This window comes from Prionailurus viverrinus, chromosome A2 (assembly GCF_022837055.1).
Source record: "Prionailurus viverrinus isolate Anna chromosome A2, UM_Priviv_1.0, whole genome shotgun sequence".
In the NCBI taxonomy this organism is placed as follows: domain Eukaryota; kingdom Metazoa; phylum Chordata; class Mammalia; order Carnivora; family Felidae; genus Prionailurus; species Prionailurus viverrinus.
In genome coordinates, this window is record NC_062562.1 from 90,990,272 (window position 1) to 91,112,167 (window position 121,896).

The 121,896-nt window shown below is 41.0% G+C and overlaps 1 protein-coding gene across 2 annotated transcripts; it reads left to right on the forward strand.

Moving 5' to 3' along the window:
* The first annotated feature begins 23,513 nt into the window (after nucleotides 1-23,513).
* Nucleotides 23,514-121,534, forward strand: GRM3 (glutamate metabotropic receptor 3). Of its 2 annotated transcripts, none has more exons than XM_047849372.1 (5): nucleotides 23,514-23,981; nucleotides 44,314-45,169; nucleotides 95,695-96,761; nucleotides 107,484-107,658; nucleotides 121,075-121,534. In XM_047849372.1, the coding sequence occupies exons 1-5, from the start codon at nucleotides 23,514-23,516 to the stop codon at nucleotides 121,146-121,148; spliced, it is 2,640 nt and encodes an 879-aa protein (XP_047705328.1). In that variant the 3' UTR covers nucleotides 121,149-121,534. The 2 variants fall into 2 exon arrangements, with proteins under 2 accessions (XP_047705328.1, XP_047705326.1); XM_047849370.1 differs by lacking the exon at nucleotides 121,075-121,534 and adding an exon at nucleotides 109,082-109,176.
* Nucleotides 121,535-121,896: the final 362 nt, after the last annotated feature.

The following is a 121,896-nucleotide window of genomic DNA, read 5'->3' on the forward strand; positions in this document are numbered from 1 at the left end:
AGCGTCACTAGGCATCCCTAGGAAGTGGCACTTCTACTGCATTCTCTTCATGAGGAAGTCACGAAATCCTGCCCAGCTTCAAGGGGAGGACAAGTAGACCCCAACTCTTGAGGGGAGAGTGGCACCAGACATATTTTTGGAAAATAAAATCTGCCATACCAGTAAATAAAACAGAAGATTATGGTGGCAAATAGTGGAGGGTAGTAAGAAATTGGCTGGTGAGGTACAGTATACAAGATTATAAAAGCACTTGAAGAGTTTAGATATGCTCCGTAGGAAATTGAGCCACTGAAGGGTTTAGAGCAAAGGATTCTGATTGAATCCATCCCGGTGAGAGATGTATACTGTGAATGAAGGTGAGCTTTGTAAAACGCTTTAGGGAAAGTGTTTTACAGGCCTGGAGAACTCAGTTCTATTTCTTCTCTGTGACTTCTTACCATTTCTATAGCTGTAAACTTCAAAAGGAGGACAATGGGAGCACTTTGGGGTATCTACTATGAGCCACAAGAACCATCGAAGGCCAGTATTATTGTCCCCTCTTGACAGATGAGGTGAATGGAGCTCAGAAACATTAAATAATTTACCCAAAGTCAAATAGCTTATAATTCATATAGCCGTTATTAAAGCCCAACCAAGTCTGTCTGACTACAAAGCAAGAATTTTTCTCGCTATGTCATGCTCATGGCGATGTCATGTCACGTCAGCGATGGCTTCATCGCTGGGAAGATGAAAATTATGTTTTATGCAAAAAAGATAAATAATGTAGTAGTCCCTCTCTACCTATGGTTTAATGTCGGGTAATAGAAAATGAAAGCAACAGAAAAATTCAAATAAAATTCTCTGCTTTGGGCTTAGGATAAGAACTTTTTGAGAGACATTGGAAAGGCAGAAGCTATATCCCATGACACGACTATCTGTAATACGGACTCCCCCTATCCACACACAGAGACATACCTAAGTGACTCAGGAAAGCATATTCTCTGAAGAACCCAAAGAAAACCACAATAAAACACAATAAAACCCCAATAAAGTGGGGGAGAATCTGTAGAGATTTTATGGTCCTTCATTATTATTCCCATCCTATCAAAAAGTGTTCACGCTTCATATTTCTTCTCCCATGAAGCTGCATATACTGTTTTTATTCAGAAATTCAATCTGCAACCTTGACCCCACCCCATCCTTGTGTCCAGGGACAAATTAGAAGGCTGACAATGCTAGTTTTTTGAACTTTTATAGCAACTGTTCACTCCTAGGCACCTAAAATGTCCTCTATTGATTGGGAAAAAAAAGTTTGTGATATGATTCTTGCCAGTGGAATCTATACTATAATAAGAGCCTTGTGGGTATAAAAAATAAATCCAGCACTAGGACTGCAGGCCTACTGAGGGGCTGGGGACCAGGAATCCTGCTGGCTAAAAGGGAGTGGTAGCACCTCCTCCAAATTTATCACATACACACTAATGCACTAACACATTTCAAGTCTGACCCAAACCAATTCCAAATGTAAGCTCTCCTCAAAAGGAGAGCTGGCTGACACAAAGGTAATGAGATATTCCACAGTAATTTCTTCCATCATTGCAGAGCACATCCATGAGCATTACCTCTTTAAGTTCACCAACAACAGTGCGAGGTAGGCACCATTAACATTATACTACAGATGAGAAAACTGAGACACAGAGTGGTTTAAGATCTTAAAGCGGCTTGGCAATGTTAGTGCCCCAATTTAGCCCCTCTTGTGAATGCATGACAAAAGTCTCCCTGCCTCCTATTATGGGCACTGCCCCCCATGCCTCACCAGCAGCATGTCACGCACGCGCGCACACACACACACACACACACACACACACACACACACCACTGAGAGGATGTTTGTGGCTTAGAGTGGCCCAAGCACCACGTTAGAAAATGCTAAAGCTTTTCTTCAAGGAGTGCGATAGAACATATGCGACGCCATAAACTCTTGGCCTCTGTAGCAGCCTGACGTAATATTGGTGTCTCTCCCAGATATCGTGAGGCCCTGAAAAAATTGTGGAGGGCTATGTTGTTAATTCTGCTATGAGATCATGAAGAACTTCCCACTGCTAGGACCCACCAAGAGGAAGTACCTCCCAGAGAAGTATGAGGCTCAGAAGCAGGAGTCACAAAGATTCTCCAACAAACCATTTGCCATGAGTTTCAACTAGGGAGGGAGCCAGGGAGGCCCTCAGCCTGCTGTTCCCACACCTGCAACACAAGGATGTAGATCAACACTGCCATCTCAGAGGTGAGGTCCCTCCTCCTACAATGCATGTCAATGTTCCGGTGCAGGAACAGATGAAGAAGGGGTCAATATGCTACTAAGGAATTCATAGGACCTTCAATGGGATGACCAAAGCAAGTGCAGAGATAGATTCTCTACCTCACTGAATATGATGTGCCTTACAAAAGACACAAGGAAAGCACTCTTGGAAGTGAACGGTACGGTGACCAGCAGAGGCAGAAATGGGCTCTGCTTTATTCCTCATGCCCAGGCCCTGTATCTCCTGCTCAACTGCCCGTGTCGGTTCCCTCTGCCGTGGCCAAATCTGGGTACACTGCCTGTCTCGGCATTTCATGGCCCAGTGTGATAAGTAGCTGATTTATGATGGGAAGGAAAGCCAGGCTCTCTCATTTGCATATTTTACCTTATGGAAATTTCCCTTCCATCTCATAACTCTCCCAGTGCTGGCATTTGGGTCATTTTCTTCTCCAGTTGGCTTTGTTAAACAGCAGCAAAATGTCTGGGCGTTTGGCCACAGCAGAGGGGCAGGCAATGCTTGACTGAGATAAAGTGCATTTGACTTGGCAGGTGCGCCCAAAGCCCCTGAGGGCAGTGGGAGGTATGCTTTATCTAATTATTCACGGCCCTGCTGCGGGGGCAGAATGGCGCATTGGCCCAAGGATAGCGAAAGGCCACTCTCATTTTAGCACTGGCCCTCCTTGGAGAAGGCAGACCTGGGTAGAGAACATCACCCTCCAAACTGGGAAACTTGGACCCCAGAAAATCTGACTGAAAAACAATAGAACCGGAAAGCTCTCCCAGACAACCGCAGCCACCTAGGATCCGGGACTTGCCGCCACCTCTCTCGGTGACCTTGGAGAAGGCACACAGCCTCGCTATGCTTTCAATTCCAGCATGACACGAACGCCTTCCTGCAGAACTGCTCACCAAGAACTGAGGAAGCTAAGAAATCGGATGGTTTCAGCGAGAATTTTTTGGACAAAACATGCCACGTCATCATTACAGTAAAATGAACGCCTACTCGAGTTTTGGATACTCATGGCTGGGAGGAATTTTTTAAAGAAGGGCCCATCCCCACAGTTTCTGAAAGAAATCTATAGGCTGACAAAAGGAGAGGATCTTCTTCTGTGTAAAGTTGAAGATAAAATATCTACCTGATTAAGTGAGCTCGCTGAGGACAAAGGCTGTCCCATTTACCTCTGTATCCTGAGTGCCTGGCATGTAAGCACACTGAGTAATACTGTTTAAACGAATGGATGGTGGAAAGGGCCAAATGAGAACTAGCTGGCTATGTCTATCCATACTTAAAACAAAGCAGGCCCCCAATGAGTACATTGCTTTTTCCTTTTCTCCTTGCTCTTTTCTTCCCTCTTTGCCAACAACACAAAGCTTCTTATAGCTAGGCATCAAACATTAAATGTTTTTCTAGAGTATCGAGTGGCTGACCCTATTTTCTGATGCTTTCCTCATTTAGTTCTCTGATCTTTATACTTTGACTAATTCGCTTGTGTTCCATCCTTGCGAGGAGGGCGTTGGACAAATGAGACAATAGCAGGCTGTTCAATGTATCCCTACCCCTGGGAAACCAACCAGACACAAGACTAACAGAGGGTCAGTCGCGGGGAGAAAAATATATATATTTTTTAATGACTTCAATAGAAATTTATGCTGGATTTGGGAGGAGAGCGAAGTGCTGTAAAGTTAAATAGACAGACAACTAGAATTCCAGAAATAATTGTCACCATAAAATGGAGAATGGGGGAAAAATGTGCAAGTCAAAGAATACCTTAGAAATCATTCAGTCCCACCCCTTTGTTCTACGGATCGGAAGACGAAAGCTCAGAGACCATCCAAGGGCACACAGCTGATCAGAATCCAGCCACAGCCTTCACCACCCCTGTGTCACCTCCTGAGCCAGGATGAATCCCTCGCCTGATGCATTTGCTAATGCCAAAATGGGGAAAGCTGATTTCACAGGGCTTAGATCACTTTACTCAAAAAGAATATTGGACAAAGATCCAGCGGTACTCTCGGTGATTCTTGGATGAAGCAGACCCTTTGGAGTCAGCTTCTTTGAATAACAGGGTTGGCAGACATCACACACCTCTGGCCTGACAAAAATTAAAAGGAGCCAAGTGCCCCATAATGGCTTCAGATTCTAATGTCAACTCTGTACTGATTTTGTAGAGTAGAGCAATGACCACTGACACCCTTCAATGCAGACAACATGCTCAGAGAGGCCTTCGGACTCATAAACTCGGTTCCAGTCCTGGCTCTGATTTCAAGTGATTTAATAACAGGGACAAGACCGCTCGCTGCTCCCGGCCCTCGGGGGAGCTGGAAGAGGCATTTTATAAGTTCACTTCCACACCTAAGTGTCCATGATTCCATTACGCATACAATTATCATGAGAAAAGTTGAAGCAGGTCACCCTTGAGCCATGTGGTGAAAAGTTAGCTGCCACATCAGCTTCACAAAGTTCACAAAGACAAAAGCATGTCTCATCCAGAAAACGTGCTCTCCATTAAAGCTTCTAACCTTACTCCCTAATATGTAACAAAACAGAAAGCATAACGCACCTTCTAATATCTTGGGGGTAATAAAGATTTCAAACTATTTCTTTAAAAGAAAGTTGACAGAGGTGTCCTGGTGGCTCAGTCGGTTAAGCGTCCAACTTCAGCTCAGGTCCTGATCTCACGGTTTATGGGTTCGAGCCCCGTGTCGGGCCCTGTGCTGACAGCTCGGAGCCTGGAGCCTGCTTCAGATTCTTTGTCTCCTCTCTCTCTGCCCCTCCCCTGCTCATGCTCTGTCTCTTTCCCCCTCTCTCAAAAGTCAATACACATTTTTAAAAAAAAGATTTTTTTAAGAAAATTGACAGGAGACTTTTCTCTGTTTCAGGCCTATTTTCTGTGAGCCCATTTGATTTTATAAAAAGTCTTTTTTCTTCCATGGGCAACCACAGTATTTAAGATCTTTAGCCTTCTACATAAATCAAAGCCTCTTTTCTCCTTATAGGTGCGTTCTCTCAACTCTCTCGTTTGTCCACATCGTTAGGCACCAAAGAGTTTTAGCCTCAACCGTATCCCACAGAGCCCAAGTGTAACACCAGTGAGAACTAAACCCCTCGGGAAGACCCTGTTGTACCATCCTGGTATCGTCCGCTCTGCTGGCCAGCTCAGCTCTCCCCACGTCTGGTTTCTGCGTCCCACCCCGGGTCACATCCTCAGTGGTTACAACCTAAACTACCAGCTCGGGCAGCGTGACTATAACCAACTGTTTCTAATTAATGATTTCTTCAAGACCCTGTCATCGTCCAACAAACACGGAGCTGCTCACTGCGGTCGTTGTCAAAGCAGCTAAATAGCAGGATGCACTCTGGGGCAGCTCCCGCTCACTTCCGAACCCCTGGCTCGGTCAATTGTGATTTCACGGCCCAGTGACCGCGCGGCCCGGAGCCAAGGTCTTTGGCGGGAACGGTTGGCTTCCCGCGCTCGGCGCACTGTCCCGGTTCCTGTCGCCCCGTGTGCCTCGTCCTCGTTCAAACGCTCAGCTATGTGAAGGAGCTGCCAGCCTCTTCCCTTTCTTTCCTCACCTGGCAGGAGAGAGCCTGCGGATACGCCTATTATTTTCCTTTTTCGCTTTTGTTTTAACCTTTCACTTTTTCACCTTGTGCTCAGAGCAGCAGCGCGTGGCCAATAGGCGCTTTGTATTTTACAGCTGGCCACCCTCGATCCCCGAGATTAAGCAATAGAATCCCTCGTTTTCTGCCTTGGCTCACCCATACCGGTGTTACCCCCCCCTTCCCACCACCCCCCCTTTTGTTTAACTAACTGTCCCCTTGGGAAGGGACATGATTTTCTAATGGAAGACATTCGTCAGCAGGAATTCCAAATCACGTGGGGGGGGGGGTAAGTAAGAGGTCTCTCTCGAGAAGAAGATACGTTTGAAGAAATTTGCGCAGTCTGCTACATCCACACATGTTCCCAAACATGCGCCACACACACAAAGGAGATTTTATCCGGGGTAGGGGTAGGGGGGTCCTTCACAAAGTTTCAAAGCCACACTCTACAAGAGGAGCCACACTCCTTATCGCATGGAACTCAGATTCTTCCTATGAAAACTGAGAGGATCAAGGGGGAGGCTCAATGATTCCCAAAGCTTTCCCACTACAACATTTCCCCCCTCAGATTTTAAAAACAAGGCACACACTTTTCATTGTGACGCAGAGAATAATGGCCATTTGGAGGAAGGGGCAGTGGAGCTACCGCATGAAGAGCTGCTCTGAAATTTCTCATGGAATTAAGCGGCGGGCTCCTCGTTTGTGACTTGTCATCAAAGCAGCTCAAAACCCTCAAGAAAGCTAATCTTCTCCCTTTGTCTCACCCGTGACAGAGATGGCGGCATTGTTCTTGAATCCACATGTCGAGCCTCCAAGCTCTCTAATAATGCACTGCAGAAGAGCATTAGCGGGCAAATGTTTAAGAATTTGTTTCAGTCGACAGGAAAACATCGTTCACATGCTCAAATGCTAACGTTCTAGCAAGGGATCTCACCTAAAACCCATGCAACGTCAGTAATATTTAAGGAAATCCACACGCTCGATCTTTGTGCAGTTTTCACTGAAAGATATAAATATAACTAAGATGTGGTGTTTCTCATAAAAAAAAAAAAAAAATTCCAAGCTCCTTTGCTAACTCTTACTACAAGTTTTGTACCTAATGAAGAAATGATGTTTTCAGACAAAAACCTCTTTCCCCTGGGTATTCAGTGCTCCTCTGGGTGTCACGTGAAGGGCGACCTCTGTGTGTCCTACCACAGATCCTACGAAGTGGCAGCCTTCCCATTGTGAAACGGGTCACTGAGAGGCTGTGGAGGGGCATGCTTGGAGAGTTCTGCCTCCATACCACTGGGATAACTTTGCCTACAATTTCACAGGAATTGCAGTTTAGGGCTTTCAAAATTCCCCAAGGTTATTACGCCATATGCATGCTGAGCAGCAAGGTGCAAATGTCTCGTGCTCAGCCACAAGTTAAAGAAACATCTGGACAGTGGATGGAGTTGGCTCCAAAGATGGCCCTGATGAGAAGGCTAATAGATGCCAGGTGTGGAAACAAGTTCATGTCCAGAAGTCCCCTCCATGGTTAGGACCATTTCCACGTGTCATGGCCTAGAGGAAAGAGTCCCCTGAAACTAAACTGGGACACGTATAGACTTGAGACAAAATGCTTTTGAGGTCGTAAGACTGTAGGAATGTAAGGTTAGCCAACACAAATGTGTTCAAGGAAAGAGAAACATCAGGAAGCTGCTGCAAGTGACTTACATGTCATTTCCTTCTTATCTGCCTCTCAGAATCCTCTGGGATATTAGGATATGATTCTCCAGAGCAGGGCATTATGAAAGGAGGGCCAGAGAACTGGGAATCAGGCAGATCTGTTCCACTACTGGGTGACAGGAGTCCTGAGCAAGTAGTACTTAAGTCTGTCCCTAAGCCAGTTTCACTCTCATTCCTTTACAACAGAAGTCTTGGGAGGAGTAAATGAGTATATATGTAAATGAGTATGAGTTCAAAAAATATTAGTTACTTTTTCCATTCAGGAAGGAAGGATCTAGTGAAAAAGAAACTAGGGTGTGTTGTAAAATGTGAAACAAAAGAGAAAAATATTTATTTAGTTAACAAATTTTTTTTCGCATACCTGCTACGTGTGGCCTGGCAAAACATGAACCATCGCCAAGAAGGACGATACTGACCTACACAGATCTGCTGGTCCTCACAAGTGTAGTTATGATAACTGGTTTGTGTGCATCTTGCCAGGGAGCGTGCACCACAGTTTAGGACCAATGGCATGCTTTTGAAATATGGACTATGACCCAACATGTAATATAAGTGTCCTCTAGAATAATGCAACCTGGACAAATCAAATGAGGTCAACTTTCCTAGTCCCATGAGCTAAATCACTGAGTTAATTTGTCAGATTTGGAAAAATATGCTGAGTTAAGAACGCAAAGGAAAAGCGTAAAATATTGTCTTTATGTTTCCTGGGAACTAAAGAAAATGGGCTGTAAAAGAGGAGGAAGTGAACAGGTAAAGTGGGGGACACTGGTCCTGCTAAGACTAAATTGAGAGAGACAAGTGATATCTGAATCTGTTCAAGCGGCCACAGGTAACGCCTACAAGTTTAGAGCAATATCCTGAATAGGCTGGATGGAGAGAAAACAGGTATGTGAAACCCAATACAAGCGGGATCTCGCAGTCAGAACCACAGATCAGTGGAGACTGATGCTATCCCATGGTAGCAGCCGGGAAAAGAAAGCCAAACTTGGAGCTACCATGACCAAACAGCAACCGGGATTTAAGGAAAGCTTGAGTTGAGAGACAACAATATGTACCTAAACGATTAGGATAGAAGAATAATGAAAATCAGCTTTCTATACAATTATTTGTGACCTTTTTAAATAAGAGTCCATTGTAAATAGCCATAGGGAGAAATTGGGAGCATTAGGAAGACACTAGAAGCAGATGCCTGCATATATTCTCAGGACTGCTGCCTACTCCATTTCGATATTGGGCCACTGGGTTGATCTCTGTGGGCATCGGTTTCCCAGGCATCTAAAATGCCCCCAGACCTCACAGAGGGCAGGATGGGAACACTAAAAAATTAACCATATCTAGAAAGGACAATAGTATCCGCAGCCCTTGGAACTCTGCCCTGACAGTTAGCCGCCCTACCCTGCAATGCTAATCTAGCCCCATCGGTGCGGTAGAGGCAAACAATTATGGCAACGGGAGGAGGCATCTTTTGGTCCTTATCAGGTCTGGCCCATCGGTGGGCTTTGCCAAAATTAGTTTGGGTTACATATCCCATTTAGTGTTTCATGGCTATCATCGCCTCAAGAAAGCATACTTTATTAAATTCAGCAGGGATGATATCCTACTCCTTCTTCCATCCTTAGAACCCACCAGAGGGCCTAACACATAGATACAGGAAGTGATTCTAAAGAAATTATTGAGCAGAATTTCTTGAATGCTGGAACACAATGAAGTCAAGGATTAATTCCATTCACTTTTCAGAACTCAAACTGTGAGAGCAGCAGTTGCCCCCCCCCCCCACACCCCCCTCAGAATGGGTTCCTCTGATGGGACCTCACCACTGGTGCTCCCATCCAGCCTGAGCTGGGAAATCACAGATATCATTGTCAGGCTGCATGTGACTGGTGTATTGGTCGATTGCACTCAGCTTCCTGATTTCTACTTCCATAGGAAAGGAAGGAAAACAAAGTGGCTAGCTGCCAGCTATAATGAGAAGGAGGCCTGTGCAGGGCCAACACTCACTCCCAGCGAGGTAAGGCCCCTCCTTTTACACCAGGGCCTCTCACCAGGCGGTACGGGATTCTCTCCTGAGGGTACGCGCCTTCGTCAATAAGCGCACAGTTGCAAGTTTATGTCATTACCCCTGTGGCCAATTTGTCATACACAACCATTAAAAAAAAATACACAGCTGCTCTAGGCACTCTTTTTCACTTCAGCCTTGCTTTCTCATTGTAAATTTTCACTGAGGTGTAATACACATGCAGAAAACCGCATCTGTCATAATTGTGCAACTTGATGAATTTTCACAAACACCCCTCCTCCCCCATGAAACAAGAACCCGGATCAATAAGCAGGAAGTTACCAGCACTCAAGAAGGGCTCTCACGCTTCCTTCCAGGCACTAACTTCCCACATCCCCAAGAGGGAAATCCATCCTGACTTCCAACACCATGGATTATTTTTGCTTGGTTTTGCCTTTTATACAAGCAGATTCAGACAGTGTCCACTCTTTTGTGTCTCACGCCACTCTTTGCTTGCCTGGGGAAAGGGGCCTTTGTGTAATATCAGAGTACCATAATTTCATGCTGGTAACTTGGGGGTGACTCGAGGAGAAGAAAGCACACCCCGAGGCTGTGTCATACGAGGGCTTTGTGTCACTCTTTGTCTTTTTTAAGATACAGATAAAGTCAGAACCAGTTTAAAAGTTCAAGCTAGGCAAGAGACACGTTAGTCCTGCTGGTTGAAAATCTATGCCTCCAGTTACAGCTACACGGTAGGAGCTTCCCGAATTTAGATGTGTGCTAAGACAGAGGGATCAGTTCTCCCTGAACATCATGCAGGGCCTGGAAAAGGAGGCAGAAGGCAGCCCAGGCTTGTAGGCACAGACACTGCAATTACCACGGAATTTAAAGAGTAATAATCGTTACAGCCACAAGGGCCCAAACCCTTTGTACCTGAGGCACCGACTCCGCAGGACAATGAAAATTAAGATGATCTGTGGACAGAAACTTAGACATTCTGCTCTTAGCGTACAAGTCAGCTAATAATGTCCTAGTCCAGTCTGACTCAGAACAAGAGGTGCCCAGCCCTCTTTCAATAAAACTCAGTATGACAGGAAAGGATCAAGAGAGCAGGGATGAAAACGTGTTTTTCAGGAGAAACGGAATAAATCAATTTGCTATGAGCACCTTGCATCTTTTTCATAGGTGATTACTTTCCACTTTCTCCCGGCATTTTATGGTCTCTATCACCCATAAATGCCAAACAATCCAGAATTTACTGGACACCTAGGAGCTTTTAGGTCCTACTTTGCATCATTCGGCAAGCCAGTGATTCCCCCAGATCACATAGCTCCTAAACGTTAGCCAGGAGAAAATCAGCGTCATAGAGGATTACTACCAGGTGGTTCTGTTCACTAATTGAGAAAATAAAGACTAGACAGTCAAAAGCGTCCAATCCTGAAACAGCACTGGCTTTGAACCAGAGGTGGTTATGTGGAGAGTCCAGAATACCCCCCCCCCAATTTCATTGGAGCACATGCAAATTATCCTCACTATCAAAAATTTTACTAGTAACTAATCGTCATTGAGCTAATGTTTTGTACTGTTTCATTTAATCCTATAAACAAGCCCATGAGAAAGGCACTGTTATTGTCTCCATCTGACACACATGTAAAATGAGGGACAGAAAGGTGGTCACATGCTGACTATAAAGTACACTTAAACATTTGTTCGACTACAGGGCCCACAGTGTAAAACACTGACTTTCAAACTTTCTTTTTGACCATGAGCCAGTAAGAAATTATTTTACATTGTAACTGAAAACATACATTCATATGCACCAAAAAAAGTTTTAGAAGATAATACTCAGCCTTACTACATGCCTTAGATCAGTGTTTGGGCATTGTCTACTCTCCTTTCAATTCTTCTGCTTTCTTTTAAAATCTCGTTGCAATTCACTAATGTATTTCATGACACGTGAACAGCTTGTGATCTTCAGGTAGAAAAAACACTGATCTAAGTAAGGCATGATGCTATACTGCCTTCCCAGGCTTTTCCTATTTGATTCCCTAGGAATAGATTTTTAAGAGCATACTGTTAAATATACCTCTAGTGGTGTGCTGGTAAGTGTTTAAGAACCAAATCTGTAGGATTTGTGAGGACAGACTGACAGTTAATGTTTACTAATTTCTGCAATGCAAGTACTCCCATCATGGCTAATTTGATTCTACCAACGTGGTATCACTGAACACAGAAGTGGAAATAAATATGTATAATTGGCCCTGGACACCTCACACCAGACAACTAAAGCACATCAATAATTTTCTCTAAAATTTTTCAACAAAGAAGAACTGGAAAAAAAAAAGTTTTAAAGTCACACCAGAGACCAGACAACTCCATCAGGCTGGAGATAACTTGTCAATGGGCCTTAATTGCCTGGCATATAATCATCTATTTGATGAGGTGAGGATTATCTTAAGCCCAGAATTTCACAGTGGCTGATATGCACAAGTTGTTTCTATTTGAGTACGGAGTTCATAAGTGCTGTAACTTGAAGAACACCAGTTAGGCCCTCATACTGAATTGCATGTACACTGAGGTATCTAAAATTCCATGATTTAAAACGTTTCTCTTGTCTCAAGACAATGTTTTGGCCCATTAAAAATTTGAGCACCCCTAAATGGTTAATAAACTAACATGCATTAATGTGCTAAAAACTGACAGCTTAATATATCAGATTGATTTCACTTGTCATAAGTAAGAGTTTTGAGAAAACTGGAATTCTGGTAAGAGTATAAAGGCAGGGATGACTGGAGTAGTTGCATTTCTAGGAAAAGCCATCCATAGGCAGGCTAACACAATGGGAACCCTCATGAAGCCTGGGTCCATCTGAGATTCTGGACAGAATCAGTCATCTATGGAAGGGCATGACTGAGCAGGAAGAAAACTGTAGGATTAAATAAAATAATTGACACCTAATAATAATCACAGTTTCTGGCATAAGGTAGGTGCTCAATAAATTTTAGTATCTTTAATGGGAAGGGAATTGGAGCAGAAGGGAGGTTCTATTCAGGAATCATCTAGTGACACGTGACAAACAAATTTCAAACTGACTTAAGCAAAAGAGGAATCTGCTCTCTCTCATAACTGGGAAATCTAAGCTGGATTAAATATCACATATGACATTGTTAGGTTTCACCATTTCTCTATCTCTTGGCTTTACACCTCAGGCTCTTAACTCATGGTGGTAAGATGGCTGCCAACAGCTCTGGGCTTATATCCATTTCTCTACATCACCCTAACAGAAAGAGGATGTTTTTCTCCTGGTAGTTCTAAAAAAGTTTTCAGATTAACCCCAGTTGGCAATGACTTGGTCACAGACTCATCCCGGAACCAACTGCTGTGGCCAGAGACATATCACATTCTGGTTACTCATGTGTATCACCTATCAAGCCAGGAATGGATTCACCTTGCTTTATGAACATATGTATTGGCTCCCCAAGAGAAAATGTGGTACAGTTTCTAGAAAAAAATTAGAAATGGATGCTAGTTAGTCAAACTACAAAGCAAAATCCCTTTTTGTTCTAATGACAATTTTGCTTTAAAACTAAAACTTCCCCCAAATTTACCACATCGGATTCAGCAAGTCAATTCAGGAGTGATATTCAAAATGTTTAACGACTCGTCTCATGTTATGAAAATGGACAGGAACCATACTCTTGGCGCTGGAACCTAGAGACCCTACCGTGCCAGAATTTGACACTTTTATTGGTGGGTTATGAGGAAATTGGGAGAATTGGTGGAGATACACCAGAGGAGAAACCAGAGCCACCAGGAAAGTGGAGGAATATTCAGAGGGCTTGGTGGATTTACTGTTCACCAATTAGATGGAAGTATTTTAATATTTTAACAACCAGTCCAGTTGTACCACTGTGTTCCAGCTGTGTTTCATCCTTGGCAAAATCTATTAGCAGCTATATAATAAAAAAGAATGTGCTATTGGCTATTACCTGTCTTACTGTCAGAGGCATGGCCTTTGAATTAGGAGATCGTTCTTTTAGCAGAAGTACTGTAGAAGGTGCAAAAAGGTTTTCAACTAACAGGATCTAGGATGGATGCAAACATATACAGAAAGAAGTAAAATCAAAGTACAATAGACAAAATGGTAGTGGGACTCATCTTTTCTAACCATTTGTTATTTGTGACAAATATAGTTTCCCTGAACTCATTCTAACAATGCCTGGCAGCTGGACTTAACAGATCTTCTATATTAACCCGTGCATTTACCATTTCTGGTGCGCTTCACTCCTTCCTATACATTTGAATTTCCATCTGGTGTCATCCTCTTTGAAGTAATTCCTTTAACATTTCTCATAGTTTAAGTCTGCTGGCAATGAAATCTCTCACTTTTAGTTGCCTGAAAAATCTGAATTTCACCTCAATTCTTGAAGCATATTTGAACTGGAAATAGAATTTTGGGATGCCTGACTGGTTTCTCCCCCCAAGAACTTTAAAGATGCCATTCCATTGGGTTATGGCCACCACTATTTTTGATGAAAAGTGAGCCGTCATTCATATCGTTACCCTGCACATATGTGCCGTTTTACTCTGTTTTCCAAGATTTCCCTTTACCTTAGGTTTTAACAATTTGTCTATGATTTGCTATATGTGGTTTTATTTGTATTTATCCTGCTTAGGATTTGCTGAGCTTCTTGGTTTTGTAGTCTTATGCTTACCACAAAGTTTGGGGTATTTTCAGTCACTATTTTCTCAAGCACTTTTTTTCCTTCCATTTTTTCTCCTCTCTTTCTGGAACTCAAATTACATGTGTATTAGACCACTTAATATTGTCCAACTGAACATTGAAGCTTTGGTCAATTCTTTTCAACGTCATTTCTTTCTGGTCAGACTGGATCATTTCTTGTCATCTATCTTCCAGGTTTTTATTGACTGTTTTCCCATCTCCAATTTGTTGTGCCCCCCTCACACATATTTTATATATTTAAATATAGTAGTTTTGTGTTTTTTTATAGTTTCTATCGTCTCATGAGATTTCTCATCTATTCATTCATTTCTTTAAATTTTTGAACATATTTACAATAGTCTACTTACAGTTCCTATCTGCTAATTTCAAAATGTGAATCATTTCAGGGCCTATTTCTATTGAATGCTTTTTCTCTTTACTCTGGGTCACATTTTCCTGTTTTCTTATATGTCAAACAATTTTTTATGAATATAATTTATTGTCACATTGGCTGTGCTCATCCCAACACCCATTGCTCATCCCAACAAGTGCCCTTCTCAATGCCCATCACCCATTTTCCCATCACCCCCACCCCCTATCCACCCTCAGTTTGTCCTCTGTATTTAAGAGTCTCTTTTGGTTTGCCTCTCTCCCTGTTTATAACTATTTTTTCCCCTTCCCTTCCCCCATGGTTTTCTGTTAAGTTTCTCAAGATCCACATATGAGTGAAAACACATGATATCTGTCCTTCTCTGACTGTCAAACAACTTTTGATAGCATATTGGTTATTGTGGGATTATACTGAAGGCAGTCTAAATGATGTCATCTTCCTTTAAGAGTTTTGAGTTTTGCCTTAGCAGGCAGTTAAGTAACTGGTGAATAATTTTAGTTTTGTTAGACTTAGTTTTAGTCTTCTTAGGGCAGGTCTTTTCTAGATGTAGTCCTATGACATGTCCCTTGTTCCTGAGCTTGGCTCTTAGTTGTAGAGCATAGCCTTTCTGGAAATTTGACTGAAAGTATAATAATGCCTGGTGTGGTCTCTCCACTCAAGGTGGGTTAGAGTTTCATTAGTTTTCTGATATGCATGACCTCTGATATTGACCTTTATCTCAACCCTCTGCAGGCAGGTGATCCCTGCCAGGCCTCGAGGAATCTCACCCTGGATATGACATGACTAACCTTTGCACCACATAGATCTCATTCTCACCATCTCTGTGCATCCCTCTGCCCTACAAATTGCAATCACTTCAGAAGCCAAGAACTCTTAATCTCTGCCTCTGAGGTCAATGAGGCTGCCCCTGCCCCAGGGCAGAATAGTGTTCCCATGTAGAATGTTGGGAACGTCACAGAGTAATCATGGCAATTCCTTCATGCGTTTCTTTCTCTCAAGGATCATAGTTTGCCTTATACATTTTGTCCATTTTACAGCTATTTTCAGCTGGAGGGCAGATTCAATACCAATTACTATGACTGGCCAGAAGCAGAAGCCAGCTATAGGTATTCTAACAACTTCATTTAGCACTAGGCAAAGATGATGGTCTTTCAGATGTTGTATCTTTTACCTACTGAGGAAAATTTAAGAGATCCGTATGATATTTTGGGGGAAACACATAGGACATATGTTGATATGTGTTCTCTTTTGTAAGGCTTTATTGGGCAATAATGATAAAAGCTTCCTTAGATCCTAATTCAATATTTACTTCCCACTACTACCTTAAACAATTTGCATTACAAAGGCAGCAGTAAAAGTTAATTCATTGTGCAAAACACTTTGACATTATACAAGAGAAAGGACTGTATACACACAGGACATTATTAATAGCAGTCACTTGATAGATCACATGGCCAACTAGTAAAAATGTTCTCCCCTGAACAGCATTCCTCCATTTCTTCTCCTTTGCCATTTTGTCCAGAGCTAGAGGGAAAGCTTTTGACAAACCCAGTTTCTGTACTCTCTGTTCATGCTGACAAACCTATAACTCCTATTAGATTTGGCAGCTTCTAAGAGGAAAAGGACAAAGGTAGACTGCAGGGAATTTGGGGAGGCTCCAGTTCCAAGGCTTTGTAATGAGGTTAGGAAACTTGAGGATGAAAACCAGCTGAAATGGCAACACACATACTGCCCTCACACACACGCACACGTACGCACATGGAGGAAAATACTGTGCACGTTGGTGTTTAGAACAAGAAAGATTCACTTTGAATTTTTATCCACTCACTTTGAATAAATTTTTCATATATATTGTACGTGAAATGAATCAAGTTAATATTATTGATTGGAAGTAAATTAGCAGCAATTACCCTAAGGACCCAAGTTTAACACAATTGTACATCTGTTTGCCTACCTCATAAAAACCCTTTTTTTCTAAATTCAGAGGATTGAAGGAAATAGGATTTGTGACTTTGTAGGGGGTACAGGGGTCAAAGTTCAAATAGTTAAGTGGGAGTTTCTCCTTGTGGCCTCATCAACCTCTCTTTCTGGCTCTCATCCCAAATGGCACCATCTCCATCTTCCAGAGAGCCACCTAGGGTCTGGGGCTGCTTCTGTCTTCTCTGTGAATAAAACAGGCTCACACATCAAATCTAAATACATAGGCCTGGCCTCCACTCTTCCGCCTTGTCATTCATGCATCATAGAACCTGACCTGTAGGTCCTGTGTTGTTTTACATTTTTCCTAATCTCCCTGGGACCACCAATGTGTGTCCTAACCTTTCCAATTTCTCAAGCGCTCTCAGCTTTTCTAGTTTTACTGCGTATCTTTTTCCTTAAAGCAATTCAAAGTCAGAGGAAAATTGAGAGCTATTTGGGTCAAGTTTCTCTAGTGCCAAAGTTGCATCTTGACCTATTATAATGTCACTTTGGGGGCGGGAGGGAGGGGCGGTAGTGGTCTTCTCAGCTATCTTCTTCATTCCCTGCAGAGAATTTCTAAATTATTTTTCCAGTCCTCTGACTGATCTCTCAAAAACCTACATGCTCCTTGGAATTTATCATTTAACCAATATTTGACAAATTTATATGTGAGGCACTATGGGAAGTACAGAAATGTCTAAGGCACTGTCCTTGATATCCAATAGCTTACAATCTAACGAGAAAGAAAGAAAGAAAAGAACAAATTGTTAAATTTGAACTTAAAAAAACTAGGCAAATAAATATTAAAAAATATGATCATCATAAACATAGCACAAACTATGGGAATTCAGCAAATGGAATTAGACCACCTTACAGCTAAAGTAATTTACGCTAGAAATTTTAAGTAGATTTGCTACAAATGATTGGATTTTAAATAGTCATCTACTCACAATAATTTCTTAAAGGATTCTGGGAAAAAATACATCTGTTGCACAGTAAAAATAAAGGAATTAGAATGCGCTTGACACATCCTGCTATTAAAAATGTCAGAAAGCTACAACCTCTGTTTACCCAATCGAAAACGGCCGTTCAGGAACAAAGACCATGCCTTTTATTGCCTATAATTCTGGCAGCGAAAAATTTTATAGCTAAATTTACAATCAAATTTCATATGCTATCACTAACCCTAAAATTTCTCCAGATCTTAAGGGTTTCTTTCTAGGGGAGAGTAGGCATGGTGGCTGGCGTTAGATCTTCCCTGAATAAACGACTTATTCATTGAATCAAACTGGATTTCGTTTTCGACACTGCGTCCCTGGGCAAAGTCAAGAGAGGAAGGAACGTACACATTAGCATACGCAGAGTATAGAAACGCTTCTTGCCCACGTATTCCAGGGGTTATATTCACAGCGAACCTCTGAGATTCTATTAATGCACCGATTAATAAAACATCGGTGAGCAGGTTGCCCGCAGAGGGCTACACATGCTTGTTTAGAGTTGACACATCACTCATCATCCCTGAACAGAGAACTTTGAGCACAGAGCTGCAGTCCTCCTGCTGCATGTGAATGTGGCTGCGGTAGGGAGCCTGTTTATCTGGGGGATGTGCCCCTGGCTGATTTCTAATGTAAGGAACCTGAAAGGAAGTGGCTGCTGCCCTTTCCCCCAATCCGATAAGGTGTTGCTCACAGATAAACCGTTGCATTAAATTAAGCATGTTTGTCTGTTTTTCAATGTTAAATTTTAATTTCCTGTTCTTTTAGTTCTTAGGGCTTCATTTTAAATAATGCTAAGTGTCTTTAAATTATTCATGGCCCTACGCTCTTAATCATTTTAAATTTTGCTTTAAGGAAAAGGTAAATAAGAAAATATTAAGACAGTCTATTTAAGCATTACTCTAATTGATTTTTAATTTGTAATTCTCCAAGACTACATTAAATGTTACTTAAAGATGCCTCGTCAGAAGGCTTAAAGGAAAAAGATTTTACATAGTGTTGTTGTCAGTCAACTTGTTTTTAAGATCTGTATATCTACTTTTTAAATGTATATGATATACGTAATATGTAATGGATTGCTTTTTGAGTCAAGCATTTAATAACAATTACCATGTTAAAAGAAACCCATGGTAAACTTATTTGGAAGATTTTCATAAATGGCAGAGATAGTTGGTAGAAACAGACACGAGTTCCTTTCCGTCCCTTTTGGCATAAAAACACCTAAGCATTTAGAATGTTATTCGACAGCAGGCATAATGTTCACTTGCTTGCAATTACAGTGTATATTCTGCATATCCAGCTCACGGCCTAGCACACACATAGTAGGTGTTCAATAAATATTTCATGAGTGAATGCGTCTCTGATGCTTTGAAAGAGGATAATATGCATGTTCCTAATTTAGTATTCTCCTCGCTGAAGCTTTCACTGAAGTAAATGTAGGTCAGCCTGAGGCCACATCTCTCCTACCTTCATAGGGGCCTGCCTCAGCAGGTATTTGTATTCCTTCCAAATACAAAGGAAGCATTTTTCTCTGGCAACTTCACAAAGTAGTATCTACAGTTCTACCTGTTAGTAGTTCTACCAGCAGAGTAATAGGAGAAGAGCACCTTGAGATGACGGGGTGGGCGATGAAATAAAAGAACCCCTTTCTCTACTTTAGTTCCCCTTTACTATGCCACAAATAAAATTGTCAAGAGTCATCTGCAAACATACTAGTCATGGATGTCCCTGTCCCTTCAAGGAATTTTTGTTGAGTATCTTCTGGATTGCAGGCAGACATTATGCCAGGCCCTGGATACACAAACATAAATAAAATACAGCCCCTATTTGTGAAACAGGCAGACTAATATGTATTATTACTTTCAGTGTAATGCAATGTTGCCTTTCAAGTTGGCTTTGGACAAGAGGATTTTCTTTCTTTTTTTTTCTTAAGTTTATTTATTTACTTTGAGAAAGAGAGAGAGAGAGAGGGCATGAGCAAGTGGGGGAGGGGCAGAGAGAGAGAGAGGGAGACAGAGAATCTTGAACAGGCTCCATGCTGTGAGCACAGAGGCTGACATGGGGTTCAAACCATGAGATCATGACCTGAGCAGAAATCAAGAGTCAGACGCTTAACCAACTGAGCCACCCCGGCACCCTTTCTTAAGAGAGAATTAAGAGAGCATTTTCTTAAGAGAGAATTAAGCTCTCCATAAACTGTAAGGTCGTCTTTACTCTTTGAGTAGTCAAACTTTCTACTGACCCAAGAGATACCTACCTGTTTTTCAGATACACGGTAAAGTTGTGTTGATGACCTTCTTTTAATTAGCTCTTTTCTTTTATTAGACACATAAAACAATTATTTTATAGAGCAATTTCTGCTTCTTTATCATTCATGATAATGATCACAGTGTCTTTTGCCTTCCATGGTAGTTTTGCTTCAAAGGGAATTACACATAGAGATCAAAGAGAGACCAGAAATTGATATGAAACACACACACACACACACATATATATATATATATATATATATATATATGACAGTATAAACTTTTTAAAAACTTATTATTAGGGGCTCCTGGGTGCTTCAGTCCATTTAGAGTCCAGCTCTTGGTTTCTGCTCAAGTCGTGATCTCACAGTACAGGGGATTGAGCCCCGCATTGGGCTCTGCACCAACAGAATGGAGCCTTCTTGGGATCCTCTCCCTCTTGCTCTCTCTCTGCCCCCCTCTCTCTCCTCTCTCTCTCTTTCAAAATAAATAAATAAACTTAAAAAGATTTTTATTATTAGACTTTCTAGTGCCCCGTGGCAGATCTCCCGGAGAGTCTCTGGGCTCACGCTGCGCGTTCCAATGACTGCTGCTGTCATTGCTGAGGCTCACACCTAAATAAACAAAACAAAACCCGGATGACTCACATGTCTCAAGAAAACAATCTATCACTTGCTTCATGCAAAAGGAACAGAAAGCATGTGGAAAGCTGGGCTTTAAAGGGCACTGCAGGTGTGCCTGGGTGGTTCAGTGGGTTAAGTGTCTGACTTCAGCTCAGGTCGTGATTTCCCGGTTTGTGAGTTCTAGCCCTACGTCACGCTCTGTGCTGACAGCTCGGAGCCTGGAGCCTGCTTTGCATTCTGTGTCTCCCCCTCTCTCTGCCCCTCCCATGCTCACGCTCTGTTTCGGTCTCTCAATAATAAACAAACGTTAAAGAAAAATTTTTTTTTAAAAATAAATAAACGGCACTGCTAACATGAGAAGGGAGAAATGTCAAAACTGTTAAAGTACATACTGAACTAGTTCCTGTCTCTTTTTTTATTGTTGGGTTTTGATTTTTTTCTTCACGCCTTAAAAATCCTCAATGTTGTGCCATTTTATTTATTCCCAATGAGCAAAGAAACAAATAAGAACTATAATAGTAATAGCAAACATTTCTTGAAGTAGCTACAGTAGGAATATAAAGCAGGATTTGAGCAGAGAAGGAAGAGAGGAAAAAATTCTTGGCCTTTCCTGGTAGTGATTATTGAGTCTTTGATGATAAGTGGGTGTTTGCCAGACAGATGGGTATAGAAGGGCATTCACGGCAAAGGGAAAAACATGAGCCACACCAGGCGCCATCAACATTCTAGAAGTCCTCTCAGGTAAACATAGTTCAGTAACAGCTGAGGCGCAGAGGTAGAAGGGAGCAGATGGGCCTGGTGAACAGTAAGGCTTGAGAGCTAGCCAGGGACAAGATTCTGGAGCACGAAGAAGTCAATCCTTCAACCTAGAGGCTGAAGGAAGTCGGTATAGACTGGTAGGAGACGGGCCATTCTGAGCGGCAAGTAAGACTCTGCATTCCTCGAGTGCCTCCTCGGGTGGGCCACCATTCAGATGACGAACATTTACCGACAAAGCTGACAGCACACAGCTGGTGTGGTTTTCGGACATCCTGACCAAGTGGAAGGCCAGCCCGGAGGACGCCCTCCCTCGTCAAACCCCACCAATACACAATCACGTACAAAAGCAGGAGAGCGGGCAGGTACACCAAACCACACACAGAAACACGCAACAGCACCCTGTCAGGAGAATGTTCCAGGAATCTCTGCCATCACCTCTCTCACCGGACTCTAAAAATAATAAGCTTACCTCATCTGGGGAGAGGGGCGGCACACAGGTGGCACGAAAGGGCCGGCCAGTGTTTGCTCCGGTGCTAGGTAGGTAGGTAGGTAGGTAGGTCTGCTGGCTTGTGTACATGCAACTGGGCTACTCCACACCAGGATTCTGGAATGTTCCCTAGGAAGACCCCAGCCTACTGTCAAAAACATGATTATCATGGCAGGGCTTTGCCTGCATCCTTGAAGGTGCGTTATGTTCTCCCCTATAATGTAAAAAGAAGCTTGATTTCTTGAAGCGTCCTAAGCCACGGTCTACTGCACAGACCCCACCACTGGTAATCACTACACCCCTCTGAATGTGAGGCCACATCAGGAGTTGCCTAACTCTGGCTGGAGGAGGCAGCTATCGGCGGCAATTGGAACTTTCCCCCATCATCTGCAGTCCAGGTGATACCATACAAATTTGAAAATGTTGTACTTGAGTAAGGTTATCTTTTCCTAACTGATAAAAACATGCCTTGGGGGCGGGCAGCAGGTCTGTAGAACCTCCTGCGATGGTCCTGTTAGTGAGAACAAGAGCCTAGCACGGAGGGGTTATAAACAAAGAGGTGGCGTTGAAGGAAGCTAATCAGGTAAACTTTACAGGACTTAGTGGCTAATTAAGGGTGGAAGCGGGGAAAGTGGGAAGGGCTCAAGCTTGCAGGTTTTTGGCATGAGCACCTGGATACAAAGAAGATCCAATCGCAGAGATCAGAGAGAGTCTATAACTTACAGACCTTGAGGTGTCACAGGGATGTGTAGGCAGGGCTGTTTAGCAGGCAGCTAACCTAGGAATCATTTCAGTGAGAGTTGAAACCTTGACAGTGGATGACCGAGCCTGGGGTGGGGAGGAGGTGTTCAACAATGAAATTTGAGATGTAGAAGAAAGAGAACAGAAACCTAGGAAGCTGGAGCAGGTAGAAAGTAGTCAGAATTTCAATGAAGTTCAAGTCAAATGAGGACTACAGTGGGGTTAGTGGATTTGAAAACTTAGCAGATCAGTAGTAGCTTTTTCCAGAGCCGCCTTTTTTTTTTTTTTCCTTAGAGCAGTGAAGGCAGAATCTTGATTGCAGCGGGCTGAGAGTATCTAGAATAAAGGAAGGACAGGAATGTGATGGCAGAAATACAGAAATGGTGAAAGAGCCACTTGGGTGTTTTGTTTCGTCCCCAAATGGAAAGAAAAGAGTGAATAAAAAGAGCTGGTCTATAAATGTAGCTGAAGGAGAAAGGATACAGATTAATCCAAGTTACTGCCCTACCATTGACTGACCAGAGCCAATGACCAAGTAGGTGAAGTACTGAACTTGGCACTAGGAAAACCAGAGTCTAAACATCACCTCCATTCCAGGTACACTCTGGTCGCTTCACTGTTTTAGTCCTCAGTACCCATTTCTGAGAGATGGAACCGCTAAGATCTGCGTCACCATGTGTTGTAAGGGCTGGGTGAGAATCCCTGTGGGGAGAGTGCCTGGTGTAGTGGTGCAGTATGTGTTTACTAACTGGTAATTTGAGTCATGATCCCGTCAAAGGTCTGATTGGGGACCCTCAATGTAATCACTGATGTTTTGTTTACCATTTTTGTTCATATAATTTTTATCTCTTTAGGAATTTGGTAACAGGCTCTGTTAGTCTGTTCCTCCCTTATTTGAAGGACAGGCCAAAGATCCAGTTTGGAAATGAGAGAGGAGGACTAGCGGGCAACATTGGCTTCATCCATTGATATCTCCCGGAGGTACAGAAGCAGGATTCATGAAGATGTTGACAACACTCCAAGTTCTCATGTTAGCTTTGTTTTCAAAGGGATTTTTACTCTCTTTAGGGGACCATAACTTTCTGAGGAGGGAAATTAAAATAGAAGGTGACCTTGTTTTAGGGGGTCTGTTTCCTATTAATGAAAAAGGCACTGGAACTGAGGAATGTGGGCGAATCAATGAGGACCGAGGGATCCAACGCCTGGAAGCCATGTTGTTTGCTATTGATGAAATCAACAAAGACAATTACTTGCTACCAGGAGTGAAGTTGGGTGTGCACATTTTGGATACATGCTCAAGGGATACCTATGCATTAGAGCAATCACTGGAATTTGTCAGGGCATCTTTGACTAAAGTGGATGAAGCTGAGTATATGTGTCCTGACGGATCCTATGCCATCCAAGAAAATATCCCACTGCTCATTGCAGGGGTCATCGGCGGCTCATACAGCAGTGTTTCCATACAGGTAAGATTGGCCAGCACTATTGTTAAAATGCTATGTCTCTTTGGTTTCATGTCCTGGGGAAACAAAAAGAAAATATCCTGATAATTGCCTTCATGGATAATATTAAAATATAATCGATTATTTCAGTGGGTATTTGGTAATACGGGCTTGCAGACGTAACATTTCTCTAGCGATGAAAACTGTTTAGAAGTGTCTCTGGTAGCTACTGTGGCATAACAAACTATCCCAAAACTCAGTGACTTAAAACAAGATTTATTAATATAATTTATAATAATTATAAATTGATCTGAATCTAAATTGATCTGAAGATCAGCTGGAGTGAGCTGATCGAGGTGGGGTTCAGCTGTGGGTGGCTCTATTCCTGGTTGTTCCTTATCCTCCACCTGGAATTGCTGGGCTAGCTCAGACGTGTTCTTCTCAGAGCAATGGCAGAGGTGCAAGGAAATGCAAAGTTAACTGCACGGGCCCCTTCCAAGTTTCTGCTTTATCATTCCTTCTAACATCCTGTTAACCAAAGCAACTGACAGGGCTCAGCCCAGAGTTGAGGAGCAGAGAAATATGTCCTGCCCACAGGACAAGTGCTATGAAATTACATCACAAAGGATGTGGGTATAAGGTGACATGATTATTTGAATCCATCCATACAATCAACCATCAGAAGAAATAGCATCTAAACTCTGGGGTTTTTTTACACAATTTTTACTAAAGCATCATTTTGTTCAGAGACTAATCGTAAACAGTTTCTCATGGTGCAAATCTGAAAATGTATGCAGAAAAGCCAGTGAATTACTACCATGGCGGTGGGGGGGGGGGGGGGGAGAAACAATTCAGCCTGTGACTTAAATTAAGATAAAAAGTTGACAATTGGATCTTATAATTATGTTAGAAAAAGAAGGAACACGTTATTCAAACTCTAGCAATTTTTACTCACACGGTCACAGAATTTTAGAGATGGAAAAGAGCTGAGAAATTACTAACTCAACCTTCTCATTTTCCCAAGTCCCAGAAAGACTGGTTTCACAAAAAGTCCTATTGGTAGGCAGCTCAAGAACTAGAACTCAAATCTTATGTACTTTTGTGCTCTTTCAACTGTTCCATATGGTTTCTATATGTTAGCTGCCATTCAATCTTTTTTTTTTTTTTTTTTTTTTTTTGGTGAGAGGCACGAAGGTCACAATAATAGAAGTGCATGGCATGAAGGTCACAATAATAAAAGTCCGTGATTCCAAGAGTCGTGTTCTTTGCCTCTTACCAAATTACTATAATCAAAGCCCCAAGCACTAACGGAAGTCAGATTACATTCATGTTATCTTTAGATGTCACAAACCACTTAAGTCGGCTCTATTTGCATTGGAATAACCTTATTTCTATCTCCTAGATTCCTGGCATTTAAAATTCTATGTACAATTCTGTGCTGCTCTAAATGAGCTACTTCAAATTTCTTTCCTTCTTCAGAACACACCCTCATATTATGAGTAATTAGGATAATTGGTTTTTCATAAACACCCTTTGGCTTCATTAGGTGGATAGAAAATATTGCACATCTCAAAGCATATTATGTTAATTTTGCCACTATCTCTATACTTGGATCAGGAGAGACGGGATTTGCTATTTGAGAAGAGAGAATTAAAAATATGTATCTGTCGTCTTTCAATAATAATCTCACCAGATGGGTGCCAATCATTTTATAAATATTTATATTATACCTGATATTACCACTGGTAAGAGAATATATATATGCTTTTCTGACCTTAGTTTCTTCAGTGCAATAAATTACACTCTACACCAGATGTGTAAATACCTGTTTAGCCAAAGTAATTAAACTATGCCAGGCAAACAGATTTTTTAAACTAATTTTACTCTTTTACTACCTATGTACCTTCAAAAGGCCGGGGGGGGGGGGCAAATTGTTCTATTAAAAAAAAAGTCTGGGCTACTAAAATCCTGTATGAGTTCACAAGGGAAGAAGCCATTTCTTAATCATCAAAGGACCTAGCTTATTATTTCATTCATGTGGTCAAAATTAACATAAAGTCACAAATGCTGATATGCTTTCTGTTTCTACAGCACAAATAAAGAATCCAAAAGTATCATGCTATAATGAAGGATATCAATTTTGACCACCAGAAAGATGGGGTTATGATTCCAACTCCACATTTTTTAGCTTATGTGTAAAATAAGCAAAATAGGGGCCCCTGGGTGGCTCAGTGAAGCTTCTCACTTCAGCTCAGGTCATGATTTCGTGGTTTGTGAGTTCAAGCCCCAAGTTGGGCTTTGTGCTGACAGCTCAGAGCCTGGAGCCTGCTTCTCTCTCTGCCTCCCTCTCTCTCTGCCCCTACCCTCCCTCTCTCTCCAAAATAAACGTTAAAAGTAAATAAATAAAATAAGCAAATAGCATCTACCTTGATAAGTTGTTGAGAGGATAAATTGATAGCATCTGTGGAAAATGCCTCACCAAAACACTACCATATTCAATAAATGGTAACTATTAGGTCCCCACAATGATAGGAAAAGTCAGTAGAAGAGCCACATCTAAAACCAACTCCATGGCCTTCCCAGTGGCCAAACAGTCCCATGAGGCCATTGTTGGTGCCCCATATGCTTCATCAACAAGTCAATCTGTGTATATCCCTTGTGTGTGTTCTGCACTAGGACAAGGGTTAGAAAGACCACTAAAGTAAGAAATAACACAGCCTTCACCTCAAGGAACTCACACTCTGGCTTCAGGTACAATATTCCTATGAAATAACAGTAACTACAATTCCCAATATGTTCATATAGCTCACAAGGTCAGAAACAACACTTAGAAAGGTTTTGAGAAAGATGGATAGCATGAAAGTTGCACTGGAGGAAGGCTAAGTGGGCCACAGTGTGAAGGAGACACTGGATCTGAAGAGGCCAATTAGAATATTGTGGCAGATACCCATGGGCCAGAGGACGAAGGCCTTGACACAGTAAGGGAGTGAGCTGGAGAGGAAGTGCAGAGATGGCTTCACCCCTTCCTCCATAGCCCCCTGGGGTCCTGACTGCTCAGGCTCTCATTAGACCACACACTGGTCCTGGCCAAAGTAAACTAGGGGGTGGAGTGATTTGTCTATACACTGAATTTCAGACAGCTTCCAAGGAACACTTCCCCACAGGGTCTTGCTTTCAGCTAGGCATCATGAACAAAGAGAGGTCTTAGGGAGACCCCTTAGGGAGCTCAGAGAATTCTTAGCTGTACAGCTAAGAATTAAGGTGTGTTAGGGGCACCTGGGTGGCTCAGTTGTTTAAGTGTCTGACTCTTGATTCCAGCTCAGGCCATGATTTCACAGTTTGTGAGATCGAGCCCCCATCCAGCTCTGCCCTGACAACATAGAGCATGCTTGGGATTCTCTCTCTTCCTCCCTCTCTGCTGCTCCCCAACTTGCATTCTCTCTCTCTCTCAAAATAAATGAGTAAATTTTAAAAAAAGAAAGAAAGAAGAAGAATTAAAGTGTGTTATCCGTTTGAAATAAATCTTTTAGTAAGAATTTTAAAACATAGTCAAAGGCAATCCAAAGCAATAAATTTCTAATGCTGAATTTAGAGCACTCTTGTATATTAATGAAGAAAACATTTTAAGAGAGTGGATTTTTCAGGGTACCTCTCACACTTGCCTACTACTCCTGGACTGACTCTTCTCATAAACCCCGGTGTCTGATAACCGTAGTAACAGCACGTAGCCGGTAGCCACAAAGATTCATTTACGTCAGGCAACACTGTAATCCATTTTTAACTACTTTTGACTTCCTGAATATTTAATGGAAAGTATCTTTGCTTGAACTGAGCAGAGGGGAAAAAAGAGGGTGAAGCCAGAGAAGAAATGTACTAACACAAATCCACCACCCAGTTTGAAAACTTCCTATCATCTAATTGTAACGCCCAGTCCCAAACCAAAGAGTTTTTTGTTACAAAACTGCCTGTTGAGAGAGAGGATTTTAGAGAATGATAATAATCCCCCTACGTGAGCCTGGATTGCTTTCTTGGTGGGATTGCTTGAGGAGATGCTTTCTCTCCCGCTTCCTCTTCTTTCATTATCTTCTCACTAACTGAAAAGAACTCTCTGGAAGTCAGCAGAGGAGATACCTCCTGCTGTGTTAGCTCATACAATAGGCATTGTTTGCAGAGGGTGAAAACTGCATGAAAGAGGAAATTCTTAATGATTTACTGAGTTAAATTGTATCACCATGGATGAAGACCTTAATAATTATTTTCCCAACACTCTTATTAAGCAGCGCAAACCACTCTGTGGTTGTCCCTTTTATAAAGCAACAGTATTGATTTCTTAACTGGATAATCAATGAAAGCTAGCACCAAAATCCTTCTTTATTAGCAAATATACATGGGATCTATTGACCTCCTCTGGTGATTCTCTTTAAGACGATTCTGCTCTTCCCCATAAGCTTGCAATCTACCCACTTCAAGGGAAAATAGTATTTATTCAAGAAGAGTATCGGGTTGGTTGCCTTTAGCTGGGCCATTGTCTACAGGGTACTTATTTTGAAGCATTGTTCATGCTTGTGCTTTTTTAAACAGACTACAATGAGAGCTCCTCAGCTGTCCATTCAAACATGTCCCTTGAATTGTTCTAAAAACGTTCCTCTCTCTTTTTCAGAGGATGTGTCATTTTTTTCAGTCTTTCTTGCCGACCTGGAGCACATTTTAACTGAAATGACAGGTATTAGTTGACCCAGCTGTTGTGTCCCTGAGTGTTAAAGTGACCTCAGCAACAAATGGGGGCCTGGGTTAGATGGCATCTAAAAGATGAGCTCATAGAAAGGGCAGAAGAGAGCCTTGAAAGGATCTCACTACCTCTCTCTCATGCCCAGGATAGTCAGACCCTTTTACAGGCAATATCCGTATCTCAGGACCTTTCTAGCCCTGGGAGAGAGTCATTGTGACATTAGTATCATGACACGGATTTGGAATGCCATGCATTGCTTCCATCATGTCTCTGATCAGAATAACTCCTTAAACTAAATCCCTTGCAGTAGGTTTCATGGGTTTTATCTAGATGGGGCAAGGGGAACTGCACATCAAGACACCACTCTCTTATTCCTCCACCAATTCCACGGCGCAAAAGCGGTCCGCCACTGGCCAGTTTGAATTAAGCATTGCCCTCCCTCCCAATGATTCATTTCTTTTTTAAATTCAAATGCTTTAGGAAGAGTCACACACGAATTGCTCGTCTTATTATAACAGCATTAGAAAAATAATCGAAGGACTTGGAGATACAAAAGCCTTCGTGCAGTTAACTATGTCCAAGTCTCAGACAGACTGCTGGATGGAAAATTTTATACTTTTTATGTGGATCAATAAGGTGAACCTAGAGGAGAGTTTCTCAGCCTTGGCAGTATTGGGCTGGTGCTGCCCTTGTGCTTGGGAGGTTTCTTTAGCAGCCATCACCGGCCTCCACCCGCTAGACTCGATGCCGGCAGCACCTGAAGTTGTGACATCCAAAAATGTTCCCATGGCTTGCCAAATCACAGAGCTATGGCCCTTCCCAACAGGCAATCACTGATCTAGAACAAGGCGCATTTAGGGCCAACGTAAGGGAGATGTCCTAGAAATGAAACAGCAGGGGGTGTGAGGAAGTGAGTCCTCTGTCACTGGGGTTATTCAAGCAAAACTGGCCCATTTTTGAAAGTGAAGCAGCATGTTCATGTTGGTATTAGAACTATACGGCATTTAAGGGCACTTCTCGCGTAACCAAAATGCTCTACTATTGCGATACAAGGGATTACCACAGAAGTAGTATCTCAAATATGAAGCAAATAAATAATCGGCTCTTCTCTGTCAGGCTCACTTTGAAGAAGCCCAGCCAATTGTTATTTCACTTGATTATGGTAGTATTTTTATGAGTTTGGTGAACCCGGCATCTCAATTACCTACATATTACAACCAGGGCTCTCACGAAAATCATTTTTCATCAGAAAATAAGCATCTATTAAGCATTTATAGTTTAAGAACATCAAGAATACTATTGTGTAGGGTCTGGGTAACATGGAGCAGAGAGAATATAAAATAAAATTTAAAAACAGACCTCTTAGGGGGCTCCTGGGTGGCTCAGTCAGTTAGGCATCTGACTTCAGCTCAGGTCATGATCTCACGGTCTGTGGGTTCAAGCCCTGTGTCGGGCTTTGTGCTGACAGCTCAGAGCCTGGAGCCTGCTTCAGATTCTGTGTCTCCCTCTCTCTCTGCCCCTCCCTGCCTCATGTCTGCCTCTGCCTTGGAAAAATGAATAAACCTTAAAATTTTTTTTTAAAAATAGACCTCTTAGGAGTCTCTGAGGCCTGTATAAGCAAATGAGGAGGTATCAAACCCATATATAAAACAGGCGTAAGAATAGGACCTGAGTATCAATTGACAGCATAAGCCCTAGGAGACCAGAGAGCATGACAGAATGAGCAGAAGGCAGTGGAGATAAACAGGAAAAAGACATTTAGATCAGTGTAAACATCAAGCCTGCCTCTGAAGTCTCCCTGGAAAGTTGCTTTCTCATAGTCTCCCAGAGAGGATCTGCACATTCTTTCATGAAAGAGAGAACACAGTGTTTCTTCCACCTGGGATGTAATGTTCTTCAGCTGTCTGTAGGCCTTCCCAAACCCCACCTACCTTCAGTTCTCACTTCCAACCCTACCCTTCTTGAGAAACGCTTCCCAAGCTCCCACAACGTAAACACACATCACCACTACTATCTTATTAAATACCATTGTTTATTTGCAGATCTAGTTTTCCACCAACTGATAAGCCACATGAGTTTAGGAAATGCATCCTTTTGCCTGTGTACTGAGGGCACCAAGGATAATGCCTCTACCAGGTAAACAAATCTCGGACTCGGGGGGTCACAGCCGCGACCCACCTATTCCAGATTAGTCTAGGTGTTCGTAAGTTTCAAATAAGCATTTTCTTACAATGGAAAACTGGGTTTGATGCAAAAGGACGATGATGTAGCAAAGTGAGAATGTGGGACAAAAGTTTCCCCCCACTCTCCCCTCCTCTACTGCCTGCACGTGGGCCACAAAAGATATACCTTGATTTCAGTATCAAAAGATACCACAAAGATACACAAATGGGTTCTACTTCCTTTGCGCTTAGAGTTGTCCAGGGACAACCAACCAAGTTCACAGAGCTGGGCGCCCATGGCCATTCCAGATGAGGAGAGGGCTCTGTTCTTAGTCCACACAGAGTCATCAGAGGGCCAAGTATTGCCACAGCCTATGCTCATAGCTAATGCAGAAGAGAAGGAAACATCATCCTGACCTCAACAAAAGCAGAGTGACAGCATTAGAAATCCATTCACTAATCTATCTTTAGTGTGTCAATCACCAGAAAAGTAAAGATGATAGTTGTATTTAGTAAGTTTAATATTGCAGATACAATGATCATGGCACAGATATGCTACAACTATACATTTTTAGCAAGGCTTTCCTAAAATTTTACTTTCAGCTCGGTGATTTAAAACTCTGCATGCAGACAGGGTTCATTTAAGCCTTCATTGCCTCTTTCCTCATGTCTAAGTTGGAGATATTAATGGTACTCTCTTCCTGGTAATTATAGGAATTAAATGAGACAATACATTTAAAAACAGCAAAAATAGTGTTTCACACATAATGAACATTTAACATTTTAGATTTTAGTAGATATTATTATTGATATTATTAGTTTTTAAGTTTATTTATTTATTTTGAGAGAGACAGGGACAGCGTGAGTAGGGGAGGGACAAAGAGAGAGGGAGAGAGAGAATCCCAAGCAGGCTCCAGGCTGTTGGTGCAGAGCCTGACGTGGGCTCAAACCCATAAACTATACGATTGCGACCTGAGCCGAAGTCAGACACTTAACTGACTGAGCCACCCACGCACCTCTGGTATTATTATTATTATATCATTATTATATGTTAGTTTGTTTTTGTTTTTTTAACTTTTAACAACTGCAGTCCAAGAGAGACAGTTCTTGGAGGCATTGGGGGTCATTCAAGGTGAAGTCTCTACTACTTTGCAAATAGTGGAAACAACATTAGGATCCTGAGAGCTTGCCTCCCACACTGCTCTCCTGATCAACCCCTCACAGAGCCAAAGCTTCAGGAAACTCCAACTCAAAAGTTATCTCAAATAGAATCTTTTTATTTATTTCCTTTCCAGACTTTTCATTCTAAAGCAATTTCACAAAGCTGATTGTTTTGAAACCTCCCCTCATTGCTCCTGCTTCCCCTCCTCAAAAAAAAAAAAAAAAAAAAGGGCAATACTGTTCAAGGACTTTATCACCGGGAGGGAGGCAATAGCAATTTTAAAATGCTTTTGTTAACATTGTTTCATTGTAGAAATTTCTCACCAGAGGTAATTATCTAAGATGCGCTGGTTGGTTGGTTTCGTTTTGTTTTGTTTTTCCTTTGCTTTGGGGTTAATTTATTCCTTAATTAATTCCCCTTCTGTCGTGTTTATTTGGAAACTACTCTTGTGAAAAACAAGAGGTTACCATCAGGACCACTTGTCCAATGGGCAAGAGAATGGCCCATGGCTGAGAACCAGCTTTTTTTTGCCATCACATGTCTTTGACGGAGGTCATAGGATGAAATGCAAGGAATACAGACATTCCTGACATATCAGCAAGTGTTTTATACTGTGAAATAGATGAATAGGTAAGCTAATTGAATTAGGACTCCTGACACCTTTAGCTAAACCTAAGATGTGATTTTGCTTTAACAACACAAAGTTCTCTTTTCAAATTACCATTAAACATGTGCCTTTTAAATGGATCAATACATAAGGCTCAGGATTTCAATACGGAAGGAGCCAACACTTGGCAGTTTATGATAATGAAAGTTCATTGATTTAATGTAGTAGAAGTGCTTTTACTGGTCTATGAAAAATGAAGTTGAAAACTTACAGAGTGTTTTTCTAATTAATGGACTTTGGAAATTTAAGAATAGTGTTCCAGAAACACTTGGAGTTAAATTCTAAGCAAACGTTGATACTCCAGGCAGTATATCAGTGGGACTTTGGACACTGAAATTGGGGTGTTGCTATTTCTGACATCACCACCTGGTATGTTATGGAAATCCCTCTGTTACTAGTGACAAACCCTTGATTCTTGCCAGCTCTGACTTTACCTTCCAATAGAGGGAACTGCAACACAGGGGAGAATACAATAGAAGCAAACACTTTCAAAAACTATATTCCAGATTTAGACCGGATTTCCTTGCCAAGTGGTCAGAATGGCAAAGCATCTTGAAACATTTGCCATCACTTAATAGGGCTGAATTTGTAGGGCATGCATCCCAGGGACCCATTGGTTTCTCCCAGGCACTGTGCCTCCGGTTTGGGGAGCTGCCATCAGGTTCACAGTGAGGCCTCGTAGGACACAAACCAGGCAATTGAGCTTCCCCAATGTGGAAAACAGATGTGATTGAACACATCATCTACAATTTGTTCAGAATTTTTCCATTGAAAGTACCTTTCCGTAGAAGTAAAAACTATATGTATGTCGTAAGCACATCTCACCTATGCTTACACAGTAGTTTTAAGGAATATCACTGGGAACCAGATTTAAAGAAGTCCAACAGCCCACACAAGTTGGTGCCATCCAGCAAATTTCAACTGTTACCAATGGCCACTGAACGGACTCTCAGTGTTCATTTCCACATTAAAGAAAGGCTTTAGCAGGGATTTAAAAGTTCTTTACCCTTTCTATTCTGTCCAACGACCAGTATTATTTATGACCTGCTTCTTTCCAAGAAGGATTGAAGGTGGCCTGTAAGGACACGAACAGGATAACAAAGAAGACACAAGTATTTGAGTACTACCAACCAAATAAAAGAGGTTTTTTTTTTAAGTTTGTTTGTTTGTTTGTTTGTTTATGAGAAAGAGAGAGAGAGAGAGAGCAGGAGCAGGGGAGAAGCTGAGAAAGAGAAAGAGAATCCCCAGGAGGGTCCGGTACAGAGCTCAATGCAGGGCTCCATTGCATGAGATCATGACCTGTGCCAAAATCAAGAGTCGGGTGCTCCACCGACTGAGCCACCCAGGGCCCCTCCAAATAAAACAGTTTTAGGTGGGCTGACATTTTCCATTAAACCTCCAATCTTGATATTTCTAGTATGAACTTATTCATCATTACTGGGGTTACATGAACTCACAGCCTAAGTCAGGATGAGTGTTTTGTTAATCTTATTACCTTTCCCTGACTCTTTCTTTTCAAGTTGGATGTCATACAGTACAGCGTTTTTGTATTTATTTTTCTTTTGTTTTTATTCGAGTATGAGAGAGAGAGAGAGAGAGAGAGAGAGAGAGAGAACATGAGTGGGGGAGGGGCAGAGAGAGAGAGAGAGAGAGAGAGAGAGAATCTTAAGCAGGCTCCATGGTGAGTATGCCTTGATCCCACGAATCACGAGATCATGACCTGAGCCAAAATCAAGAGCCAGACACACTCAACCGACTGAGCCACCCAGGCACCCCCACTATAGCCTTTTTTTTTTAAACACAACTTTAAAAGTCATGTCATTCCCTTAATTAAAAATTTTAATGGTTTTATTTTGTAAACAAATCCAAAAATGTTTAGTACACGCTAAAATCCAAAATGTTTAGCACAGCATATAAAACACTTAGCAGTGTAGCTACAGTCCCTTTGTTCTTTGCCTTCTACTAAATATTGCAAGACACTTGGTGCCCTGATAATACTAAACTATCGGATACTATTAAAACAAAGACCCTTCTCTATGTATTCTTACATCCTTCTCTCTTTCTCTGGTGACGTTTCACTGATCCTTCAAGATCAAGCCTACAAGTTTCCTCTCCAGGAGGGCCTGCCATGACTCACCTGAGTGTTATTAGTTGCTCGTTCACCTGTGTTTCTGTATAAGTTTGTATACACGTACCTCAAAATTTTAAACCTTGGCTGTGCTTTTTTCTTTCTTGCACCAGACTATAATTTCATGGAAGGCAGTGGGGGTACCTTACTCATGACAGAAAAATCTAAAGTTTAGAAGAGTGCCTTATACCATTGGCACTGATCAAAGTCCGCTGAATGAATGACTGCTGGGTGAGATGTTACCATCATCTCTATCACTTTCTGAGCCTTTGCTAAGTGCCAGCCCCTGAGTTCAATACTTCACTTGTGTTGTCATTTCATCCTCACATAACTTCTCAAGCAAGGGACTACTATTATTTCCTTTCTACAGACGAGATAACTGAATCTTAAAGGAGTTAAAACAATTCGCCTAAGGTCACACAACTGGCGAGGGAAGGAGCGGGGCTTCCAAACGTTGGCCTCTTTGATTCCGCTCCAGCGCAATGAACCACTACACTATTTGCTTTTCTTCCTGACACCTCTGTTGAAGTAGTGAACAGCCAAAGGGGAAACCATGAATAACACAGTTCTATTTGCTACAAATAATGTGGTATGTGACCTTCTGCCCTAAATTATTGCCCCAGGACCTCAGGAGGAAATAGTAACCTTTTTTTTTTTTTTTTTTTTGGTTCAACCGGGCCTTAGCCCTCATCTGCCCCCAGGCGTAGCAACAACTTTTGGCCTTTGGTTAACAGCTAACAAGGAAAGAAATGTCTCTCTCATTGGTAAGACTATATTTGTCGTGTTGTCGTTAGGCAAGTCACTTCAGGGGTCACAGAAAACATGGTTTAATGCAACTTGTGGCTCTGTTAAATCCTCGAACAGGCATTGTCGAAAATCAATCCCCGAGGTACGAAAAGACCTGCTTCTAACGGATCTGTTGGTGTCAAGTCCCCCTGGGAGCCATGCTTTTGCAGGTGTTACTGGCAAACACGAACACACTCTGGACCAGATCCGACATAGACCTCTTGATCCCGTTGTTAGTGACTGGAACCCAAATGAATTCGGTTCCATGATTTCTCTCGAAAATTAATTCATGGAGAAAAAGGGGAGCAAAAGTCAGATGCCAACCGATTCAGTCGGCAAAATACCTTCTGGCTCTTCTTCTAAGCACGTGCTGAGTCAGGATGGAAACAAAGTTATTCCTCCAATAGTGCCGTGTTAGGAAGGGAGCAAGACAGAGCATCATGTCACCATGAGAAACCCGACATGTCTTATAATACTGGTCCCCCCAAAAAAACGTGATTCGAGGAGTCCTATGTGGTTTGCATATCATTTCAGTTTTGAAAGCACCCAAATGGGTAACCTTTCTATTCATAAATCCATTTGCCACGAATGGAGAAAATGAAAGTATATTATTGTCCAGGTTGTAAGCCACAGGCGTTGAGTGCAGCGATTTCGGGAGAGGTTGGGATAGAAATCAGGGTAACTTCAAGGCATTTTTGTAAGTTTTCGCCACAGATAAAGAATCCTTTGTCTGGACTGCCCCTACAAAATCATCAGGACTGAGTCAGGCTGTTGAATGGGAAAGGCAGTATGAACCTTTGACTAGTGTTCGGGGGGCCACGGCATGCAAGAGTTAGTGACTTTTGCAGATTATACTGAGTAAACTGGCATTTGCTACACTCTATTATGTGATTTCCTAAATCCAGATTAATCTCTGGCCTTCAGTCATGGGCTGTAGTCAACTGTTTTCATGCAAAATGTTCCCAGATGTGCTGCAGGTAGGGCAGTCCAAAAAAAAAAAAAAAAAACAAATGACTAATCCTTTCCACAGTAACAATATGATTGGCATCCTTTATGGGCAGATAACTCATGTGATGTGAACAGCTTGGATTCCTCAGGCGGTTTCTCAACTATATACCACCTCCAGTTGCAGTTTAAAATACAAACCAATCCGGGATTTTGTACAGCTGACAGTGCAACTTGGTCATTTGGAAGAGCAGGGTCGGTGAGGTCTCTTACCATCACCACTTTCACAACCTGCTTCGTGTACTCACGTGGGTTATGAGGTAGCAGATGGTTCAAAGTGCAGCCCTCAGTGTTTCTCTTCCAGACTTATATATAATCGCTTAGTTAAAAGGACGGAGCCAAGCATTCAGGACTGCACGTGTGATAAAACAGCTGAAGTTGTTGGCTTAATCTTAGAAAACAGCCCCAAAGAGATAGATGAACGGCTAAGAATGCAAAGGCAAACCCATGGTGGCTATTATTGAATCTCCTGATTCCCAGGACAGCCACAACGAGTTATTTTTCAAATGCATATACTTCAGCCGTATAGACAGTGTTTCTCTCGGAAAGTAAACATTTGATGCCTCTCACCATCTGGAACTTTTGTAGGTAAGTACAGGTCCACACAAAAATGAGTTATCGGTGTTCCCTTTAATGTATTAGCACAGTCTCCGAAGCCAATGACACTGTAAGTTCTGAAAGGCATCCTTGTGAAGGGACAATCTCTTGAGTGGGAAATCTATTTCCACTAGACTCTAAACTTGCACACGCCTTTCTGTCTTCTGTTGAGAAAAATACGTGGCACGGTGCCACCGCAGAAGGCACAAAGCTCATGTTTGAAATAGGTACGTCACAGACATCCTGAACGGGAAGAGGGACCGCAGGATTGATCTGGAGCCTCACAGGCGACAGAAATTTCCAATCCATATTCCCTTTTCACATCAAAGAACAGACTACCTGAGCTCTTTTTCACAGTTCTCTCATGATGAGGACATCACTGAAATGAAGCATGACACCCAGAGTACTAAAAAGAAGAGTCCCCCTGACTTGCTAAAAAATGTTGAGAGAAGTAAAACTTTCAGAAACATTGGTCTTTAACTCAAAATACTCAACGGCACGTAAGGATGGTTTTGATGCCGACAGTAGCATCACTCCACAATCAGCTATTGACTATCGGAAAGGTAAAGTTTTAGACATTCCCAAGAAAGAATAAGTGAGCAACTGATGGCAGTTCTGAGTGTTTGGCTGCTTAATGTGTCTTGTATATGATGCATTTGTCTCCAGAAAAAGAAACAACTTCTCTTATCAGCAGATCCTAATATCAGTTCATTTGGTGAAGCCGGCCTTAGATATACATTTATATGACCCCTACTTTAGGTATATGTTGTTTGAGAATTGAGGTTTCAGGGCTAAGGCCCTTAGTTTGTTTTTCTCAGAATGAAAGACAGTTTTATACCCTAAAGGGAATTGGTCTGATGACCAGATCCAGTTGATATAATATTGACTTCCTTTTATATACTCCCAGTTGGTGACACAGAAATAATGTGAAGAAATCGGTTTTAATCATACGAAATACTCTGCTTCAGATTCCTAAACGTCTAAGCCAATTCCATGTCTTATGTGTCATCTCATTTTAGTGCAAAATTGAATGTAATTAGTGAAGGATCCATATTGCACAGCAAATTGTTTATCAATAGTGTTCGAGATTATCTTTACACTGCCTGTTGGTGGCCAGTCATTTTCTTCCCACAGAAATCTATCCTTGTAATAGGAAAGATTACACGGGAGAGTAGCAAACTACCAACTCATTCAGCAATTCATTCATTTAACAAACATTATGGAGCATCTCTATACTCTGCAAGGCATTGAGGAAACAGAAATTAACAATACAAAGCCCCTGTCCTTACGAGTTCTCATACCAGTAGAGGAATTAGGGAACAGAAATCACCATATACTTTGATTAGTGCTATGAAGAAAATATGTACAAGAAAAAGAGTCTCAGCTTGACATGAGGTATCAAGAAAGAAGGGACCTTTGAATGGATTAGCTGAGCTGACAAGTGGCGGAGGTTATCTTAAGCAGAAGGAACGCCATGTGCAAAGGCATGTAGATTTGAGAACATGGTATGTAGTGAACGTGAAGCATAGACACAGAACATAATAAATAGGGGGAAACCACACAGAACTGAGCTCATCTGGAGGGGGAAGAATGGGAGAACGATGGCAGATGTTCAACAACAGGTAACACTGGCCTGATGGACAACTATTGCAGATGAAGCCCATGCTAAATAACCCCTTGCAACTACAAAAATGAGGAAAATACAAGAAATCTTAATTTTAGATCATGTCATTTGCTAAATAATAGTAACCTGGCCAAGTCCAGCATCCTAAATGTTTCTCCTCAAGCCAACTGAGTCAATATATTAGTGACTTGCTGGGTTACAATGAAAACACGGCAATAGCTAGTCCTACCTAAATTCAAACCACCCAGAAAATGGACACCCCAAGGTGTCTGACCACTGAACATAAAACTGTAATACATGCTACATGGGAGAAGGGGTTTGATTAAACCTGCATGCAGCCTCTCCAGGCCTAGGAGATAACAGGCTGTGCCATAAGGTCATTGTGTTTCTCGCACAAATCATGAAGTCAAACGTGATCATGATATTTATAGCTTGAAGCTTTCGACCTCACAGTTAAAATTTCCCAGTGGATTCTCAGACAACTGCTGTTATCTCTGAAGATGGCCAGTCAGAAAGCAAATGCTTATGGAACCACTGCAAAATACAGACTGAAAAATGAAAACAAAAAGTAATATATAAATATATATATATATATACACATATTATTTGATAACACACACTCTGATAACAAGGAATGATGACTCATGGTCCTCAAATCAAGGAGTTAAGGCCTTCAGAAATTTAAAAGAAGACAAGCATGTTATAACTTGAAATATACCAGTGCTATCGCATAGTGAGAATAATTGCAGATGACAGAGGTTCAGAGCTGGGGTTGCAGAATGGATTAAGTGTGGGACGTTGAGCACAGGGCCAAAATGCCTGGGATCAAATCCCATCACCTTTGGAGTCTATAGCAAGATCCCAAGGCACTCTGTGCCTCAGTTCCTCAGTCTACAAAATAGGATAATGGTAGTATCCATTGCATAAGATTGTTATGAGGATTAAAGCAGATAATACATCTACAACAGTTAGAACCCTAGCAGGCACGAAACTATTAGCACCATTAAAAATACCAGGGATCTTTAAAAGGTTTCCCCAAAAAGGCAGTCTGCCGACAGTCACTCAGAGAATAGGGACTGTGGGACAGTTCCTCCCTGATGACTTCTGAAGAAGTATGAAATGGAATCTAAAGAGAGTAAACCCCTCAATAATCCACCTTTGATTTTAGCCACCCTTGGATTTCTGGTGCTGAACTGCAGCACTCAGCTTTGCATTTGTAACCTCATTTTCCCCTAGTTTTCTTCTCCTTTATTCACTTTTGTCATTTTAACTTGAATTCAGAAATTTACATCTCTCCTATGTTAATATCACCTTATTGCCAGCAAGGGAGTCTAGTCCTTTGGAAAAATCAAGAGATTGGACTTTAATCTTAGTTTTTCTGTTTATTGGTTGTGTAAATTCTGGAAAGCCACTTCACCCTATGAGCTTCAGTTTCCTCATCTATAAAACAAAAGGCTTAGGGCATCTTCATGGTTCCTTCCAGCTCTAAAATGTGAAGGTCTTGTAGCTTATTTATATTTATCTTCCAAAGTCACTGGTAAAAATTTAACCTTATATACACCTTCTTCCAAACCATTCTCTTTCTCAACCAATTCCTATCGCTGTTGCTTTTCCACAAGAGTGCAAGTAATGTCACTAATGCCTTGTTGAAGTCACGGTCCTCCAGGACTATAATTCTTCCCTAAATAGTTCCACAGAGATGTTCTCTAGTGAAATTCATTCTTAGTGAATGCATGCTATCCCTTTCTAAGTGCCTGCATGCTCTCTAATGAAAAACTCTAGGGGCACCTGGATGGCTCAGTCAGTTAAGCATCTGACTTCGGCTCAGGTCATGTTCTCACCACTTGTGAGTTTGAGCCCTGCATGGGGGTCTGTGCTGACAGCTCAGAGCCTGGAGATTGCTTCAGATTCTGCTTCTCCCTCTCTCTCTGTCCCTCCCCCACTTTCACTCTGTCTCACTCTCTCTCTCAAAAATAAATACACGTTAAAAAAAAAAAAAACTTTAAAAACTCTATTCTAGAGAGTTACCAAAACACATCCTGCTTACTGATTTAATCTTAATTTATATTTCTTGAATTTCCCCTTCCTCCTTCTTTTTCACCCTCTGACAGTCCTCCCCTTATTGAATCCTCAAAGATTATTCATGGGGATCCCACAGATTCATCTGCTGTTTCTCCCAGAATTCAGAGCTGGAAGCAAACTCAAATAACATGGGTTATTATGGGCTTTTGTTTAGTCTACTCTCCCACAATGATGCAAGATAAGATTTTCATTTAATTGTATTACCATCTCCACGTTGGGAAACATTCTCACTGAATAGAGGGAAGAGGCAAGAGGGATTGGGCAAGGTCTTTTCTTTCACCATCTGGAACCAACTTCCCCAGCCCGTAAGTCTCTCTTTTCACCAAGTCTCCTCCTGAAGCATAAACACGTAACAGTACCAACAACAACAAAAATCACTTTGCTCCATTTTCGCATTCTGTGTTTTAGTCTCCCTAATTCTTACAGGTGCATTCCCATCTTTTAGCTGCCCGTGGGGAGGCCCAAGGACCCGACACAGCCCTAGCACCCATCTCTTGTCACTAGCTCTTTTATCACTCAAAGGCCCCCATGGGTTCTTTGGAGACCTTGTCTTTACCGTCTTATCAAAACTATTCTCTACAGTGGGAGTTAATTTTCAATTCTTTCTCTTTTAGGCTATGTACCTTTTTAGAGTCTCTGTCCATGAGAAGTGTATCTCTACTTTTAAACCATTTTTTTTTTTTTGCTAACGCCTATATAACTCAATCCTCGTTTTCCTCACTCCACTCCTACTAATAATATAATTGGATAGCTTTCTTCCAAAATTTCACATTACCTCCCCATCCGAAAATTGTTCTTCTTTTACTCTTAAAATGATGTCCAGTGTAGGAGTTCCCCTTATTCCTTCATGCTCTCTCAGAGCAACCATATGGCCAGGAAAGCAAGTTAAGAATGCTGCAGATGCCCAAGTTTTAGACAAATGAGATAGGAAACATCCAGCTGACAACTATCTGGAGGTCCCCCAACTCTGGTTCCAAGTTTTATGTTAGTAAGAAAGCTCCTCCTACCAGCAGCTAGACAATCTGTGGTGTAGGCCACGGCACAGCTCCTATTCTTCTCCCCTCTTCTTCCCACCTGGGTGTCTTCCTGTGTTCCACCCTTCAGATTCATAGTCACACACTATGCATAGTTCTAATAATTGCAATAATTGCACTTTGACTCTAGCCCTCCACCCTCCCCAACGTGCGACGGCTCATCGCGGCCCCTTCCCCGTGCAGGGAAACTTTTCCGCGTTGCCATTATTCTATGCATAATTCATTCTATCGTACAGCCTGCCTTATCTGAAAATTGTTTTCAGACATCCTGGAGAGGCAGACACGAAGCCACAGGATCCTATCGGTCAACAGATAAGAATTCTTTTCCTAAGCAGCTTCTCATTACTTGTACCCCTCTGGGAGAAGAAAGTTTTGGCAGCTTAGGATCCTTTCACTGTGACTCCTAGCTACCAGAAAATAATATTTCTGGGCATCTTTCAGGTCCTTTCATTCTCTGCCTCCCTGAGGGGGTTAAGGTCTTGATGAATATAACTTGAAGATGAGAAAACTGTAGCATCAAGAAGAGATGGCTTCTCCAGTGCTACCCAAAAACACCATTACCAAGGCAAGCCTGAGCGCAGACAGGGCTCTCTCTTACTGCCAGTCTGCAACCATGGAACATAAATCCGAAGGAAGCCAGGTAACCAGTCTAGAAGTAATGACAGTACTTGCTTATTCCCCCATCAATCAGGCTGAGTAAACAAACAGCACTCCTATGTTCAAATGAATCGGTGTTGGCCATTTTGTTCAGGGTCTCCGAGTCCCGATAAAAGAAGAAATAAATGGCATACTAGCCTTCATCCACCCAGCCTCCCAGCCACTTACCTCTATTCCCCCAAATCTATCTGTATCCTAAAATTTCTTTTAGCAGGTTTTTACCAACTGCAAGAAAGACTTGGGCCTTAAATTTTCTTTATTTTGCACGGTAAATGCCAGATTTTCTAGCTGTTCTATTTGTAGTTAAGTGAGAGGGACCAGGATTTGAAATGATATAGAAAACATTTTTGATAGCTCTGGGCTATATCAAGTGTTGGTTTTAATAGCAGGCCAGATCTCCAAGAACATGCTGTGTGGCTGTGTATGAACTTGGCTGTTAGTTTCCTTTGCCAGATGAAATGATGATTAATCAGGACTCAGATGTCAGTTGTTTTATGTTACTTGTGCTCTTTGCTAACAGCTGCCTGTTTCAAGCTGTGCTTCCTACATGTCAAATGTAAACCTGAAACCACAATTTCCAGAAGGAAAATTTCAAAGTACTCATAGAGTATATCAGAATATTCAGTGTTGTTGCTGATTAAAGCACAATTAGTATGTTACGTAACTTAGCTGAAGTCAGTATAGACACAGGAGGGTTCAGGCTATGTGAAGTATCCAGGAAAAATTAAAATAAACTTATTAGATGTACATATAATGTGTGCAGAGATTTTAAGATAAATTTTTATGCAAACATTCAATGCATAAAATGCTCCTTGGTAAGTAAGCTAGTGTCATTTTCCTTTTTTATTGTGTAATAAATAAACACAGTGAACTACTCCTGGTAGGTAAATTATGACAAATTTAAATTCTTTATTCAAGCCTTAAAATTTTGAAGGAGACGGTTCTTTCTTGATCAGGTCTTTAATACTTCCTAACTTGCTTTTTAATCAAAAATGCCATAAGAATAGCATCTGTATGCTTTCTTTTCACATAGTCTAAACAGAAACAAAATTTGAAAAGGAAAAGGAAAGCAAAGAAAATGTTTGTCAAGCTTTTCAGAAGTTTAGAAAAGCATGTGCCAAAATTTGGAGCGGCCCAAAAAGAATTGATTTTTTTTTCCCCCTTAACCTAGATAATAAATGTCTAATTTGGACTGTCCATGTGGCATCAGGTTCCCAATTTAAACTCTTTCAGAGACTGCCATTTTTAGCAAAAGAGGGGGAAGTGAGAATCAGGCAACACCCAGGCTTTTTCTACACAACCGCAGCCAAGTCGTCTAAAAACCGGTTTGGCCAATTCCCTTGTAAGTTCGCTGTCTGACAGAGCTGTAGCAGGACCCCAGAAACCTGAACCAACCACACTGAAGGCACCTGAACAGGACCGATCTTTGCCCGGGGCCTAGCATAAAGTCTAGGACACAGAGATCACTGCCCTTTTCATGTGTCTACTCTGCCCTTTCCCAAAGCATAAACATTTCCCCTTGAAACAGCTCCCTAAAAGCCAAAACACAGCGCAGGGAAGCTTCTGGCAACGCGGTACGCAAGACTTTCGCGATCCAGAGGGGAAAAGGGAGCTGGGTAAACAGTCTGGTATTGTTCATTTTTCACGTGCGTTTACCAGAAGGTTTCTAAAACAAGTACTTCTCTTTCTCCTCCTCCACCACCCCCGCCCCCCCCCTCCCCAGGTGGCAAACCTGCTAAGGCTCTTCCAGATCCCTCAGATAAGCTACGCGTCCACCAGCGCCAAACTCAGCGACAAGTCGCGCTATGATTACTTTGCCAGGACTGTGCCCCCGGACTTCTACCAGGCCAAAGCCATGGCCGAGATCCTGCGTTTCTTCAACTGGACCTACGTGTCCACCGTGGCCTCGGAGGGCGACTACGGGGAGACGGGCATCGAGGCCTTCGAGCAGGAAGCCCGCCAGCGCAACATCTGCATCGCCACGGCGGAGAAGGTGGGTCGCTCCAACATCCGCAAGTCCTACGACAGCGTGATCCGCGAGCTGCTGCAGAAGCCCAACGCGCGCGTCGTGGTCCTCTTCATGCGCAGCGACGACTCGCGCGAGCTCATCGCCGCCGCCAGCCGCGCCAACGCCTCCTTCACCTGGGTGGCCAGCGACGGCTGGGGCGCGCAGGAGAGCATCGTCAAGGGCAGCGAGCACGTGGCCTACGGCGCCATCACGCTGGAGCTCGCCTCGCACCCCGTCCGCCAGTTCGACCGCTACTTCCAGAGCCTCAACCCCTACAACAACCACCGCAACCCCTGGTTCCGGGACTTCTGGGAGCAGAAGTTCCAGTGCAGCCTCCAGAACAAGCGGAACCACCGGCGCGCGTGCGACAAGCACCTGGCCATCGACAGCAGCAACTACGAGCAAGAGTCCAAGATCATGTTTGTGGTGAACGCGGTGTATGCCATGGCCCACGCCCTGCACAAAATGCAGCGTACCCTGTGTCCCAACACCACCAAGCTGTGCGATGCTATGAAGATCCTAGACGGGAAGAAGTTGTACAAGGACTATTTGCTGAAAATCAACTTCACAGGTAAGCAAGGAGCAAAGCTTTCCTCGTTTTCTGTGGGATAAACAGGTGGAATCAAGCAAGAATCAAATACCTCTGCCCCTGACCCAGAAATCTTCCTTTCGGAGCCACAAAAAAGGGTGCAACCTGTTACACAAATATTCCAAGATGCAATGTGATGGCTCTGATGTTCTTAACTTATTTTTGAGGGAATATCTTGGCTGATAGACTACCCATAATTGAAAGGCTCCCCAGGCTAGGCTGACGTGTGGTAACTGCCTACATGCGGGCTATGCCACATTTGCTCTCTTTCTTGTTAGCCGTAGGGTATGACACGTGTGATATGGGCATTTAATCTTCTTTAGCAGAATTGGCAACTCTCTAAGGAACATGAACTTCCAAGCCCTCTTTGTGGGTGATTTGAGCAAAAGAATCTAATAACTTTCACAGTGGGTGAGAGAAAAAAAAAAAAGTCGCTGTTTTCCCAGAGCTTAATTGGGGGGGGGGGGGGGGGGGGGAGGGGAAAACACTCAGACCATGGTGATTTCCAGGCATTTGAGTTTATTTTGTCTGTTATAAAGAAATGTTTCCATGTTGGCATTAAGAGATGTGGATTTTCTCAAATGATGTTATGAAACAAAACTTTTCCTGAGAGCATGAGTGTAAGCTACATTGAAGACTGATGGAAGTCATTTCCATACCGTGAATAGATAGGCAAAGGTGTATTTGAAGTGGCTTTTGTTTCCTCTTCCTTTGATTCTAAATATGGTAAACTGTTTCTAAATATAGCATTGCATTTCAATGCATTACTAACATAAAAAGCACAAAATTTTTAGGTTTGATTTCTTTACTAAGGTGCGTGTGATAGCAGTGCATTAAGGTACTGGTTCTGAGGACTTTAGTTTACCCCAAATCATAAATTGTAAGTAATATTATACGGCACAAAAAAATTGATGCCAGAAATAGTACAGCGATAAAATGCTTTCATTTGCCTAAATTGCTAGTAATAATAATCTCCCCTGCCATTAGGGCATCCTTCTAATCTGCACAGTCTGGTTGAATTGGTTTCTCCCCCAAGACGTGAAACTTTGTATGCTCAAATCATACTGTGCTTGGAATAAGCAGCAGTTCCCATGTCATCTTTATAGATGACCACTCAGAAGTCAAATGACCTGAAAAATCACTGGTAATACTAAGAGAGGACCCCATGATCATTGGTTCCTATTCCAGAATTCTAATTCCTAAACCAGCCTTGAAAATAAGCACAAAATTTACCAGCCTGCATTTTGCACATCTTTTCTTCATTCTACCCAGGGGGAGCCAACGTAGTGGAAATCAGTTACGTCAATATTTCCTCCTATTCATCTACGAGTTATTTCTTACCATTAGAATGGCTGTAATAGGTGGTAAAGATGAAACTCTTTCTGTGTCCCATACTCCCACAGACGCATTCCATGTAGAAATAATATATATTTACCTCAAAATCCCAGATCAGGTTCCACTGCCATCTCTAGAAAGTAAGAAAGGACCATGCAGCCAGGTCCTTTACTCTAAATGTCTTTACTCTAAATATAAATGAATTTCTCAAGTATCTGTAAATAGCATCTACAATGCACTTAATTCTTAAAGATAAATAAGATAAGCATCCTTCCTACCCCACTTCGGACTCCCCGTGGGGTAATTATTTATCTTTATTCACCACACATATTCATTAACCTTACTGTTGTACTTCATTCCTTACTCCTTAGTACGCAAATACACAAATGTATCCACTCAGCAGCAGCTACTATAAAGAGATCTCTTAGATTTCAGTGAGCCCTTGCAAGGTATTTGATGTAACCAAAATATTTTCCTTCATTTCATGGCCTGAGTCCTAAATGGCAAAGAAAAGTGAAGCGATAAGGCCATTATTCAGAGAAATGAAACAGAATTATCTTCCTTTTGTCTGTCTTGTTCAATTACTGGCTTTGATTCTACAATTTGGTGCAGCTTTATAAACTTGACCACAAAGTGCTATTTTAGCTTTCTCAATTTGTTCGTCATTACCAGTCATTCTCCATCTCTGAAGAGAGGAGAAGGGTGAGACACAGGTTGAAACGACAGAGAAGAGAGGGAACTTATACCAACCACCAGTACTGTCATGCTTCGTAGTGTGAGAATTGGACACGAAAACACCTTACTGGGGGAGGACAATGAAGTGCTAAAGGAGCTAAAAGTGCACATTAAAAAAATAAGGCTCCCCCAGTTACCTGTTGAAAAACAGGTGTTGTTTTACATTTTTTTCTGAAATAGTATCTTTGTTTTTCTAACTTGAATGTTGACACAGTGGACTAAGCACAATGGTAACCAGCAAGCGATCTTTGCTCAGGTGGGTCGAACGACCGCTCTTCTAGCCATCTGCTTGTACTCGGTGCATTTACTACAAGGTTCTTCTGACAAGGGATAGTTGCAGTCCGTTCCCTAAGGACTCTAGCCGTTATAGGATGGAAGAGCTAAGGCCCCTGAGAATTTTAATGACATCAATTAAAATACTCTTTGGTTCCTTGGTATATTCCTGCTGGCTAGTTCCAGCGTTGGCCAACATGCGTATCCTTGACGTTAACCTGCTTTCGATATTCCTTTTGCAAAAGAGATTTTGCAGAACGATTCTTTGTTAAAGCTTCTTCAACACAGTGAGCTCTTCTGGCATCGGATCTAACCAGTGTCTACCTCCCTAGACTCATCTTTTGCTTACACCCCACCTTCACCCTTCCTTCCATGAAGACTACTTGCAGCTCTCCGAGTACATCCTGCCTTTGTATCCTCTGTGCCTAAAACATACATGTAATGTACATGTCTATTTCATCCATGTAGAACGCTCTCACCCCATCCCCATCTGCCCTATCTAGTACCTTCACTCGTTCAATCTCCACTGCTACCACCCTGGTCCAAGCCACCGACATCTCTAGGCTACATTTTACAATAATCTCCTAATCGATTTACTCTTGCCCACCTCCAACCCAGCCTCCTCAACCCATTCTCTGCAGGACAGCCAGAATGCACTTTTAAAACTTAAATCAGGGGTGTCTGGGTGGCTCAGTCAATTGAGCATCCAACTCTTGATCTCAACTCAGGTCGTGATCCCAGGGTCATGGAATTCAGCCCCACATTGGGATCTCTGTGCTGAACCTGGAGCCTGCTTAGGGATTCTCTCTCTCTGCCCTCTCTCTCTCTCTCTCTCTCTCTCTCTTTCTCTTTCAAATAAAAAATTATAAAAAATACATAAAACTTACAGGAAGTCACCCCTCTGCTCATAACCTTGTAGGGAGTTCCCCCATTTCACTCAACAACAAAAGTCAAATAATCCTTGCAATGCCCTGCAAATGTCCTCCCGGATCCACCCCCTCCCTGTCCCTCTTACTCTCCTGTCACCACCTGTTACTCCCTCTTTCTTACTTCACTCCAGCCCCCCTGGTTCCTAAACTCGGGGCTTTTTCACTGCCCCTCCTCTCTCTGCCTGTAATGCCCCTCCCCCACATATTCCTAAGGCCAGGTGATTCCCTCACTTCCTTCAAACCTTTACTCAAATGTTAGCTTTTCTTTTTTTTTTTTTTAATGTTTATTTATTTTTGAGACAGAGAGAGACAGAGCATGAACGGGGGAGGGTCAGAGAGAGGGAGACACAGAATCTGAAACAGGCTCCAGGCTGTGAGCTGTCGGCACAGAGCCCAACGTGGGGCTCAAACTCACGGACCGCGAGATCGCGCCCTCAGCCGAGGTCGGACGCTTAACCGACTGAGCCACCCAGGCGCCCCAAATGTTAGCTTTTCAAGGAGGCCCACCAGGTAATCCTTCTGAAAATTGCAATTCGCTTCCCCTGCTCCACCACAGGTCGTCCCTATTTCTTTTTAAGCTTCTCTACTTCTTTTATGCACCATGTTTTTTTTTTCACTTTCTCTCATACCGTATCATTCATTTTCATGTTTATTCTCTAGTGTTTGATCTTCATGTTTGAATATAAACTCCATGAAAACAGAAATCATTATCAATTTTTCACTGATGTAGCCCAAGCATAATAAGCACTCAGTAAATATTATTGATTACGAATAGCACTTGACACCCAAACTTACATTGTGAGCTTTTTCGAGGCAGAGAAGATATGTTTCATCTCTTATCTGAAATGCCCAAACACAGTTTCTGGTGCAGAGTGGGCATTCCACGAATGTCTACTAAAGGAATGAGGAATGAGAAAAACAATCAGTAGATGTATTCATTCTTTTTTAGGAAAACTTCATGTATATATCGCATTCACTAACAAATGAATGTCAACAAAGAAAAGGATGTGACTTCTAGAATGGGCTGCTTTTATCTAAGCACTGTCCTTTAGTTATGTTCTGTGATTGTATTTGAGATAGATTTAAGACCTAACAGCATTAGCTCTGGATCTCTTACCCATCCCTGTTTTATAGATGAAGTCCCCCCAATCACAGCGATCTGTCCAAGGTCATCATGTGATTAGTGACAGTAACAAAGATTGAAATCCAGGGCTGAAATCAATGGATCCGGGGCCTCTTTATATGGAACCAAGGACCCTAGGAAGCTGAGGACTTTGATCCCAAACATCGAAAATCATTTCTGACACACATTAGATATTAATGGAATGTTTGTTGAAGGAATGAAAGACGACCAATAAGTTTGAAATGTGTTTCTTTTTGTGCTACTCTTTATAATTCTTTTAATGATCCTGAGCCACATCACAAATCAGTTGGAGCTGAGATGGTTCATAAGACACCCAAACTTTGGAAGCTGAGCCTTAGAATCTAAACCTTAGGATATTATAAAAAAATTTTCAAAGGTGATTTTTTGTTGTCAGTAAAAATTTTTTTCCATCTAAAGAGTCACGTCGTGGAGAATTCTGAAAGAAATATTTAAATGCGAATTATGTTTGTTGCCATTTGACTTTTCAAAATTACTTTGAATTCTATGTGCTCATTTATTTCCGTGTGCTCAGCATGCAACAGGGAAGCTTAAACTACCAAGTCAGTTGAAAACAGAGGAAACAGAGAGGACCATTAAACATCCTAAGAAATGCAGTATCGCTGGCATTTTCGTGTGTTCTCAGTAGAGTAAAAGCCCTGTCACTTTTTATCCTGAGACCAATTCCAGAAAGCGGAGGAGAAGAAAATCATAGAGTGACAAAAGGCCTTCCTCAAAGATGAACCTGCCCTACTCCTCGCTTGACAGAGGTGGAAATTCAGGATGTCAGCATTATTATCTTCACTTACTGAAGCACATAAGAGTGAACTCGACTGTCAGAGTGATGTGGTAACTAAAGTACACCCCATTCAAAAGAACAAAAGGAAGAGCTCCCACTTACTGAACATACTGCCAGAGGGGCTCCAAGGCACAACCGCTATCGAGTAGGCGTTCCCTCGGAAATAACACGCAGAACCTTCCTCTGTGGATTCGCAAGTGTTGGTGGGCTGGAATGTTTGAGAATGGAGAAATTGAGAACTTGACACGATAGGACATTTATCCAAGACCACTTAACGGAGTAGGTGACCTCAACCTCCTGATTTAGACATTCATTCCACAGATAGGTTTAGACTTCATGCTGGGACCTGGGGACGCAAGAATAAACAGGACAGATGCAGTCCCTGCTTTATGGAGCGACTCAAGTAGAGAAGCAGGATTATTGGGGCCTGCAATGTTGAGGCCTTGGCTTAGGTTTTGTGTTCGTTTGGTTCCAGCTTTTGTTTTGAATTGGAAAACTTTTATGTATCTTAGGCCCAGAAGAAATCTCCAACTCACTGAGTAAATATCACTCCCAGGACTTGACTTACAAGGGAAGAGGACGGCTCCCTATTATTGCTGGATTTGTGGTCATAATAGGACTGGATAATAGGACACACGGCAATGACAGTTTTTGTTGTTAATGTCGTTGTTGCTCATTTTTGCTTTTTTCTTTTTTGGGGGAGGGGGGATAGAGAGATGAGGCACACTCACCTCTTGGTTCCAGCAAGGAGACAGGCTGCTGAGATCAGAGACCTGGAGCCTGGTGGGGACGGTGCAGCCTTGTTCTTATGTTTATAATTCTCCACACCTAGAAGAGGAGCAGAGGCAGAAAATGAGTAATCCGGCCTCGCTGTCCCACTCACCTCTGGGTCTGACTCATCCAGTAGGTCCAAGGATCACTCCTGGTTGGGACTGTAATCACAGAGCACAGGCCAGGAAGGGCAGATTTTCTGGAACACTGCACTCCAAGCAATATGTTTGAGCTGGCCCCAACCCAGCAAGACTCTCCTCTTGACAAGTACAGGGCCATCCAAGGCACAGCGAGGAAGCCAAAATGGTAATGGCCACATCTTTAGATGAATGGGCTTTGAAGTCCCTGAAAGAGCAAACTGCTCTTGATCTTGCTTCCTCCCCTGGAACATTTGTAGTTCCCACAAAAGCACAGAAACTTGTTCCAGCTCTGCTGATCAAAAGCATTTCCAAAATGTAAAGATAAATATCCTGTACTTCTTTCTTCCCTTTTCTCTCTGGTCAGCTTCCTGGGGTCACAAGAATAAGATTTAAACCCCCAAAGGACACCACTAATGTGTTTACTTATTTGTTTATGCGCCATGCATCTGTGCTTTGGTGTCTTAGAAGCTTGAGAAATGGTTCTCATTTTAAGGTCACGCAGTGGAGAACAGGAGCCTCTAGAAAACCTCATTTTCCACTTTGGCCTGAGCTTTCTGCTGCCGCTGTTTATGATTCTTATCATCTAGCTGGCATTACTATTATTATTATTATCTCATAATTCTTAACTTACCTTGATTCGTTTGAAGAGCCATCCTGTCTATAAAGCAAAAAAAATAAAAAATAAAAAAAATAAGTACTAGTCCCCAGTGAAGTAGAAAAGAAATGGATTCTGCCACCTTGCTGATCAGAAAAAAGTACAACAAATATACTGTCTCCTACATGTTTCTAGGCTTTGTGGACACCGTGGTGTATTTATAGGAATATCGCTTACAAAGGTGTCTGGAGATTGAGGGAAATATTCTGAGCATTTTCTAACACTATAGCTAACATACAGTTTAAAAATAAGTTCAACCTATGTCCCTGACCTTTGGAACACCTGGTGTTATCCCACAATAACCTGGTCTTTAAAGGTTTCTAATCTCAGTTGAATTGGAAACACCTGTTTTTCTACTGACATATACCTTTGTGCTACTACTCATCTTCAAGAGAACACTGGAAAACCAAAATAGATAAAGGAAGTATTTCTGATGGATTTAGAAAAAAAAAATTCTGACCACAATGGCCATCATATACTGAAAAAGAGGACTTCTCTTTGAAGATTTTAAAAGATTAAATTGTCATCTAATGAAGCAGGTGGTTATGGGAGATCCTTCCCAGAGTTGGGCTTAGTAAGACCTAACAAAATCGTGAGCAGTGAACCCAGCTTCTGAAAATTAAGGATGTGATGTTGCAGCCCGAGGGGTAGGCGCTGAGGATGATGACTAAAGAACTCAATGCCTGGTCAGTTATCCTCATCTCCCTCTTTCTTTAAACATTTAACTATTCTCCATAGTATCGTTAGTCATTGTATGTGATATCACCAGGATAGATTACATAGTCCTCCTTCACATTCTTTCTCCAAACCCCTAGCATTATACCTGGGGTTCGTATAAACACTCATTTGTATCTAGTTTATTCCAAAACAATGATATTTAAAGGATTCATCCCACTGCCTCAGATGAATTAGAATTTGATAAGGTGGCAGGGTCCCCAGAAGTTATAGTGCTAAATGACATTTCAGAATATCTAAAAACTTAATTCTGTAACAAAATTCTAAAAAATTTTACTAGCACAGAATTGACCATAAGTTACATTTCCAAAATAATATCTCAAATACAAAGTTATGTTCATATACACACTAAGCTGCCAAACCAAGTATGATTAGTGGTTGTATGACTATTAATATTTTTAAATTTTTTAATTAAAAAAATTTTTCTTCCAGTTTTATTGAGACAAAATTGACATATAACATTTTGTAAATGTAAGATATACAGTGTGTTGATTTGATATTTATTACAGAGTGATAACCATCATATCATTAGCTAATACCTCCATCCCATCACATAAGTACCATTACTTTTTTTGTGGTGAGAACATTTAAGAACTACTCTTTTAGCATAAAATACAATATTCTTAACTATAATGACCATGCTGTACATTAGATCCCCAGAATTTATTCATCTTACAACTGGAAGTGTATACTCTTTGACCAACATCTCCCCAATTCCCCCAATCTCTTAGCACCTGGTAAACATCATTCTAATCTCTGTTTCTATGAGTTCAGCTTTTTTAGATTCCACATATAAATGATATCATACAGTGTTTGTCTGTCTTATTTCATTTAGCATAATGTCCCCCAAGGTCATCCATGTTGTCACAAATGGCAAGATTTCCTTCTTTCACATGGTTGAATAATACTCAGTAGTATATATACCACATCTTATCTATCTCTTCATCTATTGACAATTAGGTTGTTTACGTATCTTGGCTGTTGTAAATAATGCTTCAGTGAACTTGGGAGTGTTGATAATCTTTTCAATATCCTGTTTTCATTTCCTTTGGAAACATACCGAGAAGTGGGGTATCTGGATAATAGGTTTGTTTTTTGGTTTTTGGTTGTTGTTTTTTTGCTTGTTTGTTTGTTTTTGAGCAACCTCAATACTGTTTCTCCTAGTGGCTATACCAATACACATTCCTACCAACAGCATACAAGGGTTCCCTTTTCTCCATATCCTTGCCAACACGTGTTACGTTTTGTGTGTTTGATGATAGCCATTCTAACAGGTGTATGGTTATATCTCACTGTGGCTTTGATTTGCATCTCCCTCATGATTAGTGATGATGAGCATCTTTTCATGGACTGGTTGGCTATTTGAAGATGTTCTTTGTAAAAATATCAATTCAGTTACTCTGCCCATTTTTAATTGGATTGTGTTTGTTGCTATTGAGTTGTAGGATTTGTTTATGGATTTTAGGTATTAAGCCTTTATCATATAGTTTGCAAATATTTTCTCCTATTCTATAGGCTCCCTTTTAATTTTGCTGATGGTTTTCTTTGCTGTGCAAAAACATTTTCATTTGATGTAGTTTCACTTGTTTATATTTTCTTTTGTTGCCTTTGCTTTTGGTGTCAAATCAAAAAAAATCACTGCCAAGACTGAGGTTAAAGAGCTTACTCCCTATGTTTTGTTCTAGGAGTTTTAGGGTACCTGTTCTTATATTCAAGTCTTTAATTTATTTCATTTCTCTTTTATGTACAGTGTAAGATAAGGGTCCAGTTTCATTCTTTTGCATGTGGCTGTCCAGCTTTCCCAACTCCATTTATTAAAGAGATTATCCTTTCCCCATTGTATATTCTTGCCTCCTTTGCCATAAATTAATTCGCCATATATGCATGAGTTTATTTCCGGGCTCACTGTTCTGATCATTGTTCTATGTGTCTGATTTTATTCCAGTTCCATACTGTTTTATTACTATAGCTTTGTAATATAACTTGATATTAGAATGTGATACCTCCAACTTTGTTCCTCTTTTTCAACATTGCTTTGGCTATTTGGAGTCTTTTGTGGTTCCATACAAATTTAATTCTTTTTTCTATTTCTGTGAAAAATGCCGTTGGAATCTTAATAGAGATTGCACTACATCTATAGATCACTGTGGGTAGTATGGACATTTTAACAATATTAATTCTTTTAATCCATAAGCACAGAATAACTTTCTGTTTACTTGTGTCGTCTTCAGTTTCTTTCATTCATGTCTCATAGTTTTAGTGCACAGATTCTTTACCTCTTTGTTTCAATTTATTTCTATATATGTCATTCTTTTCGAAACTATTGTAAATGGGACTGATTTTATTAATTTCTTTTTCTAATGTATCATTCTTAGTGTGTAGAATCATAGCTGATTTTGTAGAGTGATTTTTGTGTCCTGTAACTTTACTGAACTTGTTGATTAGTTTTACCAGGTTTTCTGGTGGAGCTTTTAGAGTTTTCTCTGTATAGTAGCATCATATGTGATCTGCACATCAAGACAGTTTTACTTCTTCCTTTCCAGTTTAAATCCCTTTTATTTTTATTGTTTCCTAATTACTCTGGCTTGGACTTGAATGAAAGTAGAAAGATTGACCATCTTTCTCTTGTTCCTGATCTTAGAGGAAACCTTTCAGCTTTTCAGCACTGAATATGATGTTAGCCTTAGACTTGTTATGTATGGCCTTTATTATGTGGAAGCACTTCCCTCTATATCCATTTATTGAGAGTTTTTATTATGAAAAGATGTTGAGTTTTGTCAGATGCTTTTCTTTCTGCATTAAGAGGATCATATGAGTTTTATCCTTTATTTTGTTAATGTGGTATGTCACACTGATTGATTTGCAGATGTTGAAGCATCCTTGAGTTCCTGGAATAAATGCCACTTGATTGTGGTATATGATCCTTTTAAAGTACTATTGAGTGTGGTTTGCAAATATCTTGTCGAAATTTTTGCATCTATGTTCATCAGGGATATTGGCCTGAAGTTTTCTTGTGTGTCCTTGTCTGATTTTGGTATCATGGTAATGCTGTTCAGATTTTCTATTTCTTCATGATTCGGTCTTGGTAGGTTGTACGTTTCTAGCAATTTATTTAATTCTTATAGGTTGTCCGGTTTGTTGGCATGTGATTGTTCATTGTAATCTCTTATGGTCCTTCTTATTTGTGTGGTATCAGTTATAATGTCTCCTCTTCTATTTCTGATTTCATTAATTTATTGTATGTAGTTAGGCCCCTTCCAGGGAGTAACTGGGTGGGGGATGTTTTCTGTGTGACCCTCTGCACTGAACCCTGGAGTAATAGCGGCAGCAAGTGCTGTCCATTAGTAACTGCTTCTCTGTTTGCTATAGTCTTGTGGATTTTATAGATACAGGCCCTGTGGGCTTTCAGAGGTAGGTGTTTGGGGGACACTTCCCCCAAGTGGGAGTCTTAAAAGATGAGATGCTAGATGCTGGGTCCAAACCCTTTACTCCTCTGGGAGAAGCTAGGAGTTGGGGGTTCCCTCCTGATTGTATGGTGCTGTGCTTGGGGTGGGGTTTATGGCAAGAGTACGTCTCAGCCTTTCCTATCCATTTCAATGTGGGTTTTTTTGTTCGTTTGTTGGTTTGCCCAATTTATAGATGTCTCTTAGCTGGTTTCTGGGTTTCTTTAGAAGTAGTTTCCACTTATAACTGTAAATTCAGTGTGGCCATGGGAGGAGGGGAGTTCAGGAGCTTCCTGTGTCACTCACTTTCTTTAGACTGCCCTCTGGTTTCATCCTTCTAACCAAGAATTCTGATGAGTATAACACAATTCCTCTATGGATCTTTGTCTCCTACTGGCTATTAATATTAACTGACTAGTTGTCCATTCATTCATTCCTCATAGCAGATATACAGTGAATTAACAGAAGTTTTTAAAATATAGTAGAAAAATTAAGGCAATTGAATGTATGACTTTAATTTGTCAACTGATTCAGACAAGATCAATGTTTTTATTTTAGTTGTAGAATGAGTTTATCATGTATAGAATCCAAGTAAGAATAGTTTGAGAGCCATTAGTCTAGGTTACACAGATTTATTTTTAAGACAAGATTGGACATTCTATCCCTATGGAACTCAGTAGGCTGGTTACAGATCTCATATTTCACCATTGCAAACTTCTTACATAATTTGTTCTTCATGGTAAAGCACAAACGGAACTGGGAATTCCTAGCGCTGCTAGAGAAAAAAACTTTTTTTAATATGGAGGATTTGTGCGCTTGTCAAAGAATCTTTACTGTTCAGTATGAATTAGTGTGAGATACTACAAAGATTGAAAAAAAATAAGTGTATAAGTTCTTTCTGCTCTCAAATAGCTCACAGTTAGTACTATCAGTATGAGAATATAGCTTTTACACTATAGCAGCTCATCTTTGGCATCTCGGAAGGGTCTGGTAGCATAATATGTACATACAGAGGAGGGATCAGCAGTGAGCAGAGAGTCAGGAAAGGTTTCCTAAAGATTGTAACACTGGATGTGACTAAGATTTGTTAAAAAGGAGGGTGGAAGAAAAGGATTTTCCAAGTGAAGAGATCATTACACGGAGACGTGTTCATAAATTGTCAAATGTTTTATTTCTGTTTAACCTATGTTAAAATTCAAAGCTCTTTTGGAAACTAGAATTAAATTGAAATAGTAAAATATTGATCTGATTTTTAGATTAAATCATTTCAAGTTCTCTTGTATAAAAATATAGAGGGGCATCTGGGTTGCTCAGTCGGTTGAGCGTCCAACTCTTGATTTCAGCTTAGGTCATGATGAGCCCTACATCAGGATTCTCTTTCTCCCTCTCTCTCTCTCTCTCTCCTGCCCCCAGCACATACTCACTCAATCTCTCTCTCTCCCTCAAAATAAATCAACAAACCTAAAAAAGGCTTTTCACATTGCTTATGGCCACTAGCTTATCATCTTTACCCTGAACTTCAGCTGAAACCAATGAAGTTCCAACGTGAAGAAGAAAGGGGGTTGGGGGGAAGAAAAAGAAACTAGCATTTACTGACCACTACCTGACTGGCAATAACCATTTTATATATTTCGCTCATCAATTCTCATAAAAATCCCATCAGGCAAGTATATCTTTTCCCCTCTGTTTTATATATTTAAGTGAGGCTCAAAAGAGTTAAATGACTTTCTCAAGTTTGCAAAGCTAAGTAGCCTACCGAGCCAACCCAAGACTGTTTCCTAATCACACATTATTTTCCAGTATTGTTTCCCAAGGAGAAAAAACAAGTTTGTAGCTAGAACAAGGGCACAGTCCCATCATCATTTGGCTCAGCTTACTATGTGCAGCTGCAGTAATAATAAACAATTGCCCCAAAATGTTCATTATCCAAAAAGGAATTTGTTAACTCTTTCATTAATTGCCATAATGGCATCTTCCATTGAGAATGACTCATGCAAAGACCTCCAGTTATGTATCTCACTCCTTCCTCTGAGAGCATCATATTGTAGGAGATCAATATTTGCAGTATCATGCTGTTATTTCCAAGAATAGATAGTAAATTGCAAAAAGAAGAAGGAGAAGGAGAAGGAGAGGAGGAAGAGGAATAAGTAGAAGTACTGGCTACAGGTCACTGTGTCTTAAATCTTACAACTACATTTTTCCCGTCACCCCATGCTCTCAGTCTAATTACAAAAATATCCATAGTTAATTAAAAAGCAAAATAATTTAGAAAAGGGGGAGAAACACCAGGTCTGAAACTCTTCCAGACTTTCCATCCGAGCCCCTACTGGTGTTGTGGGTCTGTTTGGTGTATTGGTAAGCTTTTCTCATTGTGCTCATGTGTGTTTTATAGCACCCGTCACAAATCGAGTTTTCTTTCTAAACATAATTAAAAATACCCTTGGTATTTTCACAAATTAGAACGTCTTAAGAATTTTCTATATACAAAGTTTTGTTTGTAGGCTATCCAGTCACCAATAATCACATGGTAGCCCTGTACCAGCTTCTTGGGGTACTTAAAATTTTTTTCTCTGGGGGCACCTGGGTGGGTCAGTCGGTTGGGCATAGGACTTTGACTCAGGTCATGATCTTGCAGTCCGTGAGTTCGAGCCCCATATTGTGCTGACAGCTAGGAGCCTGGAGCCTGCTTCGCATTCTGTGTCTTTCTATCAGCTCCCGTCCTACTTCGCTTGTCTCTCTCTCTCTCTCTCTCTCAAAAATAAATAAACATTAGAAAAATATATATTTTTTAATTTTTCTCTGTCCCTGGGGCACGTGGGTGGCTCAGTCGGTTAGGCATCCGACTTCAGCTCAGGTCATGATCTCACATGTTCATGGGTTCAAGCCCCACGTCGGGCTCTGTGCTGACAGCTCAGAGCCTGGAGCCTACTTTGGTTTCTGTGTGTCCCTCTCTCTCTGCCCCTCTCCCACTCCCACTCTGTCTATCTCTCAAAAATAAATAAACATTAAAAAAAATTCTTTAGACAAAAAAATTTTTTCTCTCTAAAATGCTCCTAGTCTAATAAAATCCTAAACCTTGATTATCTCAATTTTAATAAAAGTAGAAAATGAAGAAAATTGATCATTTCTTAATAATAAAAAGCAAATCTTCGGATAATGCGGTTATTTATATCCTCCTCATTTTTATTCATCAAGAACTCTGTGTCATCTCCAGAAATACTTTGAACAGAAAAAATATAAATGAAATGTTTCTAAGAGGAAAGCAAAAGTGCCAATTTCCAGAGATGGGCTCCTTCACTGCTTTTGGCCACCTACATTCTCCCTACGGATTTATCCTGTAGACAACTCCTCCTCTTCCACTTCATTCCTCCCTTTCCAGTATGGAAATTTATTATTTTGCTGTCTTTTGCCTGGCAAGGGTCTTTTGCTGCTGAATTAGTACCCTAGCTAAACAGTGCAAAACAGGAAAAGGAAAGTATGCTTTGTTTTCTTTTTCTTCAGAATGTAATATCATAATTGTATCTAAAATATTGTGGCCACATTTAGGAGTCTGACAGACACCTGTAGAAGCGAAGTTAATTTGACAACGGAAGAACGAAAACAAGAGCATGATAGCACAGCTTTCCACTCCACTTTTCTGCCACAGTTTAAATTTAGTGATCTGAACTGCTAGATGAGGGGTTGAATTGATTAGTACAATTCTTTGAGTGCACGGGCTCATCCTTTTTTAACAGATCTCAAACCACAGTGTGGCAAGGAGTTCATTTTCTTGTCCCCCGGGTTTGATGGGTCATCGCAAGAGTTCCCACAGTCAAGGAACTGAAATGAAGACACTGCCAAAAGTTGGAATTCTAGACTGTTAATAACAGTTGGGAAGTCAACTAGCACTTTATCATTTTTAAAACACTTTTAAATGTACTCATATTAGATCCTTGCCACACCCCTGTGAACTAGACTGAGAAGATGTTATTATTTATTATTTTTATTGATGAGAGAATGGAGGATGGGAGAGGTGACCTTTAGCCCAAGGTCAAAGAAAAAGAACTCCTCCTGAATTAGAATTCATGTCCTTTGATCATTATCCAGTGATATGTCCCTTCAGCTTCCAGCTGAGGCAGGTAATAATACCTGTCCAATAAAGCAGAAAAATGTTATTGGAGGCAAAACCAATCAGCTTAGATTTGTTGTTGGAGTACGGAGAGACTACTGATACTAAGCAGAACAAGAGACACTGAGTCAGCAAAGTTCATACTTTGCTAGATTTACCATTGCTTGGCTCTGAGCCTTGGGGAAAACCACATAGCCATTCCAGGACTCAGCTGTTACCATTCTGAAAACAGGACACATATGTTGCACGCCAAACAGAACTAGCGGATATGGTATTTTTGCCCTTACCTTTCATATGACTAAGGTGTTCTTGATTCTGGGAAGATTAAAATTTCTAGTTATAGTTAAAGAAGATAGTAATCCACATTGTACTCACACTGGGAAGACTTCCTGAAAAAAAAAAAAAGGATTAGAAGTGGACTTTGAAGAAGCAGGTAAATCTCATGTGGTCACTCAGTATTTATTGCTAACATTATTTACATCAGTCCCAGCCCCAGCCCCTCGAAATCAAGCAGTGAAACCTAACAAAGACCCTACCCTCACAGAGCTTATGTTTCATAGATAAGCTAGTCAATATATAGCACACCACATGGTGATACATGCCACAGAGAAATATAAAGCAAGGCGAGTAAACCAGGAATCCCGTCTAAGTGTGTTGGGGGTCATGGGGACAGGGGGCAGATTGGGTGTTACTGTCTTAAGTAAGGTGGTCGGGGAAAACTTCACTGACAATTTGACATATGACCAGAGGCCTAAAGGAAGTAAGGATACAAGCCATGTGGAAATATGAGAAAGAACATCCCCAAGAAGGGAATATCAAGGCCTGAGGTGAGAGCCTACTTGATGTGTTTGAGGGGAAGCAAAGAAGCCAGGGTGGCCAGGTAGAGTTAGCATGTAAGACACGGAGGAAGTGAGGGTAGGGACGTGGTGGGATCCAGAGCCTGGAGAACCTCATAAGGACTTTGGCTTTTACCCTGAGTTAGGTGAAAAGCCATAGGAAACTCCACAAAAATGACAGGAGCAATATCAAAGATTTAGAATAGGGCACATTTTTAAATTATGGTTACACATCAAAAAAGCTAGTAAAGAAAGCTAAAGAGGCCTGTCGGTGTTGACATCCTAATACAGATCTTCTATAAATACTGAGGAGTCTAAGACACTTTAATTTCTTTTTTTTTTTTTAATTTTTTTTTCAACATTTATTTATTTTTGGGACAGAGAGAGACAGAGCATGAACGGGGGAGGGGCAGAGAGAGAGGGAGACACAGAATCGGAAACAGGCTCCAGGCTCTGAGCCGTCAGCCTAGAGCCTGACGCGGGGCTCGAACTCACGGACCGCGAGACCGTGACCTGGCTGAAGTCGGACGCTTAACCGACTGCGCCACCCAGGCGCCCCAAAGACACTTTAATTTCTAACGAGTAAGCTTTCTGGCTTTAATTTTCAAGATACTCAGTTAGAACCAAAATCAGTTCTGTCTGCTGTACATTAACAGTGAGACGCAGATGAATTTACTTTTCATATTAAGTTGTAATTTTTATGCTCCAATTCAAGACTGGGCAAAGGAACTTACCAAAATAATAGTATGTTTCTGTAGAAATGTGTTCATTCCCCATCCGGACTTCCTATAGTACAGTTGTTGATCTACCTACAAAAAGAAAAAAAAAATCATTGGGTGACGTTTGCTTAGCCCTGAAAGTACGGGTGATAAATAGGGTATTCTTCTCTCTGTGCACCTGTCTTCCCTGAAGCACAGAACCCCTAATCTAATTGTATGACTTCAGGCAATCCCCAAGTTGTTTCACTTCTTGTGTGTAATAGTGATAGAAAGTGGTCTATTTCTATCCCCGTAACATGTTATTATTAATGATAGGACAGTCATGTGTGGGCTTCGTTGATCAAAGTATTAAGTTATTTCTGCAACAGTTATTGAAGCATCTTTCTTATGTCAGAGACTGGAAAGAAGACAAAGAAAAAGATGTGCTTGCTACCCCTCAACTGCAAATCTGGGAGACACAAGCATATATCTTGAAACAATACCATGCGGCAGGATGCCTTAAGATAAGTTATAACGGAAGTATTAGGGCAATAAAATCACTCATTTGGTACTTTACATTTTAAGAGTACACACCTGCATACAGCATCTCATTTGATTTTTATATCATTTGAAAACAAACTGTGCTTATTAATCATTATTGAAAGTGATACAGTTTCCCCCCTGGGATGTGAGAGAAGGGAAGCAGTAGCTCAGGAAAGGCCTCTTGAGAGGAATTTAAAGAATGAATCATTTTAGGGGCACCTGGGTGGCTCAGTCGGTTGAGTGTCTGACTCTTGACTTCAACTCAGGTCATAATCCCAGAGTCGTGGGATTGAGCCCTACATTGGGCTCTGTGCTGAGTGTGGAGCCTGCTTAAGATTCTCTCTCCCTCTGCCCCTCCTCCATGTGCACACACACTCTCTGTGCTATAACTAATTAATTAATTAATCAATCATTCTAAAATCAGGTGAATATTTGTGTAAGTTTAATATGCAAGACACTGTAAAGATCCCAAAACTAGAGCCAGTACCTTCTAATCCAAGGGTGGTATCTCCTGTTCTTTGGCTTGTGATGACCTTGGTGGTTTTCTATTCTGGGGAAAATGGCATTGATTCTGGCCTGTCGTGGTTTACTTAGTCTCATCCCTTGTCAAAAGGTCTAGAAACTTCTGTTCAATAGTGCCTGAGAAAGAAAACATTGAAAGCCATTCTGTGAATGTGGTCATCATTAACATCTGGTAACCTAGCAAACACAAATTTTGTTTTCAAGAATACCATGGGTATAAAGTGCAATGGAAAAGATGGCATTCTGCTAGAAATTCGCGAATAGTTCCTGCTTTCATTATGAAGAAAACAATGTTGATGTATTCTGTATCATGAGCAGTTTCATATTCTGGTTATATTCACCAAGATTGACAAGGAACCTTACTTGGTTCCTCCAAACTAGAAACCACTCATATAACGTATTGACTAAAAATATTTTCTCTGTACGTTTGGAAATGTCTTCTTTCCTGAAGCCAGTCCTAGCTTAATGACTTTGTCATAGAAGATAACTCTAATTGAAGGTAACTTGCATATAGCCGAGTGTTGTGATATAAATGAAATACATTGAACAAAGAATCAGGTAATGTGCATTAAATAGCCCTGAGACCCTGAGCAAGTTGCCCAAGCTCTCTGGACCTCAGTTATGTCATAGATCAAAGAATGGAACTTCCTTGAAAGAAACTTCATTTTTTTTAAGAAAAAATTAAAACACTCAACCCTCTCTCTCTCTGTGTCCACACACACACACACACACACACACACACACCACATCACATATAAATATACACATTGGAATAAGTTTCCATCTGTTTTCATAAAATCACCACAGAATATATTTTTAAAAATTTTTTAGTACCACTAAAACAATGAGTCCTTTTTTCCACTTCATCAAACTTTCATCTAGTTGATACTGCTTCTTGTCCTGTGGGAGCATCTTTAATCGACACTGGCCAGTGTGTCATTTTTCCTGTTTGTTTGGATCTCATAATAAAATTGCCCACGACATCTATTTTCGTGTGAATTTCACCGTAAGGGGAACATCGGGTAAGGAGTCTGGAAGGGAGGGCAGGAGCTGACAGCAACACATTTCAGCCATAAATTTTGGTTTATAGCACATGAGGTGCTATCCACTTGCTTCATAAGCCATCATTAGAGGAGAAGTTCATGATAAGGGACAACAGTACATTTGTTGAGGGGCCAGGAAAAATCATTTAGCTTTATGTCTTTTCAATTTTTTTCCCGATTGCTAATATAAAGAACCAACTTTTGATATAAAGAACCAACTTTTGAACTTGAAGCCATTTTTAGCCTAGTCCTAAAAGAACCAGCAAAAGGAATTAAATTACTCCATGAAATGCTTTTGTTTCTCTCTCCTAGGTATGTGGTTTTTCTTTCTTGTGTTGTCCCCACTGTAGGAAGTACCACCTTCAGGGACCAATGGAGATAGATGAATAGAGATTCAGCAATTTGGGTGACACTCTTTTACCTGTCTGCTGCCCCCATGGCAAATTTCCTGAAACCCTGAACTATGTCCTGGATGCTACCTCACATCCATCTGAATCCATACACTGAGAGGTTTCCAAAGAGCTCGCTAAGTGGATCATTTTGGCAAAATGGGAAGGAACCTTTAAGATTACTTAGCCAAAGTTTTGGAACTTCTTTTAAAAAAAAAATAGCATAATTATTTCTTAAACACTATTAAGAATATTTAGGGGCGCGTGGGTGGCGCAGTCGGTTAAGCGTCCGACTTCAGCCAGGTCACGATCTCGCAGTCCGTGAGTTCGAGCCCCGCGTCAGGCTCTGGGCTGATGGCTCAGAGTCTGGAGCGTGTTTCCGATTCTGTGTCTCCCTCTCTCTCTGCCCCTCCCCCGTTCATGCTCTGTCTCTCTCTGTCCCAAAAATAAATAAATGTTGAAAAAAAAATTTTTTTTTAAAAGAATATTTAAATATTTAAAAAAGATAAAAATGAAGGGTGCCTGGGTGGCTCGGTCAGTTAAGCGTCCAACTCTTGGTTTCGACTCAGGTCATGATCTCACAGTTCATGAGTTTGAGCCCCACATCTGATTCTGTACTGTCAGTGCAGTGCCTGCTGGGGATTCTCTCTCTCCCTTTCTCTCTGCCTCTCCCTCCCCCCCCCCCGATAAATAAATAAACATAAAACAAAACAGATACAAATGAAGTCACTGTGATTGACAATCCTGACATCCATCCAATAGCCTACTTTTTCCTTCCCTTCCTCCTTCTATACCCCTTATACTCATTTTCTGGATGAGGAAATCAGAGGCATATTTCTATCTATGTAATAGGAAGTTTACATAATAGGTAGATAATTGTCTACTGATCTAGTACATATATATATCTAATATATACATATATATATATGTAATGTAATATAATAGAAACTTCTCTACTTACTGACTTTAAACTTACTTATTTTTATTCTGACTAGCAAAGTTATGGTCTAGAACAAAAAACTATCCTCACTCACCCAAACCAATGAGGGTGTAAGCAAGTGCCTATGGTCACTGTGTCCTCAACCACTGCTGTTGCTCATTTGAACTGTTTAAAAATTATTTACCCCATTTTGAAAAGTTAAAAAGTAGTGAGAATGGTAAAGGTACTAGTAAGGAGATGTATACGATTGTAAGAGAAAAGAGGCAGGAAATAATTTTTTAAGTGTAGAAAAGTGACCAATTTTGCAATGCACACGTGAGGTGAAGCATGGGACAGTTCCACTGATTCTCAGTGCCAGAGAATGACTCAAGACGTATGCACTTGTGCTGACACATTTGTGCATCAAGAGACCCAAAGCAGATGAGAAAAGGTGGTAAACTTTGGAGTGTGCGGCTACAGAATTGGTGTTTACCTCTGACACCTGTTCACTTTGTGTTAATTCAAAGCTCGGAATTACAATCAAGAACTTGAAATTGCCTCACCTATAATAGCATTAAGTGTTGAAACTTTTGTTCAGAGCCACAGATGATTCAGTGGTTTTAGAGCCTGTTTGCATCTACACAGAATCAAAGTGGGCATCCAAAGTTGGGAAGAGGAATAGAGCTGCTGAGAAATCCCTCACAGCATTTGCAGGGAACATCAAGGACAGTCTCCTCCCGGCATATTTTTCATGTGTAAAAATTGGTCCATTTGGAAAAGAAATAATATGTCCATTTTACCACTTCCTGTGTTTAGTGGAAATGATAGGATTGCGTATAAATTCCCCTCAGTCAGTTTGAATTTAGGACCAAAGGGGCCTATGAACACCTTTTTGGAGACTCGCTCAGTCATGCATAAGAGAACCAGTTTGCTCTACATAATGAACAACTAAACCGAGTAACATCAAAAGTGCTGTATCTTCAATAAATTGGTCTATTTAGAGGACATTATACTTAAATTTTTATTTTCCTTTGGAGATATAATTTGATTGAGCAAATGAAGCCTAATCATAGTGAGCCTCATTATTATCAGAACTTCTTGAGTTATTTCAGAGTTCCAAGATTATTTTCCTCTCCCCCCCAATTTAAAAGTACAACATAAAAATAAAGTATTGTGTTTCAAGTAATAAAAACTGTACTCATCTGCTAAATGTGCAAAAATCTCCCCATAAAGCTAATTAACTAGATAAAAGGTCCATATCAGGCTTGAAGCAGTTCCTGCCTCTAGGGACCAAACTCAGTAATTAATTATGTTTCTGAGAGTCTCTGAACGCTTTTCCAGCTTCATGGGTCCTTAGAAATGAAACATCTTGGGCATCATCCAAAATATCTTAATCTCTCAATCTGCTTGGAGTTGAGTTCCGACAAGGAAGCAGAGTTAAACGTCTCTACGAGGCCTATATATCCCCAGGTTTTAGTCAGTTCTTTACCTCAGGGTTCGGATGACACTAACTGAATTTCTAATCAGCCTCATTCTTCAAACATTGTTAACATTAGAGTGACCATTTGGTTGGGGCCCGTGTAGCATGTTGGCTTGGTTGAATCAAAGATACCAAGAAAGTGTGAGTTAAGAACTAAAAATGTATGATGCCACACAGATGTGTTGTTGAACGGGCCACACCTTGGTCCCTGTTCAAGTTTCAGACATTAGGTAGGATGTATTTGGACATGTCCTAGTGGCCTGGACTCTGACGGCATCGCCGGCCACACCCTTGTGTTAACTTCAGTCCTCTACTGAGGAAAATGCCTTGCCAATTCATGGCCTCTTAAGAGACACGACATTTTATCACTTAGAACCCTGGTCAAGCATACGTTGCCGAAGGCAAGATCCTGAAGGAATGCTCTTGGAGATGGGGTCTATGGGAATAGGCACCCGGAAGGGAGGAGAAAGGCTAAGATCATCTTGCACACTACATCATTTTGCCTAGCCCTCCACTTTGGGCCTCCCCACACATCCAGACCAGATGGCTTTTTAAAGCTCCTCAGGGGAAAATAGACTATAAACCATATAAGCATAATCAAAAGACATTCACAGATGACACCGTTTCTTTATAAAGCCCATGCTTTAGTGTCAGCACCTCAAATTAAACGGCAGTGTCGCTGCCACAGTCTAAATGTTCTCACCCCCCTCTATATTTACTCTCCAGATTTGAAAAACTTTCAAGTTATTCTCAAAACACAAGACTAACATCGGCTTCAGAAATAACTAGTAGTGGATGGGGTAGACAATATCAGAAGAAATGCACCCTCTTGCAGACTTAAGCTACCCTCCCAAGACGACTTAAAATGAAGCTTTGATTTCTCCCTTTTCCCTTCGGATTTCAGGGTGTCACCCTAAGAAAGCGGAAGAGGGTCGGAATTTTTAATTACAGTCTCCCTTGCTGTGTTTACCAAACAGCTAGTAGCCCTGGGTGTGGAGTTAGGCTGTTTAAAGTCATGTTTTAATCTCCTCTGTAATTGCAATTTGATTGCTGGTGTAAATTACCTAGTAGGCTCTCCACCTTCAGTGCCAGCCCTTTCCCAGAGTGCATAATTTTGAATTAAAAGGCTGATATTCATCCAAAAGTTTCCCAGAATGTTTCATGGGCTCGGTGAATTATGCATTAAACAGAATTCTTTAAAAAGAAGGCAAGAGGTTCCTTTGATGTCAGCTGGGGTTTTTCATCATATTATGGACTATTAATTTCGAGACTCTTTCAGAGGTGGTTTTTTGAAATCTATGTTCAATTTAGGACTTATTACTGATCTTTCTCTAACCTTTATATTTTATTTTAACAGCATCATATGTCACCCTGAATATGGCAGGTTCTGGCAGAAACCTGGTGGTTAAAAGTTCTTAGGGGTGTGCGGAGGGTGAAGAAAACAGCAATTTGCTGCAAACACGCCATCTGCTGGATAGAACGTGCATATACTTATAGGAGCTTGCCCTCATATCAGGAAAATGTTTTAGAAACCTCAGGACAAAACCGTTTAGGGAGCTGAGATGTATATGGGCGCTCAGCTAGGGGACATCTCTAAGCTGTATCCAGATGCCAATGGTCTCTTGTAATGATTTTTTTTAATACCCCATAAGAGATAACCTTTGGTTGTTATGTCTGATTATGAGCTCTGTTCCCTATCCAGGTGTGAGATTACAGTTTATAGTAAGCAAAATTGATCCCAAGAAAATAAACAGCCCCCCTTATGCAAAAGTAAATAATAAGGACGGACATGTTTCCACTGCCATATGCAAATGCAGATTCTGGGGAAATTGTTACACAATCGCACATTACTGTTCTCTCTCTATTCTTTTTTTTTTTTTTTTTTTTTTTCCTGTACACAAAGTACTTTGAAATTTGTCAAGGGCTGTGCTTTTGTGCACTGTTAGGAGTTGAGTAAACATAGACTTATCGTTCAACACAGACACTTCTGAACGCAAAAGGGAGCACTATAAATAATTACATCACAACAGCATGCACAGACCAGGACTGTCATGGGTGAATAAGGATAAAATGTCTCTCTATTCATAGGTAGTCAAGTCTGCTCACAAATAGAAACCCCTTTTCAGGCTGTACGACCTGCCAGCTCATGTTAGAGAAGAACAAAAAGAACAGGTTGAAATGATCCAGTATAATGAAAAGATCCCAGACTGGGGCAGTGAGGAGAAAGACTCAGGTTTTCATCACAAATACATTCAGCGTTGACTTTTTTCCACTTTTTTTATTCATGCGTTAATTCATCCATGGCTAAGTACCGTAAGAAAAGTCAGATACGGATGCTAACTGGATTTACTGTGGTGATCGTTTCACAATACATACAAATATTGAATCATGATGCTGTACACCTGAAACTAATATAATGTTATGTCAGTTATACCTCAACTTAAAAGGTCAAGTGGGGCACATGGGTGGCTCAGTCAGTTAAGCATCTGACTCTTGATTTCAGCTCGTGGTTCGTGGGATCAAATCCCGAGTTAGTATTTTCTCTTGCTCAGTATTTTCTCTCTTCCTCTCTCTTGGCTCCTCCCTTGTTCACACGTGTGCTCTCTCCCAAAATAAATAAAAATTTAAAAAATAAAAAAAAATAATAAAAGGTCAAGTTTTATGAGTATCTAGAAAGGAGCCAAGTCAGGTCTAGCTGAGAAGATACACTGTTTCGTGCAGAAGGCAGCATTGGAATTGAGCATTGAACAAGAAGCAGGATATGGCAGAGGGGCATTCTAGCAAAAGCAGAAGCTGTCGATAATTAACTGGGTAAACCGAGAACAGTATGGTGCTGCACCATCGCATCATTAATGTGGCTTTTCAACAAACATTTTTTGAAGCTTACCAAGTGTCAAGTACTTTTTGACACACTGATGGATAAAACAGACATCTATTCCTACTTTCAAGAATATACAGCCTGGTAAGCAATCGGATTTGATCGACTGTTTTTCCAAACCCCCTTCTTAATTAGAGGTAAATTTGGGAATCATTGGCATATTTAGACTGTAGGAAATAGGGAGGCTCAAGATGTAGAGAGAAAGAGAAAAAGACACAGAACAGAACCCTGAGTTGCTCTAATATTCAGAAACAGAACGAAGAAAATCTCAGAGGAAAAAAACAGGTGTTCTGAGAACGGTGAAACAAAAAGAAAATAGTATCTTATTCTTCTCTCCAATTTATGGAGATAGGTAAAGCTCAGAGGAAATGAAACTCATCAAGGTGTAGGTCAGATATGGCTTTAAGCTTCCTCGTTATCCAACAATTATCACAATAATTTTAAAATTATGAATACCTTTCTCCAAGGAACCCTAAATGCTTTATGTGTCCCTTCTAATGTAGCTCCCTAGGATTGTTATTAAATTATAAAATGGTACATTATTGAAAGTGAAGCAATAAGGTCATTACCATCTATGCTATATTCAGTTTCAGATTTCCTGTGGGTAAATACTCAGTTCTCCCCTTTCACTTTCAATGAGGTGAATCAAAGCAGAGCTACGATTCCAATCTTATTTATGAATATGAAATTAACTCAAAATATAGCTCATTCTCCTCAGCTCCCTCCTGTATAGTGTACTGTGTCATGCTGTCTGTCATTTTTTTAATGAATATTATTCATAGACTGAGTCCTGCTCCCGGTCGCTTTCTATGTTAGCTATTATGGGAAACTTTAACTTAGGCTGGAGGTCAGTGCAAGGAACAGCAAATAACTCCTGGATTTTCTAAGCTTTGTCAGAGTTCAGCTGTCATCCTGTTAGGCTTTGGTGTGCATTTATCCATTCAGAACATACCTAGGAAGCATCTGCTGTGTTAGGTCCTGCACCTACAGCCTGGGGCTAGAAAGGTGTCAGTCTCTACTTTTAGGAACCTAGAATCTGTTGGAGAATGCACTGGAGTCGAAAGGCGATTATAATGCAGTGTCATAATGCGAATCCATTTTGGACGCAATATACCAGTCCCTTCCTTATTTATTCCCCTTTAGGCTTCTATGACTTCTGTTCCCATTCACAGCACTATTCTATGACTTCCCCAATCCCACTCCCTCCTTGTCTTTCTCTTTGCGCATCAGCGCTTCTTTTTCAGTCTCCTTGGCATGCTTCTCCTCCTCATCCTATGTCCGTACTCTAAACGTTGGAGTGCCCCTAGGCCCCATCCCACCAATCTTCTCTGTGTGGTTGTCTCATCAAGTCCCTAACACAGAACGTCATCCATGTAATGATTATTCACAAATGGCTTTTCTCCATTCCTGACCTTTCTGCCAGTATCTGGATTTATGTATTTAATGACTTCATTGACATCTCATCTTGGACATCGAAAATAATCTCGGGTTTAACCTGTACATTTCAAAGCTCTTTATTTTTACCTCTCCTCACACTCCCCCCCCCCAAAAAAAACACACCTGTTCCTCTGCCTGTTGTCAGTTAATGACACCATTATCCATCCATGTAGGTAAACACCTATGGTCAGTCAAAGATGGGCTCTCTTTGCGTCACTCCCAGTGTTCAGTGCGTGAGCACCACTTCAAAATACATATCCTAATCCTGACCACTTCTTACCATCTGTACGCTTCTTCCAAACCACTCTTCTTCATCTCTTGCTTCTTTCCCCAAAACACCAGCTTAATGGTTTTCCTTGTCTTCATCCTTGCACCCTTAGAGTTCGTTTTCCACGTAGTAGTCAGAGTGAGCTGTTAAAAGTATAAATCTAATCATAACATTCTCTGAACACTTTTCATTGATGTGAGAGTAAAATCTAAACACATTACCAGAGTCCATATGACCCCTAGGATCTGGTCCCCTTCTTGTCACTCCAACTTTATGTCTGACAGCACTTGGTCCTTATCCTCTCTGCATGGACCACGCTGGCCTTCTTTCTGTCCCTCAAACACTCCAAGCATCTTCCAACCTTAGAGACTCAGTCTTCTGCTCCTTCAGTCTAGAATATTCTTCTTCCAGAACCTCAAATACCTGGCTCCTTCTTATCTTAAAAGCTCAGCTCAAATATTACTCCCTTAAAGAAACCTGCTTTTGTCACCCTATCTGAAGAATCCTCCCACCCGCCGTGATTCATGATTCTTGATACCATTATCTTCTTTTAGTTTTTGTCACAGCATTTAGGACTATTTGAAGTTACTTTATTTGCTTGTAGCCCACTGGAATAAGCTTCATGGAGACAAGGCTCACGGGCATGTTGTTGATGCTTTTAGCCTTAGCAACTACCAGGTGCTAGATAAGTGAATGAGTTGAGGTTAGAATCAAATACTAAAAAGATACAAAACAGTGTCACTCTAATTTTAGGAGGTCAGAAAAAAATGACACATGTCTTGAGACATAAATACGAATTAACAAAGAGGGACCCAGGCAAAGGGTATGACATATGCAAAGGTGCAGAGGCAAAATAACATGGAACTTTCAGGGAATGGAACATTGTTCAGTACTCATGGAGCCTAGAGCTTGAGAAGGATGGTCTGGGGACAGAAGTGTTGGGGACAAGTGTTGGGGAGAAGGAAGGGGTACAAGGGAATAGTAGTTAAGCATTTGTTAGGGAGGCAAAAGAATCACACTGTCAAAGACATCAAGTCTCCTATTGAAGAGTCTGAACTATTTTTCATGAGGGCAAAAGCCCACTGAAAGGTTTTGATCAAGAAGGTGACCTAGCAAATATGATTTAAGGAAGATGGTTCCTGCTGCACTGTAGAGAATGAATTGTAGAGCAGAGGGTGTTTCTCAGCTGAAGTCTGGGAAGTCATTTGCTAGGCTGAAAAAGCTCTGGAAATACAAGTCTTTCTCGGCTGCTTTAGTAAACGGAATAGTAATGGAATTCACCTCGCGGTGTTGCTATTAAAAGTAAAAGAATTAATATGTGTGAAGCTGGGAAGATGAAGAGAATTTGAGGCCTTCTCAAGTTTCTCAACCTCCTCCTTCACCCTAATTAAAAAGATGGCAGCTTTTAAATTACTCATAATCAGAACTCACAAACATGGCCTCAGAAGTTATCAATAAGTGAGCTGCTCAAAGCAATACCACGAAATTTATCCAGACGACACTTACACCACAGAAGCAACTCTCTGGTATGCAGCCTGGAGCCAGAAAGGGAATTTGGATCTACTGAAGTAGTCTATGCTCTACACTCACATACACGTACCCTAGGCCTGTCTCCTTAGATGTTATCTCATATTGTAGACCAAGGCATTCCTTCCAGTCTGGATCACTGCTTTCTATGGTGACAGAAAAGAAGAAGAAGAAGAAGAAGAAGAAGAAGAATTATTTCTCAAATGACCCATTTATGGAAATCCTCAAATCGTGAACTGTGAACATGTTCATTTATTTGGCCTTGAAGACCAGCCTGCATGTCCTTCCTAATCATTCATTCAATGAGGAATCACTAAAATGCTTATCATGTGCCTCTTACTATGCTGAAGATTGAGAATGAATAAGACATGTTTCCTGCCTTCAAGACAACCAAAGCAGTGTGTGAAAATGACCATGGCAGGTAAACTCAGTACTTACGGAAGCACCATGAACCGATATGTAAAGAAGACTGGGAGGAATCCGCGTAGGGTAGGATAGGCCGTAGTTAAAAACACAAGCGCAAAAGTCATACAGACCCGGGTTTGCTTCTGAGACTTTCACTTAGTAGTCGCTTGACTCAGCCTCTTTCATGCTCAGTCTCCTCATCTGCCAAATATCAATAAGGACCCGCTTTATCAGGCTAAATTAACTGAGATGATATAGAGAGAGCACAAAGCTGGACACAAGGCACTACTCAAATAGATGCATGTGCAGCAGTAATCACAAATATAGTTTATGACTCCTTCCTTATGTGATTATAAGAAGGAAGTGTGGAGAAGCTATCCAGTGGAATAGAACAAAGGTATTCATTATTCAATAAAAGAAGTTGCATCTATGCCAAATGCCTTAATTTCCAACAGATGCCTGCAGGCTTAGTTACTTCCCAGGAGCACCTAAAATTCCAGAAACTAATTACAACGATTAGCAATAAAAAAGGAAGTTCTGGCCCAGCAGTGCCTTATAATGTGGAGCAACTTCCTAGGCACACAGATGGACACTGTTGACCGTAAGCTTCTCTCCCAGGTACCAGATTCGAATCTCACTGATCAGACTTCTTTTTTTCTTTTAATTTTTTTTAACATTTATTTGTTATTATTGAGAGACAGACACAGAGCGTGAGCAGGGGAAGAGCGGAGAGAGAGGGAGACACAGAATCTGAAGCAGGCTGCAGACTCTGAGCTGTCAGCACAGAGCCTGATGCGGGGCTCGAACTCACAAACCAGGAGATCATGGCCTGAGCCGAAGTCGAATGCTCAACTGACTGAGCCACCTAGGCAACCCTCACTGATCAGACTTCTGATGGGCACAGGGCAAAGAAGCCTCAGGCTATCCCCCAGCCATCACGCGAGGACCCCGAAGCATCTGTCCTGGACTTCCTCATTGTAGGACGTATCAGCTTGTGAAATATATCCCTGCCGAGCCCACTCACACAGCTCCAACTCCTCCGCTAGAAAGAATACTTCACTTTACACGGCAATTATCACAGCCAGAGATGCCTGTGCCATTTCCTGAATTCAGAGGATGAAAATAAAAAAGAAAGTAATAGCTGTCATTGTTTGTATGTCTTTATGCATGTGTGGGAAGCATTAAATCTAAGGGAAAAACATCAGTTTTTCACCTTTCCCCTTTATTCTTGCAACAAAATTTTTGCAAATTTCTTTCTTCTCAAATCATACATTATCAAGAGAAGCTTTGAAAAATGGGACTTTGCATTCATCCCAATTGCTACCTTAAAAATGTGATTGCTTGTACTTCAAATGAGTTACCATAGAATGCATTCAAGAAGGACAAGCACACACCCGAAAGCCAACAAAAGAAAGGCTCCAGGGACAATTTTGAAACTGTTTGAAGAAAAGTACTGAAAACTGACCATTGTAGCAGCAACAATCAGGGCTGGAGAGTCTGAGTTGAAACTAACGCCATGCTGCCTGGCGGGCCTACTTGCACGAACATAGCACAGTGGTTGTGAGCAGCAACCAAAGAATGGACTCGCCTCAAAACTGCGATTTCTGCAGTGTAATTACTCAGAGGCATTTGATCCAAGACATGTAATGTTCTAACCCGTGAATGCCAAAATCACATACCATCCCTACCTCCTTCCAGAGTTGTCATTAGTTCTGAAGTGGAAAGCATTTGCTACAGTGAAAATAGTCAAAAACAAAACAAAGACCAAAAAAAAAAAAGAGAGAGAGAGAGAAAGAAACCCTCCCCCTTCCACACTCCACCGAAGGTATTCTGAAATCAAAATAAAATGGGAATAGAAGGTGAATATATACGGAGAATATCTGCCAAATTCCAGGTGAACTTGGAGAGGAGAAAGACTCTCTTCTGCCCTTGAATACATTCTTCCCCCCCTTCCAACAACGCTGTGTTCCCAGATGACCGTATTTAATTCCATTAAAATCTAGAACAAAGGTTTTTTTGTCCCACAATATTATGGCAGAGTTTTACCAAATAAACCTATGAATGAACTCTGTGATTTAAATTTATACTTCAGTCTCCATAACCAATAATCACACCCTTTTCCGTGAGTAAGTTTCAATGTGGAGAAGGTGTCTGACTCATACCATATGGAAGGGGCATAAGTTTTGTGGATCAGAAGACTGAGAAGTCAAAACTCAAATGACTAATGATTTTGTCTGAAAAGAGCCGTGAGCATGGCTTGTCGTAGTTGGAACAGCACAGACCTGCATTTGCAGGATGACAGGGCCCACTCTGACTTTCAGCAGGATCTCAGCCCTGGTGGAGAGAGGCGAAGAGGTATTGTCTTGTCTCAAAGCCATTATTTTAAAATAGATCAAAAGAAATGAATCCCTTAAATTGGGTACAGATTTTACAGATAAATTCAGCAGGTCATATGTATTGAGTCCCTTATAAAAGCCGACCATCAGTTTTCAGTTTTCACATGACAGCTTTGAAGCATTAGCCCCCAGTATGCCAGGTTCCTTCAGAGCAGTGTGACCATACTTACTGCACCAGGCAATAGTACATTATGACTTTATGTATTTGTATAAGAACTTCATCAACATGGGGTGCCAGGGTGACTCAGTTGGTTAAGCATCCAACTCTGGATTCCAGCTCAGTTCACGATCTCACAGTTGGTGGTACCAAGCCCCTCATCGGTCTCTGCGTTGACAGGGCAAGGTCTGCTTGGGATCCTCTCTATCCCTCTCTCCCTGCCCTTACTCTGCTCTCTCTCTCGCTCTCAAATAAATAAACATGAAAAAAAAAGAACTTCATCAACTTATCAGCTGATATTTGGGGAGTTCCTTGCTTTCTGCCTTATATTGTTCATTCTTTCTTTTTACGATTCCTTTATTCGTCCTGTACACATTTTTATTATTTTTTTTATTTTATTTAAATACAAGTTAGTTAACGTGTAGCATAATAATGGTTTCAAGAGTAGAATTTAGTGATTCATCACTTACATATAACACCCAGTGCTTATCCCAACAGGTTCCCTCCTTAATGCCCATCACCCATCTAGCCCATCCCCCCACCCAACACCCCACCAGCAACCCTCAGTTTGTTCTCTGTGTTTAAGAGTGTCTTATGGTTTGCCTCCCTGTTTTTATCTTATTTTTCCTTCCCTTCCCCTATGTTCACCTGTTTTGTTTCTTAAATGCCACATATGAGTGAAATCATATATTTATCTTTCTCTGACTGATTTCACTTAGCATAATACATTCTAGTTCCATCCATGTTGTTGCAAATGGCAAGATTTCATTCTTTTTGATTGCCAAGTAATATTCCATTGAATATATAAACCTCATCTTCTTTATCCATTCATTAGTTGATGGATATTTGGGCTCTTTCCATTATTTGGCGATTGTCAATAGCGCTGCTGTAAACATTGGGGTGCATATATCTCTTCAAATCAGCATTTTTGTGTCCTTTGGATAAATACCTAGTAGTGCAATTGCTGGGCCATGAAGTAGCTCTATTTTTAATTTTTTGAGGAACCACCATACTGTTTTCCAGAGTGGCTGCACCAGTTTGAATTCCCACCAACAGTGCAAGAGGGTTCCCCTTTCTCCACATCCTCACTGATAACTGGTTTCCTGAGTTGTGAATTTTAGCATTTTTGACAGGTATGAAGTGATATCTCATCATGATTTGGTTTGTATTTCCCTGATAATGAGTGATGTTAAGCATCTTTTCATGTATCAGCCATCTGGATGTCTTTTTTTGGAAAAGTGTCTGTTCATGTCTTTTGCCCACGTCTTCACTGGATTATTTGTTTTTTAGGTGTTGAGTTTGATAAATTCTTTATGGATTTCAGACATTAACCTTTTATCTGACATGTCATTTTCATATATCTTCTTGCATTATGTCTGTAGCTTTTTAATTGTGTTGATTGTTTCCTTTGCTGTGCAGAAGCTTTTTATCTTTATGAGGTACCAATAGTCCATATTTGCTTTTGTTTCCCTTGCCTCTGGAGACGTGTCAAGTAAGAAGTTGCTGCGGCCAAGGTCAAAGAAGTTGTTGCCTGTTTTCTTCTCTAGGATTTTGATGGTTTCCTGCTTTACATTTAGGTCTTTCATACATTTTGAATTTGTTTTTGTGTATGGTATAAGAAAGCAGTCAAGGTTCATTCTTCTGTGTATTGCTGTCCAGTTTTCTCAACACCATTTGCTGAAGAGACTGTCTTTTTTCCACTAGATATTCTTTCCTACTTTGTTGAGGGTTAGTTGGCCATACATTTGTAGGTTCATTTCTGGGTTCTCTATTCTGTTCTATCAATCTATATGTCTGTTTTTGTGCCAGTACCATACTGTCTTGATGATTACAGCTTTGTAATACAGCTTAAAGTCTAGAATTGTGATACCTCTGCCTTTGGTTTCCTTTTTCAATATTACTTTGGCTATTCAGGGTCTTTTGTGGTTCCATATAAATTTTAGAATTGCTTGTTCTAGCTCTGTGAAGAATGCTGATTCTATTTTGATTGGGATTGCGTTGAATGTGTAGCTTTCTTTGGGTAGTATCAACATTTTAACAATATTTGTTCTTTGATCCATGAGCATGGAATGTTTTTCCATCTCTTGGTGTCTTCTTTAATATCTTTCATAAGCTTTCCATAGTTTTCAACGTACAGATCTTTTACCTCTTTGGTTAAGTTTATTCCTAGATATATTATGGTTTTTGGTGCAGTTGTAAATGGGATCGATTCCTTGATTTCTCTTTCTGCTGCTCCATACTAGAAATGCAACCGATTTCTGTATGTTGATTTTATATCCTGCAACTGCTGAATTCATGTATCAGTTCTAGCAGTTTTTTTGGTGGAGTCTTTCAGGTTTTCCACGTGGAGTATCATATCATCTGCGAGCCAGTACACATTTTTTAAGTGCTAGGTACTAAGGTTATAACAATTAGTAAGAAAAAATTCCTGTCATCAAAAATTCTATAGGTTCTCTGAGAGACAAGAATGGGGATAGGAAAGCAGGCCCACGTTTCTACAGATCAGAACAGACTCTTCAAAGCAAATGCTTCCAGCCTTCCAAGGATCTTTCCCCCTTGGTATCCCCTAAATCCCCTTCCACTTCCCAGCAAAAATCTCTCTAAATGTGCAGAGCGACAAAGTCATGTGTTCTTTTTTCCTCATTTCCATAGACAACATTATGTCCTACAAAACCCAACATTTCTTCACTACCTCCAGCTTTGTGCATATGTGTATGCTGACGCGGAATTCCAGCAGAGAGAGCAAGATTTCAGGGTGGGGTGGGGTCAGTTAATTCATAAGCAATTTGCAAAGCTGGAAAAGAGGGAAATATTACAGATAACATACTCCATGGTAATGAATTGCATAAAGAGCAAAGATTTGTTTTTTCACTAGAAAGAAATAGATTGTGCTCAACATTTAGACAGTTTTAGTCTAATTGAGGTAAATGAAGTCTACAGTCTAAAGAATCACCGTGGTTCATGTGAGAATTCTTCGAACAGACCTAAGCCACTCACTCGTGGCTGGAAACCAGCCGGCTGTCGACATAGTGCCTATACAATGGTGGACACTAGATCACTCATTCATTCATTCATTCATTTAACAAGCATTTATTGACTACCTACCAGAGGGTACTCTCTTTATCAAGCCAAGAGTCATGGCACACTCTCTGTATGCAGGACACTGGGGTAACTACTCTCCACATAGTGTTCCCAAGTATTCCTGTGGCTTGCTGAAATGAATCAGCGAAGTCACCAGTAAATGAGCCAGATTCCAACACAAGCAGTCAGACTCCAAGGAAAAGCGATGCATGACCCTGCTCCAGCCCTTAAGAAGCTCACAGTGAGAGCAATACACCACTTTTGCAGGCTGAATCCCACTCTGCTGGAGGTGTACATGTGGGCTCTGGGGCCCCAGACAGAGAGTTCATTTATGGTCCAGCGTCTCTTGTTCATTTGCATTTTCCACCAGCACGCCTTCCTTAATTCATTCTCTCTCTCTCCTCGCTTTGAAAAGAAAAGAAAATTTAAAAATCTGTAATTTTCTTTCTAACTAGTGGGATTTTTTCCCCTGCCCCTTGATATCTGTGGGGGTAATTACACCTGGCTTCAAACAACTGTTTTTCAAGAACCTGTTCTGTATTAGACATTGTCGCGGGGCAGAAATGCAAGTACATCGGCAGTGGGCCAGTCAGCGCCGGGAGGGAGCCGGCAAACCAAACTCCTGCCAGCCGGGTCTGTTGTTCAGTAAAGGCCCAGGGTCACCAGGTCTTCCTGTGTTTCAAGAAATCAAAATACATTTTTTTCTCTCAATGTTTTAATAAAAGACACTAATTCAGATATTTTGGAAATACAGTGGAGGACAAACAAGACATATTTCTCAGGCTGAAAGACAGTAAAGTTTGGTTTCTGCCTTTAAGAGACTCGCAACCTAGTGATAATAAGATAGGAAAAGAAGAGAGATACAGAAAAGAACAATTTTTTTTTTTTGATGTGAGAGACAGGTGGTAAGCCCCAAAGAAAAGGAACATTATACATGCAATCGCAGGGAGGAGTTACATTTTTAGCCGGGACGCAGCAAAGGACAGGAGACGCAGTATTTGTCCTGGCCTCAACAAGTGTGGACGGTCTCACAGGCATTCCAGGGAAGAGAGGGCGGATGAAGCACGGGGAATGATCTGGATGAAGCTGTATAGGTGGAAAAGAGCAGGGTGCCTAGGGGCAAAGAGGAAGGGAGCAGTTGGGTTTCCTTGAGTATTCTGAAGGGGTAAAGCAAGAGGGACGAATGGTGAGGTGGGACGCATCATGCAGGACTTAGGAATTCACGGTGACGCTCCATCCCGCGGGGGTGTGGTTCCAAGATACACCTGCGTGCGAGACAGTAGTCTCTTTACACAAAGTCAAGACATTAAAATGAGACTGGGTAGTCCGAAACTTAGAGAAGGGCTATGTATCCTATCAACTTCTGGGTGACTCTCAAAGCAGATTCACAAATTCTGTGCTCTAAGAGTTACACGCTACATTCAGGAATGAGAGGCGTTCAGCTTTATTAATCCAATATATTATTTGATCATAAAACTATTTTTTTTTCTTAGAACATCTATTTTTTGACCCTGAAAAGAACAAAAACAATGCAGTTAATATTGCTAGATGCAACAGGAAAGCCACTTAGGCCTTCATGCAGTGGGGTGACAGGACACGGGTGGTTGTGGTGCCTTGAAGACCTTTTAAGAGCAGTGCGAACCAGAAGAGCAAAGGGGAGAGACCGGGTACAGAAAACCAGCCACGAGGCTGTCACAACAGTCCACAGTCATCGTAATGGCTCCCTATTATATAGCTCTCCATAAATGCTATATTTAGCACCCCACTTAGCACCCCACTCGAGGTGCTCTTCATATCGTGCATGTTGTAATGACAACCAGAATTGGGATAAGAGCAACGCTCACTCTCAGGGCAAAGATGGATCAGCCAGAACTCACCCTCACCCCTCCCATCCCCTCGGCTTCCTCTTTTTTTCTCTCTGTCTTTCATCTGCTCTGCTCCCGCCTTTTCTCCCCCAGCTCCGGCATATGTGCCCTATAACTCCAATTTGGACGAAAACAAACATTTGACATTTGAATACTGCCATCAAATTATTTTTTGAGCACTTGAGATTCATTTCCCTCTCTTTACTACTCTCTGCCCTTTTCTTTAAGACACGCTGTAAGGACTGAGAGGGAAAGCAGGTGGTTAGTTGGCTTTGTGGGGGCTTGAGGGGCTTTAGGATGGGATTTGGTGCCAAATTCAACTTTCTCCTTTTATTCTCCTGGGTTCTGGACACATGAAGATTGACAGCCAAGAGGAAACTAATTCCAGCTTTTGTTCATAACTAAGCAAGTACCTGATCTCCCCTCCCCCGTCCTCCTTTTCTGATATTACAGCTAAAATCCTGGGCAAAGTCCAGAAGCCGAGAAGGCTCTGGATTCCAACAAGCCCTAAGTGGCTGGAGCACTAGAGCAGATTCCAAGCCTACTAATCCAAATATCCATTCGTACGAGTGGCAAATGGCCAGTCTTCCTCCCCAGCTGCTACATGTGGGACAGAGAGCCCACGGGAGGGTCAGCACTGCTAGGCAAGTGCCACCCAGTCTGTGCAGCCTGCAGACTGGCAGCGCACAGGTGGCCGTGAAGCTGGCCCCTCGGTCAGTCGGTCACTGGGAGTAAAGGAGCCTCTGCCTGTCTCTTAGAATTACAGTGATTATTGTCAGTGAGGGAGAGACAACCCAGTGAATGTCAGCCGCCGCCCATCAGATCTGCAGAGTTTTCTTCGTGGAAGAGAAAAGTATTTTGGGAAAGAATGGAAATTAAGGAGGAGAGGGCTAAGGCTCAAACATGACCCAAGAACAAAAAGCATTACCCTTTCTCCAAATGGTATTATTTCAGGAAAACTGGACAGACCTTCTGCCCAAACTTCTTACTCCACTGAGCTATCAGATTCCATTATCAATAATTAATCCACGATAGCCTTTCATATTGTCCTTCAGCAGTCTCTTTCAATACGACTATCCCTGAAAGGCTTAACATCCACATAATCTAAAACTTTGCTGGGAATTGGTTTTGCTGCGGGCTACATGGGAAACTTGGGTATGGGGAACAAGAAGATTGCTGTGCAAAAAAAGAAAGAGGAAGAGGAAGTGGAACAGCCCCAAGGTTCTCTTGTCAACCTCATGTTGCATACCTGCTTGGATGCTGATATGAAAATAGCATTTTCTTCAGTGATTTGAAGGATGACTCTGGGTAAAGTCTTGGATGTTAACAATGCCCTATCCCTGTTTTTTCAGTAAAAATACCATATGGGAAATGTGGGAATTTAAGCAAGAGAAGTATAAATGTAAACATAAATATAAAATCTATGATTTTATAACAGTTAATTTGGTGATACAATCCTAATATATTCCTTAAGCATAACTAGTATATAATTAATATATTAAGATATATATTATAAACATGTTATATAATATGTGTTATAGAATATGTAAGTACCTATTATATAGATCTAATACATACAACCATTATGTTTAAAGGGATATGTTTATCCATCACCCAGTTCATTTTATCTACCTTATGAATTTCACATAATTGGAACGAATGGCAATAAGATCCATATGAGCTAACATGATTTCTGAGGTTGGTCAGTTTTTAGGAGTATTTTCTAAGAGGGAACAAGGTAACCAGATTTAGGACACCCTTGGGACCTTTATTTTTACAATAATTCAGACTAGAAATTATGGCACAAACTGAAGGGGAGAATTTTGTCATTACTTTCAAATTTGCCAGCTTAATTATTTCCCGTGGAACAGAAACCCTTTCGGGATGACGTGAGTTTGGAATTTCGTTAACAAGGTAGGGATGTGCATTTCACATCTTGTAGCTCAAAAACGCAGCCCCTCTCGTGACAACAGAAGACTGGGCTGTGTATATGCTACGGTGGTTTAGGAAAAACCTGACAAGCTAACAATAGACCTGCATGCTGGGAGGAGCAGTCATTTATTTTCCCTTGTATTTTCTTCCCATGAGACTCCACAGAGAGCCAGATGCATGCCCATGCATGCATAAGGCAAGAGCATAGAAATTAATATGCCTCATCCAGAGAAATTTCAGTCACCTCGCGCTAAGCTGCTGGGCTCATCTTTGGAAAGTTCATCCTTGAAGGCTGAATAAAATTTCTGCTGTTCCGCTTTTTGTAAAAGTATCATGTTGTTTGCTTAAAAATGGAAAGTTCATTTTATTAAGCTTTCTCACTGTGATTAGGTTCTTCAGAGTATTAGCTCTGTTATCATTTTTCAAGTGTGCCTTTTTAATAGTTTGCTCTGCTGACTTTCTAGAAGTTCTCTGATGAGGTTTTCTCAGCCATTTTTACCTTCTGTCCGTATCATGTTTCACTGTTCTGCAGCATTTAGATCCTTTACATTGCAGGGCAGAAGTGATTCAGGGCAAAAAGGGGGAACATATGCCTTCTTTTTTTAAAAGTCGTGGATGGATATGTATATCTATCCAACTTTGGGAGAAAAGCCTTTTTTTCTTTTTCTTTTTTTTAAATATGTGCTCTACTACTCAATGTAGTCACGTTAAAAACCTGAGGACAGATAAAATTTGTCCTCAGAAGTCACAGTTTCTTTTCAGAAAATTGAAAACCTTTGATGAATGTTGCAAAGCCCCAGAATTGTTGGGTGCTGTGGTTTGTGCTGGGGATGTCACATTAAGTAGGAGAAAATTCCCACAGACCCTACTTAGTTCTCCCCACTAACACCAATTCTTGTTTTGAGTCTGCTCTCAAAGAGTATATGACACCTACCCCCACCACGTGCAAGCAATGGCTTCTCTCCTAGGAGGTGATTGACGGCCAGGAGGCATCCAGCTGAGTTGTCTAGTTTTTCAAAAAAGGGATAAAAGGAAAAGCAAGGAGATGTGTATGAAATGGGGTCTGTGGCGGAGGCGGGGATATAGTGGGGACAGGTTCAGTAAAGTTATCATTATATGTCCAAAGGAGAGGACTTTGAAAGAGAATTGAAGGACGCATGTAACGGGAACTGTCGGGAGAAAAAAAGCTAGGTAATAAACTCCATCTCATAACTCCATAAAAAATTCATCTGGCGCGGGGGGTTTCGGTTCAGCAACGAGTCGGAAATTATCAGATTGCCTCTAGAAGTTCCAACATGTATTACTCTCGATGAGGATTTCTCCCTCTTGGTGGTGTTGACATCTATGGCTGGATAAGCGTTTGTCGGGTGGGTGTGTTCTGAGCATGGGAGGCGGGTTTGCAGTACCCGAGGGGAGGCCAGTACCCGCTGCGCACCAGGGGCAGCCCACGCCCTGAGTCATGACAACCAAAAATGGCTCCAGACGTTGCCGCATATTTTCTGGGACCAAAATCACCCTCGCTGGGAATCTCTGGCCTAGACCCATGGTTTTTAACCTCGGTGGCAAAGTGATAGAGTGAACCGTCAAAGTACAAGTGCAAAAGCCTATTTTCTAAGATTGATATTAATGGATCTCTGGTACGGCTCAGACCTTGATGTGGTTTTTAAGTTCTTAAGATGATTCTGTTCAGTCTAATAGGTGTGATCATCAGTTTAGGAAACATTGAGTGTGTACCACATGCCCCGCATTGCCTTAGGGGATGAGGGTACGGCGGTGGCTGAGACACGCTGTCTTTGGCTTAGAGAGGCTTAGGATCTAGTGAAGATATGGGCACACAACGGCTACTTCTCTAATATGTTGGATTCGGTTTCCTTCCAGTTACATGTACAGGACACTGTACATCACATGTCATGACTGTCATCACAGAGGAAGAGCTGGTAGCCTGATGGCAGTGTTCAAGATAGCACCAGACTCCTGCCAGAACGGCTAAAACTCAAAGGCAGTAGCATCAAGGAAGTGAAGCCGATGGCACTCACACACGTAGCAGTTTCACAAAGTCGTGCTTCGATGTACATACGCGCACTTGTACGCACACTTCACTGCCACGTACAGACTCACACGCACGAGCCCTTGTACACAGACCCCTCACTGCCCTACGCATACCAATACATACATGCACTTGTGCACGTTCATCACTGTACACATATACACACATATGTATACTTGTACACATATACTTTACTGTGTGTATGTATACATACCTACATATACTTATATACACACATTTCATGACTGTACATATACATACATATATGCACTGTTGCTTCCCCACATATACATAGAGCTGTGTACATATCCATACATATAAGCCCATGTACACATACTTCATCGCTGTATACATATGCATGTATACTTATACCCATTCATAAACACTTCATTACTATGTACAAATATATATGTATATATATACACACACACACTTCACTACTATGTACATAGACATATATGTACTTGTACACATACACTTCACTGTATACGTGTGCATACGTCTATACACTCGTACCCACACACATCTGTAAGAGAAATGCTGTGTGTATAGAAACAGCCACAGCAGCATGTAGGGAATGCTCTCAGTGTCTTGCCCACACCGCTTAGCACTTGCTGTTCTCATATATGCCGCTGGCTTCTTAGTATAAGCATCTGTGACTCTGCCAGGGAGCCTTCCCAGTCACGGAAGCATGCCCTGCCTATGCAGATGAAAAGTGCCGTGAAGCTACCACCCCAGGAACAGCTGCCAACCGATGACAGACAAGAGCCGTCCCACCCAGCTAGAGAATAAGCTGAGGTCTTACGTCTCTACTCCAGTTCTGTGCTGTTTCCCAAAGGACTCCGGTGTGGATGAGATCCCCTGGCACTCACCGATGCACTCTGTGTTAGATTCTTTCCCTACTCCCCCCTCAAACGCCACATCAACTATTTGAACTCACATCTGCTGGAGGGTCTTGGGGTCTGCTCTGGGACAACCCAGTTAAAGACATAGCATTATTTATATAGGCTAAAGACATAATGAAAAGAAGAGGAAAAAGAAAAAAGAAATGCCCATCAACAGAAGTGTGGCTAAATAAATATAGCACATCCATATAATATTATGCTTTAATAAAAATGAACCAACTGTAGCTTCTTATAGCTACCTGAATGAATCTCGCCAAACTTAATTTTAAGCAAAAAATACTACAAAACAATATCTACTTTATGATTGCATTAGCATGACCTTTAACAACAGGCAAAACTAATTCCTTGTTCTAAAAGGTATGATGGTGGTTACCTTTGGGAAGAACGAATAGCAATGAGGGGACCGGGAATGTTCTATTTCTTAACAGCCACAGTATTACATGTATATCTTCACGTTGTGATGATTCAGTTATTTTTGCACTTCTTCTATACAGAGAGTTCAATTAAAAGTTCTAGAAAAATCTAGGGGTGCCTGGGTGGCTCAGTCGGTTAAGCGTCCACCTCTTCATCTCAGCTCAGAACTTGATCCCAGGATGTTGAATTCAAGCCCGACATTGGGCTCCGCATTAGACATGAAGCCTACTTTAAAAAAGAAAACTTTTTTTTTTAGAAAATCTAAATGTTCATCTTAGGGTCTGTGAGAAAAGCAATAAATCATGTAACAGGGAGGGTTGGAGTGGGGGAAAGGAGGGTAGAAAACGACAATAGCACTAGCTCACGTTAGAGAAATCACTAATGAAGGTTGGGGGCCACCATGAGACTTCGGGCTAAAATCAACAAAACAAGCAGAGGCTGCCCTGAGCCCGATCTCTGAATTGGGAGGAAAGGGACTAGAATCGCACTAATTTTCACTCACTGTGCCTCCCCCCGAACTCCCCACCCCATTCCTCATTCGTACTCTGAGAATAGCTTGATCCTGGCTGAGCTGTCTTAAGTGCTGAAAACGTCAGCAATAACATGTTGAATAGAGACAGGGAAACCAGCATAATGTGTAATGAAGCATTAGAAGCATAAGCCATGCTAACTTTTCAAGAGGACTGAAGAGAGTCCTTTTCAAAAGTCTTAACAACCTAAAAAAACAAACAAAAAAACCACAAAACAAACAGAAACATGTTCTTTCAGTGGCTTTTCTTGAACACTCACTTTCACTGTATGCCATAGGTACTTACTGAGCATTTTTCATCTGAGACTGAGCACCTTAGACTGGTGCTTTGCCCCAGCAGCTAGGTTCTGCTGATAAATATCCATGAGAAATGCATCACCAATTTTATTCCCAGTCAGTAGGTAAATTAATTACTGATAGCCAAGGATTCATTCGTATTCTTTCCTATCTTCCCGGTGTGTGTTTGTAAATGATTGCTTGCTCTAGGCAAAGGATTTTGATTTCTTTACCTCTCGACCTCCAAAAAGGTCTTTCAAGGGCGATGCCATTTTCTGTTTTCTCATCTATGTCTTTATTACAATTCATCAAATTAGCTCACCGAAACCTCAGTGATTTCTTGGCTGTAAAATGTTGTAAAATTGGAGCCATGTTGCTCTTAGTAGCTTTTGCAATCTTCATTAGTATTTATGAATGTGAACCCAGGCCGTGGCAGTAATATTCCCATTACTGAAAGCCTGTTAAGAACCACATTATTGTCTTACCTTAATTGGACTTCTGTCTGAGAGGAAAAAATAAAGAACTGATTTAATTGTCTCCTGCCATTGACCTATGATATTTTTAAGGCATGGGCTTGCCTTATCTCTACCAAATGGGCCCTAGGAGGGCTGGTCACCTTGGTACTAAACTTCTCAAAAAAAAAAAAAATCCATTAAAAACTGGGGTCAAAACCAATTGGATAATGAGCCGAAAGGAGAAGTCATTCTCCCAACTTGAGGTCACATTAGGCTCCTTCTGAAAAGTCAGGACCTGGATTTAAGCATCTAGATAGTGAGGGACTTGAAATTAGATTTTAGAGGTTATAAATCTTTCTGAAAAAGAATTCTGCCATCTTTCCAGTTCTTTTTCCCTCCTTTAGTTTGGGTTCTTTCGTGCTTCGGCAACAACAAATGGATTGACTTTTCCAGTTCTAACAACGTCTGTTCCCTGGGTGGGATTCTACTTTAGAAACAGAAAACTCTGGGGAGTTTCCTCACGCCAAAGAACTATACGGCTGATCTCCACAATTCTGATTCACTGGCTTTATTTCCCAGATGAGCCATTGGACTGAGATGCAACTTTAAATGCATCGAGAAGGCAATGAGATCAGTACCCTAGAGCTACCAGCTGCTCTGTCATTGAAGTCGCTCCAGCGACATCTGAGAAAGAGCCCAGTTTACCTACCTGCCCACTCACTACCCAGGCCAGTCATGTTTGGAAAAACCTCAGAAAGAGGACTATTCTCCCTTGTGGAATATTTGACAGACGTGGGTCACCTTTTTCTTCTAGATTCTCCTTTTAGTCTTTGAACTGGAATACAGACACAGCAACCCTATATTCCAAAGTAACAGGCCACTTCTGCTGGCAGTGGATCTTTGTTTAGAATTTATGATGTATTTATTTGAAATACATTCACATATTGTATGTATTCAAATGATTTAGACCCTAGACCGTACTTTGCTACATACTTAACAAATTTAGTGAAAGGTAAACTGGTATTAAAAAACAAAATTTCACCCAAAGTACTCGTTGTTCACCACCCTCTTATCAAGCACTTGTTATAATACGGACAGAATATCATTTCCATAATTTCCTTTGCAAGCTATTGTACCTGACCTTGCTCAGTTATTCTTTATACTTTTTTTAACTTTATAGTTTGTTTTTATCAAAATAATACACGTACATAATTTTTACACAAATTCAATAGGCTTATAAGAAAGAACAACTGTCTCTTGCTTTTCCAGCCACATGCATTCTCCACAATCACTCTGACTCTTTTGATAATGTCCTCCCTCTGTCTTTTTGGAACTCCTGTTGATTAAATGTTGAAATTCCACAGAGTATTCTCTAGCTTTCCTGTTATAGTCTCTACTCTCATTCTCAGTATTTTTATCAAACTTGGAGAGTTTTCTCAAATATACCTTTCAATTTTTATGAATTTCCACTTCTGCTATTTCACTCCAAAAGCTCATTCTTATTCTCTGAATTTTCCTTTTTAAGACCATGCTGTGCCTAACTGATAGATGCAGCATCTTTTCTTGTCTCTCTCAGCACGTTATTGCTTTAAAGCATTTGCCTCTTGCTCCTTGTGCTGCCTTTATATACTCCCAAGTTTCTTTTTCTGGTTGTTTTAGTCTCTCAGGTTAGAAGTTTACTCAAATGTCAATTTATACTTTCCTTTTCATATTATATTTTTAATAGGTAACACATTCCCATGCCTGAAAATGCAAAAAGTACATCAAATAATTCAGTAACATTTTCTCTCCCATCTTTGTCAAACATCTGCTTTTTTCTGATTTCTTGTCCATTGATAACCATGTCCTCGCTTATCTCTCCAGAGTTCCTTTATGTACATAAAAGAAAATGAAGAGTCTTCTATTTTTCCATCTACATAAAAGATAGCATATTAAGGGGCACTTGGATGGCTCAGTCGGTTAAGCATCTGACTTCAGCTCGGGTCATGATCTCACGGTTCGTGGGTTCGAGCCCCGCCTCAGGCTCTGTGCCGACAGCTCAGAGCCTGGATCCTGCTTCGGATTTTGGGTCTCCCTCTCTCTCTCTGCCCCTCCCCCATTCACACTTTATCTCTCTCCCAAAAATAAAACAAAATTTTTTTTAAAAGATAGCATATTAAGTATCACAGTATATGTACCACATTATACCTTGTTGGTTTTTTTTTACATCTAATGGTGTGATTTAAAAATTTTTTATATCTCCATACCATGTGGCACATAGAACGATTCCTCATTTCTTTTCATAGCTATATACTGTTCCATTTTTTCATTATTGATCGTTTCCAATGTTTTTCTATTATAAACAATTCTGAAATAACATTGTGAAAACATCATTTGACACATATGCAAATGTATATGTAGGATGCATCCCACAACTTGGAGATGCTGGGTCAAAAGTTGCAAGCATTTGTGATTTCGAAAATCTGTGTCCAGGTGCCCTCTATTGGAGGTACACCCATCTATCTATCCACCAGCAGTGCCATGAGGCTTCTCTGGAGACTCATCAACAGAATACGTAAACAAATGCGAAATAGTTCTAATGTGTGTATTAGTTTTCTACTACCTTTGTAACAAATGATCACAAATTTAGTCATGTAAAGCAACATAAATTTCTGATCTAACAGTTCTTGAGGTTAGATCCAAAATGCATCTAAAGTAAGTTGTGCTTTCACGTGTTTTGTTAAGTTTATCCGTACTTTTTCATTGTGTGGTGTCATTTAAGTGAAGTGGCCTTTTTCTGATTATAATTTGAATATTTAGGTTATTTATATTTTCTAATACATCTTAGCAAATCTCTTAGTAACTCATTACATCAACAGGAGCAATTGATTATAACTACGGTGCCCAGTCCCCAAACGTGATCATCAGGAGAAATAAGCACTTGAGATATTAGTCCGCTAGAATGACAAGATTAATGAATACATTTTACTTGTGTCTGGAATAGCATATTCTCACATTTTAATTTTTTTTTAATTTTTTTCAACGTTTATTTTTTTTGGGGGGGGGGAACAGAGAGAGACAGAGCATGAACGGGGGAGGGGCAGAGAGAGAGGGAGACACAGAATCGGAAATAGGCTCCAGGCTCTGAGCCATCAGCCCAGAGCCTGACGCGGGGCTCGAACTCACGGAGCGCGAGATCGTGACCTGGCTGAAGTCGGACGCTCAACCGACTGCGCCACCCAGGCGCCCCTCACATTTTAATTTTTAAATATTTTCATTATGAAATGCAAACCCACACAAAGAATATGCTGAACCCAATTCAATTTATGAAGCACAACAATAAAATAGTCATTCATGAAAAACACTTCGTCTGAACAAGAAGCAGAAGATAACAAATTGCTAACCACATCACGGCTCTTCCCTGTCCCATCCTTCTACGTATCTCCTCCTCAGCCAATGCGCATTATCCTGATTGTGTCTTTATCATTCATTTGCTTTTTCTTAAGAGTTTATCACTTCTATATGTATCCCCAAATGGCATGTTCAGTTTTGTTCACCTCAGAAGTTCATAAATGTACAATCATATAGTCTTGTCCCACGATATTGTTTCTAAAACACATCCATCTTCTTTCTCAGGGCTGTTGTTACTTTTATGGCACAACAGAATATTGTGAATAATGCACAAAATTTCCTTTTGGTGCTGTTGGAAATTGGAGTTGTTTCTACTTGTGTTTCCCTTGTAAACAGTACCAGTAACATTCATCTGCGTGGTTTTGGATCATATGTGCAAGAATTTCTCTAGGTTACATGTGCAAGAGTGTGATTTCTGGGTAATAGATATGCAAATATTTAACTTTACTACCAAACTTTATGCTCCAAATTTCTGTGTGTGGTTTCCTTTTGCTCTATGTATTTTGATGCCAGTTCTTTAGGGAATGAAAGTTTATGTGGCTTTTACGAAATGCATCATATAGTAAATATTTGGGGGTCATACAATCTCTAGTTCATGTATTCGTCTCTACTGTTGTAGTGGGAAAGCAGCCATAGGTAATATGTTAACAAATGAGCATGGTTGTGTTCTCATAAAACTTCATTTATAAAATAGGTAACAGGCAGAATTTAGCCCATGGGTTATAGCTTGCCAACTCATGCTCTACAAATACTTCAGTATAGATATTTCATTTTTAAATAATTTTAATAGCAAAATATTTTAGCAAAAAAGAAACACAGATAAAACAAATATGACAAAATATTAACAACTAGTTAACTCTCGGTGGCCCCAGTAGTGTGGTTTTTAGTGTATTTTCAACATTTCTGTAGGTTTGAAATCTTTCAGAATAGAAAGGTAGGGAGGAAAGAGCTGCTGAAAGCCTAAATAAATTCTGCCCCTCTGCTTTCAAATAGCCTCGTGATAAATAACAGCAACAGTCCGTAAAAGTAAGAGCTAAAGTACTTATTTATGATCTTTTAAAAATGTATTAATGGTCAACATTTTCAAACAATTAAGAAAAAACATGGGAATGGAAATGTTATTACTCTAGCCTCAGGAGTAGGAAGCACTATCAGAATTCTTACGTTAACATTAAACTCAGTTTGTTTGTTCTATGCTTACAAATCTTCAAAAATTTTAGAGACTCCTTTCATATGTTACCAATAAGTAAAATCTTGAATATTTTAACACGTTTTACATCAAAGGCAAGAACCTCAGATGTGTTATTAATTCTGTTAACCTCAGCTAGGCAACAGTCTGCCCCAATATTCAGTTGATGCTATTGGCTCCTTTCCAGAAAAGATTTGTAAGAGGAATGCTTTACATCTTTGGTTTTTATCCTGTTAGCTCACAGGCCAACAGTCTTATTAATAACCCTTTCCAACTCAGAACACACCAAATCATCAGTTTTATCATCTATCAAATATGTCACTTTTAAGAAATTTAAAAATATTTGTGAAAATAATGAAGAATTTTAAATAAGAATATTAAACATACTCATTTTACAAACTTTTCCAGATTTGCAATCTAACAACTGAACATTGGTGGAGATTGACTGCATAGGCAAAAGTAAAAAAGTTAGTAACACATCTGAGGTTGTTATATTTGATGTAAAATGTGTTAAAATATTCAACATTTTACTTATTTGTAACATGTGAATGGATTCCCTAAAAATTTAGGGAATTTTTATAAGCAGAGACTAAACATGGTTCGTTTTATGTAACATAAGAATTCTAATATTGACTCCTACTCCTAAAAATATAAAAATATAAAAAAATAAGCCTTTCAACTCCTATTTTCACTTGTCCCAACAGATATTAAAGCACAGTCTACAGCTGTATCAATGCGAAAACAGTGTACCATTGTGGAAAGAGATCAAGGAAAAAACAAATAATGGCGTTGATTATCATACAATTTCGTATCTGGCGAGTGCTAAAAATCAGAGGAAAATAATTTATTCTATATTGTATATTACTTTGTTTATAATTTTAATTTACTATTTTCAGATTAAGGAGTGGAGTCAGAAAGGTTAATTTGGCTAAAGACATACAACTATTAAAAGACAGAGATGAGAATCACACATAAACCTTCAAAATCCCAGATGTGCCCTCATCTGTCACATCATTCTGCCTCACTGTAAGCTTGAAGCCGCTCCACGAGAGTACAGACACACACAGCCATGTGTGATGGGTTTGTGGAATGTGGCAGAAAACTAGGGAAAGGTTAGTAAAGTTGGACTGCAGGTGAGAGGACAAAATCATTAAGAGAAAAAAAAATCATAAATGAGGAATACATTTGGCATATTGGACTACGCTCGCTAACAGATTTTATATGTGATCTGGAAAATTACTGGAAACTCCCCAACCCAGGCCCCCAGGGGCCCCTGTGAGCCCTAAGCAGGCGAAGATTTCTTGGTAAATTGTAGCGTTTTCTTTCACCAAGGACCCAAGTGACTCAATGAGGGACTCTTCTTCATCAGACATCTCACCCAGTAAGGGTAAGGTGTTCCCATTGGCTGGAACAACATGAGCCCCACAGAAGGTGGAGTGTAGTTCAGGGAGAAGGCTACAAAGACCGAAGACACCTGCGGAGCAAGACTGCAGTGCCCGCTAAATTCCATTTTCTCCCTCCGCAGCAGGGCTGTAGTGCGCTCATTAGCTAAACTGTATTTCTCGGCTCCTCTTGACACGGTGTGTGGCCCTAGAACTAATTTCTAATGAATGAAGCCTAAATGGAAATTTGCGCCCCTCCCAGGTTTACACCTTTAAGAAGCAAGTAGGGGCGCCTGAGTGACTCAGTCAGGTCAGTGTCAGACTCTTGATTTCGGCTCAGGTCATGATCTCATGGTTGGTGAGTTCAAGCCCCCAGTTGGACTCTGCACTGACTGCAGAGCCTGCTTGGGATTCTCTCTCTCTCCTCCCCTGTCTGCCCCTCCCCTGCTTGTATGCTCCCTCTCTCTCTCCCCGCCCCCTCTCTCAAAGATAAATATTAAAAAGAAAAAGAAGCAGGTATACCTACTTCACATTCTCTCCTTCCACCGGATGGATACTGATGAGGAGGAGACCCAGCAAATTGGCACAGCCTCAAGGTGCAAGTTAACCTGGGTTTCCAACTCACCATGTGGAGGAGAGACACCCACCAACCAACACCTTAGATGATCTCATGAGAGAGAAGTAAACTTCCATTGTGTTTGAGCCATTGAACAATTTTGGGTCTGTTTACCAACACAGACAAGCCCATCCTAACTAGTGGAGTTTTTCCATCAGTGGATATCAGCAATATTCTTCTAATACATCCAATGAAATAAAGGGCGGCAGTGTGAAATAGTAGGCACGCAGGAGACCAAAGCAGGTGGCATAAAAATGGCCGATCAGAGTGGCAGGAGACCTTGGCAAGAGAAACATGATGAACAAGTAGCCAGAAGAGAGGAAACATAGATACTCAGAGATCTGCTGTTCTTGAATTCTCTCAGAAAGCTGTAAGGAAGAGGTTTGAGGGCAGGTCATTTGGCCGAGGGTTACTAACACCGTACAGTTTGGAACAAACTTGAAAGCATTGTCACCTAGCTTCTGGATACTGCTGGTGTCTTTAAGGCATCCAGGCCATATGTTTACATGAATGAAAGCATACTATATATAGCATGAATATGCCTCAAAACATGAAAACATTAGGGTTAAAGGATTATGGGTGGGTTTCCATTTTTTTTTTCCTTCTGAATCATATGAACTTTTTTAAAGCATACCGTACGCAGCCACCATGGAAAACATTATAGAGGTTCCTCAAAAAATTACAACTAGAAACACCATATGATCTAGTAATTCCACTATTTGGTCATTTGCCCAAAGAAAAACAAAAACACTAATTCGAAAAGGTATATGAACCCCTATGTTTACTGCAGCATTATTTAAAGTAGCCAAGATATGGAAGCAACCCAAGTGTCCCTTGATATATGAATGCATAAGGAAGATGTGGCATTTATGTATATTCAATGGAATATTACTCAGCTATTTACAAAATGAGATTTTGCCATTTGTGACAACATGGATGGACCGCGAAGGTATTCTGTGAGGTCAACTAAGTCAGAGAAATACAAATACCATATGATTTCACTTGTATGTGGAATCTTAAAAACAAAACAAACAAAAACCAGACTCTTAAATACAGAGAACCAGTGGTTGCAGAGGGGAGATGTGTGAGGGATGAGGATTAAAGGTACAAAATGGTATTAAGAGGTACAAACTTCCAGTTACAAAGTGAATAATTCATGGAGACACAAGGTAGAGCATAGGGAATAGAGTCAATAATATTGTAATAACATTGTATGATGACAGCTGGTGACTACACTTCTAGTAGTGAGCGCTAAGTAATGTACAGGTTGTCGAATCGTTATATTGTTCACCTGAAACTAATATAACATTGCATGTCAATTACACTTCAGTTTACAAAAGCGGTTTAAAAAAGAAGCAAACCACACACTTCTGGTGAAAAACTTTACCTTCCTTTTGGAGAAAAATTCTTCCTATTAATTTTATATTTTCATGAAAACATTTCATATTTTGGGGTCTATACACCATCAATAAGCAATAAGGATGAGACACAAAGCTTTGCCCAATTCCTAGTGTGAACTCTTTGAAGAAATGAATATTTACACAGCACAGACAATATGACTACATGTTTGCCAGCTCCCGTTACATAATAAGCTCCTTTGAAAGCAGGCTCTGTATTACGCTCATGATTAATCCTTGGCACTTGGCACACAGGAGGATGCAGAAATGTTCAGTGGGTGAATTTATGAATGCATGAGTACTCTAGTAGCTTATAATGTGTAAATTCAATGGTAGTAAGTTATTTCAGCCTCGGAATCCCTATTCCCTGTTATTTCAGTTTTGCTAAGTGTGTAACAGGAAGTAATTGATCACACCTGAGATGCCTCAACGGTGTTCTTTTTTTTCTTTCACTTTATATGTCACAGCTCCATTCAACCCAAATAAAGGTGCCGATAGCATTGTCAAGTTTGACACTTTCGGAGATGGAATGGGACGATACAACGTGTTCAATTTCCAGTACGTGGGTGGCAAGTATTCCTACTTGAAGGTTGGTCACTGGGCAGAAACCTTATCACTAGATGTTGACTCTATCCACTGGTCCCGGAACTCGGTCCCCACTTCCCAGTGCAGTGACCCCTGTGCCCCCAATGAAATGAAGAACATGCAACCAGGGGATGTCTGCTGCTGGATCTGTATCCCCTGTGAGCCCTACGAATACCTGGCTGACGAGTTTACCTGTATGGATTGCGGCCTCGGGCAGTGGCCCACTGCAGACCTGTCTGCCTGCTTTAATCTCCCCGAGGACTACATCAGGTGGGAAGATGCCTGGGCCATTGGTCCAGTGACCATCGCCTGCCTGGGCTTTATGTGTACATGCATAGTTGTGACTGTTTTCATCAAGCACAACAACACACCCTTGGTCAAAGCATCAGGCCGGGAGCTCTGCTACATCTTGTTGTTTGGGGTTGGTCTGTCCTATTGCATGACATTCTTCTTCATTGCCAAGCCATCACCAGTCATCTGTGCTTTGCGTCGACTAGGGCTGGGGACCTCCTTTGCTGTCTGTTATTCAGCCCTGCTGACCAAGACAAACTGCATCGCCCGCATCTTTGATGGGGTAAAGAATGGAGCTCAGAGGCCAAAATTCATCAGCCCGAGTTCTCAGGTTTTCATCTGCCTGGGTCTGATACTGGTGCAAATTGTGGTGGTGTCTGTGTGGCTGATCCTGGAAGCTCCGGGCACCAGGCGCTACACCCTTCCAGAGAAGCGGGAGACAGTCATCTTAAAATGCAATGTCAGAGATTCCAGCATGTTGATCTCACTCACCTACGATGTGGTCCTGGTGATCTTATGCACTGTGTATGCCTTCAAAACTCGGAAGTGCCCAGAAAATTTCAACGAAGCCAAGTTCATTGGTTTTACCATGTATACCACGTGCATCATCTGGCTTGCCTTCCTCCCTATATTTTATGTGACATCAAGTGATTACAGAGTAAGTCTTTGAATGGTTTCTTCTTTTCATTGTTCCTTTATCCTGCCAATATTTTGTTATGTAGGATTTAAAATAGACTTATTTCATCTCAGTAATTAGGTAGGTAATTGTAAACGCCATGATAAACCACCATATTCTATATGGAAACTCATTCAATTTGTTTTAAAAGCATTTAATTAGTGAGTACTATGTGCAAAGCATTGTACTAGGCACAGAAAGGAAGATAAATGTAAATAATGTGGTCATTCAAGCAATTTATAATCTAATAGGAGGAAGATGCAACACACACACACACACACACCTCTAAAACTTTTAAGTTTAGAAAGTGATTCACAAGAGGGCAAGAATTAAACCACTAAGAACCTAGTGAGAATAATTCAAATAAGACACAAGAGAACCTGGCTACCACAGATTAATCTGTAAATTAAAATAGACTTGCAACATTAAGCCATTATCAGATCTAAACACTTTCACTCAAGCTTCAAATAAGCATCATTATGTCTCTAAAACAGATTAAAATGTAACGTAAATTTGTTATACATGTTCTACAACTTTAGTTCTTGTACATATGAGATTATATATATATATATATATATATATATATATATATATAAAATCCTTGAACTAGTTAAAAATATTACTGCATATATCCAAGTAACCTAATTAAGTCAGTGTTCATAAAGTCTTTAGCAATGCATAGTTCAAATTTTTGGGCATCAATATAATTACCATCTCTTCTGAAAGACAGAGTTCATCATTCTACCATAATTTCTCAAATTATTTTTTTTTTAAGTTTTTTTTTTTTCTCAACGTTTATTTATTTTGGGGACAGAGAGAGACAGAGCATGAACGGGGGAGGGGCAGAGAGAGAGGGAGACACAGAATCGGAAACAGGCTCCAGGCTCTGAGCCATCAGCCCAGAGCCTGACGCGGGGCTCGAACTCACGGACCGCGAGATCGTGACCTGGCTGAAGTCGGACGCTTAACCGACTGCGCCACCCAGGCGCCCCGATTTCTCAAATTATTGAAACCATCAATCAGTTACTTTTGCATTTATATTTCTGATTTTAGTATCTTCCAAGGAGTATAAGATTTTTTTTTTCACTTGAGGCAATTGGTTTTATTCTCCATATGTCTTAAGTTGACATAGATTGAAGTTTTCCAGGGGCATTTCCTTGTTACACCATAATTTCACAAAGTGCTTCTGTAGACTGTAACAATCCCCAAATCTTCTATTTATCAGCAATTCCTATATTACCAAAATTCTTGAACACTGCAGCTCAAAAAGAAGACACAGCTATTTAAAATGTGGCATCAAGAGACTAGCAAAGCTTAACATAGCTCATCTTTTAAATGATTTACAACGATGTGACTGAAACCATGGACTAAACTAAAGGAAGAACAAGAAAAATAAAGAACTTAAATTCAATGTTGGTGTAATGGTCAGGCATTCTAAGCCTACCTATAAAATTTTTTGAAAATGTGTCAGTAGAGAAATTATCAGAACTGAACAGCAAAATCAAGGGTCATATTATATGAGCCATAGGGGAATGTGAACCGTTAGTGAGGGGATTAAAATGGATAACTATAGTTAATGTATTTTAATGCTGCCACTTCTATCTTTTGTCTTTATGTGCATATCCACTTCTATAGATCTGTACGGATTTTTTTAAGTTCTTAGGAAGCATCCTCAGCAGACATGGTTTAGGGTACTGGGACTGTGAACCAGTTACAATATTATTTTACCCTGGGTATACGATCTGAACCCATTCATTCTCAAAAAAGCTAATAATAAAACAGAACAGAAAATACTACAGAGAATAAACAAATAGCATTATAAAAGTTTAATTTTATTGAATGAGTTAGCATTTATTTCTAAAAGACAGAAAAGAAATGACTTCTTTCCTTAACATGATAGCAGTATATAGGAGATCAATTGACTAAGTGAAATTAACTGAAGATACCATAAGCTTCACCACATGGCATGAGGCAAATGGGGCAGAGGTTGTGGAGTGTTTTTTCAGGTCCATGCTAATTAAGGCATCCAAACTTGAGGCTTCACATACCCCTTACAAATAACACCAAGGCAAAATTTACAAAAGAAATGAAAAGGTAGAATGGAGCCTCCAACCCATTGGTTTTCAAATTTGACTGTGCATTGAATCAACTGGGTAGCTTTGAAAAAAACATATTGATACATGGAGCACAGCCACAAGGATTCTGATTTAATTGGCCTGGGCCGTGGCCTGGACATCTGGATATATCAAAGTCCCCCAAGTGACTAATTTGCAGCCAAGACTGAAAACGACTGATTAAATCAATCATATGCTCTTAGTGTCTCACAGATGTCTTTAGTGTGGCCTTCACTGTTTTTGAAATTTTTTGAAATATTTGTCAAAATTAGAAAATTGAGGAATTTTACAGAAATATCCAGATTCTTGGTTTCTCTTAACAAAGTAAAACACGCGGACCCAAATTCCCGCATGCAACATTGAGCCGGACCTTAGTGTTTATGCCTCTAGACAGAGCACACAGCTACCAATCCCTGAATGCTTCCACTTGGCTCCCTTCACTTGTGCATATGCATGACCCTGTAAGCATATGAATTTGAGACTGTTGTTTTAGGAATTCCAAAAGACTGAGGTGTAAAATTTCCCACAGGGAAACCAGGTGGTTCAGATAGAATGAGCAGCATTAGAGAAGTACCCATCCATTTACAGGCAGCTAGTAGGAATTTGGCCACCAAACAGTCAACAAGGTTTATGACTCAGTACTTTGCCACCTCTTGTGAATTATAAATAAATAAAGCACTTTTCTAGTCTTCAAAAAGCTTATATCCCAGATGGGAAAAAAAAATCAACAAGCATGAAAGAATTCAAAATCAATACAGAATAGTTTATAATTAAATTGGTGGTACAAGCTCTTAAATGCCTATAGGTTTGAAAGAAGAGTTGGATCAGTAAGAATGGTCTTTCCAAGAATTTCAAGAGGTGTGATTTCACACTGTACCTTGGTGGGAAACTGCAGTTACAGTGGTGAGAGAATATAGGGCATGTGGGGAATATTCTTGAGGCAGGACAGGAAATGAACCAAGCAGAAAAAGGTAATATTGGTTTTACTCAAGTAGAAAATGGGTTTGGGGGAGGGGTCTAGAGAGAAACTAATGGCAATTGGCCATGTGGTCAACTTTTAACAGGCAGAGGAATTCATTTAAGTAATGAATTTAAATAATGCATTTAAATAATGAATAAGGGCTTTGAGGAATTGATATTTTTACATTTTTACTTTCTTTTGGTTGGTTGTTTGCTCAGGCAAAAAGTGACATGATGAAACATAAGAGGGAAAAAAAGGAACTAATGTTTATTGATCAACTCTGAAACTTACTCTAGATGTTTTGCATACGTGAGTTCACTTATCCTCATTAGCACCCTGAAAGGCAAATGTTATTATCCATTGGAAGGATGAGTAAACGAACTTGGAGGATAATTGACTTCCCAGGTGACACAGTTAAGAAACAGTAGGACAAGTTCTTCAGATGCAAATCAATGCCTTTCATATTACACTACAGACTTCTCTGTTTTTAATATGGAGGATGGGTTTGAAAGAGTGGAGCATAGAACAAGCAAAACTAATTGAAGCTATTACAAGCATCCAAGACCTAGCAGGCAAGAACTTGGGTAAGAATCCAAAAATTCAAAGGATCTTTGATAAATTTCCAGGCCATCTCTTTCTGTATCACAAGATAGTATAAGACTCAAACATTAAGCCATCAGGGGGCCAATCTTAGCTTACATGGTATAAATAAAGATTAGGTCATGTTTGGATATAAAGTTATCCATAAAGGAATTAATAGTAATTCCTGAATGTTTTGTTCATTTATGTCTTCCAAAAATATTTGAGCACTTATTATGGACCTTGGAGATACATCTGTCAACACAGACACATCTCTCTCTTTTATAACTTACGGTCTAGTGCAAGTGAGGGAAGGATACAGATGGAGAGTAAATAATGAACGGATGAAAATACAGGGTAACTCATGCTGTGGTTTAAGTGCTGTGATGGGAGGACAAGGGGGTGATGCCAATGCAGTGCTTCTCGAACTTTAGTGTGAATACATCTCATCTGGGCACCTTGCTAAGATAAAAGATTCTGACCCAGTAAGAAAAGAGGGGGCCCAAGATTCTGGGTTTCTGGCAAGCTCCCAGGTAGTAGAGATGTTGCTAAGCAAAGGACAGTACTCTGAATACCAAGAAAATGGATTTTAAGGGGCGTGGTGCAGAGGAAGCACTTTACCCACTGTAGGCAGAGACTTTGGAGGTCACTCTAGAATTCTGACAAGGTTTTAACACTTACAAAGAAATTCTGATTTACCCATGTTGACTCTTTTGAAGATTAAAAAAATATCAAATCTCAAATTCTTTCAAAACTGTCTGCCACTCCTGCTGGTGTCTATTTCATAATACTCCACTAAAGGATGGGAAGGAGCTAGCCATGGGGATTTTACGTGCTAGTCAAAAAAACAGCAAGTATGAACACACCTAGGCCAAAAAAAACAAAGTCTCAGAAAAGAAAGGTATATACAGCTATAGTTTAATGAGTAGATGGAAGAGAGATTTTATATGCAAGGTGGGCAGGGAAGCTAGATCATGTAGGACTTTATAGGCCATAGCAAACTTTTAGATTTCAGTCTATGTGGAAAAAGAAGCCATTGAAATATTTTAAGCGGAGGAATTTAATGGTCTCCTATTTTATGATCTCACATTGTAGTGGGGAAAATTAAGCTGCTGAAGACACTGACTTAAAGACAAAGGCAGAAGAGGGGAGGCCAGTTAGGTGGCTGTCATAGATGTTCCAGGAAGGTGGTAGAATATTAGCAATGGAGATGGAAACTTCGAGAACTGTCAAAGGTTTTTACCCATCTTGCCATCTAACAAGTTAAACTGCCACGTGTTCAGGGATGCTGGCAGACGACCCAAGACTCCTGATTCGGATACAAAGGACTTTAGTAGAGCCATCACTGTAGCCAGAGTGTCAGCATTTATGTAGGTGCCCGAAGGCCCAGTTTTCACTAGACAATGCAAAGTGGGCTAGCTGACCCGTGCATAAGCAGTCTTTGGATCAGTATTTGCCTTAAGACTGAATATGTCATGGTACAGCACTGTTAGCAATCCTATCCCTATTTAAAATGTTGACAGTGTGTTCATCATAGGTTTTCAGCATTCATTTTTATTTTCAAAACATAATGCAATAAAATATGATTTGCCGTAATCACTGAGTTTTTGATGCTCCCTTAAAATTGCATCTCAAGAAGTGCCTTCCTTGCCTCATCATAGTCCAAGTCCTGCCGTCCCCCTAGCAGGTCTGGATAGGATGGTGAGATGGTTGTCTATAACCAACAGAGCATAAAAAGTTGAGTTTTTTCCTCTCTCAAGTTTCCCTGCATGCTGGGTCTGGTGTCTGTGTGACTTCAGCCACCCTTGGGGATGGGGAGATTTTGGTCCTATCATAAGTACTGTTCTCTTTAAAGGAGCTAAAATCAGGGTTGGAGAATAAGGGAGGAATCAGCAGGGAGGAAGAGAGTAAGTCCATGCTAGTAAGTAAGGCACATTTGCTTTTAGCTTTAAGTATGCAAGCAGCTACTTTCAGCTCAATCTAACAAAGGTCCAATGTTTCTGAGCCCCCAAACCCTAAAGTGGATGGCAAGATCAGCATTACCGTTTCAACTTCAGGGACCCCTTGACTGGAAGCCAGAGCCAGATAGCTTTCTGCCTGAGGCACGTGGTTTGTGCAGTGTAGCTAACTCAGCCTTGATACACACAGCAGTGACTGGTTTTTAAAGGAGTCCATCTTAATCCACAGCATTTGCTCTCTTGTGATGATAACATCTGTTAGAGTCTTGCCTGGTTTTCACGTAATGGCTAGGGGAGTTTTCCCATGCTATAGCCAATTGCAAGAACTTATCTAGATTTCTTTGTGTCAGTTTCTCATTCTTTAGTACAGCCCCTTTGTCAGCATTTTACACCCAATCCAAGTCAATGAGAGTCCAAATACTACCCAGTGCCTCATCTATGGTTTTCCAGAGCATTTTTCTGTCTCAGGGAAATCCTGCAGAGAGAACCAAAGCTCCTTTTTTGCCACCAGCTTGTGCTGAAAAAAAAAAAAAAAAACAAAAACAAAAACTGAGGGAACTCTGTCCTCTTGGAATGGATCTAAGTCTCTCATGAGAGACTACAGCAAGGGATGAGCCCTGAGAGGGCCCCACTGTGCCGTTATTCTGTGGCAAGCATTTATGCACCCTGCCCCCTCATCTCCTGGGAGAATCAGCCACAGTGCAGGTGACTCACCTGATGTCTGCCTTCTCTGAAGGTCCCTCCTTTTGTGTTCAATATGCGTGCGTGTCTCTGCAACTTTTATGTGAAAACGAGTTGAAGTTTCTGTCCACCCAGGACTTGAACCAGATTAGACAGGAAATCCACCCCACTCCCTAGAGGAGTTAGCAACAACTATGGCACTGGTCCAGCAGCTCTATCTGAACCTACTTCCAGTTACTCAGCCTCTAACCCCCACCCCAAATCCCCATCGTTCATTACCGGGGAATAAGGTAGAGCACTGTTTATTGCCCGGTTGGCCATAGAATTTGGTCAGCATGCTTTCTACTGATTCCCATGGACTTCTCTCACATTTTGTTATTCAGCCCACAAAGCCCTCACACTTCCTCTGTGAGAAAACCATTGCGATCCTGTTGTCAAAACTATCGAAGATTGTAGCATCTCAGATTTGACTCTACTTATAAAGTAACATATTAGCTTGCCAGAGTTTTATTGATGTTGATCAAAAAACTTTATGACTCAAAGCAGTAGTGGTAGCCAGAGAGGGTCAGCATTGGCTCTGGTTCCCTGAACTCCACTTCTCATGGGCTAGGCAAAGTGGCCCGTGTCACCACAGCACGGTCAGTGGCAGCGTTACGGGGGAGGCAATGTGAGGTTACGGAACCTGAACCTTTTGTAACGGATGATATTCTGGCTCTTTGCTCCAAAAGTAGGCACTATCTCCATCTTCTAAGTCTCTTTGCCATACAAAGAAGGTCCAGAACCTCTTTACCGTGGAAAGAAAGTCCAGAACAGAGGCAGTCAGTGCCTGTTCTTGAAAGACATGCTAGAAGAGACCATAGAAAATTATATTCCAAAAGAACGAACAGAAGTTGCTATTGGACTGGATGTGTGGGTGTCAGAGAAAAGGCAAAAATCAAGGATGAGTCCCTTTTTTGTGGCTTGCACAGCTGGGTGGGATTTTATGTCACGTACTCAAGTACCTGGGGGAGGGCATCAAGTTTTACATATTAATCCCGATATGCCTATGACATATCCAGTACAGTATGCCAAGACAGCAGTTGAATATATGTGTGGAAGCCCATAAGATAGGCTGGAACTAGTAATAAATACTTGAGCAACATCAACATAGGTGGTACTTAAGCCATGGAACCCAATGAGATGAAGTGAAGAGAAACCAAACTGAGGTCTGAGACACTCCAGCACTTAAAATTCAGGTAGAAGCAAAAAAGCCAACAGCAAAAACAAAACTAAGACAAGGAACTTTCAGTGAGGGAAGGATGTCAGGAAGCTAAAACGAAGGAAGCATGTCCAATGTTGCTGGAAGTTTGAGGAAGCTGAAAGCAGAGCAGCATGGACTAATAGGGTACAAAAAGGCAGAACAAAGAATTATAGGTAAATACAGACTTTTAGTACTGTGACTTCTTACATTTTTTTAATGTTTATTTATTTTTGAGAGAGAGAGGAAATGAGCAGGGGAGGGGCAGAGAGAGAGGGAGACAGAGAATCTGAAGCAGGCTCCAGGCTCTGAGCTGTCAGTCAGCACAGAACCTGATGGCAGGGCTCGAACTCACAAACCGTGAGATCATAACCTGAGTCGAAGTTGGATGCTTAACCGACTGAGCCACCCAGGCGCCCCATCAGTAAGTAGTATGACTTCTTAAAGGAACTGAACAATTGAATTTATGAGGCCAGTACTTCGGCTTTATAAAAATCTAAAAGGTTTCCAATCAAAACAAATATATTAAATAATATGCTACATAAACTATGACCAAAATGCATCTTTAGTTCTGGCAACCATTGCCCCTTTAGTAATTAGTGAGAGTAATAATCGCCCACCCCTGCATGGAAATCCCAGTGAACACATTCACATACTGAGCGTTCATCATATGAAGCTCCGTTCTGGTGCTGGGGAAAGAGCAATGAATGAAAATGCTCATGAGTTTGGTTGGCCCATGAATGTGTGTGCTCTTAGGTAACACATGGTCCTACGATCGTCTTCAACAGAAAGTAGTCTCTATTAGGAAATCAAAATGCCTAGTCCTGTATAATTATCAAAACCATACCTTGACTTAACATTACATCTCATGTTCTTCCGAAGTCTGGCCTGCCTGGGGCAGAGAGCCTGCAGTGCTTGGCTTTTCCATTCTTCTTATTTACACTCCCCGTCTCACCACTGGCCCTGGTCAGAGAGTAATAAGGAAGAAGCAGGACAGTTCTTACGTAAATGGATAGTTGTATGATCTCTGCAGTGTTTGTTAAAGACACATCCTTGGGATACCTGGAAGATGATTAAAGCGTGTTTTCATGCAATGTTCAGAAATATCTGGCTGGTTTTTTTCTCCTGCAGGTTCTTGAGTGAGTTGGCTGGCAAGTCCTATTCTGACCTGTCCCTTGTGGCCCCGTGCTCAGTCCCAGGGCACCCAACTACACCCGGCCACCAGCCTCTTTCTAGGAAGGACTCAAGCCGCTCCAAAGGAGCACAAGACTACCCATGATGGTCTTTATAGTGTGGGACATCCAGTCCATGCACGGCACTCACACATCCTTTGCTTTGATAAATTCTTACAGTAAAGGGCTGTCTCAATACGGTAGCAAGTGTCTGTGCTCTGCCATGAAAGTAATTAACCTTTTCTCACCTCCTAGACTTCCAGGACAGGAATCAGGCTTCAAGCCAGGGCATCTTCCTCCTGCAGAAAAGCCTCAAACATTCTGTGAATAGCCACATTGAAGCACTCCTCTCCAGGTCTTGAGTGAGGAGAAAAGCACAACCTTCCTTCAGGGAGGAAAGGTCTAGAACTCACAGCACAGCCTTTTTTCAAGATATCCTCCTCATAAAAGCCTCTCCTCCCCCTTGTAACGGCTTAAAGTGTGTGAGAAGCTTCAGCGTTATAGAATATTATTAGAAAAGGTTTCCTTGAAAGATGGTACATTTGAACTTGTCCTCCCCTCACTCCAGTATCTGGCACCTCTCATGTTGGCTCCCCAGCCAAAAGTGAAGATGGAAGAGGATAGTTCTAAAGGAAGAGTTCAGTTCTGATAGTACACATCAATACAAAAAAAAATTATGCCAGAAATTGGACCTGCTATAAATAACACAGTGATGGTTTATCAAGGCTTTTACATTGCAAAATTAGTGAGTGGACTCTTTTCTGAGAAGCTGGCAAAAGGGAAAGGAGCCTGCAGTGTGGGGTCAAGTGGAGGGCACTGGAGCAGTTAAAAGGGACAGGAGCTTTAAAATAGGGTAGATTGTCCTTTTGGCATACAAAGTAAACTCAGAATCTGAAGAATAATGCTACAGGGGTAACCTGAATTGTGTCTAGTCAAACCAGAACGCAGCCTTCTAGAGTTATGTGGCTTCTCCAGTTAATTGTTCAGTCTTGCGCTTTCTCTGATTAGAGAAGGTCAAACACTTGAGGGCATGAGAGATTATGCTATCTGGTAATAACATTGCCTGGAGCAAAAGGACAAAGAAATCTAAAATTACCCTAGGATTTACCATAGCTACTCTGAATGAGACTGATAGAAGAAATAATTAATTTCCATTTTTTAGTACTGAAAGCAATAAAATATGTAGAAGCTAATTTAGGATTTTCTAGAAAATCTGTGGGAGCTGAAGTTAGGACAGATGACGAGATCAGCGGAGATGAAGAGGGAAAGCAAAAGAATGAAAACAAGGCACGATAAAACCTAGTTCTGAGGGGTACTTTCACGGGAGACAAAGAGGAAGCAGGTGCAAGTTCTCTGCCAAGAACAGACGTACGGAAGCCTAGAGAACAAAATGATTGAACAGTGAGTACCTCGTGTATCAAGATTCCAGAGGGTTGCCAATGAAATAACTTACAGGTAGCTCATAAGACAGTTGACAGTGTCTCACAATTTTGAGTGGGGTAACCAATAGCTGATGGGCAGAATTCCCAGCAAAAAAGAAAAAAAAAATGGGGAAATGTAAATGGCCCCTCAGATTTGTTCATGGTACAGTAAACCTTAAACAAGCTAAGTTGAATGACTGAAACCATCAGCAATCTGGTCACTTCATCAGGGAATGTTGATATTTTACTATTTAAGATTCTGATTTAGGTGGTTCTGCAGAAATGTCTTTATACAAATATAAAGAGGAAAAGAAACAAAACAAGAAAATCCATGTAAAGTCCTGGCAAGCATTCAGGAGCACCTAACACAAATGTGTTTGCTAACAGATCTTAAGCAATGTTTCCATGAACATCTCAAGTTCAAAAGATCTCATTTCATCATCCTATTGGTTTGGTTATACTAACAACAGAACTGTGGATGATTTGGGTTTTTTGGTTTGGTCTTTTCTCAGTGTTCTTTTTAGTAGGTGACATGGTTGCATTTACAGCCAGACATTTAACTAGGCAACCTTTTCTTGTAGGTGCAGACAACAACCATGTGCATCTCTGTTAGCCTGAGTGGCTTCGTGGTCCTGGGCTGTTTGTTTGCACCCAAGGTGCACATCATCCTGTTCCAACCCCAAAAGAATGTGGTCACACACAGACTGCACCTCAACAGGTTCAGTGTCAGCGGAACGGGGACCACATATTCTCAGTGTAAGTATAGAACTTGGCAGTGACCCTTCCATGAATAGCCCTATAGCAGAGAGAAGGCTCAGAGGGGAAGCAATGAACAGGAATAGGCAAGGACAACCCATGTCCATCCCCCATGAACAATCTCAATTCAATTTAATAAGTGCTGGTTCAACCACTGTGTGTCAGGTACCGTATGCTAGGTGCTAGGGATACAGAGGTGAGTGAAAGGCAAGGCTCCTGTTTTGATGGTACATACAGTCTAGCAGGGAACACAGACATTAAATCCATTACTGCACTTGGGATTTTTTTAAATGTTTATTTTTGAGAGAGAGAGAGAGCATGAGCAGGGGAGGGGCAGAGAGAGAGGGAGACACAGAATCCGAGCAGGCTCCAGGCTCTGAGCTGCCAGCACAGAGCCCGACGCGGGGCTCGAACTCACAAACTGTGGGATCATGACCTGAGCCGAAGTCGGATGCTTAACTGACTGAGCCACCCAGGCACCCCGCACTTAGAATTTTTGACTGTGTTGTGGAGTCAGAGCACCTACTTCTTAGTCCTGACTCTGCAATCAATTCAATAGGAAACGCTGAGCACATCACTTTATTATTTGTGGCTTTACTCACTGGCCCAGAGGGTCGGACTAGATTGGTGCTCTGCAAAGTCTGTCCTATGTCACACAGATTATAAAGGTGCTTCATGGAAAATTAAAGGAAGATAACCAAAAAAAGACGGGAAATGGTTCATCCTAAATACCCCCTTAGAAGTTTGAAGCACCACCTTTACCATGAGCATCAAGAATCCCGAGAGTAAGCCAATCTGTTTAACTTGGTTATTTACAGTTCCTTAAAAGTATTCAAGCACAGTTAAACCAGCTAATATTCCATGGAACACACCTTGAAAAACGCCGGAATGTATCTTCCTCGTACTTCGATGACACAGGGCTTTTCAGCTGCAAACCAGCTGAAGGGTAGTGGAGGAAGAGCCCAGGCCACCACTGCATCTCTGACTGGCCTGCGAACATCTGAAACACTATCCTTAGAGAGCCTCTCATTAAATTCTCAGGCACAGTGTACCTAAAGGGGACAACCTTTTAAGCCATTTTCAGCTTATCTGTGGTTTGAAGCAGGAGAAATTCACTGACAGAAGGATGAGGGGGGCGGAGGAAGGAAGCCACAAGAGAGGGAAGGAAGACTGGAGTGACAGAGACAAATGACTGCCTCACCATTTTGCCTCGAGTCGATCAGAAAGGATGCTTCAAAATAGCTCAGCATCACAGAGTGAGCAATCACATTAGTGCCCCAGTTTCGGCAGCAAAGTATAAAATTTAACAGGGCTGCCCTTCCCCCAGCAAACAAAGGAAAGGCTGCCGGCTGATAGCACACGTTCACGGATGCACTGGATATGCCACTCCTTGGTGGAGACAGGGATCTTCTTGTCTTTTCAGCTCAATTTCTAGATGTCACGATGGTTGAGTGCCAGCGCATGGTAAGACTTGTGATCATTTTCCTTGGACCCCAGAGAAACCTGCTTATTTCTTGAGCAGGCACATCTTTTTTCTAGAGCCCAACTGTAGCAGCTAGCTAGACCAGACAAGAAAGAACTGGCAATAGCAAATAAAAACAACAATGATAAGAACAGCCAATGGAACTATCACTGATTCTTTTCTATCTGCTGGGCATCGTGCTAAAAATGTCATACACGTGTGCACATGTGCTGTATCTTATTTAATGCACGCAATTCCCTGACATCAAGAAACCTACCCAGGGTCCCACATATTGAAAATGGCAGAACCAGAATTTAGAGTCGGTTTCTCTGATTTCAAAGGCAGTGCATCCAACAACTGTATCCTGCCACTTCAGTCAGGGTGCAAGCCGGGAAAGTTCCCAGGAAGTTAGGTACGTGGTAGGCTTTACAGGGATAACAATAGGAAAGTTACCCAAGGCTGTACAGCAAGACTGACTTCTGAGCAAAAGTCATCCTGCTCTCAGAGTTCAGATTTCCCAGCTGTTATTCAAACAATTTAACAAAGCCCCTTCCACAGACATTTATACATATAAACCTTAGTAATTTCAAAATGGCAGCATTTTCTAATATACATACTTGGAATTAATAAATTCCTGAAGGAATACCAAGGGCACTTTACCCAACCAAGTCTCTCTTCAGAATTTCAGAAATATCCACTTACACAAAAACAATGTATTTTAAGCTTTCACGCAGAATGCTAATCTGCAAGTGGCCCAATTAGATACTTCGAAGTAAGCATCTACCCAGCCCAACGTTTTAGAACTATTTTGTTACTCAATGAAATTTTAAGTAAAAATTTTTTTCTTTAAAAAGGACCTCATTTTTTTAGTAGTTTTTCTCTAATCCATGTTAATGAAGTGGTATTAAAATGATAAGGTGAAGAAGTAGTCATGTGATAACTCTAGGCATATCAAATTACAGAAGTAACAAGTACATTAATCTGTTATTTGTAATTCTTTATATTTTATTCAAAATAGTTTCATTTGTGGGCTCCTTTTATCCCATGAGTAGTAGATACTACAAGTTCCATTTCACAGGTGAGAAAATATGAAAGGTACTTCTCAAAGATATACGGTGATTCAAAAATTGACTCTGGGTTTCCTGATTCATGATTAATATCCTACCCATTTTCATAAATTGGAACTAGAGTCATGAAATTCATTCATTCATTAAATGCTTAAGTATCTTCTATACAACAGAAATTTCTAAGCACCGAGGTACACAGTGGAGAAAAAGAACCCCTAGTCTCATGAAGCTCGGCATCTAGACCACTGTTGTCCATATTGTAGTGTGTAACCTAGTAATGGGTCCTGAAATTTATGTAGTATGTTTTGCCAGCAGTTTTCGAAGAAAATAGAATAAAATGTATTAGAGTACATTATATGTGATAAGGGTAAGTAGTATTTCATGGAGTTTGCTCCAGTGGTTACACGTCTACAAGGTCCAAGTAGGAAGTTTTTTACTGTGAATTGCAATCAAAGAAGTTTGAAAGACACTGGTCTATGGGATCTAGTTTATGCATGAACACGTTGCTAACCCACACTCTGGTGAACATGTAAGCAACTGGTTTAATTTCTTCATGCTTGTTTCCTCCATTATATATTCAGCTCAGTTCATATCCATTTCCTTCCTAAATATTGGGAAGTACACTGTTTTATAACTCAAGAAAAATCCTCAAATTGTTCTGAGTTCATTAGGTAAAGCATATGTTTTACTTAGTTGCTACATAATTTATGTTCTGGTATTATATAGGCATTTTACCGTATTGAGTTATTCTTACCAGTATTGCTGCTGGTTTTCTAATTTACTCTTTCCAGGTATAAAAACAACAACCCCATGTTAAGAATAAGTTAATATACCAACAGGGTTACTCACCGCAACACCCACACACATCTAATTATCTATTCCCGCCTAACAAGCTTCCACAAAATTTTGTGGCTTCAAAACAATAACCCCCTATAAAAAATAAATAAAAAAATAAAAATCAAAAATTAAAAAAAAAATAACCCTTTTATATCTCTCAGGATTTTGTGGGTTAGGAATCCAGGCAGGGCTTGGCCGAGCAGTTCGTCTGCTCTATGAGGCCTGGACTGGGTCCTTCTGGGGTTTCCGCTGAGACTGACCTGATCTGGAAGCCCATGGTAGCTTCACTCTCCAGCTTGGCAACTTGGCAGAATGCCTTTCCACGTGGAATCCTAGAGAGGAGGACAAAGCCTGTCCAGATTCAAGGAAGGGACACACACCCCAGCTATGAAATAGTTTGTGGCCATTTTCCTTGGGCCACATTCTCCAAATCCTTAAGCCAGTACTGCAGTTTCATTAAGGATCACAGACTTGACACAGGTAATCCCGAGCAGTGCCAAGAAATTCCCCAGACTGGAAGGTGCGGCCAAATTAATTCCCAGTTAATTCTCAGGCAAGAGTGGCAGAAATATCACATCATTTAGGAGCCTGGGTGACCTACCTGATGGCAGCTAAGGTGGCTGATAGCAGAACAAGTAACAGTACTGGATGTTAAAAGCTGAGCAGTGCTGCAAAAAGACGTAAAGGCATGACCAAACTTAGAAGCAAGCACAGAGGAAAAAACATGGTTAGGGACATCTTGGAAAACTCACCATTTGTGAAACGTTTACATACTGCTAGGTTTAAAGGGGACAATTTTAGTTGTAACTGATTAACTATACACAGTGGGAGTCAAAATAATAAAAATAAAGGAAACATTAGGGGCACCTGGGTGGCTCAGTCGGTTAAGCGTCCGACTTCAGCTCAGGTCATGATCTCTGTGTTCATGAGTTCGAGCCCTGTGTTGGGGTCTGTGCTGACAGCTCAGAGTTTGAAGCCTGCTTCAGATTTGGTGTGTCCCTCTCTTTCTGCCCCTCCCCTGCTTGCCCTCTGTTTCTCTTTCTGTCTCTCAAAAATAAACAGTTAAAAAAATATCAATAAAGGAAACATTAACTTTTCTCCATTCAGTACACCCAGAGACCAATGGCTCCCGATATTTGTGTACCAAAAAAAAAAAAACCCCAAAAACCGAACAAACAAAAAAAAAACCCAACAACAAAAAAAAACCTCATTGAAATGAAGTTCCCAGGCCCCACCCATAGATATTCTGGGCCATATGATCCGGGTCGAAAGAAATCTGATTCGTAACAGATACTCCAACTGGTTCAATCAAAGTGGTCCAAGGAAAACATTTTGAGAACCTTGGACTCCACCACGCTGTGTGCTTCACCTACCAATGTCAGTGCAGAGCAAGGAGAGTCTCTGAGATGACCCTCACCGAGGAAGCTGGCACTGGACTGAGAGAGGGAGAGGTGTTCTGAGCTCCCATCCTTTGCCTCATGATGCCAACAGCCACATTCCCAGGCAGCTACTATTTCCTCAGCTCTCTCTCTGGAACCCCCCAGAGAAGGCATTTCTGGCACAGAAGTACCTGCCCCCTTAGAAGACATTTACTGAAACTGGGAATACTCCTTCGAACAGCGGTTAACTCAGCCACCCTAAAATCCTAAACTCATACTTGTACTGCTGCTCCTACACCCACACACGTAAGCAAACGCTCTTTGTATTTGGGTGAGAAGGAAGAGAAGAGACCGTTCTCTATTTTGTTCAGCTTTAGAAGCAAAAGGGCTTCCCAGAGCTGGTTCCTGAAGACAGGCAATCAAGAACTATGCTGCAAGTGGAAGTGGAACTGCAGAATCTTGAAGGACACAAGCTGGATGTACACGTGAGGTTAAGCAGCATAGAACCCCAGGGGACCCATGCAGGTCAGAATGTTGTTGACACTAACTTGAGTTTGTATCAGCACAGAGTGGGGAGAGGGAGGTGAGAAATGGAGTGTACCCAACAGTCTTCAGAGCTATTATGTATCCAGACTTGGTCCTATGGGGATATGTGTTTCTCTTGCTCATGGTGATCATTCAGATGTATGTATGCCATTATCATTAAGAACAGTCAAGAGGCTTCTGCTAACTAATGATGCTCAGATTTGGGTCCCAGAGGAGCCACAGGCATATGGAGATTGATTTCTTCTGCCAAAACCTTATTCACAAAGTCCCTTGTCTAGGTGCTCAAGTGTGAACTGCTTCATTAATAGAACTATTCTTTATTACAAAGCATTTTCACATTATAAGAAGTAGTATAAAAAGATCAAGTGCACAGTCTTTCAGAGTCACAGTATAATTTTCCAGAGGGCTACAGCAACAGAAAGCAAGCACATGAAGACCAGACTTTGCACTTAACAGGGTCCAAGCCTTTGAAGATTACCAAGTTAAGAGGGGGCAAGCCAGGGCTCAAGTTTGAATGTGACTTTATAAAAGAAAAAATAAAAAAGGGCACATAATGCCCAAGTTTCTTCTCAACCGTTCAAGTCCAGAAAATCAGCACAATATGCCTGCACTTTACAGTTGAGGGAGTCCCACGACTAGACCGGCCAGGCAAATTAGCAACTTATAAGACAACACACACTGAATTGATGGTCTTCTTGGAAGGATATTATAAACATAAATCCTGACTGGCCAATACTGGAGGAGCCTAGAGTATTCAGCAAGCTAAGCCATCTGCTTCCAGGCACAATATACCTAGTGCAAACATATCAGACAGATGTCGATCCGTTTTCCGTTGGGAGAGGAAAGTCACAGGATGCCTGAGAACCTCATTCCATTCTCTTTCACGCCTTCCTCCTGGAGGGTGGGAAAAGAAAGGGGCCCTAGCTCTCAGGGGTAACCCTACATGGAGTAGGAAACTGATGCTTCTCCCCCTTCCCCTTTCCACACGTTTCCAGTTTGTCTCACGACTGCCATTCTATAACCCTTAAATCATTTGCTCTTTACCTCTAACATTTCACTAGATTTTCCCCAAGCAAACATAGCATGCCTTCTTTAAACAGTGGCTGAAGGAACTTGAGATAGAAGGGATGATGAGGATCATTTATTCTAATAACCACAGTGCCTAGAGAAGAAAGCCGGGGCCTCCCTGTGAGACACTTTCAGGAATTTGGTAAGTGGAGCCACAGATAAAACTCTCAAAAGTGGCTAAGTGGCTTTTGTGGCGTCTCTGGATTTTCTGCCTCAGCTCGGTTACAAAATGCATCTCAGAGATTATTCTGACAGCAAGAATCTTAGCATCTTCAAGTTCAGTGATTTCTTTTTTAAATTAGAAGCTTTCTCTTCAGTGCCACACATGACAGCATCTTGTTCTACCAGCAATGGGTGCAAACTTATGTTCATCTCAAAAGCCCACCCAGGGAGTTCAACGGCATAAGACGTGTCCCTTTGAGACCCCGGCGACCCCCACACCCTGGCTGCACACAGAGAAGGTATGGTATTCCGGAGGGGCTACCCACAAAACTTCCCAGAAAAAGAGCTTTAGTGAAGACAAAACAATACTGTTTAACGGTGGCTGGCTAAATGTTTATGTCACAGATCAAATTTCTCTCATTTAAATAGTTGTTTAAGCAGAAGCATCACTTTCTTGAATTAAATTACACTGTATAGTTCCCTTCTGTCCTGTACAATTGAAAACAAGGTAAACTCAGTATCTCAAAGAGAGTCCCTAAACCAGAGAGTTCAATACTGTATGAGAGATACCAATAGCCATATGCATTTCCATGTAACCCCAAAATTATCAGTGCCTCTAGGAACACGGTACAATGCTCCTAACTATGTAGGTAAGTTAACTAAAAAAGGAAATATGTTTATAATCAAATACTGCCCATACTTTGACTTTAGATGAACAATTCCTTAAAGCAAGCAATGAGTCTAACATCAATTTATTCTATACTATTTCTCCTTCAAGTTCCTTTTCATTTTAAGTAAAAGTCTCTGTAGAACATCCATATATGGAGATATCTGTGTCCATATAGCAGGAAAATGCCTACTTATGTGGAAATATTTTTTTTAAATATCTGTCTTACCTAGAGGAAATTTCAGACACTTTGGGAGAGAGAACCCTTAGTAAGTAACTGTAATCAATTTGATGGATAATTTACTCAGTCATTCAAGAAACTTTTGGGCTCAGGCTCAGCTCTAGGCAAAGGGGATGGGGTAATGAATGAAACAGAAAAACCAGTAATATATAATATATCAGAAGTTGATAAGTGATGTGAAGAAAGTAATGTTGGGCACAGACAAATAAGGCAAAGTGGGAGCAGAAGGTTACTATTTTTTATTCAGTGGCCAAAGAAAGCCTCTGTGCTAAGGTACCATTTGACCAGAAACATGAAGGAAAGGAAAATAGGGAACGTTGTCTGTATCTGGGGAAAAGACATTCCAAGAAAAGGGAAGACCAAATACAAAAGTCCACAGCTGGAAGAATATCAGGGAGGTGACTAAGGATGACAGTAAGAGAAGATGAGTACAGAGAGGGGGCAGGTCATGTAGGACCTTGGAAATCACTGTAAAAACTTTTACTTTTTTACTGTAAAGAACTGGGAAAAACACTCAAAGGATGTGGAGTGACCTAACTTTAAAAGCATCATTTTCATCATCTTGGCTGTGTGGGCAGAATATAAGAGAGGGAGGAGGCAGAGACATAATTCCAGAAGCTACTGCATAGTCCAGATGTTGGTGCTTTAAAATCAGGGTGGTAGTGATGGAAAGCAATCAAGTGTTCAGATGTTGTATATAATTTGAAGGTGAAGCTGACAAGATGAGCTGCACTAGGGAGGAGGACTAATGCCTGACATTATTTTATTAGAGTTTAACACTTGTGGCCTGACTTTGATCCCTAGACACAGAAGCACATATAGCTTTTCTTAGTTGTTTGAGCCTCAGGGTGAATGAGTTTCTGATCCTCGCCTGAAAACACATTTTGATAAGAAAGAGGAAAAACTAGAGATGTTGGGAAACTAAGAGGAGGCAAAAGGAATGCAAAATAGAAAAACACACAAATTAAGCCCTTCCATTTTCAAATTATTTTATCGTACATCCGCTTTCATACATCTTGAGGGATGGAGGAGAGAATAACAGAACACGATTGGGAAGAAAGAATGACAGCATATCGTGGCAATAATGGACTGGGGTGTTTAGTTGAAGACCAAGTGGAATTTCTATCAATAAGTTAATTGAGTTGTATTCTGGGTAATAAAATAGTACGTGCCATATTTTCTTTTTCCATGAATATTGTCTCGCAAGAAATAAATCACTGAATGAAGAAGGCTTTGCATTCTTAAGTTCTAACTTCACATTTGGAAATTACATCTTGGGTCTGTAGATTTTCATCCCGCATCATAACGAATGTGATTTCCTCTCAAATCTACTGTTAATGATTTAAGACCTTTATCCCGAGAATCTAGCCTCGTTTCTTAATAACTGATTCTGTGTCTTCCACCGTGAACTCTGACAAAGCAAGGCTACCGAAGCAGCGGCTAGTAGTGTCATCATCTTCCCAGACAACTTGTATGAATCAGCAGAAGAACATCTGGAAGGGGACCTAAGGTCCCTAGCACAAGTAAAATTAAGGTGATGAGTAAGAAAACAGGTTCAATAACAAAGTAGGAGGAAAAAGCAACAAACAGCTGGTAGAAACTGAATTCAATGACCATAGCATTAAAATATCTAAACAAGCAGACATGCTGGGAAAAATTTTGGGGGGTTACCAGGAGCAAGGAAATGGAACAGATGGAAACAAAGTGGAATGTCTGTTCTGTTTAAATGTTTGTTTTACTTTTTTCCCCGCATCTGATATATTACACAGTTAGAGTAACACACTGATTCTCAGGAACCAAGTCCCAACCACTAAATTGACTAACAGACTTGGCATCCATACGAACCTATTAAAGAAATATGTTTAGCATTGATTGAGGGCCCAGGTACCTGAAAAAAATGGGGTCATTTTTTCCAAAGCCCAGCCAGCCTGTGCATTACTGGTGGAAGAGAAATGGATTTCACAGTGCAAGACAAAGCTGCCACTTGGCTGCATTGATTTCCGATGCCTCACGGAGTTTGTGAAGTAAAATATGCCTTTTGATGGGTGTGAATGGCCCTGTGGTGATCAATGGTGGGACGTACCAGGTTCTTTTCCACTGTGTTCACTGTTCGAGTTGAGTAGCACCACCTTAGCCTGGGGTAACTAGCAGCTGCTCCTCACCCCCTCCTCCCAGGAAGGCCAGAAATAAGCCTGCATGCCTCTTATTTCTGAAGGAAAGTCTGATTACAGGACTCTGCTTAGCCGCACTTAAGAAAATGGGCTAAACTTACACCATTAAAACCCTCAGGAGAATTTCATTAGAGTAATAGCAAGAGCTCATCACAAACACACACATGAAAATGACAGTACTTTGCTCTGGCACAGAGTTTACTACCTTGGGGAATAACAGATGGGCTAAGATGGAAGGCATATGTAAAATATTTATGACAGGCAAAGTAATTGAGATAGTAAACTCATAAAACAGTAATTTCCTCTACTATATTCAGCAGCACGTACAAAAATGAGAATATTTTTTACATAATAAAATAAAATGCACAGGCAAAAGCTACAGATGGAACAGTAAAGGAGATGCAGAAAAACACAAGTTACAGTTCCTTTAATCCACTTGAAAGCGGTTAGGGACAAAATAACTGCAGAAAGAGTCTTGGGGAGTCTTTGCTGTTGTGATTCCTGGTAAGAAAACCCTGAATTTGTATTAGCTTCCTTTGAAAGAGTTTAGATGAGTTCTAACATAGGGTGTTCCCTTCAATGTCCCTGTGAAGCGGGTAGATGAATCAAAGTTACTCTGCAAGTTTTCATAATGATTATCTCCAGGCGGGGTGGGGGTGGGGTGGGTAGGGGAACATCATTTGAAGCTATAATTTAGGATTTTCCATGCAGCTACCTTTGTAGCCCCTGTACTTATTACCTACCTAGTCAAGATACACTCAATTTTTTTAGAAGTTAGAATGCATTGAACAAGAAAATCTGAAGATCACACTTGAGAACAGCATTACGGCAAACTCCAAAAGTATGGGGAGTATAACCGGAGGTTTCTGATATGATCTTTAAAAATGCAGGCAGAAAGGGTATCAGAGTGATCCAAGATAGACACAGAGCATGAACATACCAGCCTCTGGTTCTCCTAGACTTACCCCTATGACATATTATTCCTCTTCAAGCTCTGGAAATGAACAATCTGCACAGAAATAATAAAACCTGAGCCTGGAAAAGATGAAGAGATTAGTGAAAATGTCAAAGGCACCAGGCTGGCCCTGGGGTGTTCACAGCCTGAGCTCCTTCTCTTCGCAGGGATGGTTGATGGTCATTGTCACCATGTGGCTTGAGAAGAAAAAAGGCCTACCTGACCCCAGACAGGGCTACCCATATGCCTCCTATTTGCTGGTCATTTCTTCAGGTGAAAAGATTATATCCTTCTTGAAACTTCCATTGGTTCCCCTGTTCTTTGAAATGCAACAAATTTATATAGTCATTCAGAAAATATTTATAGAGGTTCTAAAAGGGTGTATTCCATAACCACCAACTGGGATAAAATAATGAAAAAGACAGAGCCCCTGGATACTTCCTGGTCAAGATTATTAGAAGACATAAGATGTAACAAACAAACAAAAAGGCAAGAAAAATATTGGTTTTAAAATTAGGTGATGTGACAGAGAATAACTGGTTGGCTATTTGAATTACGTGGCCTGATGACAGCCTTTTACAGGAAGTGATATTTCAGATATAGATGATAAAAAGAAGCAAGACATGTGATGAAGAGAGGGAAGAACATTCCTGGCAGAGGCAGCAGCTATGGCAATGGCCTGACGTTGCCGTGATGTGCGTGTTTGAGGACAACAAGCGAAAAATGGGGACAAAACCATGGAATGAGATGAATGCAGAAAGATAGGCATGGTCTGAATCACCCTGGGACATACACACCAGAGCAAGGAAAGCACAGAAGGAAGCCACTGGAGGAGCAGAGGGAGGTGACTAACATTTAAAAATACTCTCACTGCTGTACAGAGAAATGTGTGGCAGGGGAGCAAGAGGGGAAACAGAGATACCAGCGGCTCCACTGTTGGAGTAGCCAAAAGCCGAATAATGGCGCCTTGGCCCAAAGTGGTGGATGCAGAGATGGGTAGGCAGACGGGGAAGATTGAGTTGATTCGGCAGGATGATAGAGTTGACATGGGAGGTGGGACAAAGAAGGAAGGAAGCAGAAACGTTAGACTTCTGGTTTGGGTCGCTGACTGGATGGTGAGACCATTCACTGAAGGAAGGAAGACTAAATGGGGACAGGTTAGGAAATCAAGAGCTACTCTGTGGCTGGTTGGTTTTGAGATGTCTATTAAACATCCACATGGGGATGTCAACTTGATATACGGAAAGAGAGAGACTGCAGAAAGAGCACAGAATGTCTGCTAGGTTTCCAGTGAACTGTGATTGAACTGCACCTCACCTTGTTCTTTCTTTTGCCTTACCTAGCTTTGATGAAGCTAGGGTTAGATAAAGTATGAAGAAACTTTACAAGGAATGAAGTAAAACCCTCACATTTGAAATTATCACTATCACTTTCCATCCAGTGTTTATTTGGCATGCACTGTGTTAAAATGTCTTCATTGTGGAAGTTTCAGGAAATGTCAATTATGCCATGTTTTCTCCCAAAGTTATACCTTTCAGTGGGATCATATTGTAAAGAAAATTGAAGCCGATCCTAAAAATGATAAAAGGAAAAATATGTCCAAGAGTTAGCCTGTCACGGACTCTGCTATAACCTGACAGTCACACAGACTGGTCCTTATGGCTTTTCTCACATACCTAGCCAAGTAATCAGTGCAAAATTGAGAAGTTCAAGTTTCCCTAGTTGTGAGGCTGCTGGAAAGACTTCAGTGCCCTAAACATGGTGATTGAGCACATAATCTCAAATTTCATAATTAGTTTCTCCTTTGTGTTTAAAAAAATCCTATGGTGAAAAAAAATGCCCTTTTAGGGGGCAAGAATATTTCCACTGTCAAACATGAACACTTTAGCAGGGAATTATCTCATATGATTATTAACCAAGAGGTATGCATTTAAAGAAGAAGCCAGCTGACTGGTTGGTTTGACCTGAGCTGTGGTCAGGTAGCCAAGAGGATCAGTTCATTCTGGTCAAAGCATAGCATCATGGACAGGCTAAGGGATGTCACATAAACAGCTCTAAAGATTCTCTTGGCTACATAGTTGCACATCCTGTGGAGAATGGGGCTCCTTGCTTTTTTGTCCTCATTTGGTAAAAAGACAAAGCTGTATCTAGATTTCTCATAAAAACAAAACCTTCTAAGCGACAAGAGATATGAAGTGTACCTAGGAAAACTAAATGCTGTAAAAAGAATGAATATGCGTACTCATATTGTGCTCACACCCTGACACTGTTGTCATTAATGTCATTGACAAGAACATCATCCCTTTGAAATGTCTTCCTTTCTGAGAATTGTTAAGAATCTGAGTTCTTAGCACCCCAGCCCTTGCTAGAGTGTTTCCGCAGAGTTTCTCTACGTGAACAATGAAAGTGCATCAAACCACTCACTACGGCAGTCGAGCTCACGAGACTACGTGTGAGTCACCCCTGCCCAGAGAGAACAAAAGTAACGAAGGTACTAAAACCCGTAATGAATTTAACAAATGGCAGTGAGCTTTGAATTTTGCACATTGAATTTTAACCAGTTTATAGCTTACCAAAGCTCATTTTAAATTCACAAGAGACTCCTTTCAACAATGATGGTGCTTATCAACTCTCCAAGAGGTAGGTCATCAGCGGAGGAATGTGCCAGGATACAAACTCATTTTGAGCAGAACCTAGTTAGAACATGGGACTACCACAGCACTAAGTCGCTTAGCTTTGTCCAAAGCCAAATTAAAATGGGTTTTGAACTTAATTTTAACTGGTGTCTGAGATCATCCATTCCATTACCTACATGGCTCGCTTGACTGACACTGCATTTTCTGACCTGTTTTGTTTTCCAGCCTCTGCAAGCACGTACGTCCCCACGGTGTGCAATGGGCGGGAAGTTCTCGACGCCACCACCTCATCTCTGTGATTGTGAATTGCAGTTCAGTTTTCGTGTTTTTAGACTGTTAGACACAAGTGCTCACGTGCAGCTCCAGAATATGGAAACAGAGCAAAAGAACCCTAGTACCTTTTTTTTAGAAACAGTACAATAAATTATTTTTGAGGACTGTACAGTATATAGTGATGTGCTAGAACTTTTTAGGCTGATTTTAGTGCCCCTATTATTAACGATTCCCCCAAATGTGGAAATAACCATTGTTTACAGAGCTGAGCATTGGTGACAGGGTCTGACAGGGTCAGTCTAAAAAATATGGTGGCAATATTAGGTAACTTTTTTTCCTATGAAGTTTTTTGTAGGTCCTTGTTGTAACTAATTTAGGATGAGTTTCTATGTTGTATATTAAAGTTACATTACGTGTAACAGATTGTTTTTCTCAGCACAAAATAAAAAGCATCTGTATTAATGTAAAAATATTGAGAATAAAACCTTCAAGGTTTTCCAGCATGGTGGGTAACGGCTTATTCTTTTTTAATCGCTCCAAGTAATCTGAATATATTGACTTCAGATTACCTCTGCTTTTAATGTTGGAAATACTTGACTAAGCGTGCTTCTCTTTCCATCTACATACACTTTGAACACAAGCTGTCACCCTGGTAGAGAGTTCTGAGCAAAACTGGACTTCTTCATAGATCACAAAGATCAGATTTTGAGTGACGATACCATAACCATCAGGTTGTTTCAGGGGCCAGATGACAATATCTGTACTGGTTTCTTT

Coding starts and splice junctions, on each gene's coding strand:
- GRM3 (XM_047849370.1), top strand. CDS start 23,514: ATGAAGATGTTGACAACACTCCAAGTTCTCATGTTAGCTTTGTTTTCA. Junction 23,982..44,313: donor ACAGCAGTGTTTCCATACAG/GTAAGATTGGCC, acceptor CCCCCTCCCCAG/GTGGCAAACCTGCTAAGGCT. Junction 45,170..95,694: donor GCTGAAAATCAACTTCACAG/GTAAGCAAGGAG, acceptor TATATGTCACAG/CTCCATTCAACCCAAATAAA.